Source organism: Rhinolophus sinicus, chromosome 7 (assembly GCF_057876585.1).
Source record: "Rhinolophus sinicus isolate RSI-liver-muscle chromosome 7, RSI-T2T, whole genome shotgun sequence".
NCBI classification, from domain to species: domain Eukaryota; kingdom Metazoa; phylum Chordata; class Mammalia; order Chiroptera; family Rhinolophidae; genus Rhinolophus; species Rhinolophus sinicus.
The window spans coordinates 25,417,516-25,561,694 of NC_142507.1; the positions used below are offsets into that span (position 1 = coordinate 25,417,516).

At 38.3% G+C, this 144,179-nt stretch overlaps 1 protein-coding gene across 5 annotated transcripts; it reads left to right on the forward strand.

The window, feature by feature from the left end:
- The first annotated feature begins 38,021 nt into the window (after positions 1-38,021).
- Positions 38,022-108,617, forward strand: PCMTD1 (protein-L-isoaspartate (D-aspartate) O-methyltransferase domain containing 1). Of its 5 annotated transcripts, XM_074318924.2 has the most exons (8): positions 38,024-38,161; positions 55,688-55,796; positions 58,512-58,657; positions 70,389-70,819; positions 84,834-84,936; positions 96,369-96,540; positions 98,870-98,993; positions 105,324-108,617. In XM_074318924.2, the coding sequence occupies exons 4-8, from the start codon at positions 70,513-70,515 to the stop codon at positions 105,689-105,691; spliced, it is 1,074 nt and encodes a 357-aa protein (XP_074175025.1). In that variant the 5' UTR covers positions 38,024-38,161; positions 55,688-55,796; positions 58,512-58,657; positions 70,389-70,512; the 3' UTR covers positions 105,692-108,617. The 5 variants fall into 5 exon arrangements, with proteins under 5 accessions (XP_019568124.1, XP_019568125.1, XP_019568123.1 ...); XM_019712565.3 differs by lacking the exon at positions 55,688-55,796 and having other exon boundaries at positions 38,022-38,161; XM_074318925.2 differs by lacking the exon at positions 58,512-58,657.
- The last annotated feature ends 35,562 nt before the right edge of the window (positions 108,618-144,179 follow it).

A 144,179-nucleotide genomic window follows, 5' to 3' on the forward strand; every position in this document is an offset into this window, starting at 1 on the left:
CTTCGAGGCAGCCACAACAGTGCAACTAATGCACTCATTATGTGCTAAGTAATGTTTTGAGTGCTTTACAAGTAATGTTGACATAGCAAACTTCTAGATAAGCCTATCAGACAGGTACTATTTTACCCCCATGATAAACTATGAATGAACATTTTTCTGATCAACTCTCCCGAGAGCACTGGGTCTCAAGTTCTCAAAACTTTAAAACCAAAAAACAAAACACAACAAACAAAACAATTTTCCATAAGTAGAAGATATTGAAATTGGTGCCAAAAGTATTTTATTACTTCTAAGTGCTATTTTGGGTGCAAAATACAAAGACTGTTCAAAAGCTCTTCTGTCAGGAGCTCTGATGTAAATTTAGAATATAGAAAGGAAAAGGAGTCTCTCTTCACTTAGGATAAGAAGGCCCTAAGACTCCAGGAGCTGCCTGAGACTTCAATATTCCAAATTGGTGGGGGAGTCGGGGGTGGCAAAGTCTGAAACACTTAGGTGGAGGCTGTCATCTTCTCCATACCACCTGAACAAGCCAGGACTCAAGGTTGCTCTTTGTCCTCTCTGTATCCCCAATGCCGAGCAAACATCAGGGAGGAGATAAGTTAATTTTCAATAAAAGGGGAAACATTTTTCAATGAGGCATCTGCAGACATGACACTTCCCCTTTATAATGGTAAAATATGAATATAATCATGTTGAATATTTTTTTAATTGGTTCTGCATGGATGAGAACAAGACTTCAAACTGGAAAATGGAGGATAGGATGTACCTCTTCTGAACGTTCCTCTAAGAAAGACAAAGCTTCAAGCTGTGTAGATAGAAGAGCTTATCTGAAAAGAAAACCTAGATTGTATGGGACTTTTTCTTTTAACACCTTACAATATCCAAATTTAGTAGGAAAGTGGACAATTGTGAAACATGGGAAGAAATAAATATCTACTAACAGTTTATCATATTACATATTTACCTCCTTTTTAAATGACTTGAATAATTATAAAAGATGAGTCAGGGCAGGTTCATGTATCAAGTAGTATATATTACATTTTAAATGATGTAACCTCACTCATGATGCCCAAACAATAAAACATAGGGCCCCTAAACTAATTTTGGTCGGTGTATTGGTCAGCTTTCACACAAAAAAAAGAACCAGTTATTTATATACACAGAGTGTGCCAAAGAAAAACGTATGCACATTTTAAGAAAGGAAAAAACTGTATGAAAATTATGCTGATGGTAACCACTTTGAGCACCTCTTGTAATTGCAGAAGTCAAACGTGACTCATATTCATCTTTTGTTATTGGTATATATTAAGTATTACAATTTTAAGATTTTTTCCTCTCTTAAAATGTGTATACATTTTTTTTTTGGCACACTGTGTGTGTGTGTGTGTGTGTGTGTGTGTGTGTGTATACGTACATACACACCAAGACAAACAGACAGAGACAGAGAGAAAAAGACAGAGCGACTGAGAGATTTATTTTAAGTAATTGGCTCATGTGATTGTGTGGGCTGACAGCTGGCTGTCAGGCTGGAGACCCAGGAAAGAATTGATATTGCAGTGCAAGTCCAAAGGCACTCTGGAGCAGAATTCACTTTCTCAGGGAACCTCTGCATTTTTTTTTTAAGGCCTTCAATTGATTGGATGAGTCCCACACACATTTTAAAGAATAATCTGCTACTCAAAATTTACTGACTTAAATGTCAATCAATCTCTTCTAAATAAAATACCTTTATCAAAACATCCAGACTAGTATTTGATAAAATATTTAGGTCCAATGACCTAGCCAAGTTGACATATAAAATTAACCATCATTGTAGGAAAACAGTAAACATTGTAATGATGGGTGCTTTGTTAATTTAGTAATATTTCTCCTTTTAATAAATTTTAGAGCTGGAAAGATTTTTGAAGATGAAGTATCTTAAAACCAGAGGGTAAAGAGGGCCAAAGATACGGTAATGAAAAGAGAACTGACTCTGGGTGGTGAACACACATTGCAACAAATAGATGATGTATTATAGAAATTGTACACTTGAAACCTATACAATTTTACTACCCATTGTCACCCCAATAAATAAATTAAATAAATAAATCAGAGATGTCTAAATGATGGCCCAAATCACAAGTGATAACTGTCAGAATCATAAGTCCTGTGCTTTGGTTCACTACTAAATCCCCAGCAACAAAACAATCCCTATCATTTAAGAATTTAATTATCTCTATTCTAACACATATAGCGCTACTATGTGTCAGGCACTATTCTTCACAAACATCATTAAATCCTCATAACAGTCTTGGAATGTGTTTGCTCTATTGTTCCCATTACAGATAAGAACAGAGACCTGGAGATACTGAGGCACTCACCCAAGCTCACAGGGCTGTACAAAGCAGAGGTGACATTAAGAAATTATTTCACCCTAGTCATTTAATTCTGGGTACAAAATGTGAAATAATAATGACTTCTGTGTTTATTCTTCCCTTCCCAATTTAACTAGGGTCCCAAAATCAGCTCTTAATCTGTATTTATATAGGCATTTTCACAGGCCAGAGTGGGCAACCAGGAATACTTACAGCACAAAATCTGCAGAGACTCATGATGAACAACAGGGCTTTGGTCTCAGAGGTGACTCATGAGGCACTAAGCTACTATTAACAGAGCCCCGATAAATGCAATGACTTCAAGTACAACCAAAAGTTTACTTCTCGTCACATAATTGTTGCAAAGTGAGCTATATTAGCAGGGCAGCTGCTTCATGTTCAGGAACATGCCCCATCCCCCTCGTGTGTTGTTGACATCTGCCAGGCTGAAGTCGGAACATTGGGGGAAAGGAAGGAGCGCCTGGTGTATTCAGAGACACTGTGGTAAGGCCTTGGCCCAGAAGGGCACAAATCATCACCACTTGTCTGTCATTGCTCAACATTTAGTCATGTGGCCAAAATTTCCTGTGCAGGTTGCTGGAAAATGTAACGTGGTCCTGGACCAGGAGGAAGGGAGTCTAGATTCTGCTGCACATCTCGCAGTCTTCACTAAGCCAGGGTGCTCCAGGCATTGCTCTGGCTTTTGGGGTACAGGTGTGAGAGATAACAAGTGCCTGCTCACATGGAGCTCACACTCTAGGAGGGCGAGACTCATAAATACATAAATGACACAATTTCACATAAGGATGCATGAAGAAAACAAAATGGAAGCATAGAATAGAGGTAGACTGGGTCTGGGACAAGAGGGAAACCCTCTCTGAGGAGGTGACATTTCAGATAAGAAATAGAAGACAGTAAATAAGAGATAATAAAATATAAACTACATAGCATGCATTATGGTATATATCTACAAGAATTGTGATTAAGATTCAGGACGGAGATACACATATTTTAAAAAAGAAGGCTTTCTGGATTACATAAAACCAAAATCAGGTATTTTACCCACCCTACTGTGGAAGCAAGACATTCTTAGAGCTCAGATGGAATTTATTAATAGATATTAAAATCTAGAGCAGTTAGAGGTGCAAATACCAAGAATTGCTTAAGTTACCACTTGAAGTTCAGCTACAAGGAAACAGCAGGCATTTAAAGCAGATAAGCATGAGATAAAACCTCTGCTGAAGAGGGTCAACAGAACCCATGCTATGAGAGAGGAAGAAAAATCTGCAACAGGAAAACTTGGCTGGCTAAAGTTTGCACCAGTTCTCAGTGAAGGAATATTGAAAAGTAATTTAAGGAAACCAATTTAAGAACACTAATATATGTTATGCGTAATTTGTTGCATAAAAAATTATGTGTACCTGAACTATAAATGACACAATTCTCATTCTGCAGTAATCATTCTCATTAAATCCTTTTTGTCATCTATATTTATGAAGTCACAGGTAGAAGAATCTTTCTAATTTAATTATAATTATAATTTTATTACAAATAATAAATATGATAGCGACCTTGAGAGCGCACAGAGATTGGAAGCTGAGAAGGGAAGAAAGACGTGAAAAGAACTTGGGAAAGTGAATGCCATCATCTTACAAAGTGGGGAATCAAGGAAAACCATCTATGCTTGACACAACAGGAAATGTAGGCTTACATAAACTTTTCTAAAAATGGAAGACATAGTAGAGGAAATAAATTCAAAGGAAGAAAAATAGGAAAACATCTTTCAGGCACCCGAGGCATCCACATTAGGACATTTCCAAGGGAAGATACATATTTGGAAATAAGGTAGGACCTCCAGTTATTAAACTGGTGGGATCTGTGGGCTAAAGACTATTTCTCTTAACACAATTATTTTTACTCATAGTCTTTGATTACCCTTGCTGGGGGGCGGGTGTTGCCTGAGACAGAAAATGATATTCCATAAAGAAAGAAGAATGTTAGTGTTTTTTGTTTGTTTTTACCCAGCTACAGAAACTATTTTTAATCAATAGGTTAGCAAGCATTTATCAAACACAGTTTGTGGTTCATTTAACATTTGTTGACTTTCTACTGTGTGTCTGATGTTGTGGTATGAAACGTGAATAAGAGTACACACGTGCCCTCAAAGATTCAATTCAGTTAGAAAAGCAAACAAACAATTATGGAAGCAATGGAGAGGTAGCATGACTCTCCTAGGAAGAGTCAGGAAGGTTGGTGCACTTTGAATGGAAAGTTCAAAGAGGGCAACAAATCAACTAGCAGCTTTGCAGCTACAAGCAGTTTGCTATCACTGGAGAACCTGTGATGATGGATAACAGTGGAGAGGGAGACAGTGGCTTCAGTCGTCCTTATTTAGGCTGCTCACTACAATCACCTTTTTTAAAAAATAAGAAAGTTTGAAAAATTAAAAAATAATAAAAAAAAAAAGGTCAATGAAAACGAGAGAGTAAGCAACGCCAAGAATCCATCCCTCCGCAGAAACATAAAAAATATCAAATGGAACCTATCAGAACCAACTTTGCCAGCGCTCTGGAAAATAGCCACAGGTAAATGCCAAGCAAAGGAAAGTCCAACTTAAAAATGATAGGAAACTTTGTAGTATTTTACTTGCCCTTGCCATACCCCTCCCCAGTCCAGCAGTGGCTTTGAAGATGGCAGTCCATATTCCCGGGATGAGACCCTAGTATCTGGCTTTGGAAAAAGCAGAGCAGACTTTATTTGCAAAGAATGTACATATCTATTCTAATCTGTCTGGGAGCTACATGAAGGACTGACACAGCACTAGTTTTTATTTCACTTCAGAACACACGTAGGTTGGAAACGCAGCAGGCATTCTTTGAAAACATTGAAAGGTAAACTAAAAACCTGTAGTAACCTGGGATTAAAGATTACAGTTGAGGTATATGATAGAGTGACAAAAACTTGGAGAAAAAGCTGGGGAAAGAGTTTTTTAGGAAATTAGGGAATTCAAGAGCTCAAGTGCACTAGGGAATTTAAAAATCCACGCACATGCTCAAGACAGGATGTATGCTCACAAAATAACTGAGGAGGACTTAACACGTTGCGTACGGCGGGGTTTAAATCCCTCATACCCCTCTGTTCCAGCAGATTTTTAAAAGAAACTACTTTAAAATGCACTCTTCTCTTTAAAGCGTAAATGCTTCTATGTCATTTATTATTTTTCTGTGGAATTTTTTAGGATTTACTCACCTATGATGTTAGTAATCCCTCCTGGTGTGATACTGCAGAAAGCAGCTTCCTTTGTTATTAACAAAACACAAATAATTCAATAAAATGTGCAAAGTAAAAAGAGTCAATAGTAAAAACGAGAATTCTCATTATCCGTCCTTAACACATGGCTCAGAAAAAAAAAAACACGAAGATTCTCGTGATCCGTATGCAACGTGTTAAGTTTTCACTTGTGGCTGATTTCTGGGCTCAGTGCAAGCAGGAGTAGAATGCTAAGACTGTTGTAAATGGCCTGGGTTAGTGTTGGAGGAGTGCACTAGCACAGAGCCAGTCTGCAAAAACTGGGAGATGGTTTTTTAGCTTGTTTGTTTCTTCTTTTTGTCCTCCTCCTCTTTTTTCTTCTTCCTTTTCCTCTACTGTTCGTCTTTTCCTTTCTTTGCCTTTTTTTTTATTCTTAGTTCCTGTTGTTTAAGGAAAGCACTCTCAGAACAGTAGCTGGATTCAAGATAAAGGAACAGAGGTTTCAGAGACCACACATGATAAAGAATACACACTTTACAAAATCGTTTAGAAGAGTCACTAAACAAAAAACATCCCCAAGCACACAACAAATACAAATGATGAGTGGGGGAAGAACCTGATTTCCATACTTACAACATTATAATGTACAAAATGTCCAGTTTTCTACAAGAAATCATGAAGCATACAAAGAAATAAGGAAGCATGACCCATTCATAGAAGAAATTGACAGAAGCTGTCCTTGAAGAAGTATAAATTAGGACTTATTAGACAACGACTTCAAATCAACTCTCTTAAATATGAGGTCTAACAATTAATTACATTCATGAACTCATCCTAAAAAATGTGCTGCATACCTCATTGCTGAATATCACTATGGTCACCTTCAAAGTACTCCCCTTGGGAAGCTATGCACCAACGCCAGTGCCTAGTCCATCCTTCAAAGAAATTTTGGAACTCTTTTTCTGGAATGGCCATCAGAGCTGTCTTCCTATTACCCTTGATGTCTGAATGTCATCAAAATGTCTTCCTCAATATTTCCTTTCTCTTTGGGTAAAGAAAGAAGTGATTGGAGGCCAGATCAAGTGAGTAGGGAGGGTGTTCCAATACAGTTATCTGTTTACTGGCTTAAAAACTCCCTCACAGACAGTACAGTGTGAGCTGGTGCATTGTCATGATGCAAGAGTCATGAATTGTTGGCAAAAAGTTCAGGTCATTTTCGTCTTTTTCACACAGCCTCTTCAGCACTTCCAAGGAGTAAACTTGGTTAACTGTTTGTCCAGTTGGTACAAATTCATAATGAATAATCCCTCTGATATCAAAAAAGTTTAGCAACATTGTTTCGACTCTTGATTTGGACTGCCGTTTTAGTCGTGGAGGATTGGCTGGCTTCCACTTTGCACTTTGACACTTTGTTTCAGGGTCATATTGGTGTATCCATGTTTCATCATCAGTAATAACACAGCCCAAAACATCATCCTGCCTCTCCAAAAGGTCTTGGCAACTTCAACTATCCTTTGCTTTTGTTCATCGGTGAGCACCTTCAGGATCATTTTTGCACACACCTTTCTCATGCCAAGATTTTCAGTTAAGATATTCCTAGCTGTTTCTCTATCGATGTTTATTTACTTGGTCTGCTATGCTTCTCACAGTCAGCTGATGATTTTGTAGCACAACTCGACGAATTTTTGCAATGTTTTCATCAATTTTGCTGGTCACTGGCCACCCTGACCTCGCTTCATCAGTGACGCATTCTCTCACCTTAGAAAAATGTTTAATCCGTTTGTACACTGCTGTTTTCATCATGGTATTATCTTCATTAACTTGGACTAACATGTCCCTGATTTCACTTCCACTCTTGCCAAGTTGAACAAGAAGTTTAATGTTTGTTCTTTGCTCTAATTCAAGCTCAGACATTCTCACGACAGCACACAAAAACACGCAACAATAATGAACGCCACTAGCAAGACACCGCCACATGTCAACACAAACACAGTTGTGAGACACTTATATACCAAGGTTATACAACCTTACTGAGCTGTTTGTACAGTGCTGCCAATGTCAGCGCACGGTAGCAAGTTCGCGAACTTAGTTTTCAGAACTCGTATGCTCAAAGAGCCAAAGAAACCAGTTAGAATGATGTTAAACAAATAGAAAAAGAATATCGATATAGGCATAGAAATTATGAAAGAATAGAAATTCTGAAGCTGCAAAGTACAGTGTCTGAAATGAAAATGAACTGTTATGACTTTTTATGGCCACTTTGAGCTGGTCATGCCTCTGAATGAACAGGCAAACAAGGAAGTTACTGTACTGGCTGAGGTGACAGATTTTTATTAAGAAGAGGAAACTGGGCTGCTCCTGCACAATGAAGGTAAGGAAGGGTATGTCTGGAACACAGAAGACCCTTTAGGGCATCTCTTATTACTACCATGCCCTATGATTAAATTAAATGAAAAACTACAACCGCCCAATATAGGCAGGAATACAAATGTCCCAGATCTTTCAGGAATGAAGGCTTGGTCACTCCGCCTAGGAAAGAACATGACAAGCTGAGTTGCTTATTGAGGGCAAGGGAAATACTGGATTGGTAATAGAAAAGGGTAGTTACAAATACCAGCTATGAGCATTTCAGAAACAAGTACTATAGTTGTTATGTTTTCTTCCTTGTTTTGTTATAAATGTGTATATATCAAAAAATACTTTCTTTTCTTCCCTCTTTTATCCCCTTATTATAGAAGATTTACTAACTTTAGATTATAGTATTTCAGTACTCGTAACTTGAAACCATAGTATTTAAGTTATGAGATATAAAGAGCAAACATCATCTTAGGACTTTGAATCATTCTCTGGGAAATGAGTTAGTGCGTTTTCATTTGTACGTAAAATAGTTGTATCATGTGAGGCATAAGTCTGACTTTGTTATTGTTTTTTATCTGGAGATTAAATATGGTTTAAGGAGATGTGTACATATAGGAGTCAAGGTGACAAGCGATGGACAGTCATTCTTAATTGTTTTAGTCTGTTTGAATTTCTATAACAGAATGCGATGGACTGAGTGGCTTATAAACAACAGAAATGTATTTCTCATAGTGTTGGAAGTGGGGAAGTCCAGGCACTGGCATATTCAGTATCTACTGAGGACCCATTCATGGTTCATACAGAACCAGCATGTCTCTTTGTTCTCATATGGCAGAGGGTTGAGGGAGTGTCCTGGGACCCCATTTATAAAGGCACTAATCCCATTCATGAGGACTTATGACCCAATTGCCTCCCAAAGGTCCCACCTCCAAATACTATCACACTGGGCATTAGGATTTAACATATGAATGGGGGGGCACAAACATTCATTCAATGGCCTCTAGCATTAATATTATATGTCAACTTGGCTAGGCTGTGGTACTTAGTGTTTGCTCTAATACTAGTTTAGCTGTTGCTGTGAAGGTCTGTTGTAGAGGTGATTAACTTTTATAATTAGTTGACTTTAAGTGAAGGATATTGATTTTTATAATATGGGTGGGACTTACCTAATCAGTTGAAAACCTTAAGAACAATAACTGAGTTTTCCAGAAGAAAAAGGAATAATGCCTTGGACTGTAATATAGAAGTCTTACCTGAGTTTTCAGCCTACCAGCCTGTCCTATGAATGACGGATTCAAGATTGCAAGGTCAACTTTTGCCTGAGTTTCCAGCCTGCCTACCTGGCTACCCTACAGATATTAAACTTGCCAACCTCCACATTTGCATAAGCCAGCTCCTTGAGATCGCTGTCTGTCTCTCTCTCTCTGTCTCTGTCTCTCTCCAGAAGGTTATGCTTCTCTGTCTGATATAATGAGCAAACTAAGGTTCAGATCCCTGTCTGATATAATAAGCAAAGTAAACAAAAAGTTAGCAAAAAGTAGAAAATTATAAAGATTAAAGTGGCAGTAAATGAAATGGAGAATAGAAAAACAATTGAATCAATAAAACTAAAAATTAATTATTTGAAAAGCTCTACATAATTGACAAACAGTAGGACAGACAATAAAAAGAGTAAAGATACAAATAACTAAAATCAGAACTGAAAATACAGCATTCTTATGACATTACAGAAATAGAAAGGATTATAAGAGAATACTATGATCAATTGCAACTAATAAATAGATCATCTAGATGCAATGGACAAGTTTTTAGAAATACACAAATTACCAAAACTGATTCAAGAAGAAAAAGAAAACATGAATAGACCTATAACAAGTAAAGAGATTGAATCACTAATCAACTGTCACAACACAGAAAAGCTCAAGTTTAAATGACTTACTGTTGAATTCTACCAAATGTTTAAAGAAAAATTAATGTCAATCTTCTCAAGCTCTTGCAAAATAAATGAGTAAATGAAAGAGCAGGGAACATTTTCTAACTCATTTTATGAGGCCAGTATTACACTGATACCAAAGTCAGGCAAAGACACCACAAGAAAATAAAACTACAGATTACCATTTATGAATATAGATGTAAAATTACTCAACAAAGCAACTAGCAAGCTGAATTCAGCTCATATTAAAAAGATTATACACAAGAACAAAGTGAGATTTATCTCTGGAACACAAGGGTGGATCAACATAAGAAAATCAATTATCAAATACATGGTGATGGAAAGAGAACTGACTCAGGGTGGTGAACACACAATGTGATATATAGATGATAGATTACAGAATTATACAGCTGAAATCTGTGTAACTTTTAATTGTCACCCCAATAAACTTTAATTTAAAAATAAAGAATAAGAAAAGAAAATCAATCACTGTCACATACAATATTAACAGAATAAAGGAAAAACCCATATGATCATCTTGATTAACATAGAAAAATTTGGACAAAATCCAACGTGCTTTCATGATAAAAAGCACTCAGAAAACTAGGAGTAAAACAGAACTTCCTCAACATGATAAAAGGCATTCACGAACACCCTTAGCGAACATCCTCATTTAGCATGTTAAAGACTAAAACCTTTGCCTTCAGATCAGGAGCAACACAGGATGCCCACGTCAACACTGCCATTTAACATTCCACTGGCAGTTCTAGCCGGAGCAATAAGCAAATAATATAAGGTATTGAAGTTGGAAAAGAAGTAAAACTGTATTCACAGATGACAAGATCTTACATATAAAAAAGTCCCAGAGAATCCACGAAAAATCTACTGTAGTTAATAAATGAGTTCAGCAAATTTGCATTGTACAGGATCACAACAATCAGCCGTGTTGCTATGTACCAGCACTGAATACTCCTAAAATGAAATTAAGGAAACAATTCCCCTTACAATAGCACCAAAAAGAAGAAAATTCCTAGGAATAAGTTTAACGAAGGAGGCGAAAAACTTGTATACTGAAAACTATAAAACATAGCTGAAAGAAATTTAAAAGTACCTAAATATGAGGTCTGACAATTAAGTTCACGAACTGGTTGCAGCAATGTTGCTAATCTTTTTTACTATCAGAGGGATTATTCATCATGAATTTATACCAACTGGACAAACAGTTAACCAAGTTTACTATTTGGAAGTGCTGAAAAGTATGCATGGAAAAGTTAGATGAAAACGACCTGAACTTTTCACCAACAATTCATGGCTCTTGCATGACGGCAATGCACCAGCTCACACAGGACTGTCTGTGAGTGTTTTTAGCCAGTAAACAAATAACTGTCTTGGAAAAATCTCCCTACTCAACTGATCGGGCCCCCAATGACTTCTTTCTTTACCTGAAGATAAAGGAAATGTTGAAAGGAAGACATTTTGATAACAGTCAGGACATCAAGCGTAATACAATGACAGCTCTGATGGCCATTCCAGAAAAAGTTCAAAAATTGCTTTGAAGGGTGGACTGGGCACTGGCTTTGATGAATAGCTTCCCAAAGGGAGTACTTAGTAGGTGACCACAGTGAGGATGAGTTCGCGAACTTAATTGTCTGAGCTTTATAAATTGAAAGACACCCCATATTCAAGGATTGAAAGATTTAATATTGTTAAGATGGCAATTTACAGATTCAATGAAATCCCTATCAAAATTCCAATGGATTATTTTTTCAAAAATTGGAAGCCTTTTCACAAATTTATATGGAATTATAAGTGGCCCCAAATAACCAACAATGTTGCTAAAGAAGGACAAAGTTGGAAGACTCACATTTCCCAATTTCAAAACTTACTACCAAACTGCAGTGATCAAAACAATGTGGTACTTGCATAGGATAGACAGTAGACCAATGATCTATAACTGAATCAATAAACCCATATATCTATGGACAACTGATATTCAACAAGGATGGCAAAACCATTCAATGGGGGGGAAATGGTGTTGGGATTACTGCATATTCACACGCAAAAGAATGAAGTTGTACCCCTACCTCACACAATATACAAAAATTAATTTAAATAACTAAAACCACAAAACCCTTAAAGAAAAACTAAGGGGTAAACCTCCATGACCTTTGTTTAGCAATAGATTCTTTCATATGACCAAAATCATAAGCAACAAAATAAAAAATAGATAAATTGGACTTCTTCAAAATTAAAAACTGTTATGCATCTAAGGACATTATCAAGAAAGTAAAAAGACAACCTATGGAATGGGAGAAACTATTTGCAAATTATACATCTGATAAGGGTTTAGCATCCAGAACACATAAAGAACTACAATTCAACAACAAAATAATAACAATCTAATTGAAAATGAGCAAAGGATTTGAATAAGCATTTCTTCAAAGAAATATACAGAATATACAAATGAAAGATGCCCCACCTTATCAGTTATTAGGGAAATACAAATCAAACTACAGTGAGGTGTCACTTCACATCTACTAGAATGGCCATAATCAAAAAATGGAAAACAAGTATTGGTGAGGGTGTAGATAAATTGGAACCCTCATTCATTGCTGGTGGGAATGTAAAATGGTTCAGTTGTTGTGTAACAGTTTAGTAATTCCTCAAAAAAAAGCTACATATACAATTACCATATAACTCAGAAGCTACACTCTTAAGTGTTTTTAAAGAATTGAAAATGGGTGATTAAACAAATCCATTCACGTGCATGTTCATAGCAGCATTTCTCATAATAGTCAAAAGCTGGCAACAGCCCAAATGTCTATCCATGGATTAATGGATAAACAAATTGTTGTATATACATGCAATGGAATATTATTCGCCATAAACAAGAATGAAGTACTGATACATGTTGCAACATGGATGAACCTTGAAAACATTATATTAAGTGAAATAATCTAGACACAAAAGGTGGCATATTGTACAATTTCATTTAGGGGAAATATTCAGAGTAGTTAAATATGTAAAGACAGAACAAAGATTAGTGGTTTCTGGGAACGAGGGTGGGAAGGGGAATGGGAGATAACTGCTTAATGAGAATGCGGTTTTCTTTTAAGGTGACAAAAACTTTTAGAACTAAATATAGGTGGCAGTTGCACTGCATTGTGAATATATCAAATGCTCCTGAACTGTGTCACCCCAATAAATTTAATTTTAAAAAATTAATTTTACATTATCTTAATTTCACCTCAACAAAAATTGCAAAATAATAATAATAAAGTCCAATGCATTAACCCACACTAGAACTTCCAGGTGTGAGGCCCAGGAACTTTTAATTTTTAAAAGCTGCCCAGGTAATTCTAAGGAATGAGAACAAAGATTCCAAAATAGAGAAGCAATGGGTTGGATTGTGAAGAATTTGCCTTTTATAAATACTTTGTTTGAATGTTTGTATTTTATACTTAGAGAAGAGGAAGCCATTGAAGAATTTTAAACAGAATAACAGACAAGGTATGCCTTTTAAGATTTTGGTAGCAGAGTGAAGATAAATTGGAGGGGGCTTAGACTGGAACCAGGGAGACTGGCTGGGAGACATAAGCCAATAAAGATTGAGAGGACTCAAGACATAAAATACATGCAGAGGATGAGCACAAGGATAGAGGTTTAACATGCAGCTTTATGGCTTAGACAATTGAGTAATTGGTGCTGTCATTAACTGAAAGAAAGTCTGGGGAGATGGAGATGAGAAGAAATGGTGAATCCCAGGTTTGCCTTAATTTAGGATATGTTGAGCTTGAGGTGATGTGCTCGTAAAATATGTGAGTATAGCCATCAATGGGCAGTCTAATGTACTCATCTGGAAGTCCGTTTATGATAGTATTGATTGGCTTTTCACAGTGTAACCTCTCCAACACATAGGATATTCGCAAAAAGACAAACTAACACCAAAAATAAATTAAGATTGGCAGAAAACCTCACAATAATTTTGAAGGAATTTCAAAAAAACTAGACATTTGAAGCTTAAACAGAATTACAATCATAAGCAATAAATGATTTTTCACCAAAGTAAAGTAAAAGTTATATTCCCCCCCCACCACCACTTACCATATTTTGCCGTGTATAATGCACACATTTTTGCTAAAATTTGTGAGGGAAAAATAAGGATGTGCATTATACATGGTAGTACTAATTCCATATCTATATAAATGTTTTTAATTCTTTTATTTATGCTTATGAGTTAAAAGTGTAACTCTAGGGGCCGGCCCGGTGGCTCAGGCTATTAGAGCTCCATGCTCCTAATGCTGAAGGCTGCCGGTTCAATCCCCACGTGGGCCATTGGGTTCTCAATCACAAGGCTGCCAGTTCGATTCTTCCACTCCTGCAAGGGATGGTGGGCTCCGCCCCCTGCACCTAAGATTGAACATGGAACCTTGAGCTGAGCTCCCGATGGCTCAGTTGGTTGAAGCACGGGCTCTCAACCACAAGGTGGCTGGTTAGACTCCTCAACTCCCACAATGGATGGTGGACTGCGCCCCCTGCAACTAACAACGGCAACTGGACCTGGAGCTGAGCTGCACCTTCCACAACTAAGATTGAAAGGACAACAACTTGACTTGGAAAAAGTCCTAGAAGTACACACTGTTCCCCAATAAAGTCCTGTTCCCCTTTTCCCCCCCAAAAAAGTGTAACTCTAGAAATCAATAACGATATCTGTATGCAAAATAATACCCTGAAATACGATAATCAGTTTTATTGAACTTACGACAAACTTGCAACAACGAAGAGTTCTTGGCCTTCTATGATGCGTAAATATTGTAAATATGTTACCGGTACATAAAATTTCTTGTACCTTATATCTGTTCTTGTGTTTTGTAATTATTTGTCACACAAAATTTCTTGTACAATAATATGTTAAAAAATAAATGCTGAAATTCCTTTATAATACAAAAAACAAGTATCTAAATGTAAACAAATAAAAATTTGAATTAAAAAGTTAAAACGGAAGATCTTTTTCTCTGAATGTTTGGGCCAAAAATGTGGGTGTGCATTATACACAGCAATATATAGTAACTTGTGACCTGGAGGGAAGGGAAAAGGAAGACTAACGCTGAGGTGCACATAATCCTAGCAAGTATAGCCCCAATCACAGGCGGCTGCCTCGGCAGCATAGCAGACTCAGAGGAATAAGGATTCTCAAGTACTTGACATAGCCAGATGTGCAGGTCCTTTGAAGAGGCAACCTAAAAAGACACATTATTGTCTCAAAAGATTAAAGAAATGTCATTTCCCTACTTCTGCTAAGTACAACTAAAAATCTCTGGACATCACATATAAAATAAACACAAGAAGACTCTGAAAGTTGGAGCAAAGAAGCCAGACTAGCTAGGGATCTTGGTGAGTTCCCTGGGTTTTCTTTTTGCCTCATTATCCAGGTGCTGGATAAGCTGGCAACCCAGAATCACAAATGGTTGCTGACAAAAAAAGTCCCAACATAGCCTGCTATCTGTAGTGAAAAAACAAGGAAAGGAACAGTCTAGCAATACAGAAAGCTTTCAGACAATAACTGCTCTACTACTAAGGAATTTAGGCAGTCTCTAGAATTTGGAAAAGGGATTCTCTCACAGAAACTCCAGAAAGAATGTCCTGCTGGAACCTTGATTTTAGCCCAATGAGCTCCATTTTTTTCAGGCTTCTGATCTCCAGAGCTATAACAAATTAGCATTGCTTTAAACCACTAAGATTGTGATAATTTTTTACAGCATTAATAAGAAACTAGTAGAGGTTTTGGTGCCAAAAGTGGGGTGTTGCTGTAAAAAATACCTAAAAATGTGGGGATGGCTTTGGAATTGGGTACAGTGTAAAGGCTAGAACATTTTGAGAATTAAAAAAAGAAACTAGATTGTCTTGAATAGACTGTCAGTTGAAATATGGATGTTAATGGCTCTGCTAGTGAGCACTCAGAAGGAAGCAAGGTGCCTGGTAGAGAAAAATGGGATCATCTTAGATAATACTTAAATCATCATAAACAAACTTAGTAGAAATGGACATCAAAGGCACTGCTGTGAGGATTCAGAAGGAAATGGGGAAGTTGTTACTGGAAATTGGAGGAAACAAGAGTCTTGATATGTAGTGGCAGTAAGCTTAGCTGAATTGTTTCTTATTGTTATGTGGAAAGTAGAATTTATAAGTGAGGGACTTGGATACCGTTAAAGACAAAAATTTTCATGTCACTTATTAATGATGGTAAGGCTGAGCTTATTTGAGGGGACTAGTATAATGGGGTCTTTTAGTAGGGAAGAGAGATTGAACTCAACTCTGTATATAAGGACAAGTGGAGATTTATAGCCAAGGAGCTGAGTGGGGGCTGGTCAGTGGATGAAAAATTACTAAGAGGAAACATCAGGGAGAGGGGATTCTGGCTACATCGACTTGACAAGATTTTTGCTGAGGGGAGAATAGCAAAGGTTGGGGATAAGGAATTTGATAAGTTATCAATGGTAGTTAGATACCAAGTGTGGGGAATGAGGCATTTGATCAGATGTTAAGGGTGGAGATTTTCACGAAACTGACCCAGCAGGATTCTTGCTAAAAGGAGACTAAATAGGCCAAGGATAGAGCCCAGGGGCAAGGCCTAGTCAAAAAGGGGGTTCAGAGAATTCTCACTAAAGGTTGGTCAAAGGAGAGAGTCTGTCAATATTTAGCTGAAGAGATTTTCAGTCAGAGTGTTGAAAGTGATGGTTTTTTCTTTTTACAGTAAATTGTGAGAGGAAAGAGATAAATTGAAGAAAGAACTGTTAAGCAAAAAAGGAACCAGGGTTTGCTGATTTGGGGAAACTCTCATCCTATCCAGATTGCAAAAGATGCTAAAATTAAGAGATTCACTGTCAGGAAAGCACTCTCTGAGAGAAAGCTAAGAGTGTGGCTCAATAACCTTTTGGTAATGCCTCCTACGGATCAAAAGGTTGGATCACACAGGGGGCTCTTTGAAGAGATTAAGCATTTGACTCATGGATATCCTCAGCCATCTAAGCATAAACCAGGAATAGGTATGGGATTGTTCAGTAGAGATTTATAGAGGAGCCTGTTGTCTAATGGAGTGAATCCCTAAGACATACATGAGAGTCTCACAAGGTTCTTGGCAGAAACACTGAACTGAACTGAAATGGACAAAAACAGCACAAAATGAAGAAAAGCTGCTGACCAAGGCTGTCAGACTTCCAAAATTCTGCAGGCAGGAACAGACTGATAAGACTATTCTACCGCAAATACCCGCTACCTTTCATGATAAAGGAAGAATGACTCCAGGTATGGAGCCGGGCACCCAGGGGGCAGAACTGCAAGTCCAGAGGACAAATTTGGGGATTCAGAAGGTGAATCAGTGAGCACAGATTATTATTCCCAAGTGCTGAAACCTAATAGAGTTTGTTTTGCTCAGTTGGATTTCTAAATTGCTTATGATTAATAAATCCCTTCTTCAGTCCATTTCTCCCATTTTGAATGGGAATGTCAGTAAGTGGTATCCTATTCCTGTCCCACCATTATATTTTGGGAGCAGATAACTTGTTATCTAACTTCACAGGTCCACAGACTTACAGGAATTTTGCCTCAGGATGGATTATACAAATTTAAAAGAAGTCACAGAGTATGGTCTTTGAGTACAATGAACTCAAACTAGAAATCAATAACAGAAAGATAACAGAAAAAAAAATCCGAACTTGGAAATTAAACAATACAGTTCTAAATCGTCCACAGATTAAGAAGGAAATCTCAAGGGTAACAAAGAATACAGTAAACTGAATGAAAATTAAAACATAATATATCAAAATGCGTGGCACACAGCTAAAGCAATGAAACAGGGCTCAGTTGGGACCCCTGTAGTAGAGACCTCGCAATGACCCTCGCCTCACCTTCCCTTGACCTGTAGCTTAATAATTGATCACCCTCCTGTGGCTTGAGCTTGGAATGTCCCCTGTCCCAGTTCCCAGTTTTAGAAAATTATCCTAAAATTATGATTAATACCCTTCCGCTCATTGATCACAATCTCTATGGTCTAGCATTCTTTCTAGGCTTCTCCTATCATTGTTCCTAGGTTGCCAATGAATGGAGAACCACGTTGCCAGAGGGAAGGCTCCATGCAGACCCCTGAACCCTCAAGTAGCTTCTGGAGGATCACCCAGATTTTCCCTTAAATGTTTGAGAATGTTAAGGCAGTTTTTGAAGGCGTTAACCTGATGCCTTCTCAGGTCACCGGAGTTCTGACAATAAACGCTTATTCTCAATAGCCCAACTCCTGTGGAGCAGCACAGGCACAATGAGCACTGGACTTGGTTGCCCTCTGGCTTCAGTTTCTTGTGACTCCATAGCAGGACAGCCTCTGGGTTCCTCTGGTAAGTCTTTCAGCTTGCAGAGGGTCTCGGGGGCTGCCTGGGACTGGGTGGATTCCTTGGCATAAGACCGACCTTTGGAAGCAGTTGCTGAGTGACTTTGTTCCCTGAGGTGGGGGGTTTGCACTAGGGCCCGCCTGTTTCGGTTGTCCTTCTGCTCAGTTGGGATAGAATAAACATTTGCTCTGTATTCCTGCCTCTAATTACTGGTTTGGTAAGTGGGGTAGCCCCCGAGTGTACAGCCTTGAGGGCCGTCTGGGAGTCACACTGATCCCCAGACTCCAATATCAGGCAAGGCATAATACTCCATCAATAAGGGCTTCTGGTTGCAAGCTTGCTGAGGTTCTGGAAGTGCACTTGTGGTTGGCAAAATTGCTCCCTGGAAGGTGGGGCCTATCTGCAGCACTGTAAAAGCCACCACACCTGGTTTCGGCCTTTGGGCATCTGTTGGTCTTATAACCACATCTAGTTTCTGGTTTTAGCCCACTGGCCGATGGTCTGATGCTCAATGGACCATGTATATGGAGGAAGACGATGTCACATCCAAATCTGTCACCTAGCTAGGTCCAGTTTCTGTATCTGGTATTCGGATCTGAATCTGGTTTCTCTGGTCTTGTCTGTCCAATCCAGGGAATACTTGGTCTCTGTGTTTAAGTCTCTGTTAAATGTGCCCACATTTTTCCAGCTCAATAATGGGATTTAAGGTTTCAATCCCAGCCGGGAGTCCATTGGGCAAAATATTAGGCCACTCGGGCGTCCCGGTGGCTCAGGTGGTTGGAGTGCCAGGTTCCTAATGCTGAGGTCACCGGTTTGATTCCCACATGGGCCGGTGAGCTGCGTCCTCTACAGCTAAGATTGTGAACAACAGCTCTCCCTGGAGCTGGGCTGCCGTGAGCAGCCGGAGGTCAGTGTGAGCTGCCATGGGCTGCTGAGGGCTGCTGTGTTCTGCCACGAGCAGCCGGTGGCCAGCGTGAGAGGCGGGCAGCCATCGTGAGCGGCCGCAGCTGGCGAGAGCTGCCATGAGCGGCAGACCAACAACCTGAGACCCACTGCCTCAGCCGGGGAAGCACAAGGTTCATAATACCAGCCTGAGCCAGGGAGTTGTGTCCTACACAACTAGACTGAGAAACAACGACTTGAACCAGAGTGGGGTGAGGGGAGGCGGGAGAAGGGGGTAAAAATATTAGGCCACTGGCAAAACTACAGCTACTAGCTGTTGACCAACAAAAATTAATGTTCTATTACAGTACTGCTTGGCCAATGTATATATTAGATTCTGGAGAGTGCTGGTTGCCTAATAGTTCATTGAATTATTATACTATTTTGCAAGTGGAATTGTGTTCTATTAGAGGTCTGGGAAATAGGATGAAATTTCTTATGCATAAGCCTTTATAATAGATTCTAAAATGAAGGGAACTAAATTGATGGTTCAGAGAAAAGGGGAATCCACTTGTCTCCTAACCTACTTATAATTGAACACCAACTCTATATTCAGAAACTTTGCAAAAGTAAAAGTCTTGAAAAATTTTTCCTACTCTCAGTAACTTTCAAGATCTTGCAGATAACCTGAAGTGTAAACAACAGCCACTATTGCCTGAGGCTGAGGTAATTGAAGAAAAAAAGGACATTTTTAAAAAACAAGTGGCTAGTCTTAGTCTCTCAAGCCAGATCCCCACCTTTTTTCAGCCTATTTGGAACTGTTCTCTCTGCAATTGTTGGTAGCTCTGTTTATATATACACGATCTCTGATATCTTTTTATGTTTTATATGTAATTTAATGTCTTTGCCTCCGGATGGTATTACTAGATTATAACTTTTGAATGACTTAAAGAGATTAAACACTTATATAAATTAGAAATAAACAATAAAAACTGACCCAAGTATTTTTCAGGATCACATGATCTACAAAAATATTTGATGTTAAGGCTGGTTTAACTTTTGCTTAAATAGACTTTTTTTTAAGGTTATTAACACTAAATAGGTATCTTTTGTTTTACCTGAGTTTGCAAAAATAAATTCATGTTATCTGTGTTACAAAATCTGTCAAGAAAATAGCTTGGGTAATAATTAACTTTAAAATCTCATAGAGTTAAGAACTAATAAGAAGTAATTAAAATGAGGTTTTAGATAAAACTTTTCAGTAATAATTATATGATATATGGATGCCTAGACATAGTTTCCCAGCATCTGTTGGTAACTTAAGATTTTAGATTTGCTAAATTATGTTAAATGATAAAAATTATTGAATATCTAGGTATTTCAAAATATGAAATGCTGAAATATTAATTATTAGATAGGTCTGAGTTCATCTATTTCTAGCTTCTTGTCACAGGAACATTAAAAGACAGATTAAGATCTGTAAACAAACATATCTTGTATTTTATTACAAAAGCCTATGCTTTTGAAGGTTGCAAAATATGTTCCTGGATTTACCAATGGAAAAGCTAATTGCTTCCTTTTAGTTGTCAGTGAAAATTAAGGTTTTAAAGGTTATGAATTCTTATTAATGTGAAAGGAAATGATGTATATTCTCAGGAAAGTTATAAGGTATAGAAATACATTTTACAGGAATTAAAAGGTTTGTTCTAAGGATGGTTATTTCTGAATGAGTGAGAAGGAACAAACTAAGGGAGACAGAGGAAGTTGCAGAAGGTTTGTGAAGAAAAATCTTGAGAGAATGTTATATATGGTTATATACATGGTTAAATACAATTAATTCAGTTTGAATACCAAAAGTAAGCTGGTACAAAATTAAAGTTTTCTCTCACTGCTAAATAAGCCAAAGGTTGTTAGATTATTGGTCTGCTATTAATATTATGAAAAAGTTTTCTGCCTAAAAATAAAAGATTATATGTGTTATCAGCATAATTTCTATGTTTTACATTATCTTTATCAGAAACTCAAGAAAACTAAATCTAAGAACTAAGTTTTGCTAATAATTATGTAAACTTCTGTATCTTGGGGACTGCTAGAGTTCATGTGCCTTTCTTGGTGTCAGACATAGGCCAGTGTAAGGAAGCTTGGTCTGATGTTTTCCCTAACCTAGCAAGATACTATAATAATTCTGACTTATGTTACATCTTGATAAGAAAGCTCAGATCCTAGAAAATGTCAGGGAATTTATTTAAATGTCTTTAACAAACGAGACAGGGAAAACGAGAAACAGTGAGACTGAAAACGAGGCCAGAGACAGGCCAGACTTTTGGCCAGTTATAGACAAACCAAGGCCAAAGCTGCCTCAGAGCCACCCCAACCACCCCAGAAGAGGAACACCAGGTAAAGGAGTCTGCTTTGTATATGGAAGCCCAGACCACTGCAGTAAGGAGTGTCCTAATCTTCCAAAGCAGCGGTGCCCCCTGTGCAAACTAAAAGAACACTGGAGGAAGGATTGTCCCATGTTCTGAAGGAAGCAGGGACCAACTCCTTCCCCACAAATGTCTATGATCGACTGATGGGCCTGAGGGTCTTAGCAGCTCCCAAGAAGAAAAGGGCCATTCTCATTACAGGGGAGGAACTGCAGGAGACCCTTGATGTGGCAGGTAAGCCTATTCATTTCCTAGTTGATATGGGAGCCATTTATTCTGTCTTGACTGCTCAGTCTGGACCTATTTCCTCTGAAACCTGCTCAGTTGTGACAAGAAATAGAGCCCCTAGATTTGGGCTCATACTCAGCCTGCTTCTTACCATTAGCCTTATACCTTAGAGGAAATGTAAAACAAGCAAATCAGACTTTAAAAAGGACTCTGGAAAACTTTTGTCAGGAGACCTCTAAGCTCTGGCTCTAGTTGTTGCCTGTTACTCCACTTTGTTGTCACGCTGTTCCCAAAAGAGCCCTTAAACTTAGCCCTTATGAAATGCTCCATGGGAGGCCTCTTCTTTCTTCTGATTTGCTGGTATACTCTGACCTCAATTCTGTTATTTCCTATATTATTAACTTGGGAGAAGTTCAACAGGCACTTAGGAAATATGGGGAACCGGTACTTCCCCCAGGCTGACCTCTCTACACATTGTAGCCCCGGAAAGCCAAGGGACCAAGTAATGTCAGATGCCTAGAGGGGAGGGGTCCCTAACAGACCAGTTAGCTCCTAAATGGAAGGGACCCTTTGCAGTTCTTCTGAGCACCCCAACTATTATTGGGCTTCAGAGAGTCATTGGCTAGGTCCACTTACCTCAAATCAAACCTGTGTCATTTAAGTTTCCACAGGACTCCCCGAGAAGGAAGACTGTCGCTCTGGTTTCTATGAGCCAATTGAAGACCTTAAGCTCCTCTTCAGACAAACAAATGAAGCTCCCAAGACTGATAAGTACTGATAACTACTGGAGCTGCTCATTATTGTCTTTCTCTTGGGCCTATTTTGGATCTAGTTTTCCTCTTTACTTTTACCCTACCTAGGATGCCCATTAAATGCTGTTTCTTTCATTACATAATTTTAGTCCTTTTGGCTCTCCTCTTCCCCAGGCTCCTCTAGGGACAATAGGAAACTAATATCTTTGTAAAATTGTTCTAATATAATACGGGCAATAGCCTCTCCAACTGCTAGATATGCCATAAATAGCCCCCTCCCCGCTGTGATAGATTAGCAACAAACTCCAGTGCCCACAGGCAGGAATGACACCCACTCTCAGCAAGAAGCAGCCAAGAACAGTCATCATCCCCGACCCTTGCAACCATACTAATTTTATAGAAATAAATTAATAAAAGAGGAACTGAAGCAGGGAGATAAAGGCATACAAATTGGAAGGGAAGAAATATACTGTCCCTATTTGCAGATGGCATGACAGTCTATATAGAAATACCCCCAAATTTACTCACACACATAAAACTCCTAAAACTAATCATTGAGTTCAGCAAGGTCTCAGGACACCGGGTCAACATACAAACATCAATTGTATTTTATACACTAGCAACAAATATGTGGACACCAAAATTAAAAATTCAATGTCATTTACAATCACTCAAAAAAAAGTAAAATAAATACTTAGCTGTACATCTAACAAAATATGTACTGGATTTGTATGCTGAAAACCACAAAACACTAATAAAAGAATCGGCATTATAAATTGAGAGATATTCTGGGTTCGTGAATAGGAAATTCAACACAGTATGCCATTTTCCCCCAAATTTTGAGATACAGGGTTATCATAAGTCCTACCAAAATCCGAATATATTTTCGTAGATACAAGATTATTCTGAAATTTATATGAAAAGGCTAAAGAATTAGAACAGCTAAAAGAATTTTGAAGAAGAAAAAAGTAGGCAGAATCACTCTGATTTCAAAACTTATTATACAGCTAGAACAATAAGGAGTATGTGGCATTGGCAGAAGGATAAAGTCATAAATCTGAATAGAGAACTCAGAAATAGTTCCATACACATACTGCCAACTGATTTTTGATGAAGGTGCAAAAGCAATTTAATGGAAAGAGGATAGTCTTTTCAATAAATATTGTTGAAGCAATTGAGTATTACAAGAAATAAATGAACCTCAACCTAAATTTCATACCTAATACAAAACATTAACTCAAAATATATCATAGATTTAAACATAAAATATAAAACTAAACTTTTAGAGGATAAACATAAGAGAAAACCTCTGGGACCTAGGGTTTGGTGAAGAGGTCTTAAGCATGATTACCAAACATCAACTTATAAAAGCCAAAATCGATATATTGGAATGCATCAAAATTAAAAACTTTTGTCTGTGCAAGACCTTGTTAAAAGATAAAAAGACAAGTGATAGACTGGGAGAAAATATTTGCAAACAATAAACTTGACAAAGGATTCATATCTAGAATGTCAAGAACTTTCAAAACAACATTAAAAATACAAAAAATTCAATCAGAAAATGATAAGAAGGCTTAAAGAGACATTTCACTAAAGAGGATATACCAATGGTAAGTAAGCACATAAAAAATGTTCAATGTCACTACAATTAGAACAGCTAAAATAGAACAGCTAAAATAAAAAGATAGTGACAATACTAAAGACTGGGGAGGATGTGGAAAACCTAGTTCTATTATTCACTGGTGAGAATGTCAAATGGTGCACACTGGAAAATAGCTTGGCATACTCATTAAAAAAAAAAAAAAAAGAAAAAAAAAAGCTAAACATACACTTATCATATGACCCAGCAATTGCACTTCTGGATATTTAGCCCAAAGAAATGAAAGCTTGTGTCTACAAAAAAACCTGTACACAATTGTTCATAGCAGTTTTATTTGTAAGCAGCCCCAAACTGAAAACAGCTAAAGTGTCCCTCAATAGATAAATGGTTCAATTAACTGTGTTATATTTATACCCTGGAAGAAGGGGCAAACTATTGATACATGCAAGCACTTGGGTGGAGATCAAAGATATCATTCTGACTGAAAAACGCTGATCTCAAAATGTCACATACTATATGATTTCATTTCTATAACTTCCTTTACATGACAAAATTATAGACATGGAAGACAGGTTGTCAGGGGTTAGGGATAGAGGGGGAGGGTTGGGTGTGATCATAAAGGGGGTAGCACATAGAAGGCATTTGTGATGACAAAATAGTTCTATGTCTTTAATTCAATAGTGGTTACAGAAATGTACACATGTAATAAAATTACATAGAGTTATACATACAGGAGTGATGTCAGCAAGATTATAGACTAGTTGGTTCCAGCCCTCTTCCCCCCACAAAAACAATGATTGAACAAGCACTCATGGAAGATAACAGCTCTGGGAAAGATCCAGAGCACAATTAAAAATCTGCAGCAACTCAGTGGAGCATAAAAACTAAGGATGGCCACATAGAATCGTGTAGAAAGCATTTTACCTGTGTCAGCCTCATCCCCAAGACTGGCACAGCATGGCGTTGAAAACGATTCCCTTAGCTGGAACTTCCCCTGTGGGGGAAAAGTAGAGCAGGAGGACCCCAGCAGCCCTTACCTTGTAGCCTTTGCCACTGAGGACTCCCTTAGTCTCTGCCAGTGCTGACGAAGCTGCTCAAAGACCACACGGCTATGATGCACCTTCCCCAGCCAGAGCCATCTCTGCACCTGCTGCCCCTGCCCAGCTAGAGCTACTCCTGAGGCCCTCTTGCCAGGGCTGGAGCCACTGCACACACACACACACACACACACACACACACACACACACACACCAGCCACAGTGCTATTGTGCTCCCCCACAACTGGTGCAACCACGTACCCTCCAGAAGAAGCATTCCCATGGCCTCCAACAACTGGTATCCTCTTACATCCCTGAACTGGTGCTGGGCCTGTCACTGCTATGTACCCCACCCAGCAGGCAACCACATACCCACGGCAGTTGAGATCTTTCCCCACAAAAGCCAGTCCAATAGTAAAGTCTTGAAAAGGTGACTGTTCTTTCAAATGTGCAGACACCAACACAAAGCTATAATGAACACACATACAAAAAAATCAAAGAAACATGACACCATCAAAGGAATATGATAAATTTTCAGTAACCGCCTCCAAAGAAATGGAGATCTACAAATTAACCTGACAACAATACAAAATAATTATTCTAAGGAATCTACAAGAGAGCATAGATAAATAATTAAATAAGTAAAACAATACATGAACAAAGCAAGAAATTCAACAAAGAGAGAGAAATCATAAAAAAGAAACAAACAGAAATTCTAGAGCTCAACAGCACAATGTATGACATGAAAACTGCAATAGGGAGCTTCAACAGTAGACTCGATCAAGCAGAAAAGTTATACATGCATATTACACCAATGTCAAGTTCCTGGTTTGGGTATTGTATTATAAATAGGTAAAATATTAAACTAGGTAAAGGTGCACTGGAATTGTCTGTACTACCTTTGCAATTTAGTTCGAATCTCTAATTATTACAACATAAAAAGTTAAAAAATGAAGCAAGTTGAAATGTATTCAGATAACAGAATTATTAAGAATCTTAAAGACAATAGAAATATATTTAAAAAGAAATATTTTTTCTTGCTAATACAGAAAACAAAGTAGTCTGCAAAAGAAAAATGACAACAAAAATTTGTAATAAAGCAAAATCAAAACATGGCATTATTTTGAGAAAATGGCAGATTATAAGAAAGAAGCACCAATTTAAACATTTTTTTCTTAAGTAGTACACTAATTGTTTCTGGAGTGAGCAATATTTTCATAGTCCTAGTCATAGCTGGACTTAGGTAGTGATTTTCTGGCATCATCAGTCAACAGCCATCAAACCTTGGCGAGGTTTCCAAGATCACATTGAGAGGAGAAAAACAATATGAACCAATATGAAGAAATGAAAATTTGGTAGACTGGCAAACTGGGCAAAACAGCAGGATCCAGTCTCTTTTACAGGTAGGTAACAAAACCAGGTAAGTTATACAGAGGTGAAAAATAGCTCCAAAACAATGAATAAGACTAGAATCTGATTACTCAAAAGGGTATGCTATACTTTTCTACTGAAACATAAAATCTCTCCAGTGTCAAAAGAAATGGTTGATTTTCACAACAGATAAGCTAACAGACCATTAATGCATGCGCATGAGTTAGCTTATGGTTTTTACTCCTGACAACTATTTAAGCTAGGGGATTTTCCAAAACACATATATTTATGAAGTGTGTATTTCTGTTTTATGACTTTTAGTTTTATTGTTAATGTTATCAAACTAAAAGGAGCTCAAATCATATTTTGGGGGTTGTTTTCTTTTCTGCTATTGATTCTCTTGTTTAGTCACAAAACTTTAGACCACCTTATCTTGACTCGAAGAACTGGGACTAAGGTCCACAGAGAGTCATTGTTACTAAGATTGTGACTAAGCATGAAGGTAGTGGCAAAGAAACTTATCTGCCCATGTGGGAGTATATTTTTTCAGCTTAATAATACCAACAATAAATAGGCCCCTTGGTACTTGGCTTCTTGTTTGAATATCTCATGGTGAGACTTTTCATGCTCACATTCTGTTCTTTTCAGAAATTGGGAAAATGATTCAGCCTTCTGCAGGCAGACAGCCATATGAATAGTTGTGGCCAACAAGTTATGGGCAGAAATGATGTTTGTCACTTCCACGCTAGATTATTTGCAGGTATAAGACACTCCAAGAGCTCTCTTTTCCTGTTGTACAATTGTAGAATGCACAGGCTAATATGGTGTGGTGGTGCTGGAATGCTGAGCTAAACCATGGAGGACAGCTACCTAGAATGTCACCTGATAAACTTTTGTTGTGCTAAGCCACTATAATTGTGTGTTATTTGTTGGAACAACATAATCTATTCTATGCAGATAGATACAGTTGAATGAGTTATGTATTGGGAAGCCATATAATTTATCATCCAAATCTGGACAGTTTTGAGAGCAAACAGGTACACTATTAATAATGACAACAAAACATTCATAAACTGGGACTGTCATGAGTAAACCAGGATGTATGGTCACCTTAAGTTTTTAGTAAGTAAAGATAGAGGTGTTGAGAACTTCTGACCATCAGACAGCTTTCCAATATTTGCTAGTGGTATATTGGAATGGAATTGAAACCACAACAGATTGTACAGTTTTAGATCATAAGTCAATATAGTCAAATTAATTTTGAGCTCATATTCTATGGAACCAATGAGAAATTTCATCTTGAATTGTACTTTCAGGTCTCTTCTCACCAGGATGATTTTAAAAATTCTGTGTTCTTACATAAGGTCAGATCATTGAGGAGACTCTGCTGGCCATGAGCCTCAGTTCACAGTGGTTACTGCTGAGATGCCCATTATATAAGGTGGTGTGGACCCTTCAATTCTGGATGTTCTACTGATTCCATTCTACCTTTGGGACATGAGAAAACGTGGCCAAGTGTAAAGCTCCAAGTCGAAAAATCGAGCCTCCCTAAATAAACCATGCATCCAATTCCCCTTGTTTTGCCCCCTGCTTGCGGCTCTGCTTGATAACAGGTTTTAATTTTATTTTGTTTCTCATTGGACCCAGGATCCTCTGTTTCCCCATTCTGGGGAGGCTTCGGGGTTATTGTTGTGCAAGCAAAGTCTGCTTTCTGCCCTGCCAATAACTTCACCTCTTCAATAAGGCCAGGAACACATGACTTGGCTACTGGCTAAAACAAATTAAGGGAAACGGAAAAGGCATAGAGTAAAAATATAAACTAGCATCTCAGAGATATATTTCATCTTTCAGCCTTTTAATTAGAAGTTGAAGAAAGCTAAGAAAACAAAAAGTCCTCCCGCCTACAACAATCTAGCGATAGCTTACCACTGAAGCCAAATATTCTCTCTAATTAGTAAAATGTTATTATTTCATTCCTTAGTAAGAATTCTACATTTTTTAAAGAGTTGTTTAAATAAAAACACTCCTGGAGGGAAATCAAGCTGATTTTATATACGAAGCATCTTGGTGTGAATTCCTTTATCATATCATATGCTCTTTCCAACATGGCTCTAGCTGAGTACTGAGTCCAACAGGTAACATTGTAGAGAAGCAGAGGAAACGCTAGGTCATAAGACAGTGCATATGGGGTGGGTACAGATGTGACTACCGTGTTTCCCCGAAAATAAGACCTAGCTGGACAATCAGCTATAATGCATCTTTTGGAGCAAAAATTAATTTAAGACCCGGTATAATATTATATTATATTATATTATATTATATTATATTATATTATATTATATTATATTATACCCGGTCTTACAGTAAAACAAGACCGGGTCTTATATTAATTTTTGCTCCAAAAGACACATTAGGGCTGATTGTCTGGCTAGGTCTTATTTTGGGGAAAACACAGTATAATGGGGTACCTACACAGCCTCAGGGTGGAGTATGAAGGCACTGTTAACTGAGGTTAGCCAAAAGAGAATAGCATGCTACACGGCTCATGTTACACACCGATTTACAGCTACTCCTGGCAGCAGGGGCAGGGAAGGCACTCTCATCCAACCACTTTGTGCTTTTTGGACTGCCTTAACCTTCAAACTGGACAACAATGAACATGTTTCCAGAGTATTTGGTACGAACCAGACTCTATAAATAATATCCTTAAAAATTTGACATAGAATTTAAATCTCATTGATTTGTTCAACATTTTTACTAAAAGGAATAGTGTTGATAATTTAGGCTAAGGCTTTATTTTAGGATTTTTCATTTAAAAGTCTATGTTCTACCCTAATAATGAATTTATTGTTACAACCCCTATTTTTAATGTTATTTTAACAAACTTTCATTTAGTAGGATTTTTTAAACATAGCGAAGATGACTTGGTTCTACTCAATTCCTCATAATTACTGTGTTCAAGATTATCAACCTATTTAGAGCAGGAAGAAATTGTAAATACTAGTTATCACTTCAGTGCTTGTACTCATTACTGTGGTTCAGTATCTGATAAAGACAGGCTTATTGACCACGAAATGTATCACCTTCATTTCAGAATTCAAATTTCATAGCTTAAACACACACACACACACACACACACACACACACACACACACAGTAACATCATTAATACTATGAATCATTGAGGCAAACTCTGAAATGGTTTGATCTCGTAGCAACAGTTATGTAGAGTATAATTTTTAGTTCTTAAATAAGGCACTAAAGTCAATTACACATTCATGTAAAATGTGTAAGAATGAACACGGCTCCTTTTTGCCTGCTGCATGCCATCTAGTGACCACCAAAATCTGGTCGCAGTTTACCTTTCTAGACTTAGCTCCCATTCATCCTTTTTTTGTGCTCTATGTATGTTCTAGATAAATGAGATTAATCTCTGCTCTTCGAAAACGCACCATGAATTATCTATTTCAACGTTACTTCTTATGCTATTCCCTATCCTAAAATGACCATTCTCATCATCTTTGTAATGCAAACATTCTAAATTTCAGATCCTGATTCAAATTTGATTCTGCCATGTAGCATTTCTATGAAGCAATTGCATCTTATTTGTGCCCTTTTTATTGTGTCATGGGTCACCTTCTTCCTTGTATTATTTGAACACAAGTTTATTAAGAGAGCAACTATGCCACATATTGCTATATATCTTCAACATTTATCATAGCTTTTCAGGAAACGTTCAGTGAATTTTTAATAGAGTCTTTAAAAATTATTAATTTAAAATTAGTTACATATACATGTCTAAACATATTATCTATAGTTTAAATGCATCTAGCTTACAAGCAGAATTTTTAATGAAGGAAAAGCATCTATATAGATTAAAAATACTAATTTTAATTTAAAAGTCACTATTTCCTGCAGACAACAAATTAGAAATGCTTATTTTCATAAAAGAAATTCCTTTTGTTGATAATTTTATGGGTTGTTTTTAATTGAAACAATTTCCAGTATCCTATCAATATTAAATCTAACATAATTGCCAAGTACAGTTAATACTCAATCCATCTGTAAGGTGATATTTAGTTCTGAAATTCTCTATATTAGTATTCCATAACTTCATCTTGTTTTACGAGGACAATTAAGTTCGCGAACTCATCCTAGAAAAAGTGCCATATTCCTCATTGCTGAATATCAATATGGTCACCTTCAAAGTACTCCCCTTGGGATGCTATGCACTGACACCAGCACCTGGTCCACCTTTCAAAGCAATTTTGGAACTCTTTTTCTGGAATGGCTATCAGAGCTGTCATCATATTATTCTTGATGTCCTGAATGCCATCAAAATGTCTTATTTTCAATATTTCCTTTATCTTTGGGTAAAGAGAGAAGTCATTGGGGGCCAGATCAGGTGAGTAGGGAGGGTGTTCCAATACAGTTATTTGTTTGCTAGCTAAAAAACTCCCTCACAGACAGTGCCCTGTGAGCTGGTGCATTGTCGTGATGCAAGAGCCATGAATTGTTGGCAAACAGTTCAGGTCGTTTTTGTCTAACTTTTTCGCACAGAAATTTCAGCACTTCCGAATAGTAAACTTGGTTAACTGTTTGTCCAATTGGTATAAATTCATAGTGAATAATCCTTCTGATATCAAAAAAGGTTAGCAACGTTGGTGCAACAAGTTCGTGAACTCAACTGTCAGGCCTCATACATATGCTGCAGTAAAATATAGGTAGGCTCCAAGAAGGCCTTCTCTGATTTATTACCTGCTGTATGTCCTCCCATGCCCGGCATCTCTTACAATCTAATAGTTGTTGAATGAATAGTGAATCAATCGACTACAGTGTTTGTCTTCAGAAAGTGGCAAGAGCGATGGGATAAATGTATTCGAAGTGAGGGGGAGTATCTTGAGGGGTTAATGGCAATGTGTCTTTTATTCTAATAATTTTTAAAATTTAAACATTTACCATGTTGTTTGATTACACCTTGTATGTCAATTGTCCAAGATAAAACAATTAAAGTTCTTGTGTCATCACTTCCAAATTGTTATTTCATCTATCTTTTTAAGATTTTATTGGGGAAGGGGAACAGGACTTTATTGGGGAATGGTGTGTATTTCTAGGACTTTATTGGGGAACAGTGTGTTTTTCCAAGACCCATTAGTTCCAAGTCAAGTTGTTGTCTTTTCAATCTTAGTTGTGGAAGGCGCAGCTTAGCTCCAAGTCCAGTTGCCGTTGTTCAATCTTAGTTGCAGAGGGCGCAGACCACTATCCCTTGTGGGAGTCGAACTGGCAACCTTGTAGTTGAAAGCACACACTCTGCTCCAACCAACTGAGCCATCGGTTGCCCCATTATTTCATCTATTTAAATGTATGTAGCAATAAATTATCTAATTCATCAACTTCTTAGACTCTTGACATAAAAACATGTAAACAAACATAAATACAGCATGTTTGACAACCTAATCTCTCAAATCATTTTATAAATAAAATTTTCTCTTTAACATGATTGTCCTTTCTTATTCTTATTTTCACTGAATCTCTATCAATTTACTTATTAATAGAATGGATATTATACATCACTTTAAATACTATTTGGCCAATTTAATATTATAATAGTATACAATTATAGTGTTAGGCAAATGCAAGAAGTACCCTTAAGACTTCTCAACTTAGGTGATAAGAGAGGCTATCTGTATAGCTTTCTCTGAGTATAATGACTTCTTAGTCAACAGAAAAGAGGTGATGTGTAATCAGCAGTCTATTATCTGATAAGCTACTTTAATTCTAAAAAAATGAGAAATGAGACCTAAAACAGTCAGTTGTTTAAATGTCTTTGATATCTTTATATATTGTCAGATAAAATAAGAGGGATCAATATATAAAAATAATATAACACATATGTACATATATTATTGTTTAAAATTACTAGAGATTAAATTTTTAATTAAAATTCATTTCTAATTGAATATACTCAGTACAATAGGTTTTGTTTTTGATATTAAATAGGGTAAGAACTTTGGAAGTATCCACTTAAAGAACAATGTAAATGATTCGGGGAAGGTATAATTTTAGTTTTAATTCCACACAATCCTCTATTACTTAGATTTCAACTGAACGAGAGAAGCTAAAAACTTTTCTACTTTTCACTATTTTTCTGTAAATACTTTTGGTGGAGGGAGGTTGTAGGACACAGCAAGGTATGTGCAGTTACATTCAGCTCATAAGAGTTGAATTCTTTGATATTCCACATTGGTGGGTTTTTTTCTTTAAGATTATAATAAACATTTTTACATAAACTTTGCCATAATATTTTTTTAACATATTAGGAAGCTTAAGAAAATATAAAATAGCTTTAAAATGCTGAGAAATTACTACAGTCTACTGATCAATTTGGTATGTTGGCTGGGTAGTTTCAGAGGGGAAGAAATAAAGAACAGTTACTAAAGGTTAAGGCCCACTGAAACAGCAGTGGTGCTCAATTCTAGAAAATGTTACCATGTGGAAATGATTTAAAGCTTGAGCAGTCTTTTTGCTCCCATTCACAATCATGAATAGCATATTTGAATGTGAACAACGACAACAACAAAACAACATCATTTTGTGGATCACAGGATTGAGAAAGTTTCATAAAGGAATAAATATTGCAGTAGGTCCATGAACAATCAGTACAATTTCCTTACATAGGAGATCATATTATAGACAATGGAGTATTTTTCCGAAAGGAAGCCTATTTGCCACCCAATTTCATATTAAATGTTTTATGTATTTTAGGGGGAAAAATATATGTACTGAAAAAGTGTATTTCATGGTTTGAATCAATGGTTCTCAAACTTTCGCATTCATCAGAGTCAACCCAAGGACTTGCTCATTTGTGGTGGGGTCACACGAATTTGCACTTCTAATAAAGTTGCTTTACAGTCTGATATGTCTGGTCCCAGACAACATTTTGAGAACCACTAGTTTAAACAGTCTTTCCCACTTTTCTCTAGAGGACAGATACTTTTAGGTTGCCATAGAGCTCTTGATCCTTAATTGTGACTATAATGTTTCTCAATATGTGAAGTGACAACAGAGGAACACAATACCAAAGAGATATCATGTAATAAAAGGAAAAATTTTAGTGGCTATAGAGGAAGATTGTAAGTTAGACTACTTTATACTTTCTCAATTTGTAAATTATACAGATATCATTTATTTGGAATGTAGTTTTAAGCTTTGTCCTTAATTTCAAATTCTAGTCCCACTCTAGAAACATTACTATCTTCCCAACAAACTAATTTGTTTCTTAAAATCAAAAAGGAAATGCTGATGTGTTGTTTTTGTTTTCCAAATAGAGAAAAATAAGTACAGTGAAAATAATTATCTTTTAGAGAGGAAGTATTTGTGTTTTTGTTTTTGGCAGGGGTAAGATGTGATAGACTTATCAGTGTACTAACAATAGTACAAGGAAATAAAATTGCAGACCAAAACAGTTCCATATTTAGTAGGATTTAGTTCTGGGTTTTTCCCCAGCCATTGAGGGTCAAATGAAAGATATAAGGAAATTCTTTCAGGCCTCACAGACCAGACTTGGCACTATAAACCATAACCAAAGCCTATTATGCAACACAAGTGTTTACAAATAACTAATTTAAGGTTAATCTGGGCAATACATGGAGATCTCCAATTCTGAGGTTGAAGGAAACATACAACTGTACCATGCTTATGGGAAATGTGAACTTTTAGGATAGTGATAGTAGCTTGTTTGCTGAATCTAATTTACTTTAATAAGCATTTGTTAGACATTTACACCCCTCACAAAGTGATAATCCTCCCAAGTCTACTACTCCTCTGACATCGTATACAGCTGTTACAATACCATTGACTATATCCCACGACCACACACACACACACAAACACACACACACACACACACACGATGTCAGACAGTTAAGTTCACAAACTCATCCTAGAAAAAGTGCTACATACCTCAGTGCTGAATATCATTACGGTCACCTTTGAAGTACTCCCCTTGGGCAGCTATGCACCCATGCCAGTGCCTAGTCCACCCTTCAAAGCAATTTTGGAACTTTTTCTGGAATGGCCCTCAGAGCTGTCATCATATTACCCTTGATGTTCTGAATGTCTTCAAAATGTCTTCCTTTTAATATTTCCTTTCTCTCCAGGTAAAGAAAGAAGTCATTTGGGGCCGGATCAGGTGAGTAGGGGTGTCCCAATACAGTCATTTGTTTACTGGCTAAAAACTCCCTCACAGACAGTGCCGTTTGAGCTGGTGCATTGTCATGATGCGAGAGCCATGAATTGTTGGTGAAAAGTTCAGGTTATTTTTGTCTTTTTCCTACAGACTTTTCAGCACTTCTAAATAGTAAACTTGGTTAACTGTTTGTCCAGTTGGTACAACTTCAAAATGAATAATCCCTCTGTTATCAAAAAAGGTTAGCAACATCATTGCAACAAGTGTGCGAACTTAATAGTCAGAACTTCATATATTTAATTATAGTTGACATTCAATATTATTCTACTTGAGCTTCAGGTGTACAAGGTGTAATTGATTCTTCTTATGATCGAAAGTAATTTTTTGCTCTGTGAATTTCAGGGCCTTACTGATTAGAAAAGGCAATTTAGCTGAAAGCTGATCACTTTTTTTTTTCCAAATCACGAATTAATAAACTAACAATCCTATGAGCCTTCAACTTCTGATTTTAGCAATAAATTATTTTGTGTTTATTGTTCAAACATACTAGTTTATTTTGTTCCATGTTTCTGTATTATATGTACTCTATTAAGAACAAATTCCCTTTACAAATATTTTGTAATAAAGAAATCTCACTTGGTGAAATAGCCATTTCCTTAAAAAACAAACAAACAACAACAAAAAAAAAACCCCAGCATTTTTTGAATGCCTTATGCATTGAAATAACAGAGTATTTCTCATATTACAAGGCCATCTGCCTACACAGTATTCTGTATTCACGAAGTATTCACCTTGGGTATTTTCTGCTTAATATCAAATTTGAAGCAACCTGCTATGAAGAATTAAGCTATTATAACAAGTGTTACTTGCTGTTGCCAGAACCTTGCTGCAACAATGGACCAAGAACTGCAGGAAAAAATTGCCTATGCAATGTAAATTAATCAGTCTAAATAAATCTCTAAATAGTTCTAGATGATGGAATAATTTAAAATGTAAATTATTCATTCAACGAATGCAAAGTACCAATATTGTAGCCAACACTGTACTAGGCACTGGAGAGTAGCAGTGAACAGAATGGGCATGTGCCCAGACTTTGTGTACTACAAATTAGTGGGAACACACACTCACCAGTAGTAAATTATACACGAAAGGTGCTAAATGGAAGCATAATCATGAATGGTAGGATGAGGTGGCGCCATGAAGTATGTGTATTACAGGAAGATACGTAGTTGATGGCTTTTTTGCTGTTCGACCACTCAAACAGTAGCTCTTGGTCCTTTTTATTAATACTTATTAAGTAGTGTATTAAAATTGATCTGTAGTCGGGCCGGCCCGGTGGCTCAGGCAGTTGGAGCTCCATGCTCCTAACGCAGAAGGCTGCCAGTTCAATTCCCATATGGGCCAGTGCCAGATGGCTCAGTTGGAGCACATGCTCTCAACCACAAGGTTGCCGGTTTGACTCCCCAAGGGATGATGGGGCAACGGGCAACTGGACATGGAGATGAGCTGCGCCCTGTACAACTAAGACTGAATGGACAACAACCTAACTTGGAAAAGTCCCGGAAGTACACACTGTTCTCCAATAAAGTCCTGTTTCCCCTTCCCCAATAAAGTCTTTAAAAAAAATTATCTATAGTCAACTTTAATGCAGTAGAAGAGGAAAAAAAGGCTTAGAACTCTGAAAAATTCCTACAGCATAATGGATACTTTAAAAATGAGAGAACAAGGGGGAAGGCTGTAGCAGTTGTTTAATGATTTTAGCTATTTTCCTCACTTAACCATTTCTACTTATTTTGCTTCCATATTTTCATGAGCTAAAATTTCTGCTTGGAATAGCAGAAAGCGAATCCTCCCAGATTGTTAAATAACTCCATCACAGTTAGGAGTGCCTGAGAGCAAGCAAAATGCCAAAAACTCAGTGACCAGAGGCTCTAATCCAGAAGACAGATGAGTTGAGATTCTGCAGTTAGGAATTAAACGTCCAATGGATATGCATTTATTAAATTTTAAGCCCAAATAAAAGTTGAATTGAATGGCACACCACCTCAGCAGCAATTTGGTGCCTGTTGGCAAGTTATTTTGTGATTTCTGCTTTGACCTTGCTTGCATGCACTTCTTTCACTAGTTATTAATTAAACACTTCTGCACACAAATAAACTATGGTGGGAAACAGTAACCTGGGCATTAAGGATGTTGTAATCTACAATCTCTGATAACACATCTGAAAATCAAAACCGAATAGAATTCAAGTAATGCAAGCCTACTAGTGGGCTGGAGAGGCACACACACACAAAGATTGATTAGTGAATAGGAAAGAACACTGCACAAAAATTACAGTACTTACAAGAACACACACTGCCTTTTATACATGCTAAAACTCACTCTTAAAATTATGAATAGCTTGTTTACTGGGTAGGTTCATGGGACAGCATTTTCCCAGCTCTATTGACCTTAAGTCTCCTCTCTTAACTTTCTATTCCTCTTCCTCAAAAACCTTTCCTTCTGGTAACGGGCTATGGGATGTTTAAGCAAGCCAAGAGAAACTTGCTTAGCACACCACCTTCACCGGTCTCAATTTGTTGAATGTCAAACACAAGTTAGCCGTGGGACTAACAAGCCCAAGTCCCGAGCCAGGCCGAGAACGCGGGCTTTACGGGAAAATACTCAGGAAGGCGTCGAATAAGCCGAGGCCACCACGGAAACGCGCGGCCCCCGGAGTCCAAAGCGTTAACTGGAGATGGAGAAACTCTCAAGACACAATCTTCAGAAAAATCCTTCGCTCTTCACAAAAACTGGGGAGCACGCTCCACAAAAGCCTCAGCAGAATTACCCTGCGGGGAATCACCCTCGAAAATGCTCTGACTTCGAGAGGCCCTGCTCTGGGGCACGAAGGAGTCGAACGGCCTCCCTGAGGAAAGCCCCATCACCACCTCCCACTCCTTCCTCACTGCATGCCTCGCGGCCACTCAGCCTTAGAGCATCCAAACGCCTCGGAGAGAAGGTGGGGGGAGGCTACAGTCCTGCTCTCGCGGGAACTCTCCCAACCACTGTTGTACCCAAGCCCCTGTCAAGACCTCGCGTTGTTTGGGCCTGGGGGCGGAGCGATTCCAGAGGGGGCGGAGCCGGATGGGGGCGTCCCCGGGCCTTGTTGACTTTGGTGTCCTAAACTGGAGGCTCTCCCGCCTGCGACTCTCCGCGCATGCCCAGGTTTCCGACTACTCCCGAGGCCGCGACAGTCCTGCTTTCTCAGCTGGTAGTCCAGGCGTTACCCCTCCCCCAGCGGCGGTGGCGGCGGCGGCGGCGGCGGCGGCGGCGGCATTGGCGGTCGTGTTGTTGTCGCGGTGGCTGCGGTCGCCTGACTGCGCGTCGCTACTGCGGGCCGGACCAACCGCTTTACCGCAGGTAACGCCGCTGCCCCCGGGCTCGGGGTCGTGCGGGTTAGCGTGTCCTGCTTGCATGGATCGGGTGGGCGGCGAAGGTTCGAGGGAGGTCGGGAGGTTGGCGGCCAGGGAATCTAGGTGGGTAGGGGGTTGAGGGAGTCGGATTGGTTTCGAAGTGGCTGGGAGGTCGGGGACCAGGCGCTGAGAGGGGCCTCACTGTCCTGTGGCTCTCACCGGCTCGGGGACTACAGATTCGGCGACGCTGGGTCCTCAGACACCCGCGGGCCCTTTTGGGCCTTTTCAGATTCACCCCGTGACTTACTGTTGTTGTTTTGATTTTGAAGGAGGAGAATCCAACCTACGTAAGCTCGGGGAAGCCTTGGGGGCTGGGGCTGGGAAGGAATTTAAGAAGCTAGAGTAGGCGCTAACATTTTCTTTCTGTTTTTCGTTTGAGCGTTTACTACCGTATAAGTGTGGTGCCCGTCCTTAGGGTATTTTAAACACCAGCCTAGAGAGGACCCATGAGTAGAAGAATCAGAGGGAGTAATTTTGCAAATCCAAGATTTTTTTTAACTTCTAGTATTGTTTTTATACGTTCTTTTTTTAAAATTTAGAAATCATAACTATATTTTTAAATTACAAGTTAGAAGAATTTGAGTAGGAGGAGAAAGTATGATTTTTTACTAGTAATTTTCTTTGTTATTTTTTTTAAATTACAAAGGTACTACGTGCTCTTTAAGAAAAAATTAAGCAGCCAAACAATGAAGACGTCTCTCCCCCTTACCCCGCCCCCACACACACCTTTTTTCTCCTCTTACTACTAGCCAGGGTAATCAGTTTTCAAGTGTGGTTGTTTAGCCGTTCAGGGTTTTTCTGTGCATATAAAAAGTATTTTTTTAAAGTAAAATTGGGATCATATGTAGTATATATAGTTTTTATTAGCCAACGATACTTAAAGATATTCCTTTATTTTATTGCATACTTCATTCTTTTTAAAAGCTACAAGTTATGCAAGTTATGTACTTTTTTATTGCTGAGCATTGTCTGCAATTTTTCTATAATCTTTTAGCTTTTAAATAGCTTTTAAAAGACCTACACACCAATATTTTGAAACATAATGGGGTAAAACTTTCAGAATGTCTAAGGACAGATGGGGATACTTAGATGTTAGACAAGTTGAGTAATATGTTTACATAGAACTTAATGGAAGTTTACATGAGGCTTGGATGACTTCATAAAGCAGGTTACTAAAATAGTTTACTTTTGTTTTTGTAAGTGCGTTTTTCAGAGTAAATTTAAATTCCGTATGGTCAGTTGAAAACAAATTAAATTCCTTAAACATGAACTGATTCATGTGTGAAGAAGAGGTAAGGTAGAAGGCCAGTGGCTAGAAGTTTGTATTTCAGATAGGTTAAAAAAAAAAAAAAAAAAAAGCCAGGGATTAAATATTTTGATAGTAACCCATAGGGAGTAAGCCATAAGTAGAAGGATAACTACACTGCTTACTAGCTGACAGAAAGCTAGGCTCTCTGTTACATTTTATATTTCTATGTGCAGAAGAGCTGGAAGCTTTGTTGATGTAATCACTGACTTGTATTTATTAAAAATGTACTGTGTATTCATATTGGTGCTTCCAGGGAAAACAACTGAGTAAGATAATCACCAAGAACAGTCTGGTTCTAAACATGTATAGCCTGAAATCAGGCTCCTTTGTGTAGCATTTTATTATTTGGGGAACTGTATTTAAAAGGAATTAAAACTATCCATGGCATTTCAGTTATCATTACTCGCTTTTATGTATTTTTCACAACATAGGGTGGCATTCTCTCCATTCTATAGATTAATAAACAGAGGCTCTGAGAGATTAAGCTTTTCAAGATCCCATTGCCCTTTTAGATATGGTGACTGCATTAGACTCAGGCATGCTTAATCCAAGAACCTACATTTTCTTCTCTGCCATGCTGCCTCCCATTAGTGAAGACTACCTTACAAAATTTCCTCCTCTTTTTTGGTTGGAAATGTTCCTTATAAAATAGAGACATGAGTATAATTATGTGCATTGAAAAATAATCTAAAGGGTTAAATAGTGTGAAACTCAAATGATGTCTTTTTTGATGAGGTTTCTTGTGGTGTATTATTAAAATATTAAATTCTTTCAGCTGATACCAAAGATGGAGGAATGTGTTGTTTTAGTCATTCTGCTTGATGCCCTGGTAAATTTGGATATGATAATAAATTATATCTCCTACAGGTGCTTTTGTTCCTTACAAACTTGATGGATAATCTCATTGCATTTAACATTTTTATTAACACAGTTGCATTCTTTGTAAACTATAAGCTAATATGATGAAAGAGTACAAAGAGGGACCTAAAAAGATTAAAATATGCCTATTTCATTTTTGGTATTTTATAAACTCTTAAAAATGCGTCATGACAGACAATTTAATAGAGTATGTGTCATAATATTATGGTACATTAATCTGTTTCAATTTTCCAGCAGATGTGACAACTGTGTAGTTTAAAGAAATATGGCAAATACTGAAGTTAATAAAGTTGTAATATGTACTTGAGGAAAAAAACATATAGGAAAATATTTGAGCTTTCATTTTTGGCAGTTGTTAAGGATAGTAATTAGATTCACATCTAAATGGCTTATCTGCCATCCATTATTTCTTGGATACCTTAACACTGGATCTGAGTGGTTTTATAGCTGTGGGACACAAAAATGTTCCCATACCAGAAAGATGTCTTTAGAATATGCTAAGGTTATTGAATTTCAGCTATTGGAGAATTGGAGGGATCCAATGCTGTGTGTGTGTGTGTGTGCGCGCGAGTGTGTGCGCTCAAAAATTAATGAAAGAGAGCTTCATTAAGACTGATGGGAAGAAATAGAAAGTTTATTTTCCATTTTAGCCTGAAAATCCTTTTGGGGACATATATTCGTGAGTAGCCAAAAATCAAACTATTTAGGTCCTATGAATGACAGCAAAAGAAGCATCAGGTATGACCTAGAGTTTAAAATCTAGTTGGGGTTTAAAACTAATTGTATAAAACAACTATGTGATATTTCATAAAGGACCTGGTCCTTGATAGTTCTGTTTTTAGGGAGAACTGGTTAAGATGAAAGAGAAGCTGAAATACAGGGGGAGAAAAACCTGAAAATTGGCTGTCAAGTTTTCAAAGAGAGAGTTTTTCTTTGAAGAGTGGGTTATCAGTGGAGTCAAAAGTGTGGGTGGATGTCAAGGAATATGAGAATTTAAATATTACAACTCTTTGAGCTTTGACATACTGAAAATAATAGCTAATTATAATTATTGTCCTGTGTTAGCTGTGTCCTGGGGGTTGAGTTGGAATAATGAACACTTTTCAGTAACTTGCAGGTCTCAAAAACCTATAATCACATTATCATAAATCAGTTCAAATTATAATCTGAAGTAAAAATGAGCATCAGAAGAGCAATGGAATATGAAGTGCTGGGAAGTCTTTGTCTTTTGTTATTTTTCCAAGCCAGTAGCTCAGACTCCTCCTCCTTGCAGCCTTTCTTCATTTCCTCACCTCACTTCTGAAATACAGATGTTACCTTAGATTGAGTGCTCATCTTTTTAGAGTTCTGTTTTCTCCTTTTTGGTCACACACAAACCCATGGTTTCCACTCTTCATTCTCTCCTGTTTGTTGAGGCCCCAGTGCTGCCTCACCAGCCTCATTTTCTTTTTCTGAGCTTCAGACTTGCCTTTTGTTGTTCTCCTAGATAAACTCTTTAAGTGCCTGTCCTCTTGTTATCTTGAATCAATGATTCAAAATTAAACTGTTTCCTTTGCAAATTTAATAATTCTTCCCTCATTTCCTTACTTATATTAATGACCTTAAATATTTTCTTAGGCTCACAATCAAGTAATTTTTAATTCTTCATTCTCCTCTTTTCTCAGAAACAATTTTTTGTCATTTTATTGTGTTGTGGTACCTGATTCTCCTGCCTCTTTTCTATTTTCCCATCAGCTAAGTACTTTTAATCCCTTTGCATCAACTGCCATTAACAGGAAACATTCATAATCTCTAGGTCTTGCCATTTATCATGCATACTGTTATCAAATAAATTGTCCTAAATGCAGCCCTAATCATGTTTTCTCTGCCTAACAAAAGCAAACAAAACAGAAAAAACCCAAACACTATTGAATGTTTTGTCAGCCACTCTTGAATGCTTTGTTCTCATTTGGCCTTCACAATAATTTTATGTTGTAGATACTGTTATCCCACTTTACAGATGAAGAAACTGAGAATTCATGAGCCTGAAGGCATTATTAGTAGGTAAAAGAACTGGAATTTGAATCCCAAGCATGTCTTAATTTCCAAATCTGTGTTCTTGACCACTGTACCTCCACTGAGTGGCTGCAGGTCTATTCTGGAATTAAGTCCTTGTTCCTCAGTGTTGTCTTCCAAAACGTCATTATTTGGCCCCAGTGCTCCTTTTAAAATTTATTTATTGTTTTATTCTAACTTAATTTTACATTTTTCTAAAACCAAGCCTTTTTGGTTTCTCATACATTTTCACTTGGAATTTTCTCCCTTTCCTATCTCTGCCTTTCGAAGACCTCCGTGAAAGGCTAGCTCGAATACCATATTTCTCTAGAGCTCCCTCTTCCCTAACTGTGTGATAGTTAGTGAGGTCTTTCATTCATATAGTTATTTAACCTCTTGATAACTTTCTACTCTGAATTTGTTTTTGAGTACTCTAAAGTAGTAGTTATAAAATGCTTGAAAGCAGAAAACCCTGTCTTATTGTTCCTTGTATCTCCCCAATGGATACTCAGGAAATGTGTGTGAACAAATATGAAAAGGGATCAACTGCCCCTTTAATGGCATTTAAGTAGTATTTTATTTTAGTTGCTAAATGCTAATTCATTAGAGTTTTTAATTGTGTGTATATGTAGCAAAACCACATGTTTTTGTTGTAGGCTATCAGATGAGTTCTTTATTTTCAGATTGATTACCAGGTAATTATGATAAGCTGTTTATTTTTAAAAACTTAGTTTTCCTTTTCTGTATGCACATGTCTGAGAATGGTTTGGCATTTGGATTCTCTTCCATGCTGTTGAATTTGACACATTTTCACGATAGTCTCATAAGCTCTCGGCCTCAACAGTTTTTTGTTTTAAGATTTTTTATTGGGGAAGGGGAACAGGACTTCATTGGGGAACAGTGTGTACTTCCAGGACTTTTTTCCAAGTCAAGTTGTCCTTTCTGTCTTAGTTGTGGAGGGTGCAGCTCAGCTCCAGGTCCAGTTGCGGTTGCTAGTTGCAGGGGGCGCAGCCCACCATCCGTTGCGGGAGTCGAACCCGGCAACCTTGTGGTTGAGAGCCCGGTGCTGCAACCAACTGAGCCAGCCGGGAGCTCAGCGGCAGCTCAGCTCAAGGTGCCATGTTCAGTCTTAGTTGCCAGGGGCGCTGCCCACCATCCCTTGCGGGAGTCGAGGAATCGAACTGGCAACCTTGTGGTTGAGAGCCTGCGCGCCAACCAAGTGAGCCATCTGGGAGGCAGCTCAGCTCAAGGTGCTCAATTAGTTGCAGGGGGCGGAGCCCACCATCCCTTGTGGGACTCAAGGAGTTGAACTGGCAACCTTGTGGTTGAGAGCCTACTGGCCCATGTGGGAAATGAACCGCCAGCCTTCAGAATTAGGAGCATGGAGCTCTAACCGCCTGAGCAACTGGGCCGGACCCACACAGTTTCTTCTATGCTTACAGATATGAAAGACAGAATAAAACTATGTCTATACTGCAGTGTTGTTTTATTCCTTTTGGTGATATCAGGAAGCTCCAACTATATATGATTAGCTGAAATGCCCTTACATGGCTTATGTGTAACTCTTCGCTTCCTAAAGATTCATGGGAAATTTCAGACTTATTTGAATCTACCAAGGTTAATGGTTACCACGCAGAGGTTACAATTATATATTTATCTTATATTTGCCTTTGCATCCCATGTTATGTTATAGTTTAGCCACTTAATAAGTAATTCTTGCTTTATTAAATAAAAATATAATCCTTGCTGTTAGGAATTGGAATATAGGATATCTTGGTGATGGTAGTGAGTAGAGACATTTGTTGTTTCTTTTTGGATTTCTAAAATGCATGATTATAAAGGAGTGAACTTTATAAAGTATTAAAGTAATCACAAGTACTTCTCAGAAGATAAAAGTTTTAAGCAAGTTTAAAATAATTCATTGGTTTTTAAAATAGGTAATATAGTCAGTCACATGGTTCAAGTGGTACTAAAAGTTTTATAAAACTCAGTGTTCCACTTTCCCCACTGGGAGGTAGCGACTCATCTTTGGAATGATAGGGAAAAAAAAACCACATAAACTATTAATTTATTTGTATATAAGTAAATATGAGTAAAAACCCTTTTCTTTACACTTACATAAAAGTGATGTAAACTGCAGTGTTTCGCTTCCATTTTTCACTCAATGTAGCTCTAATATTCCGTATCAGATAACTTCTTCATTCTTAAAACAATTTTTTGCAGCCTCAAAGTATCTGATACATATATGAGAATATATTATATATAACATATATATTATATAATTATTATGTTGTATATCATGTAATTAGATTATATATATTATAATTTATTTGTCCATATTCTCTACTGATAGGCATTTAGGTTTCCAATTTTTTACTATTATACCTATTGAGGCAACACTGAAGGAAGAGAAAAAGTAGATCTTTCCTTGTAGGGGACAATAAAGTTTAAAAGCTGAAATGAATGTTTCTTGGTAGAAAGGAAGTTAATTCCTTTTCCGGCCTGATGATTAATGGGTAAGGTAACACAGTGAAGGATGGAAACATGGAAGATGCTTGCTGGAATCTGTAGTTGGCAGTGGAGTTGGAAGAATAGGGATGGCTGTGGTGGTTGGTAGCATCTGCTCTGTCCAGTTGTCTGCTTTGTGCAAGGGTCAGCCCTGCACGTGTTGAGAAGTCCTGTGCTTAGAAATACTAGTAATCTGAGGCTGGTCTCTGGGACTATGGCCTATACTAGTGTATTTAACATAGGAAATCTGTTTATTCAGGGGATGAGCTAAGATCCGTCTAGAAGGAAATGTCATGGCTTACAATGCAATATATTTTCTGTGGTTATTAATTTTTTTGTAGTATTGTATGTTCAAAGATAAAATTTAAACTGAAATAAATGAAGCTAAGCAAATTCCTCCTTCAGCAAACCTCCCCCATCCACATCTGTTCCTCATGGGTTGCTTGAGTAACGGTTTTTTGACAATGTGGTGTGTATTCGTCTCGACCTATATATAGAAACAAAAATAACATATTCATGCATCTTAAGAATGTCAATCAGAATCCTATTGAATAATAAATAAACAAATGATAAGGGTGATAAAGTAAGAATTTTTTGGAATAAGTGAATAGGTGATGATAGGTAAATAGTGAATGCTCTTTGATTCCTTCAGACCAGGGTGCTATAAATGCAGAGTATTATTGTGTAATGTGTAACAGCTACTTAAGTTCTGTACATGGTCTATCTGGTTACTTCTAGCAAGTCATTTCAGGTTTCCCACGCTGTGTTTTTTTTTAAAATAGTAGTATTGGTTTACCGAATAGTGATGTGTTATCTTATCTTTGTGATTTGTCTGTCCTATATATGGGATTTGAGTGTTTCTGATAGGCATCAAAAAACAGTTTTTAGGTATGTGCTAGGTCATTTCTTTTTATGGTGGTACCATGTATAATGCTTAGTTTTACATGGTTTAGATTTTTTTTTTTTTTTTTTTTTTACACTGGTCCATTGCACTGACTCATTTCTGAACACCAATAATTCACTTTTGGTCACTTATACAGACTTTACTAGTCATCGTAGAAATAATAAGTAAAAGGTTACTTGTTTTTGCTTTAGTCTCCCATATAATAGCAGTAGGAATTCATTGTAAAGAGGCTAGAAAATATGGATAAAGAAGAAATCTGTTATCAGGAATGTTATCACCAAGGGGTGGTATATTCTCTAGTTAGTGCTGAGAGACTTCTGTGTTAATGAGAACATAACTAGACAATCCCAGCTTTATAAATCCTGTTGCTGTTATAAGGTAAATAGATTTGGTGATGGAAGCATGAAAAATGTGAGCGCTTGAGTTTTCTCTGACCTGGATAATTTGCTAGGTAACTAAGGCTGTGGTAGGGCTTCAGCTTAGCATGTCAGGTGATTTGTACACATGTACAGCCAAGCCTTGGTGGTTTAGCTATTGGTGATAAGAGCTGCAAGTGTGTTGGTGCAGGATTAGTCAGGGTATCTCTCCCTGTGCTTGGATTAATAGTTCATAGCTTTTGTTTTGATCATGTATCATTGTATTTTTGTAGTCTGTCTTTAAAATACTGACCTTAAGTTTCTTAGAAATGTCATAGCTCAAAAGAAGTACAAAACAGTTTTTGTTTTACCGTAGTTAGAAGGATGGTTTATTTTATCCCTGTGACCTCTGTTAAGTCCTGGTATTCAGTTCTCATGTTTTATCATAGTCTCTTGATGACTGAGTGGATTTTTAAATTCGTGGTGTGGGGTAGAGTCCCAGAGTGCAGTTTCCAGGCTCTCGCCCTCACATGGAAAGGTGCTGGCTCTGGTAGTAAATGGCCATCAACTATGATTGGATGGCCATCAGCTGTGGCTAGTTGGCCGTCAGCTGTAACCAGTGAGCCATTGGCCACTAATATAACTGCCATGGCTACACTAGCAGCAAGTGGGGGCTAGCAAGATGGTGGCTGAGCTAGCAAGAGTGGATTCCAGTTAGCATGGCGGATTGCAGCTAGCAAGTGGGGTTTGCAGGCAGAGACAAGTGGATGGCAGGTTGCGGATCATGTGCCTCCTGCTTCCTGTGTCTCCAACCCAGCCGCCAGCGAGACTATAGTGATATGACTCCCTGTCTATGGCTCCGTGGGTGTTCCTTTTTGGCTTTACCATATCCTGCATTCTTATGTGGGGAGCGGGAGCTGAGACCCCGCATGAGACCCTGCATGACCCGTGGTCACCTTGATATTCACATATAAGAGCACACTTTGGAACACATGAAGACAGTCACTATAATTTTAGTTTTATCACCTAGTAGTGGTCCGTAGTGACGTAACATGTATCGTGAATTCCATCTTGAAAGAATTACCTCAATTACTTCTAAACCATTTTAATGGACTTGACTTTTTTCCTACAAATAGAGTGATTTGGCTCCTTCTTTGTTTATGAACCAGAGAAATTAGAAATGGGAAAAGAAAGATTTAGGCTTTTCTACAGTGATTAATATAAATATCTGTATACTGTAACCATTCATGAAATTGATTTTATTGCAAAGGAAAGGGAGAGAAATCACCATGGGTTTATAGGTGAGCTACCTGATTGTTTATGGCATAAAAGCTTTCTTGTTAAACACTTGTTCATTTATCACTGTCTATGTTAATAATCACTGGTTTTATTGTATCTAGAGAAAAAAAGAATGCAGTTCACACTAATAGATAAATTATATATATGTGAACGCACACACACACTTACACATATATGGACATCTGCAGTGCACAGCTCCAGGAGACACTTTTCCCAATATAATTGGCATTCCCTGTACTACTTTAGGAAAACTCATATTGTGTTTGTGTGAATGGTGCTCCCTGGAATTGTGCGGTATGAGAGGCTAATATCTTTAGATGCTTTAACCTTTTCATGTTTTCATATAACTTTCCATTTATTTAACCTTAACAATCTTGTCAAAGAGGCAGGTGTGTATCATTATTCCCATTTTATAGATGTGTGAACTAAGACTCAAAACTACTTCCTTTTCCTGAATCTGTCTTCTTTTCTGTGAGATGATCTACAGTGTTTAAGGACACAGGCCTTGGTGTGAGCTAGATCTAGAGTGCAAACCTGGTTCTGCCTCCTAAGCAAGTTATTTAATTTCTTTCCTTGGTTTCCTTCCATCCTTGAAAATAATGCTGTTAGATGAAGTTTTGTTAAGATTAAGGCAATGTATTTAAAACAAGCCCAAGCTCTGTGTGCAGTAAGTACTTATCAGATGATAGTTGCAGTAATAATAAAGGTAGCAATATTTTGTGAGTTATACTACTTTTTGAAGATTATGAGTTCAACTAAAACTTGGCAGAGAGTGAGGGACCTAATACAGCAGTAGTATCCATTTAACTAAAGGCCAGATTTTAGGGCAGTCTCACCATCACTACTGTAGACATTATAGCAAGGAGTTTAAAAAAACAACAAACAAACAAACAAAGCCTAAGGATCGCGAGGAGAGTGATTGCTGTACTGTCAAGGACAGACTGTGGCACTACAGTAGGCCCAGCATAGTTGTGTGTAAAATAAAGCAGATTTGAATCATCTTGTCACAAAATAAGAAATGAGAAATTACTGCATTGAAAGGGAAAGACAAAATTCTAAATTGCGGAGTATTTCTACTGTACCTACTGGCCCCTGAGCTTTATCTGACACACCATTATCAGTGATGTTCCTCATAATGATCCAGAACCACCAAGAAATGGTCGAATTATGCTGGATATTCTCTAAGACTGTGGAATGTTAAACTATAGACAGCCTTTCATTAATTTGTTTTTAATCTTTGAAACTTAAAAGGTGTCTTTCAGTATCTTTAATGTAAGATTTAATTGTTTTTACTCTCAATAGTGCTAGATGAAAAAACATTTTACTAAATTTGAATATGTACATTATTTCATTTGATTCTTAAAACTGAGGTATAGTTGATAGTAAGGTTAATGGCCAACGGTGAGATTAATGGTCACTGTTAAGGTAAGGGCAAGTTCAGATCTTCATAAATATATTTTATTCTGGGCATTTTATCCTCACTGTTAGCCCTAAAGCTTATTTATGAAGTTCAGTGTCTGCGTACTTCCTTTCATATCTGTTAGTACCTTCTATCATGTAGAGCATTATTAAAACCAAGTCCTGCTCCTAAATGTCTTAGTATTCTTTTGGCTAGTGTGTCTCCCCATTCGTTTTTAGTGATATACAAAAAACATTTACCTGAAGGGCAGTCTGTTTTTAAAAGGGTTCTCCATCTTGAGGCCAACCTGGAATCGTACTACATTAAAGTTTGGACAGTTTTGAATCTGCTACAAATATCCTGGTGGGTATCAAAAGCTAAGAAAAGGTCTGGACTATATAATATACAGGGTTTTACTCATGCTGAACTGAATTTTTGTAAGCACTCAGAATGACTCCATATAGTAGCTTTCCACTACCCTAAAAGTGAAGTCAGAAATTAAAGCAGGACTGAGCCCTGATCAGTTTTAAGCTTGAAGTTTGTATTTAGGCACAATTTCTACTAACGGTATAAGATATTAGAAATACTGAAAAAAATTTTTTGTGGTAATGTATTCAAGGGTTAGGTCTGGGCATACAGTTTCTTTTACAAAATGACATGATTACATGGCTTAATAATAACTAAACCGAAAGGTTGTTTTTTGTTGCTGTATTTGCAGTTGGTACTTCAAATTAAGTTCCAGGGTCTTCATAAAGTTCTTGGACAGTTAGTCCATGGTATAGTTATTATTGTTTCAGGTAGAGAACTTTGGGCTGTCTTAAGAATGGGACCATGCATTATATAGAAGAAAAATGAATTCCAAGTTCTATCAAGGAATAAGAATGTCTCTCTTGCCACTGATTATCCTTGTGATCTCTTATTTCCTTTCCTGTATTTTGGGTGAGAAATAGGAGAGGTGGGATGCATTTGGGCCGCTTTCTTTGATTCTCTATACAGCAGCATTCTGTTGGAGAGTAGAGGGCAAATAAAGTTTGGGTACCCTGTACCCAAAGATGTTTATGTTTTAATCCCTGGAAACTATGAGCATCTTACCTTATATGGCAGGAAGGAATTAAGGTTGCTAATCAGCTGACTTTAAGGTAGAAAGATTATCCTGGGTTATGCTGATGGGCTCAGTGTAATCACAAGTTTCCTTACAAGTGGAAGGAGGAGGCTGAGTGAGGAGGACTCAGTTGGACATTGCTGGCTTTGAAGATGGTGGAAAGGGTCAAGGGCCAAAGAAAGAGGGACTGGAGACTCTGGAAAATGCAGGAGAACAACCCCCTCTAGAGCCTCCAGAAGGGAATGCAGCCCTATCTACACCCCTCCTTTGTCTTAGCCCAGTGAGACCTGTCAGACTTCTGACCTCCAGAACTGTAATAAACTTCTGTGATTTTAAGCCATTACATTTGTGGTAATTTGTTATGGCAATGATAGAAAATGTAAACAAGTAAGTGAATTGTGACCATTTGATTGGTTAGGGAAATGATTGCCTAGCAACCCCTTCAGCCAACAAAATGTTTAGATAACATTTACAAAATTGATGAAACTAGTGCTGCTGTGTTTAAATGGGGGTGGTCTTGAGCCTGCCAGATGGAATTTCCTATTATTTTAGCAGCGTCCCGAAGGTACCTCTGAATTTCTGGAGCTTCTTCCTTTCTTTAATGATAAAAATGGTCTACCAGGCTTGTGAATCAAAATGGTATAAAGGATGCTATTGAAGTTGGGAGAACCACAGATCGGAAGACCATCTTGAAGTTAGTTACAGTAATCTAGCTAAAATTGATAAGTAGTGGCAGAATGGGATTGTCACCAAGAGAAATGGGAGTAATTGAAAGGAGTAGCTAGTTTGAAAGGTGAGGGGCTATGTAGAAGGTTTGGTTTCAGATATATTAAATTTGAAGTGATGGTGGGAACCCCCTCTCTGAAATTAATCTAGAAGCTTATTAAATGCACTGGAAAGTTTGTGCTAAAGAGGAGGATAATTTTGAATCAGCAGAGCGGAGAAAGAAGTACACACCTGCCCTAAAATCCTTGAGGCAATATGTTGGAGGAAGGTAGTGACAAAATTAACAGCTATCTAAATTGCTTTTCTGACAAAAGTTGGGGTCCTTGGAGTCTTTTCAGTTTGGGGGAAAGAGTTTTGTACTTGAAGAAGTTGTATATAACCTTTATTCTCAGTAGGAAAGAAAGATAATCCCTGTTCATTCACTGTAAATATGCAAAAATGAATTTCCACCCTAGACTTATGTCATGTGGGGGACCCTGCTCGCTCCACCATTTGTCGTGCGGGGCAGCCTGCGGGGTCTCTGGTCCCGCTCCCCGCATAAGAACGCAGGATATGGCTAGGCCAAAAAGGAACACCTACCTATGGGAGTTGGGGAGTCATACCACTATAGTCTCACAGGTGACTGGGTTGGAGACACAGGAGACAGGAGCCACACGATGCGCGACCTGCTGTCCGCTTCTCTGCCTGCCAACCAACCGACTCACTGACTCGACTCTCTCGACTTCCGACTCTCCAACCACCGCAGCCGTGGCAGTTATATCAGTGGCTAACTGGTTACAGCTGACGGCCATCTACTACCCGAGTCAGCGCCTTTCATGTGAGGCCGAGAGCTTGGGAACTGCTCTCTGGGACTCTGTCCCCACAACTTACCACTTACAAGTTTGGAGAAGTTACAGTAAGGTAGTTGGATAAGACAAATAACTAAAAATTACTATCTTTGAAAGTATTTTTGTTCCTGCAAAACACACACACCTCCCATCCAACACACATTAAAATAAAACAAATGCCCTTTAGAAACAAGACTGTCTTTCAGGTAATTAGCACCCTTCTTCAGTGTTCAGTGTATTTCATTTTTAGTATAGTAGCAAAGTATGTCATTTGCTGTTGCTTTCTTCTAAAATTGTTTTCTGCTAAATGAGTGATATAACAAATTTATTGAATTCTTTAGTGCCTCTTTATTATATATTTAGTTTTTCTCTGTGTTCCTACAACTCTGGGACTGCTTTAATCCAATAAATGTTTTTTGATAGTCTTTTTTTTTTTTTTTTCAATTTGAGATTCCACTAACGAAAAATAACCTTTGCTATTCCTTTTCCCTGGCATTTGTTTGAAGAATTTGGCTTTGCTGTTTCGCTGCTCCTTTATTCCTTTGTGGATTTCTAATTTTAGCCTGCCTACCATGCCTACATCAGATTTAATGAGCTTTTCAGTGGTTTTATTTTGTCCTTTTCCAGGTGTGCTAATCATAGAGGGAAAAAGAAGGGCACCAGAAAGATCATGTGCTTCAGTTAACAAGCTCATGTTCAAGCTGACTCCCAGGAGATGAGGCCACTATAACATGCTCCTCTCCAAAAGTTTGACTCTCAGGGGTTTCCTGAGCAGCAACTTACGATGACCGAATTGACAGCTGCTGCTCTCTGTACTGTATCACTGTTAGTTATCCAACTTTCCTCGGTGATCAGGATGGACAATTCTCATAGCACAGAAAAGCTAATGACAACTGTTTAACATTTTGCTAAGAAACTAAGATAAAGACCACCCAAATACTTAGAAGTTTAAAAAAGGAGGTGTTTGTGGGATATAGCAATTAAAGTCAAATCCAAGGGACTGTGGATGTTTTGGCTGACAAAATATGAGGGTCTATTGTATTCTAGTTCCTTTTATTGTCTAACTGCGTGTCCTTCATTCCTTGATTGATGTGAGTGTAGTCTTTCTGGTTTTCAGGATTGTATCAGTCTAATCCAACCAGGAAAGACAAACCAGTGAATAAGGAGAGTTTAATGTATGTAAAAAATTACTAACTATAACAGGATTGGCTAGTAAGTAAAGAGAGCTCTCAAGAGTATAGAAATAAGGAGCAGCCACAACCCCTAGGGCTAGAAATGAGCACCCAAGGAAGAGATCCATCCAGGCCTGAGATCCAGACCTGGTTGAGAGGATGTGTGGCTCATCGGATGGCTGTGAGGTTGCTGTAGTGAGTGCCTCCTTGATGGAATTTGCCTGAAATCTGCTCTCTGGGGTACTAGGGAAAGATTCTCACAGAGCGATTTCACCTGGTCCAAGAGAGGGCACTGCAGGAACCTGGTGCTGGATAATGGTTATGTACTGTAGGAGCCTGCCAAGCAGGGTGGCTGACCAGGAAGCAAAGCGGTTTCCTCCTGCATTGTGTCTCTGTCGCCATCTACCCATACTCTGGCACAACATTACCCATCAGTGGGAATTAATTTCTTCATTGAATGAATGTAACACATAACATTGTGTAAATTTAAGGTGTACAGTGTTTTACTTTGATACATTGTAATAAGATTGTCTTTGTAGCGATATTTCTCACATTACATAATTATAGTAAAATATTGTCCATTATAGTAAAATAATATCCATTGTACTATGCATTAGATCTCTGGCTTATTTACTACTTGTAGCAAGTTTGTACCCTCAAACAAGATGAATCTTATTCTCCCCAATCCCCCGTATCCTGGTATCCACCATTTTACTCTCTGAAAGTAGAATATTTTTGTTTAGTACTCAATCTCTGGTCGAATCAGGGCAATGTACTGTGCTGTATGCTTTTCTTAAAACATATCTCCATTGCTTTTGCTCCCATTGTCATTTAGAAACTTTTCTAACAGCTGAAATGATAAGACTCCTTTTGACTTAGAGGCTACCGTGTTTCCCCGAAAATAAGACCTAGCTGGACAGTCAGCTCTAATAAATGAGACCGCGTCTTATATTAATTTTTGCTCCAAAAGACGCATTACAGCTGATGGTCCGGCTAGGTCTTATTTTCAGGGAAACCCGGTATTTCTTACTTTTGTGTTTTGTTCCCAGGCAGCTATTTCTTCCTTGCCTCCTGTGTTCTCTCACATTTAAATGTCAAAATAGAGTCATAGTCCCTGGCCCAAATATTTGAGCACTGCTTCTTTTCAATACACTGACTCAGATTAGTGGCTCTATCTACAATTTTAGGAGGAGGTACTTTACACTTCCCTGGTTTAGTCTAACAATATAAAAGTTTTTGTTGTTTTAAAAACAGCAAAGGCATTTTATCTCAGAAAAGGTGTCACTCTTGGAATTTTTATGATGTGTTTGAAAGAAACTTAACCAAAATGCTTGGAGCCATGAATTCTGTCAGTAAAACCTTGAACAAGTAGTCATGCCCTTTGAGTGACAGGTAAACTAGATAATTTTAGGGTTTTCTTTATAATTTTGATTATTTTTCTTGTCTTGCTTTTCACAAATATTAAGGTGCTGTATTTTGTTTGGGTTTATATGCACAGGGAACTATGGATTATGCCTTTGCTGTAATGGATGCAAAATTTTAAATTTAAATCTAGAATGAGATTTCAATTGTCAACAATACCGTTTTTGATTTGGCCTCATTTTACTGCTATTACTACAACTATTAAGAATTTAAGATGCCAAAAAATACTTGTAACCTATGCTCCATAGTCTGTAGATCAAGGGGGAATGATTTAGAAAATGTGATATTCATGCCTAGGTTTTTTTCAGGTTGACTTTCTGAACCCATTTTTTAACTCTGTTGAGCATTTTACCAGACTTTGTGTACCTCCTTATGTAGTATTTGCAAAACTACTTAGAATATTTGCTTTTCTAAAAATTTACTGTGGCTTAATATTGCATTAATAATTCTGAAAAAATTGAATTTCTTTCCTCTCCCTGTGTTTGTATGTCTATCTCTATTTGTGACCTTGTCTGTCTGTCTTTCTGTCTTTGTATCTATCTAATTTTTCTACTAATAGTAATGTCCCCATTTCCCATCCTGAGGACACTGAAATATCAACTCTTCTATACCTTTTTCCGGGGACTGCAATATCTCTACAGCATCTTCTCTGGTTCCCACCTTATAGTGACATTAATTTAAGCCATTGACAATTACTTGTAAGTTTTAATACTTCGTGATAATACTTCTGGTATCACAGGTTTATCTTTCTCTGGCTATTGCATTTCTTAGTGATTTGCTTTTATTTTTAACTCCTGAAGCATTTACCTTCCCCCCCCTTTTTTTAAAATGTAGTATTACCAACTAAATTGTAAGCTCCTTAAGGCTTTTGTCTCTTCTCCAATGAAATATACCCCAAAGCAGGCTATATTAATATGCAGTGGAGCATATAACTTGTCCAGTGCATAGATAATGTCTGCTGTTTTTTTCATATCTTAAATAATTGGGGAACTAAACTATTTACATGTTAGGGTCTTGAATTAGCTCCTCTTTGTTATAAGGCAACCTCAGAGGCAAAACAATTAGCCTATGGAGTGTGTGTAACTCTTAAGTATTGGTCTCACCCTTTCATTTTGATTAAATGAATGTCATGCCAAAGATATTTTGCTCATTCATTTAGTCTGTCACTTACTGATTGCTTCCTGGATATCAGGCCTTCTGCTAAGTGCTAGAAATAAACAGGAAAATGAATAGTATGTAAAGCCTTCCCTTGAAGAGGCCACAGTCAAGTGGGTGGGAAAAAGAATAATAACCTTGTGGAGAAGTGATATAGAGATAGATTTAAAAGGTGTTTTGAAAACATGGGAAAAGGCACTATTATGTATCCTTGCAAAATTTATAGTGTGGTAGCCCTAACCCTGACTGTAGCTGTTTTTGACAGTGGGGCCTCTAGAGAAGTAATTAAGGTAAAGTGAGGTCAAAAGGGTGGGGCTTTGATCCATTAGGTCTTTATAAGAGACACCAGAAAGTTTGTTATTTCTCTCCTTACACACCAAGAAAAAGCATGTGAGAACTCAGAAGGCAACCATCTACAAGACAGGAAGAGAGTCCTCACCAGAAACTGACCATGCTGGACCTTGATTTTGGATTTCCAGCCTCCAGAACCGTGAGAAAATTCTTTTCTGTTGTTTAAGCCGCCCAGTCTATGGTATTTTGATGTGGCATCCTGAGCTGACTGAGATAGGCATCTAAATGTCCTGGAGGTGGGCTTTGAGAAGATTTGTTGGAGGAAAGGGGGGACTCTTAGAATGATTGAGTGATAATTGTAAAACAGTTGGTTGCGTGCTAGGCTTCTGATACATGTAGTTATTTAGTAGGGTACTTAAATTCTAATGAAGTAGACAAAATAGGTCTGTCGTTCCAGCAGTTGAACTCATACTCTGTCTGTGGATGCCTGCACAAATGCAGCCATATTTGTAATGCTGTTGTCAAGTGGGGTGGGGTTAGCATAGCAACCTGGGAACTCAAGGCTTTTGTTTCTTGGCCTATTTTTCTGTGGAAGATGAAATACAACCATTTGTTCAATAAAGGATATCCTTCTTGAGAGGATTATGGCAGTAGTAATGAGTTTGCTATGGGAGATGGGAGTCACAGGTGAATAAAGACACAGAGGTATTGCTGGGTGTTACTGAAATTCCAGCTGAGATTGAGGAACATAAATATTTAGTGGTACCAATCCAAGTAGTGGATTTCTTTCCTCTCTAACAATGCACAGTATAAAACACTCCACAGAAAAGGGAGATGATTGGATTGGTCCAAGGTCAGGAGTTTGCAAAAGGAGTAAGGCAGAAAGTTAGAATGAGGAATTGAGGATAATGAAGAGTTGGAGAGTGAAGCCTGTTCATGGGACCTATTTGCTTTGGGAAGAAAGTGATACTGGTAGGTATTAACAAGTTATGGCCCATGGGTCAAACCTGGACCACTGCCTGTTTTTGCATAGCCTACAAAGAGTGGTGTTTTTATTTGTAAGTGGTTGGGAAGAAAGGGGTAATACATTATGATGTGAAAGTTATATATAATTTAAGTGTCCATAAATAATAAATTTTTGGAACATAGCCATACTCTTTAATTTACATGTCTGTGGCTGCTTTTGCTTTACAGGTACAGAGTTCAGTGGTTGTAACAGAAACTATGGCCTGCAAATCCTAAAATATTTACTGTCTGGCCTTTTCCAGAAGATGATTGCTAGAGGACTAGTAACAGTGAAGATTAAATGTAGTGGTAGAAAAAGAATGAGCATGTTAAATGTAAGAAGTGATTGTAGAATAAGGGGAGTAGGGAAGATCGCAATTGGTATGCCCGAGTCCCCTCTAAAAACGGAGGAGTTGATACTGCAGTGTCCTCAGTATGGGGACTGGGGAGATTATTATTGATAGATAGGAAAAATGTAATACGAAATACAAATGTTTTCCTATACCTTTTCCAACAAGAGTTATTTTTTAAAAATCATTATCTTCTAGGGTTTCATAAATAAGGAAAAGTACCAGCTAAGGCCTAGAGAGGTAAATTATGTTTCCTGAGATCACATAGCTAAGAAGTTGTAGGATTAGGGTTCCAACATAAAACCCACAGTGTATTATATGATCCTTTATTTAAGTATAATTTTTGTTTATGTTGAAAGAGAACTGTGTTAGAATATGACTCATAAGGGACGTACAACTTGATATGAAATTATAACTTGATATACTAATATTCGTTCTACAAATGATTCTTCTAAGAATAGCACATGAATGAAGTAAAATTAAGTTATATTCCTATTGATACAAATCCTGTTGACTTCTGACCAAAGTTTTACATTGCTGAGTGTTGTGACTCAGTCTAGATATATTTTTGTCTGGAGGTTGATAACAATTCATAAACTTTCCTGTGAAGAAAGTGAATAACTTACCTGGAATAAAAATAAAATAGTCGAATAGGAAAACAATGACTTTAGCTATCTGACTTTATTCTTATGTTTAATGAAATAGTTTAACTTTTGGTAGTTTCTTCCCTACAGTCTCCACCAAGGTGTCTTAAGTTAGGTTTCAGTAATATAATATTATTTCCTATCAACTAAAATATTGATATTAAGAAGAATTTAATTTTTTTAAAAAGAAGCATTATGTGCATTTACTTTGAAGAAATCTAAACAAAGGAGTAGATTAGATTTGTTTGCACTTATATTCATATGTCATACTATTGGAATAGATTTACTCTTGTGTAATGACTTGCAAAACTTGAATTTCTTTCCAACTTGTGTCGTCTTGGACAAGGCAACTGCTGGGGTTCAATTCTTTATCTGTGAAATGTAGTGAGCTCTTCGCTCTTCTGCAATTCTTACCTCATAAGAAAGCTCTTTAAATTGAGTTTAGCTTCTGGATTATGGTCTCTGAATCCTCCATGCCTCTCATGGTTCCCAAGTCATAAATAATCAGTTTTTATTTATTGAATGAGGAAATCATCAGATGAAGTCTTTTTGTGAAAGACAATTAAAATATCCAAATGTAAGATAATACTAATTGCTTTGAGTAACTTTGTTGACAGAACATTTAGTACTTTAAAGTATACTGTTAATAAACATAATTTTACTCACATAATTTGGCTTTTGTTTATACTTTGAAAACCAATCTAATTAGCATGAAATAATTCCTTATGTTATTAAAAGTCTTTAGTTCTATGAATTCATTTTAGCCAAATTCAAAGTAATTTTTAACTATTTGTCTGAAAATACACTATCCATTTAAGAGACTAATTTCCTTGAACAAAGACTCTGGGAACTGAAGCCATTTATTGACATTCTGTATTAATTGTGCTGTGTCCTACTCTTTTGCTGGGCCAATAGTGAAGAAGTGTTGAATGCAGCCTGGAGAGATGTACTGAGTTTCAGTTTAAAAAGCTTTCACCAGCCTTTTGGTTACTCAATTTGGACTGTTTTCTCTAAATGAGTTTCATTGACTCAAGGAACTACTGATAACATTTAAACTTAAGGTGAGCGTCCTGGCACTTACTTTACAGCCAATAAAATTACGTATTATGATCTTATGATAACAATTCATTTTTAGGAACTTAAACTTTCTATGGGTCATGAGTAAAAATGAGGATAAAAATTATCCCAATGAATAAAGTGAATAGTATCTGTTGTGTGAGTGTTCATTTCTCAGGGGTCTCTGACTGACATTTCTGGTTGTGTTTTCCTGTTTCTGGTAAGTGAATATGCCTTGTAGTGCATGACATAAGATCTATGAATAAGTCCAAATATCTCTGTGTTATATGGGAAAGAACAAATAATTTACTCTTTCTCAGTCTTTTTTTCTTCATTTGAATGGTACAGGGAATACCACCTGTCCTGTGAAAACACCCTAGGGTAATTATGAAATTATGTGAGTTGGGATTGAAGCACTTTGAAAAATTAAGAATGATATATAACTAGATATTTTTAATGCAGCTTTTTACTAGTGTCTGTCCATAGATAAAATGATAAATGCACTTAGACTTTTTGAAAGTTTTTAAAGGTGCCCTCAAGATAATTGAATTTTGTGACCTTCTAGGTGAAACAAACAAAGCTAGGAAAGATAGCAACTTGTTCAAAATCATATAGTGCATCAAGGCCAATCTTTGTGTTTCATTGTATGATAATATATAGAAAGAATATCTTTGGTGTGAGCTCATGATTTAGTTTACTTTATGACATTACATACTAGTAGAAGAGGATAGACACATCATCTGAACTGATGAGTAATTCTCAAATTGTATAATTTTGCTTTGGAATATTTTAAATTTTTTATTTGAATATTTTGCTTTGTGAACTCACACATTTATTTTTATTTTTTTAAGTAAAATAAGCCCCGCTTAAAAAAAAAAAAAAAAATTAGCACAGGCAAAAGTTAGGTAGTAACTACCAAAGAGTTTCCCTGACTGCTGCCTGCGTCCAGCTAAGTGAGCGCAGAAGGGCAACTCTGGTCCTAATTTAGGCCTCTCAGTCTAGTTTATGGCCCTAGAGCATGACAGAAGACATTGCACTGTTCTTTTCTCATTAACCTCTGTTTCAGTCAACTTACTTGTGAATGTGTGTATTCTGCCTTTCGTCTTCTGTAGACACTGTTTCTTCTTGACACCTCTAACTTCAGTGTTTACATTTTCATTCTGTAGTTCTGTCTTAAGGAGGTCACTAGGTGATAACTTCACTGGATTTCAAAACTGGTACTTATTTGTTTTCCTTTTTTGGTCTTTTGTGTTTAAAAATGAAACTTTCAAATACGCCTTTTTTTTGGTCATAGAAGTGAAAGCAAGTGAACTATTTCACTTTGTGTATTTGGAAGCTTTTTATGCAGTGCACTATATCCTCTTCACAAATTTAGGGCGCACAGTGGTAAATGACATCAGATGCTTTATTTCCCACTATTCTATTCTGTCTTTGGAACCCAGAGTACTAAAAGGGGAGAAAAAGAAGAAATAAATAAGAGGTTGAGAGAGAGGAAAAGAGATCTAAATTGAACATTTTTTTCAACTCAGAGAATGAAACACTTACTTTTGAATTACGGGCCAGCAGCCTCTGTGGAAATTGTTGTTGCAGGATGGTTTCATGGCTTGACAAATTTGACATGAGTTGTGGCTCAGCTACTCACGAGCTGTGAGCTTGTCTTGCAGTCTCGGTGAACCTTAGTCATATCAGTAAAATGAGGTTAGTGCTTTTTCATAGAGGTATGGTGAAGAATTAGAGCCCAGTGCGTGGTATAACAGGTATGTAGGAAATTGCATGTATGTGTTATCATTACTTAAAAAAGGTTTATATTTAGCATTGGATGTAGAGTTAATTAGATGGTTTTGGCATCTTTGGGCCTGTGAGTAGTGAATCTTAGCCTATTTCCTTTTGTTTTATTATTCTGTATAGTTGAACAAAATGGGTTTGAAGTGTGTGGGTCCACTGATATGTGGATGTTTTTCAATAAATACGTACAGTACTATAAATACATTTTCTCTGATTTTCTTCATAACATTTTTTTTCTTTAGCTTACCTTAGTGTAAGAATACAGTACACAATACATATAACATACAAAATATGTCTTGATTGAGTCATTGGTAAGGATTATGGTCAACAGTAGGCTATTATTAGTAATTAAGTTTTTTGGAAGTCAAAGTTATACATAGATTTTCAACTGTGTGGGAGCTAGGAGGGTGGGGGGCAGTGCCCCTAAAACCCCATATTGTTCAAGTGTCAGCTGTGTTTATATTTCATCATATGTATTTGTTATCATTAAGAAAATAATTTCCCCTCTAGTTCCTTATGTACTCAAAGCAGCCTTGGTCCATGACTCCCATGACAAGATCTTTGAGGGCATCAGGAAGAAAGATCCTTTGTTCATGCCGTCAAATGGTGTGTTCTCCTTGGAATCACTAGTTTCTTCCCTGCAACGCTGGGTGAGCTTGTCCTCACCTTTGCAGAGAAAGGAGCAGCAAGGAGCAATTGGCTGCTTGCCACTGGTTGCTAGGAGGGTTGAAAAATGAGTCAGCATTCATTCTGTTCTCTTTCCACTCTGCGACATCTGTCTGCCATCTGTCTGCATCCCACCTCCTTTGACTTGTCTTTTACCTTCCATGAAACATCCCTAAGCTGCCTGTAAGTCACCATAATACTGAACTGGGCCTTCAGTAGTTCTTCCCCTAAACTAAATACATTAAAGCCACACATCTCGTTTTCAAAGAATAGCAAGCAACTTTTGAAACACTTGGCACGTCATTTCAGGTGAGCTTATGTGATTATGTCCTTTGGCCCCTCACTCCAAACACATACTAGAGAGAAAATTTCAGGGAGTGAAATTTTGTTCTGTGAGTAAATATGACAACTTCTTCTCAGGCAGACATAACTGCTTAAGCTGTTTGTTCTGACACTTTTTCTTATTCTGCCTTTACCTTTTTTTTTTCTCAGATTCCTTAATTTTGGTTTTATTGCTTAATGCAGGACTTGAACACCTTTAAATGGTTTTTCTTTTCTATGTTAGAGAAAATGGCAGAAGTGGGATAAAAAAAAGTTGTGGCTGATATAACAGAAATGCCAAAGCATGGGCAGCCAGTCCTAGATAACTAAAATTCAGCTGCATGGGTTCTACTGATGCTGAAATAGCAGGGAAATTAGAGCTCTGGGGAACATTAGGAATCAGAATTTCGCTTCTTTCTTCATTTCACAGGGTTGGAAATGACATTCTGGAGAGTTGCCCAGAGCCACACAACAAAGTTATCATTGGGACCAAGGCTATACCTTGGTCTCTTGATGTATATTTGGCACTTTTCTGTGATTGATATGGAATTATCTCAGAATTCACAAATGGCAAACATTTCCGTGACTTGATGTTATGATGGCTTTTAAAATAACTGTTTGCTTTATTCTCATAAAAAGTAAAGTGTATTTCAGAGTTAGAGGATTATTGTTCAATTGTCAAAGTATTCAAACTTTTTGCAAACTTCTGGTATGTGCATTGACTATAATCCAAATCCAACAGTCAGGGGACTGGTTACATCCATGTGGTAGGATATCATGCCTCCAGATTTTGGAAAATTTTTGATGTATGAAGAAATGCTTAAGACACATAAAGTGAAAGTCTGAAATAATATAGACAGTGTAATGTCAATATTGTGATTTAAAAAAGCATGTAAATGCTTAGAAAGTATATAACAGTCGTTCTCTGTTAGGATTATGAATAATTTTTATTTATTTTACTTGGTTTTCAAATTTCCTACAAATGCACATACTACTTTTATAATTGAATCAGTGAATATTATGAAAATAAATTTATTAATTTTCCCCACAATTTAAGGACAACGGATATGGTAAAATGACATCTTTGAAGCTCTGTAGTGTATTTGTATTATCTTTTTTTTGTTCCTTGATTTTTCTACTATAGAAATATTGTTAAATGTATTTTTATTCCTTAGGAAATTGTATTCCATGTGTCTTTATTGTACATCATCTACGGTAGTATATATAACTTTTATTTTTACTTTTATTTGTCAATTTTGTTCAAATAATGCATGCACACATTTTAGAAAGTTAAGGGATACCACAAGCCTTGAAGACAATTCACCTGTTTCCAACCTGTGGCCCACACTCCAGAGGGAACTTAGTGCATTTAGCTATTTCATAAAGAAGTTACCTCCACATTGCTAAGATGCTTCTACTGCTCTTTTTCTATTCATTAATTTTCAACAGCATTTATTTTCTGTTGTTATAGATGAGGTGTTAATTCCCACATCTGTATTTACATCTTCCCATCTCATCCTCCCAGTGTGGTTAAATGACTATTCAAATGGAAAGCAGTTGCGTGCCCTGCCCCCTCAACTAAATAATGTAATTATAGTTCCTTTCTTCTACAGTTTTGGTTTTTCCTTAATTTTAAAATTAATCTTCACAGTATACCTCTCGGGCTCTAAAAGCCTTCCCTTGCTCCCAGTGTCTGCAGGAGTGAGTCAAAACTCAATGTGTGTGTGGCCTGTGAGCCTACCTGGCTCCTCTTCATTCTTCTGACCTCATCAGGCATGACTTTCTATCCTGTGCTGCAACTCAGGCACTGTTGTAGTGCTTTGAGTGAGCATGTTGCCTCTTCCTCCTTGTTGTTTCTACATCCCTGAACACCTTTCCTTCCTTCTACGTTCTGTACTTACCGAGGCTTCATTTTCTCTAGGAAAGTCTCTCAGTCCTTTCATCCCCACTCCCCTCCAACAAGTCTGGGCTAGGTACCCCTTGTATAATTCTGTCATGGCCTTACTCATCTGATTTTGTAATTGTTTCTGCTAGCTGTTCTACAGATGTTGCCTGGGGTCCCCGAGGCCTCCTAAGATCCTTTAAAGGGTCTATGGGGTCAAGTACTGGGTTTTTCTATAACATCTGAAAACCACTAATGTTTTGCAAAAAAGCAGGGCTTGTGGGGAAAGTAGCACTCAAAGCCTGTACTACTGTGTAAACCAGTTTACCAGCAAAAACAATAGCCGTCCTAATGAAATTTTTAGTACAACTAAATAAATTTCTACTCTGATTTGTACCTAGCATCACAGTCCTTTACAGCCTTAAATCCTAGGTTTCCTCTTTCTAATTTGAGGTTTAGGCTCTGGAATACAGTTTGCTTATAGATATAATTTTATTTGCATATGGTACCATTTTTATTAAAATTAAAAAATCTGTACATGTATATAGCTTTTATTAGTCTGTTTGAATTCAGGGAAAATGTCTTAGCAATTTTTTTCATCTGCATTCACAGCTTCTCCAGATCACTTAAACACACTGTACCAGCATCTCATTGCCTTATATGTAGAATTTTCAACTTTTTGCTTAAAGTCTTCATAAACTGCTGAAGTATCTCTGTAATATGTGGAAGCTTGTACCTTCTTTTACTCAAACCATGAACAGGTATTGTGAACCACCCCAAGTTCCTCATTACCTCCACATCATTACCCTGTATTCCAAATGTATGTGCTAATCATGTTAAACATGCGTTGTAGCAGATTGTACCGCCTATTCCAGGAAACCTTTCCTGACCACCTCCCACCTGGATATCCTTACGGTTTTCTTTTCAGATCTGTTTGCCTTTCCAGTCAGACCAGAGAGGAAGGAGTTTGGGAAATCTGGTTTCATATTTTTTAACTGGTCCTTGTTGACAAGGTACTGGTTTTTTTCTAGCTTCTGAGCATCTGGTCTCAGATCTGTTGCAGTAGGTCTGAAACACAGATTACACTGCACTTTCTAAAATGGAAATGGAATTGTCCCTCTCTTGTTAATATCTGTAATTGACTCACGGTTGCCTATAGTACGTTGTCGTGCCGGGAGGCCTGCGGGGTCTCTGCTCCCGCTCCCCATACAAGAACGCAGGATATGGTGAGGCCAAAAAGGAACACCCATGGAGCCATAGGTAGGGGAGTCATACCACTATATTCTCTCTGGCGGCACTATACTCTCACTGGAGGCTGGATCCACACTGTCCGCAAACTGCCATCCACGCTTGCCAGCCCAGCCGCCATCTTCTTGCTAGCCCCCATTCTTCCTTTTTTCGCTAGCGTAGCCACAGCAGTTATATTAGTGGCTAATGGCTCACTGGTTACAGCTGACGGCCAACTAGCCACAGCTGATGGCCATGCAATCACAGTTGATGGCCATTTACTACCTGAGCCAGCACCTGTCTATGTGAGGCTGAGAGCCTGGAAACTACTTTCTGGGCTCTGCCCCCACACTCCACCCCTACAGGCTCTCGCCTCACAATCTACGTGACAAGCGTCTTCCGCGAGGGGCCCTGTGCGAGGAGCCTGGAGGTGAATGCAATATCCTGGACACAGCCAGGCTCTCTGGGCACAGCCAGGGTTTCTCAGGGCACCACCAGTACTTCTGGGCACGGCCAGACTTCCTGGACTTCTTAGGGTACCACTAGTTTCCCCGGGCACAGCTAGGATTTCTCAGGGCACTGCCACTCTCTCTGGGAACAGCCCGACTTCCTGGACTCAGCCAAGGCTCTCAGGGCACTGCCACTCTCTCTGGGAACAGCCCGACTTCCTGGGCACAGCCAGGGCTCTCAGGGCACTGCCACTCTCTGTGGGCACAGCCACACTTTCTGGACACAGCCAGGGCTCTCAGGGCACTGCCACTCTCTGTGGGCACAGCCACACTTCCTGGACACAGCCAGGGCTCTCAGGGCACTGCCACTCTCTCTGGGAACAGCCCGACTTCCTGGGCACAGCCAGGGCTCTCAGGGCACTGCCACTCTCTGTGGGCACAGCCACACTTTCTGGACACAGCCAGGGCTCTCAGGGCACTGCCACTCTCTGTGGGCACAGCCACACTTCCTGGACACAGCCAGGGCTCTCAGGGCACTGCCACTCTCTCTGGGAACAGCCCGACTTCCTGGGCACAGCCAGGGCTCTCAGGGCACTGCCACTCTCTGTGGGCACAGCCACACTTCCTGGACACAGCCAGGGCTCTCAGGGCACTGCCACTCTCTCTGGGAACAGCCCGACTTCCTGGGCACAGCCAGGGCTCTCAGGGCACTGCCACTCTCTGTGGGCACAGCCACACTTTCTGGACACAGCCAGGGCTCTCAGGGCACTGCCACTCTCTGTGGGCACAGCCACACTTCCTGGACACAGCCAGGGCTCTCAGGGCACTGCCACTCTCTCTGGGAACAGCCCGACTTCCTGGGCACAGCCAGGGCTCTCAGGGCACTGCCACTCTCTGTGGGCACAGCCACACTTCCTGGACTCAGCCAGGGCTCTCAGGGCACTGCCACTCTCTCTGGGCACAACCAGACTTCCTGGGCACAGCCAGGGCTCTCAGAGCACTGCCACTCTCTCTGGGCCTCTCAGGGTACCCTGCTGGAACAACAGCGACTCACAATCAAGGTGCTTACATATTCTCAATGGTGGCCAGTCAAGACACAAAACCAAATATCCCCCAGTTCCACTACATGGTGGTCTGTTCCCAAACAGTCAAGCTGTCCATTAAATTAGGGATGGAAGGCAATTCTCCATAGTCCATAGTCATTCACCAGGGCTGTCCTGGGGGTAAGGGATGACCTTGTTTTAATACTCCATCTCCACCTCCAGTTTCTTCCCTGCCCAGATCCCAAACCCAAAGATTCTGCTTGAACTAGTTTTGGGTGCGACATGAGTCTCACTAGTTTTAAGAATCTGTCCAGGTGATTCTAATAAGTAACCAAGTTGAGAACCCGTGTGTAGGGGATCCTTGCTATTCAAACGTGTTCCTAAGACCAGAAGCATCTGCTTCACTTGGGAGTTTGTTAAATGTGCTGAATTTCCGTTCCCATCTCAGACCCACTCCATCAGAATCTGCTTTTTAAACAAATTTCCCAGGTGATTATAAGCGTGTTCAAGTTTGAGAGACACTGATCCAGAGCATGGGCTAGATTCAAATCCTGGCTCTACCATTTATTAGCTATGTGAACTTGAATAAGTACTCAACCTCCCTGTACCTCAAATCCCTCATTGGTCTACGCGACAAGCGTCTTCCGCGAGGGGCCCTGTGCGAGGAGCCTGGAGGTGAATGCGATATCCTGGACATAGCTGGCTCTCTGGGCACAGCCAGGGTTTCTCAGGGCACCACCAGTGCTTCTGGCACAGCCAGACTTCCTGGACTTCTTAGGGTACCACTAGTTTCCCCGGACACAGCCAGGGCTCTCTCAGGGCACCACCAGTACTTCTGGGCACGGCCAGACTTCCTGGACTTGTTAGGGTACCACCTGTCTTCCCTGACACAGCCAGGGTTTCTCAGGGCACTGCCACTCTCTCTGGAACAGCCCGACTTCCTGGACTCAGCCAGGGCTCTCAGGGTACCCTGCTAGAACAACAGCGACTCACAATCAAGGTGCTTACATATTCTCAATGGCGGCCAGTCAAGACACAAAAGCAAATATCCCCAGTTCCACTACATGGTGGTATGTTCCCAAACAAACAGTCAAGCGGTCCATTAAATTAGGGATGGAAGGCAATTCCCCATAGTCCATAGTAATTCTCCAGGGCTGTCCTGGGGGTGAGGGACGACCTTGACCTCACCCTCATCTCCCATGGAGGACTCAGCAAGCCTTTCCTCCTGGGACAAGTCCCGCATCCGGGCTGCCTGAGCAGGAACTTCCCCGGCCCACAGGGCTGCAACGACCTTCGCTTTCTCTGGCCTGTGCTGGTTGGGGAACTGTCCACTTCTTTCCACCTCTCCACAGGGCTCCATCTCTGCAGCAGCTGCATGGCTTTTCCTGTGCTGGTGGGAGAACCGTCCAAGGTCCTCCCACCCCTCCATGGGGGTCCAGCTCTCCGGCAGCTGCTCCTCCTGGTCTTCCTGAGACTGGGTGTTCACACGCACAAACTGCTCCACCGTCCTTTGGAGAGCTTTGGCTGGCACCATACCCTAGTTACGAAGCTGAGCTTTTATACGTGTAAACTGCTCCACTACATTCTGGAGAGTTTCAGCCGACACCATACCCTGCTCTCTGCGCCATTTGTCGTGCCGGGAGGCCTGCGGGGTCTCTGCTCCTGCTCCCCATACAAGAACGCAGGATATGGTGAGGCCAAAAAGGAACACCCATGGAGCCATAGGTAGGGGAGTCATACCACTATATTCTCTCTGGCGGCACTATACTCTCACTGGAGGCTGGATCCACACTGTCCGCAAACTGCCATCCACGCTTGCCAGCCCAGCCGCCATCTTCTTGCTAGCCCCCATTCTTCCTTTTTTCGCTAGCGTAGCCACAGCAGTTATATTAGTGGCTAATGGCTCACTGGTTACAGCTGACGGCCAACTAGCCACAGCTGATGGCCATGCAATCACAGTTGATGGCCATTTACTACCTGAGCCAGCACCTGTCTATGTGAGGCTGAGAGCCTGGAAACTACTTTCTGGGGCTCTGCCCCTACATACATGTTCTTAAATTAGAGTGAATCATGGATCTGTAGGAACTCAGGAACCTTCTGAAATTGTATGCAAGACTTCTGATTTGTTCATTGTTTTAATAGAGAGAGGGGCCATAAAAATGATCAGACTCTCAAATACCCACACACACAAATCACTGACTATTGGATAAAGGTCTTAGAGTGCTGCAAAGTATCCAACTGCATGTCATTTCTCAAAAGTATCATCTGCTCTCTTGCTTTAGTATCAGTTGCTTCCTCAGCCTTTAATTCCCTTACTCCTTTAACAGTATCACACAAATCATGCCTTTAAAAGACTTTCCTTGATCCCTGGATTCAGTTCCCACTTTGGGTCCCTCTGGGCTCCGGTAGCAATGGTCGGTCAAATGCGTTACAGCACTCCATCCCTTTACAGATGGTTTCTCACTTGAAAGGGGCATGCAAATGCCTTCCTTGTAGACTTATTGTAGTTTTTAATGAGATAATCTACAGAAAATGCTTAGTACAGTGTCTGTCAGCAAGTGGTTGTAGTAGTTCTTGTTTGCTTGATTCTTCCGCTTTCATTTCTCACCAAGCGTCTGTGCAGTAAAGTCAGTGTTGTTTGTTTTGCTGTGATGATTTTGGATAGGTTTGAATTCAGTTGGACCTTAGAAGGCTAAGGTCATTCTTCAGCCCTAGAACCAAATAGGGAGATAATTTTTCAGACGTCTAAATTATGGCATTTCCAGTAGAGCCGTTTGTTAAATGTCTATGCATAGTCAGAATTACTCATAAAATCCTCAGGCATGTGCCACACTAGAAACTGACAGGAACTATTTACCAATCTATTGTAGCCATTTTTTCTTTCATATTGGGAAGGCATTCATTCTTTGAGTACTAGATAAAAAAGTTCACCTGTACTTACAGGCCATGTCATTTAAAAAAACTTTAAATGCCAGTATTGCACTCCACCCGTTGAGATTCTTGAGCCAAAACTAAGACCCATTGAAGGAATAGCAGATTGGTATCTCCTATGCATTACAGGTTACGAAATAATACTTGTGGAGGAAAATGGTGCTGTAAACCCTTGTACTTTTAAAATTATTTCTTTTTGTGGTTGTGGGGGCTATTGGAGCCAGCCAAGTTTATGTGAGTTTGAGTAAGTTAAATAGTAGAGTGATGTGAATTTACAGTATTTCTTCTACTCTTAGAAAGTTTGAAGAGATCTTAGGAAAAGAGCAAAGGTGATGCAGAGACAGGCACTGGGACAGACTGATGAGAAGCTGCCCAGTAGTTTTGTAGCAGCTTGGTACCAGGGAGCTGAGAATCCTGACAAAGCTTGAGACCTGATGGCTTGCTTGCGGGTGCAGCCTTACTTAGCAGAGTTGGTTGTCATAATCTTTGTTTTTGGCTTTCCCTCTTTCCTGATAAATTCAGAAATTGGTGTATGCATTTACTTATTAACTATAGTTGAATGGAGCTTAAATTGTGTATTCAGTATTATATATTGACATTTTTGTTTATCAAGGTACATTTACGTTTCCATTCAAAGATGCTGAATTTGACTTGTTAAAGAAGTTTGTGTGTGTGTGTGTGTGTGTAATATGTGTTGTAAGTGCTTAAACTATTAAAGTTGTTAATAAAATTTGTGATCTTAGCACAAGGTTTCCCAAACAAAACAATTTTTATACACATACACTTAAGAAATGTGTGTCTGTTTTCATTTTTACAGTTTGTAATCAGTGTTTGGATAATATGTTATTCTTTGTGTTCACATTTTGAATTTATGTGATACATTTAGGAATTGTTAGCAAATTTTTAAGTTGAGGATTTTTAAATCAATGAAGCATTCCATGCATATTAGACTAGATTTACCATACTCTATGAAGGCCAAATGGCGTGGTGATTAAGAGCATGGTTCCTGGAGTCTGAAAGACCTGGGACTATATCCCAGCAGTGTTACTTTCTAGAGCAGCACACAGCTCCTGGCCAGATGTAGCTACTAAGCACTTGAAATATGACAAGTATAACTAATTGAATATTAAATTGCATTTTAATTAATTTATGCCTAGGTAGACAACATGTGACTAGTGGCTACCATATTGGGCCTTACAGTATGAGGTGACTTAACTTTTCTGTTCCAGATTTCCCATCTGTACCAATGCGATCATACTTAAGCTGCCTTTGTGGTTGTTATAAGAATAATTAAAATAATATATTTAACGCTATATGTCCTTTAGAAATAAATGGTAGTTAGTTATAATGACTATTACATATTTGATAAACTGGAATTACTTTCTTTTTGGGTATTAATTTAAATCTGTTTATTTTTATTCTTCCCTTTCAGGATTAATTTATTTTTGGAAATCAAGTGCAATATTAAAACGAAAACAAACCATACTACATTATTGGAAGCCATTTCTTCTAATTTTATTGCATTTTAAAATTTATGATTTGATTTGAATACTATCATGGGAGGAGCTGTGAGTGCTGGGGAAGATAATGATGACTTAATTGATAACTTAAAAGAAGCTCAGTATATCCGCACTGAAAGAGTGGAACAAGCCTTCAGAGCGATTGATCGCGGAGATTACTATTTGGAAGGCTACCGAGACAATGCTTACAAAGACTTAGCCTGGAAGCATGGGAACATACACTTGTCAGCACCTTGCATTTATTCTGAAGTTATGGAAGCATTGAAACTTCAACCAGGATTGTCTTTTCTTAACCTGGGAAGTGGAACCGGATATTTAAGTACAATGGTGGGCTTAATTTTAGGTAATTTTATTTTTGTAAAATTCTTTTTTAAAAAGTAAGCTGAGTTTGTATTACTGTTTATGATTTACAGCAGTTGTAATTTTGTGTACAGTATATGTTTGAATGTATATACTCAAAGTAGTTGCCTTCCTTACTTAAATGGAAACACAAGGTAGTAGTCATCTTTTCTTATTCTCAGCTCTGAGCGTGATAGTTGCCTTCTGCATTCAATCCTAGACTTAAAAGGCTCTTGGAACTATTTTCCAGCCCCCAGTCATTGTGTGTACTTAAAATTGAACAGCTGGTAGGCAGGAGACTCAGGAGTATAATATGTTTCAGGTAAAGTATTCTAACTGCTGGCATAGAATTTGATAGTTATCAGTGTCCCGTTTTAAAGGGAATGCTGCCAGGTTTTTGTTAAAGATACAGGAGTATGTGGGATGCAGAGGATGTGGCACTGGTGGGGCAAAGCAAAGGGTTGAAAGAAAAAAAAACAGAAGAGAGAAGTATATGTCATTAAACTTTCAGCATACTTATTGTTTGTCCTGCCAGGCATTATTTCTGGTGTGAGTATATAGCAGTGATCAAGAGGGACAAAGCCTTTGAGAAGCTTACTGGGTGATTACTACAAGGGCTAGGCATTATTTAAAGCACTTTAATATAGAGTAACTCATTTAACGTTGCTAAGGATCCTATGAAGTACAAAGTGTTATGATTCCCATATGTATAGGTGAGTTAAACCAAGGCATAGAGAGATTAAACCTAAAGTCACATAACGAGGAAGTAACAGCTGGAGAACATGGAATATGAATGGAAAAAGCATGGCTGAAGGAAAATCTGTAAGACATGATGTTGGATGGAGGATGAACAACCATGAATTTCACCAAGCCACTTAGTATTGACTGATTTACTGAGTGCTGCCGTGTGGCAAGCGTTAAGGGAGAGCATTAAGACCCATAACATAGATTCTTGCCCTTAAGTTCACAGACTGGTGGGGGCAGAGAGACAAAAACCAGCAGTTCTCATCCAATGTGATACTATAGTTAAGATATATGCCCAAGTTGTAGAGATGAAACTGGCTTAAAATTTACTCCTAAGTGATGGGGAATCACTGAAAGATTTTAAATAGAGAAGTGACTATAGTAGGATAATTATGTCCCATTGTGCTGGAACAGTCCTAGTTTATCCCTATAGTCCTAGCATCAGTATTAATACGTCCTTTTCTCTCCCAAAGTGTCCCAGTTTGGACAGTAAATATGTGGTCACATATGACATTTAAGGCATTTTTAGTCTTGAAATTTTCTCTCCTACACACTGGCGTCTTACTTTCTCCCCTAATTGTGGAACCTGCAATCTATTTTGTTAAAAAAAAAGAAAACACTTTTCTCTCACAAGTGAGTCAGTTCCTGATATGTAATAACTACTCAAAACTGGTAACAAATTATTATTTTTTACCAAGAAAGATATTTAGCAGGTTATATTTAGATTTGGTTCTCCTGCTGTCAGGAGACAGGAATTTCTCAACAGATTGGGAACCCTAGGCATCTATCACTTCTATCACTAGTGCTTCTTTGAAAAAGGAATCTGTAGGTTTTCAGACAGTTTCCAAATCAAAGGAACTTAGTTGGGGGGGCAAGGGCTAGGGAGAGCTAATTTCAAAAGTGAGAGTTACCCTCCTTGAACCAGTGCATTTCTTCACCAGCTCTGGCAACTTTAGGCTGGAGTCCAGGCTTCGTACCATCTCTGGCCAGCCTCAGAGCACCTGTTATCCTGTCTTGCACTTCTCCAACCCTGTCAACCGGCTCTTGCTGAGGGAGGTCAGTCTAACCAAAGCTCTGGCCAGGGAGAAGGTCATAATTAGCAATCTTGCTAGCAGTGAGATTGCTCCCTTAAACTACATTTCTTAGTGTCAGTTTTCAAGAGATTAGATTACTTTGCCCATGTGCATCTGTAGGGTGACCTCAACCGTCACTGTATCTTGAATGTCCTTTAATCCTTTAATCCACACCGGAGAGCAGTGTAGGGAAGCAGACTCTTGTGCAAATGATCCGCAGTGCACTAGATGCTTTCTTCCTGTTACAGGCTGCAGGAGTCCTGGGTCTGTGTTCCATGTGTGACTGTGAGCACCAGGCATTGTTCCTGGGTGTGCTGTGTGTGATCCTGCACAGTCAACACCAAGACATAGTTCCTCCTCTTTCGATGGGAATAGTTGTTTTGTGGGAAAGATAAAATAAAAGCATTTTAAAGAAGGAAAAGGAGGGGAGCATTTGAGATCTTGCGCCCCAGCACATGTCATCAGGTTGGCTCAAATAAACGTAAGAATTCCCTACAGGTTGGGGTAGGGGGAAGAAGGGAAGGGAGAAACAACAGTCTGTACAACTAGGATTGCATGATGACGGCTAATAAATCTTGGATCTACCCAGCTGCTGAGGGAGCTTAATCTTTTTTCCCCTGCCCCTCTTTTTTTTTGTTTTTTGTTTTGAGAACGTTTAAATCAAGGAAGAGAGGATACATCCATAAAAATCACTTAGAACTAGATCCAAAGAAGGTTTACGTGCTCCCTATAATTATCTGAGTATAGTGAATCAGATTTGATTCTGTTGCTTCACCGTAACTTACTAACAGAAGTTCACGCTTTATTAAGTAACTACAAATATAACACCATGGCTCCTAGCCATGTTTCTCTGCCAGTCATAAGATGGGTGTGACAGGTGCTCACCATCGGCAGTGGTTCTCATCTGAGGACATGCTCAGTATAATCTGGAGGAATCCAGGCTGAGGCAGGGAAAGCAGGGCATCTGTGCTTTGATGATACAGATAAGGAAAATATTCTTTGAGGAATTTCCATGCCACTCCAGAAACACACCTGTAGAGGTTGGGTTACCATCTTGAGGGAGCTTTTGTTGTTCACTGAGAGGAAGTTAGATTTATCTTAACTTCAGGAAATTTCTTTTGATTAAAGTACATTTAAAGCAGTTACTCATAAATGGAATTTATTTTTGCCCAGGACCTAGAAAATGGATCACCTTGTTTAGACAGCTTAGTTTCAAATTGAAGATAAATTCTTCTTGTTGTACTCGTTTCTCCCCGAGAGTCTCCCTGAGAGAACTAAGGATTTTCATAAAGAATCTTGTATTTAATTGATTTCCCCTCTCAGTACTGTCTTCTCATACCTAGGGGAATCCCATTGAAAAATAGGGTACCAGAAAAGAAGCCTCCAACTCCTGTACTCGCAGAGTTGAGTTACATTATCAGAACCATGAAGGCAAGTTACTCTTGATAATCTTTCTGCCCCAGGTAGGAATGGTTCTCCATTCTGGTCCTTGCTTAGGGATTCACTTCCATTTTCTTGCATAACTCATCATACAAAAATTGTAGGTTTCTTATACAACCTATAATATCAAGGTTTATCCAACTTACTGACTTTCTTAGTGTCTTGCCTAATTCCTCAGTTAATAGATTGCCAGAGTCATTCCAACAGTAAGTGTACCACTGGCTCGGCACTACAATATTATTTCCTAAGGTGAAACAATAAGCTTGTGTGCTTAACGGGAAATTGCCATCATATATAAATACCAACAACTGCTGTATTGTCCTAAAGGGCTAATTAGTTAAGCTATATGATGCCATCATGTTTGGTCGCTATGCTTTTTTCTTCCTCTCTTTATCGCAGGACATTAAATGGTCCTCATTTAGCTATCCTTGTATTGCCTTTGACTTCAGATACTCCTGTTTTCTTTCATTTTAGCCCCCCTCAATTCAGTGAGTTTAGTAAATTGCAGAGTTGTGCAAGCATTATTATAATCCAATTTGAGAACACTCCCATCATTCCAAAAAGATCCCCCAAGCTCAGTTGCATCCACTCCCTGTTTCTTCCCCAGCCCAATACTCATCTCCTTTCTGTTACTACAGATTGGCCTTTTCTGTACATTTCTTACAAATACAAGCATACAATATATGGTCTTTTGTGTATGGTTTCTTTCACTTAGTGTTACGTTTTCAAGGTTCATGCATGCTGTAGTGCGTAATTGTGGCACTTCATTCCTCTTTATGGCTGAAGAATAGTCCATTATAAGGGCATAGCACGTTTTGTTTATTCACCACTTTCTGGCTGCTATGAATGATTCTGCCATGAATATTCATATATAAATTTCTGTGTGGACATCCATATTAATTTCTTTTGGGTGGATTTCTAGGAGTGGAATTATTGGGCTATATGTTAAGTTTATGTTTAATTTTTAAAGAATTTGCCAAACTTTTTAAAAATGGTTGCACTATTTTATGTTCCCACCGACAATGTATGAGGGTCCAGTTTTTCCACATCCTCACTGATGCTTGTTATTTTCTTTTTAATAGCCATCTCAGTGGGTATAAAGTGATAGCTCTTTCTGGTTTTAACTTGCATTTCCCTCCTGACTAGTTATGTGGAACATCTGTGCCTGTGCTTTTTGGTTATTCCTATGTCTTCTTTGGTGAAATGCCTATCCAGAGCTTTCCCCTATTTTTTAGTTAAGTTGTTAGTATTCTTATTATTGAGTTGTAAGTGTTCTTTATATATTATTCAAATCTTTCCCCCATTTTTAAATTAAATTGTTAGTATTGTTATTGAACTGTAAATGTTCTTTATATATTTTGGATACAATCCCTTTATCAGAAATATGATTTTCAAATATTTTTTTCATGCTCTTTTAAAAAACTCTCTTGGGTCACTTCAGGCCAGAGAATCAGGGAGATTTCCCGTTCTGCACCCCCACCCCCATTCTTTTTGGTAAGACAAAGCACGTTCTGCAAGTTTCCAGGGTTCTCTTTAAGATAGATTGTATTTTCTACATTAAACCGATCCTCAGTTTTCCCTCTGTCCTCTATCCTCCTTTTCTGGCGGGTGGGGTAAAAGGAGGAAATTTTATTTTTTATTTTTAGGAATTACAAATGCTGTTCTTGATATGTGCTTTATTTTGGGCTCTGAACAAATCTGTTTTGAAAAGAACCCTTTTATTTAGGCTACTCAACATTTTCTGAAATTGATAAAGTTTCTCACTGTTTAAACTATTGTTTCTTAGTCCTGGTTAGGCTTTTGTGTCTGTTTTCTTCTGCCTATATATCCTGTATTGAGTCGCCACCACTATTCTGTATCATAGGGTTTTTTCTGCTCTTTATTTCTGGTTGTGGAGTAGAAAGCCTTACTCTCAACCATCTCCTTTATTGCTGCTATCTGAAAGTCAATACCCAGATGCTTTGTGTTTGTGGGTATTGCTGCTAATAAGTACAGAGCAACAAATAGTAAATAAAAAAGTATTAGGAAATAGTGTAAGTTCTACAAAATTCACAGAGTCTTCATAGTATTTTTTTCTGGTTATTATTTCCACATATTATTCTTAGAAGTTATAAGGCAATTCCCTCAGTGACATAAAAAATCTTAGGTGGTTCTCTGTGCATCTTGCGTTTTTATCTTAGGGATTAACTTTCCCCAACTTGGATCATCCATGTACCAAATATAGTCGACCCATATTATTTGCAGATTTGCCTGCTTGCTAAAATTTATTTGTAACCCTCAAACAACACTCTGGGGATTTCGAGGTCATTCGTGCACATGTGCAGAGGAGTGAACAGTTTGAATCTGTCTGTGAGCATGTGTCTCCCTAGCAGGGGTGGAACAAGGTGAAGCTCTGCCCTCTTGTTTCATCTGTTTTACAGAGATAGTCACAGGATGGAGACAGTGGGCAGTGAAGTGCAAGAAACTCTGGCTCTTAGGTCCATTTCTGACCCCACTAATGGGACAACCTCACGCAAATCACTCAACACTTCTGAAATTCGTTTTCTCTTTGGTAAAATAAACAAAATAGACTCTACCAGGATGAGGTTTTAGGATTTAAGATTATACTCTATTTCAGATATGTACATATGTACATATTCCCCTAGTAACAATGGTTCAGCATTTGCTAATTAAGTTTTTGCTGGACTTTATAGAACATAAACTACCACAAATAATGAGTATCAATTGTAATTTCAGAAAATTACTAAATCTTCCTGAAATTGTCTCTGTGTAAAATAATTTGTTAACCTCTATCTCCCAGTGTAGGAGCTGGTACCTACAGAATTGTCTTTCTTTTCTCATATAGTCTTACCTAGGCTGGCTTGGATGTTGGACTGAGAACCTCAGATTAAAGCTAGAGGTTGACTTGCATTGGAAGAGCTACTTGGCCTGCTGGAGTTGTTGGGCCCTTCTGGAACCTACCTTCCCATTGTCTCTGGGTGGCTCCTGCAGGGTTAGCCCATCTACCCTTCTACACCTGTGGCTTTCAAATATCTTTCCCTGGATTTCAGATCTCTTTACATTGCCTTTATAAGCACTTTCCCTGTCCTTTTATGGAAGCATCTTTGGCTTATGCAAGTGAAGGGTAAATCTTCCTTCTGTCTTCAAGTACTGTGTTTCCCTGAAAGTAAGACCTAGCCAGACCATCAGCTGTAATGCGTCCTTTGGAACAAAATTAATATAAGATCCGGCCTTATTTTAATATAATATAAGACCAGGTCTTATATTAAAATAAGACCTGGTCAATACAATATAATACGGGGTCTTATATTATTTTTTGCTCTAAAAGACGCGTTAGAGCTGATGGTCCAGCTAGGTCTTATTTTCGGTGAAACACGGTAACATCCACATGCAGAGGATTCACAGGTTTCTAGCACCAAAGTCTGTCTGCCAAGCTCTGCACACTCTTGAATCTTCTAGGCTACGCTAACAATATTTAGATGTATGGTGCACAAGATTCCAAAAGTTGAACCTGTCTCCAACTCAAGTTATCCTCTCTTACCCTATCCCACAGAAGACAAAGCAGTTCAAATTTTCTTCTTCCTCTGTTTCTTATTTTGATGAAAGGTACTTTTTTTCATCCAAAAATTACTCAAGGAAGAAACCTGAACATCAATCTGTCTTCTCTCTCTTTAATTATATTTTGTGATAGGTAATATATTCATTCATAGGGTTAAAAAATCCAAAAGAATCAAGCTTTGAAAGATTTTTCTTCTCTCCCTCTTCCGTTTTATCTAGTTGCTTCCCTACTTCAAGAATAACTTTGTTGATCCCTGAGAATACCTCCATTTTTGCATAATGCAGTTAACCCATGAACAACGTGGGGGTTAGGGGCACTGACCTCCTGTGCAGTTGAAAATCGACATGTAACTTTTGACTCCCCAAAAACTTACATACAGCCCCTTGGTATCTGCAGAGAATTGGTTCCAGAACCCTGCAGATAACAAAGGCTGCAGATACTCAAGTCCCTTATATGAAATGGCATAGAACAATGCATAGTTTGCCATCCGCATCTGAGGATTTTCACCTGTGGATCAAAAATACTGTTTTCAATCTGAGGTTGGTTGAATCCACGGATGTGAAACCCAGAGATAGGAAGGCTGACTACCATGTTTCCTTGAAAATAAGGCCTAACCGGAAAATAAGCGCTAGCATCATTTTTCAGGATGACATCTCCTGAACATAAGCCCTAATGTGTCTTCTGAGCAAAAATTAATGTAAGACCCGGTCTTATTTTCAGGGGAACACGATACATATATATTTATTTGTAAAAATTCACATATAAATGGATCTGTGCAGTTCAACCCCATGTTGTTCAAGGGTCAACGGTACTCACCTGTTTATAGAGATGATAGTTGACTTGAAGTCAGGAGACCTTTCGTAGGTACATAAAGGAAAATACGTGTTGCATTTTAGAAGATTTCTATCAAACAGCTAAAATTAATGAGATTTATTTTGAATTGAATGTATTTACCTGTAAGACTGAACTTCTGTGGAATGCCTCATTCTGTGATAATACAGATAAAGTAGATTTGACATATACTTAATGATTTTTTGCTAGTATATTTTTAAATCAAGACATAAAACATATACATTTTTATGCTTTGTATGTACGGTTTGCTTCAGTCTTAGTTGTGAATCTTTTAAACTTGGGACCATAGCTATATTTATGTACTTTATTATTCTTTCAAAAAGTAGTTATTCTATTTGCCGCTGCCAGCTGTGGAGGACACAGCAGTGCACGAGACACATCCCACACCCATGAAATTGTGCATGTCATTTCTGAACTGGCAACAGAAGCATTGTTACATTGGCCATTCTTCATTTAGTTCAGTAAATATTTATGTGTCTTGATCACAGTGCTGGTCCCAGAGTATCTTCAGGTACTTCACAAATAAATATGAAGTGGAATGAAAAAGCTGGTGAAAATGGCTTCCAGGGGAAATGATTGCGTTAAAATGAATCTGGATCAAGATCTGAAGTTGTTTAAATTAGCTTTTAAAAGTATTCTCTATTATGTTATAGTTGAGCACATATTTTTTCTCAGTTTATTGAATTTGCTTTGGTAGGGACTTAATCTTTTTTTTAGTGTGCCAGTGTAGATGTGTGAGATACAGTCATAAGTTGCTCTGGGCATGCTAGACTTGAATATTTTCAGCCTGCTGAATGGAAATTCGTAAATGAACTGATTGTGACGTCTGTTCTTCATATTTTGATATTTTAGATGCATAGGGGTTTGGGTCCATTCTCTGTAACTGTTTAAACCAACACTTTGAGATTTCATGTAAACATATTTCTAAGATTCAAGTGTAATAAAAACAGGACTTTTATTATCCATGAGCCAAGAAGAAATTGAGGGACTGGAACCTAAACTTTCTAGTAAATTTCAAGACTTGCTTCATGAGGCCTTTTTTTTAAAGATTTTATTGGGGAAGGGGAACAGGACCTCATTGGGGAACAGTGTGTACTTCCAGGACTTTTTTTCAAGTCAAGTTGTTGTCCTTTCAGTCTTAGTTGTGGAGGGCACAGCTCAGCTCCAGGTCCGGTCGCTGCTGCTAGTTGCAGGGGGCGCAGCCCACTATCCCTTGCGGGAGTCGAACTGGCAACCTTGTGGTTGAGAGGATCATGAGGCCTTTTCCAAACCTAGAGAACAGAGAACAATTCTCTAGTCTTAGATTCAGCCAGCCAGCTTCAGGATGGTTAAGCTAACGTGGCAAGATTCAGTAAACATTTGACAGTGTTTGTCTTTCTTTAATATGCATTTTTAGTGTGATATAATAGGATGAAGAAACCATAAGAAATTAATTATATTTTAATAAGTGGCACTGCATTAGATCAATTTTCCTTATTTAGCTAATGATTACGTATTATTTTGCTGATTCCTTTTTCTCCTCTTTCCTTTATCTACCTTTGCACTATTTTATGTCTCTACTTTATACCTGACGGTGTTCATGAGAAAAAGAATGAAACCTATCCTGGTCTACTTTTCACCTACTGTGTTTCCCCGAAAATAAGATCTAGCCGGACAATCAGTTCTAATGCATCTTTTTGAGCAAAATTTAATATAAGACCAGTCTTATAAGACTGGGTATAATATAATATAATAATGATATCATATAATATCGGGCCTTATATTAATTTTTGCTCCAAAAGACACATTAGAGCTGATTGTCCGGCTAGGTCTTATTTTCAGGGAAACACGGTATTGCTTGTTTCTGCATTCTTACAAGTTATTTATAAATCTTGCCAAAGATGCCTACTTTTACACAACTAAAATTAGTAATATAGTAACACTGTAAATTTTTGAAAGGTGTTTTTACATATATATTTTAGTTCTCACTATGAGAAACTTTATACTTGTTTCATAGAAACCAAATAATTGTTTGATTACTTCCTCTTGTGGTAAATACTTAGTTTCATCCAAAATGATTTGTCGATACTAACTCTTGAGAACAGTTTTAGATAGTCCAGAGATATTTTAAAAATCATTTAGAATGGGCTTTGCAATAATTAGGAGGTTATGGCAGATGTGTTCAACCTGAGCTGCATGTTAGGGTTACCTGCAGAGCCTGGGCCACACCCTGAGAGATTCCGTCTACCTGTTTGGTGTGGGACCCAAGCAGTTCCACTTTAAATCAAATTTAAACTACTTCTATATTTAATGTTAAAATTCCCAGGTTATTCTAATATGCAGTCAGGGTTGAGACCCCTTTGTATAGATTATGTTTTTGCTTCTACAACTAACCAGTCTTATAGACAAGGAAAAGACACCTAAGTTTTAATGATTGGTACCCATCTTGTACTTTAAGTTTTATACAACTTACATGATTTTTCCCAGGAACTCAATTTATACAATACGAAAGACTTCAAATGGTAAGTGACTGGTCGCAGATTATGCAGCTATTGAGGAACCAAGGTTGGACAGTAAGATATCCACCCTTAAATCTATCTTTCTCATCACCCCACCATGTTTAGATATGAGTCAGTTGAAATGATGAATCTTGAATTAGTTCATCTTTAGAGCTCTTCTAGTTATGTAGCATGAAGTACCTTTTTTTTTTTTTTTTAAATTAAATTTATTGGGGTGACAATTGTTAGTAAAATTACATAGATTTCAGGTGTACAATTCTGTATTACATCATCTATAAATCCCATTGTGTGTTCATCACCCAGAGTCAGTTCTTCCATCACCATATATTCGATCCCCCTTACCCTCACCTCCCCCCCCCCACCCCCCTTACCCTCTGGCAACCACTAAACTATTGTCCGTGTCTATGAAGTACCTTTTGCTTGTGGCTCTGTGTCCCACAAATTAACTTTCCACAGAATTTTGAAGGTACTGAGAACTTCATTCAAATGTTTTGTGAAGCTCTGGGATTTCTTTGACCTGTCTCAGGGAGACTTCTACCCTGCACACCACACTCAAATAGCCTTTTAAGGTACTTCAGAGTAGGGATAAGCAGGAGTGTTGGGTGTTAATAGGGTCAACATAGATGTAAATAAGAAACATAGATATTGCATAAACACTTTATACCTATGCTTAATAATTATTGACCTTTATATATGTTATGATTATTGACTAGTACATGATAAATGAACTAGATTAGATCCAACTACTACAAAAGAAAAACGGTCTCTAGATTTTATTATATTGAAATTTCATTATGTTTGTTATTCTTAATAAATGGCCTATTGCCAGCCTTAAAAATCATTTCTAATATTAAAATACGTAGGGTTTTCTAATAACTGTATTTGTCTTAATAAACTTTGATTTTTATATATGTTTTTCTTTTCTCTTTAGTATTTAGCCATTAAAGATGACGATCAACTGTTAGTACTTTTATTTTTTAATATGTATTACAAAAATTAAGCATTTATTACTTCATAGAAAAATCTCTTCCTATTGGCAGATACAGAATAATATTGGAATCTATTGAATACAAAGTCAAATTTGTTTCATCTGTTAGCTGTTAGAAAGTGTTAACACTTTTTGTTTGGATACTGTTTCATTCTTTTTTTCTCTATTGACAGCTTGTACCTTTCTATTAGAATTATTTTATATTGTTTATTTTTAAATCCCTTACTCTTATTTTTTTCATCTCTTTGACTAGCTCATTATTTTTTCATTGAAAAAGTTATACATGCATACAGTTAAGATGCACTTTAGACAAGGGGTATAATGATGAAAATGTCTCCTTCCTACCCTAGACCTCTTAGTCCCATTCTCAGAAGCAGCTATGTGTATTTTTTTAGGTTTCTGTGTTTGATTTTTCTGTTCTATTGAAGACAGATGTCAGATATGAGTTGTAATGAACAGCATCACACCATTTTTATCATACATTTGATGTATTCTAGTTGTATACTGCATTCTAATAAATGACATATTGGTGACATTGCTATTTAAGTTCTGCCTTTTATTCATACATTCTTTTTAATTATTATTTTCATTAATACTGATATGTTAATTATCAGTTTATTAGTGATGATTATAGATATGTCTCCATGTTATTTTAAAATTAAGTAGTTACAATGTGTATGTTTATGGTATTGTCAAATCCTTTGTATGTTAATGAAATTATCTTGTGTCAAGGTGATGTAAAAAAGAAGTTATATGAAAAACGTTCTTAAGATATTTTCTTAATGAACTTTAAAACTTATTTCTAAAAGTTTCCACTTTACTTTTAGGCAATAAGAATACAAAACAGGAAAGAGAGACCATGGCGTCTTTAAGTGATGAACAGCCTGTGTAGTCTCTTTGACCTAGAACTATGAAGCTGAAGCTCCCTTTGCTTTAAGGCAATTTGAAATACTGAGTAGAAGCCTTGATTTCCAGACTCTTTACTTGTTGCCTTTATTACAGTGCTTATGCATTCGGTCTTACTGGCAACTTCAAATTCCAGGAATATTGACCTTTGTTATTATCTTTTACCAGTGTAGCCCCAGTTTTGTTTTTTTATAAAAAATGATTGATTAGTATAACTAGATTCTTAATGGATAATGAAAATATAAGTCTCTCATGGTTTTCATTCAATGGGTCACCTTAAAAGAGTAAAAAGAAAACTAGATTAATTTCATACAACAATATTTTTCTTACTATGTTAAGTAGTTGTAGTTTAATTTGAGCTTTTAAATAAGGAAAAGTATTCAATGTTTCCTACCATTCTGTGTTCCTTGTGGAAGTTCAAGTTTTGAAAATACTCGGATTCAATACTAAATTTAAAAATGACTGCTTACCTAGATTTAGTTTCTTTGCCACTTTCATTTATTTTTTGAAAAAGGAAATTTTAGTTTTAGTTAATCTGTGGTAATAATAAGGAATTACAAAAGGTCTTAAATGGTATTGGATGGATGTTCCAGTTTTCAGACAAGACCAACAAACAGTTCAACAGTAAGGAAACAAAAAATGAGAAGCAAACATTTCAGATTGCATCAATCAGAATAATTTATTTTAAAAACTATAAGAACATTGCAAAGAAAATTAATTCTATCTGTTATGATTTTTGTGGATCAAGGGCCTTTTTATTTAATCTTTTTATCTGAATACATTTTTAAAAGTAGAATCAGGTTTTTAATATAATAAAATACAATGTGATAGAGCTATAGTCGTTTAAAGCATTATCTTTGATTTGATTTTGGCTTGAAGACAGTAAATGAAGATTTTGGTTTAATTTGTATAGGGTAGGTAGTTCCTAGATCACAAACCATTTTTTTTATGTGCCCCCTGAACATTCAAACATGATAATCAACTGATTGTTTTTGTTTTTGAAAATTCCAATATATATTGTGTTTTTAATGATATTCAGGAGGGGGCACATCCTATTAAGTAGTTCCTAAGATAGATACAAGACACAGAAAATAAATCCATGTAAGATACAGAAAATAAGTAACATGCACACACACATACGCATGCACACTTTTCTCTGGGAGACTAATCTCAAAGTAAAACAAAAATATAACCAATGTGGAGTAGAAAACCTGGTTGACTCAATTTCAGAAACTAGAAAGGAACTTAGCATAACTAGATGTGATTGTGTGTTACTTTCATGTGGGACGTGGGGCAGGCCGCATGCACCTTAGGAAAGTAAATCCACTTAGTCATATTCTTAGAGAACTGGTGCCAGGGTGGGGAAAGGAACCATACCAAAATCAGCTGAGGTTCTCACCTGTTTCTCATTCTTAGGAAGTCACCCATCCTTGGCTATGTGCATAAAGAAATACCAAGTGAAAAGTGTGAAGTATGTTGGAACAGGAGAGTAAAATCAGCTCTGCAAAAATGACTGATGGCCACACTCTGCTAAATAATGGGAGCGTTAAAAGGCATAGGATGTAGTCTTGGCCTTTGAGGAAGTTAGCATTTACTAGGTAGTAGTGGGGTGTTGTGAGATATTTGCATAATATCTGTGTCAGCCCATGGTTTCAGGATTTTAGAATTACCAATATTTTAACCAATGATAAATAAAAATGTAATGGTAAAGCGTTTAAACCTTATATAGTATGATTTTCTTTGGCAGTATTGTCCTGACAGATAAGCTTTTTTTTTTTAATTAAAGCAGTATAAATAATGAGATTTCCATTCAGCTTTTTAAATCTGTGGCTAGAAGATATTCACATATTTCAAACCCTCTTTAAATGCTCCTGTGATAAATGAGCAGAAACTAAAAAAGGCTCTGTAATGACAAATTATTAATATTTTTTATAAAAATGCTGCTGCTACGATTGCAGGTCCTTTTGGAATAAATCATGGAATTGAGCTTCATTCAGATGTGGTGGAATATGCCAAGGAAAAACTGGAGAGCTTCATCAAAAATAGTGATAGCTTTGATAAGTAAGTATAGTTTTGGTTTTAAAGCACTTGGTATGTAAGATATGTATGACATGTCTGTTCCTCAATACTGTTAGTTTATTCATCCTGAAATAATTGAATGCAGCAAAAATCATTGTGTAAAATGAGAGAAAAAATTCGAATAATTATGCTATACTTCTTATTCTATGTAAGTCTATAGTCAATTATAAATAAATGCAATAACTTTTTAAAAATTTTATGCTGACATCACTATTAGTAGGGTAATGTTCCATACGTTAAACATCATGCAACTACCTTTTATGAAGATGCAAAGATGCTTGGTTAGAATACTTTCCTGGAACTGGTTTTATACCTTGGGGATAATTAACAACATAAGGGTGATACTTGTTAGCATATAAAGGACTTTCATAAAAACATTCAGTTACTTAGTATCTAGAGGAAATTATGATAGAAATACATTGATATATCTTGTGATAGGGTTGTTTGAGAAATTTGTTTATAACACCATTGTTTTGAACTCCTGCTTTCCCTTCCACGAAATATTGCATAGTCTTTGGTCCTTGAGCTGGCAGGGAAGGTGGGTAATATTTGGTGGGTAATATTTCTAAAATTTATCAATGATAATACAATGGAGGAAAGGCTTCTTATGCTAAAGTCTGTGAACCCTGAAATTATGTAAAATTTGGAGGGCATTTATATCTCTCAACTAGTCATTTTCGAAGAAAGCCTTAAAAAGAATAGGAATCACAAGTTTATATAACTTACACATTTTATATAAGTTTTAGTGCAGCTATTCAGAGTTCCAACTCGGGTTGTTGGGAGTGTGCCTTTCTCACTTGTCTCTAGTTCCCTGGGCATGACCATGAAGGTGAGGAACTTGGAGGAGTCTGGATCAGAGCTCAGGGCTTTTCTCTAGAGAGTTTAGGTTTGAGGACAGTGCCAAAAAGGCCCTGTGAATGCTGCAGAAGTGTATTTTCCTTTCTCCTTTCTTCACCCCTCCTCCCTCTTCCCCTTGCCCTTTTCTTTCCTTCCCCTTTGCCATTGCCAGTTTGTATCTGTCTATCCTCTGGCAAGTGGCACTTGAGCAGTTGAAGAACAGAGAACTGATATTATGTTGTAGTAAAATACTCATTGTTGAAAGGGAGGTTTTGTGTCCACCTAGGTGTGATTATAACTGGGATTGTAAAGACCTCAGTCAGGCAAGCTTGGGGGAGTTTGGAAATGCTCAGTTTTTATTTTGTTCTATAAGTAATTCAATGGATTGGAGCAAGCCACTTGAATTTTATGTATCAATTTGCTGAACACCATCATTTATCTTATTTATGCTTGTCTTTATAAATAACATTTAATTCACATTTTGAATCATTTTTCAAGTGCTTACCGTGTTGGTTCATATTCTATTTCCAAGAATAATATATTGACAGAAATAAAAGTTTTAGCCCAGGTAATTTTACAAGAAATTGGGGTTCAATTTTAGCATCCTTTTATATTTCTGTGTGTCTTACGATTAGTAGCATGTTAAGGGCTTAAGATGTGGACATATTTTTTATACTGTTTATTAGAACTATAGAATTTTGTTAAATTTGAATTTCTGTTTTAAGTATTTTGATGTTGAAACTATATACATGTAAGGACGTTTTGAATACATTTGAATTTAGAAAATATGAAAGTAATATTAGTGAAAGTAAATGTTTAAGGTCTATTGTAAGGTCTTTTATATGTATGTTAGTAATATATTTCATGTATTAATACATGGTGGCACAGATAATTCCGTTTTGGGTCATTAATCAAGCAGAACAAACTCAAGGAAGAATCTGGAGTCATTGAAGCCCCTCTATACAAGTATCTATGGAGTGAGCGCAAGTGTATTGCTGACAAGTGGACATGGTCATGGGAAACAGTAAAATATGTCACTATTTAAAGCATTTTTCTATGTTGATACAATTTAAATATTAAATAATCCATAACATATAAGGTTGAGGAATAAAGTTTTATATATTCCAGTATATAAATACAGTTTTCTAAAATTGTTATCATGTATTTATAAAATGATCAAATTTCCTTGCCTTGTATTTCTTGAGTTGTTATTGTTGCCTTGTTTAGATTTGTTATTCATAAAACAATGAATTGTAAAATATGGTGATGTGACTGATCTAAGTGTTTCTTTTTAATTTGTAATGGTCTTATTTTTTAGTTAAAATAGTCAGATTTTGTAATATAGTTGTTTCTGAAGTGTTGACTAATTTTTAAAACGGATTCTTATATTAAACTAGTCTGGAAAAATTAAACAGTTCTGGGAATTTTAACTATTTTGGTTTTCAAGTAGTCTGAAATATTTGTTACGTATTTCAGATTATAAAAGTAGCTTGCATACAAAGAGTAGGTACTGGATAAATGTTTCACTTTGCATAAAGTAGTGAGTGATTGCAAGTTAAGTGATCAAAGTTGATGAGTTATTCAGTGGGCTTTTTTGTCTTTTTATATGATGTGATTTTAGTGACAGAAATTATAAAGATACAGTAGTTTTTTCTTCCTATCTTATTAGTGTTGGATGATTTCCTTGCAATTTTTGTTGATGTTTGTGGATAATATTTCTACTTCAGTTTTGTTTTGTTTATTTTTAAGATTTTATTGGGGAAGGGGAACAGTACTTTATTGGGGAACAGTATGTATACTTCCAGGACTTTTCCAAGTCAAGTTGTTGACCTTTCAATCTTAGTTGTGGAGGGCACAGCTCAGCTCCAGGTCCAGTTGCCATTGTTAGTTGCAGGGGGTGCAGCCCACCATGCCTTACGGGAGTCGAACAGACAACCTTGTGGTTGAGAGCCCACACTCCAACCAACTGAGCCATCTGGCTATCTGGGAGCTGAGTGGCAGCTCATTGACTTCATTCTAGTTGCAGAGGGTGCAGCTCGCTGGCCCATGTGAGAATGGAACCGGCAGCCCAGTTGCCCAGCGCTCATGCTCTAACCAACTGAGCCACCTGTCTGCCCCTACTTATTTTCAGTTTTTAAATTTAAAAAACTTGCCATGTAAAGTGATTTTTAAAATCCGATTTCCAAGCAGTTTCATTATATTGTGTACAGGTCATCAAAATACATATTTTAATTAAAATACAAAGTAACTCAGGAAAATTAATTGCTACTTATGTTCCTTAGTACCAGATTATCCTTGATTATGTGTAACACAGAATAGATGGCTAAAACTTAATACTCTTCCAATCTTATTTATCCTTTTGGTTTAGATCTTTTTTATCAGTTCCTTTTTCAAAAGTATTGTCATGTCACTTAAATTTTAAACTGCATCTTTAGAGTTTTCTTGCATATGTCTATTGGCGAACATACTGCACTTCCAAATGTAGTAGGTGAGAAACACTTGATAAGCTACTCAACATTAGAATGTACAATGTCGGATGACCTCTTGAAAGATACGAATGTGTGTTTTTGTGTGTGCTCTATAAAGCGAGCGTGGTTCCTGTGTCCTGAAAGCAGCAGCCCTTTCTTCAGAAACAAGTGTCCTCATTATAATGCATGTGCTTTCAGACATCCTATGCCTTAGTCCCGCATCAGCAAGTGGAATAATTTGGAGAAGCTACTCTGAATTTACTGTTCTTGGAGATGCGAGGGAAGGGGGAGCCCTCTTGTATGATTTAGATATTCCTAGAGTCACTGAAATTCCTTTATAAAACTGGCGTTTGAATTCAAGGGTTCTGTAAAACATTGGAAAATGTTTCTAGGAAAGGTGGTCCTTTATAGTAAATAGTTTAGTTTTCCTGGGCTAAATGGTCTTTGTTGCAACTGCTCAGCTCTGCTGTTAGAGAACAAAAGTAGCGATAGACATTATGTAAAGAAATGGGCATAAGGATTATGTGAGTGTTATGTGCTGTGAGTAGGCTCTGACTGCTGGCAACCCTATGAATGAGTGACATCCACAATGTCCTGTCCTCAACAATCTGCTCAGCTCTTGTAGACTCACTCCTATGGCTTCTTTCATGGAGTCAGTCCATCTCATATTTGGTCTTCTTCTTTTCCTGCTGCCTTCTATTATTCCCAATATTATTGTCTTTTCAAAAAAAACCCTGCCTTCTCATTATATGCCTGAAGTAGGACAACTTGTTTTGTCATTTTAGCCTCTAGCAATATTTCAGACTTAATTTGCTCTAGGACCCACTTGTTCATCTTTCTGGCAGTCCAGGGTGTCTGTGTAGACACTTTATTTATAAAAACAAGGGCAGGCAGATTTGGCCTGTTTCCCAGTTTGCTGACCCCTATTCTACTCTTCACACATACTTTCTAGAACATCTTGATTTTAGCCCTCTCTGCTGTAGACAAGTCTGTGGGCCTAGGTTTTAAAGGCCCTTAGGTCTGGCTTTCACAAGGGAAGGAGAAGGTTGGCAAAGGTCAAATTGTATGAATCAGGATTTATGCATGTACAGTAAGCAAAATAATCTTTCCATCTGTAGCTACTTGGAAGAAGAAGTCAGTTAAAGAAGCCTGAATTATAAACCTTCAACCTATAAATACCTAGCAAATGAGTTAGTAATGGTATAGCACTTACTTATAGCTATAGTTATGTATTTATAGAATATGTATACGTGTGCATGTAGTTGACCTGGCTTCCTAGACCGCATGCTTTGGGGTGTGCCGTTTCCTTCTGAGACAACAGATCCCAGCTCCCCTCCCCTCTGAAGCATACTGTAGCTCATTTTGGAAGTATTCTGGTATCAGTAGCCAAATGAATAGTCTGACTTATTGAAGATTTTCATTCTATTTGAATGGAGTTCTTTCTATGTAGTTTGTCATATAAATGAGTCATAATATGAGTACTAAAAACAGTAATGAGATGATGAAAATAACAGCATCTAATGCATATTGTCTAATCATTAAATACCTTGTACCGTTCTAAGTGCTTTACCACAGTCCTGGAGGCAATATTGGTGTCCATGCTTCCCAGATGAGAAAACAGAATTAGGTAGGCTGTCTATTTATTTCGTTCTGATTTAGCTATGATGATGTAAACACAGAATTCTAATATTTCTTCCCATCAGTAAGCTGCTACCAGTGAATTATAGCCTAGCAATTTAGCCCCAGATATAAAGTTGAAGCAGTACTTTTATTTTCATCATTTATTTCCTTCAAGTTAGAATTAAGTAGTGCTGTTAACATGGTTAAATGCACTATAGTATTTTTATTATAGAGCACACCTACCCTTGTTCACTAATGACACAACGTGAATTGGGGGCAGAAATGAGTGGGAGAAGCAGTGCATTCCTCAGATTTTGTTGAGGTGTTAAGTTTAAAATTAAATTCATAGATAGCATAGTGTTGTAGAAGCTTTAATTGATTTATGGCAATATGTAGTGTCCTAATTTTGTTTTTAATTATGTTTTCATTTTTCACGTGATTTGATTTGCTTCTATATTCTGTCAACTTCATCACTAGAGGAGTCCTGCTTCATCTTTAAGATAATTACAGCATACTTGAAGTAGATTTTATCTATAAATATGTATTCAACATTATTTCAAAATAGTTCTCAGATATTTGAAGTTTTTATATGCTAGTAATGTTCAGCTGGAGTTTTATAACAATTATTACAAGTTGTAAATAGTTTTTAATCATGACAAACATTCAAACTGTGGGACAGAAGAATACTTAAAAATAGTCCTCCGGGATGTCAGTTATATATTTTAACATCAGTTAGAAATGGCATGAGTAAAAGTTTGATGGCCTCAAACACATTAGTAGAAGAAATTATTGTTGAAATATATGAAAGCTCACTTTTATATGAGGTACTGTCACATTTCCTGTAAAAAAGTTTAGCGATTGTTTTTGATCCTACAGATTTCCTAAAGTATCATTCAATGAAAAAATATCATTCTATTTACTTTTAACAATTTGCTTTAAATAATGCTTGAATTATTCTGAGATGAGTTTGATGCAGTTGAAAGGGAAACACTTGAAAAGGTAAAGTCTTTGGTTTTTAAATTTTAAAAAATTCATTAGCTTAATTATTGATTGTAAGAGGTTTTGAATGGTATGACTGCATTTGGAGATCAAAAGATTAACATTTCCCTGGGTTTTCTTCCCAATGGAAAGTTCCAAAGTTTTGTCTTGTTTTAATGAAATAGTCAGAGCTCTTAAAATTCAAAATGGTATATTTTGACAACGTGTTTTATGAAAAAGAAGTTTCTGTGATTCATTTGGCAGGTTTTGGATGAGATATGAGAACAAGGTAGGATTTTTTTTTTCCTATGTCCTTGAAATCCTTTATTCCATTGGAATAATTGTCTAAAATTTCAATGACAGCATCCTGTGGCACATGATAAACTAGGTGTACAAATTGTCAGCCCCCACTTCAACAGTGTATTGAAGGGGAATGTTGTTTTTTCTACTCTCAGTCAGCTCCTAGACCTAGACTATCCGTCTAAGAGGGAAGCTGCAGGGCAAGGCTAGGTCACCCTGATCTCCTAGCAGCTTATCAAAAGAATTATATGGGCAAGTTGGCAAGGTTCCTGCTGTGAACGAAATCATCTGTCCGTCTCAAGATGAAGATATTCCAACATGCACCTATAAAGAAAACCACTGCTAAGGTAAGTGATTAGAATCCTGGTGTTATTTTGGGCAAGTGTTCATGTTGTAAACCAAAATATATGTGTGTTCTGTATTATCCCACAAGTGATTTTCAGTGTACATCTTAGTAGGAATATGTCAAATATCTTTCCCTCTCTGCATAAGAGAATCTAAAAATCAGTCATTAGATTTTAAGATTTAAATCAATATATGATTATAAGTCACAAGTGAGTGAATTTGTAATTATTATATACATTTCAGAAGTATTTTTTTATACAGGTAACATTGTTGGGACGTGTAATTTAGAAGGGTGAGTCATCTCTGGGAAATTTTCTTCAAAGCATTCAAATGACTTTTCATTTTTAATAACAGACTTAAAATTTAAATGAACGCCCCTAAATTAAATATAAGAGAAAGAACACGTGAACCATACTTTGAGTAAAATTATAACCACATAGGAAGTATTTTGGTAGACCTCTTGCCAGTTTTTTTTTTTTCTCTTCTTTAGGTTTCATTTAGTGTGTGGTTGATGTGAAAAGGTGGAATTTGGATTTTCTCTTTCACTATTTTTAACTTAGATTTTATGTGTAAATCTATAAATAGTGTAGCACTATTTTGTAATGAACTGAAAACTTCTGGTTAGTTTATTGCTACAGTCTTTCAGATTATACAGAAATTGTACTTGTGTTTTAAAGTATGTCCTTTGCCTATGGAGGTTCTTGGAAACTTAGGTAAGATGCAGCTTTTAGAAGATAGTGTTTATTTTCTTCTGTACTTTGGAAGAATTAATAGGAGTTCTGCCTCTCAAATCAATCATTTATTCTTAACATATGTGGTATGAACAGGATATGAGCATAACCATATACATTTGCCTGAAAAATTTTAATCCGACTTTTTGAAAAAATATTAGTTCAATTGGTATGAATTTATTTACATGAAATGTTACTATAAAAATAAACCATAATTTTAGTATCAGAATACAAAACATCTAAGTAGTATCCTCAATTATGTACCTAGTCAGAAATATAAAGTTCATCTATTAGTCCTGTAATAGGAAAGATGATCCATAGCCCACTTATACATGAAAACAATAATGTAAGTATATGCAATTTAAGAGTTATTTTGTTTTCTTTACTAATGTGAAGGATACATGTGTCATTGGTGGAAAAGGTCAAGTCATAGTTGTAAGTATAATAAATAATCTCCGGATAGGACTCTCTGGTAGACACTTTTAATGACTAGTATTATTGGTAGTATTACAATTTTAATGCGTTTGGCCTGTGGATTCTCTACTGTGTTGTAGATATTTTAATGCCAACATTTAAAAATATTACACTTTTCTCCCCAGTTTTATTTATGTTCTTTAAGTGTTACTATTTTGTATCTATAAATATTCAGCCCTTTTGGAATATTGTCTCAAGTTCAATTGTACTTTCAAATTTGAGTATTCTGGTAAAAGAAATTAATATAAGTATTTTAAATGAAAGTATAAAGACCTTATATGCATATTTTAGAAGTATATATTCCATTTGCACTACAGAAATTATTTATAAACTTAGACATCTACTTTTTCTCTGTAATGATCTTCTGTAGTACTCCCTAAGTGGAAGCAAGCATACTTGTTCAGATCCTTGTTACAGGAGAAAATATTAAGTTGTTTCCCAGAATAAGGGTAACTTATTTAAGATTTTCAGAAAGGCTCCCAAAAAGTTCCTTTCACATATAGGACAGTTGATTTATTCATATAAGCCAAGGGTTTGTTTTGTTTTACTATTTGAGTTTTGCTTTTTTTTTTTGGAGGGAGGGAGCATGCATTCTGTAACATGAAGCTATAGTTATTTTTAGTAACCAATTTAGCAAAACAAGAACCATCAGGTTGATACAGAGAGTGCCCATAGGTACATATTTTATTCTGTAACGATTTCTGGACAAGTTTCTCTTCTAATCCTGAGATTTTTGTGATTAGCATATTTGTCAACTTTGGGTTCATATTCAAAGTTGGTAGGTGGAAAAGTTGACAAAGCATTTGTTTCTTACATGGTTCGCTTATTTAGTAAATGCTTTTTTGAGGACTGGAATAGGTGATGGAGATACGTACAATTAAAATTCAGAAGAAATATTCAGAGATACCAGGAAAACCAGGAGAATGTTTCAAAGGGATGTTTGTGTTAAGGAGAAAGTCTTTGAAGCACCTATTTACAACTGATAAGTAGATGGGTAGTTGTTTGAATTTATGTGTCTGTTGAAAAATATATATGTATATCACATATATACACACATATACACATAAATATAGAGATATTTTACTTTTTTACTGAATCCCTGAAATTGCAGGTGATTTTTATTGTTACAGTACATATTAATATGGATTAGCCACACTTTAAGGGCTCAATATTCACGTGTGGCTAGAAGCATGGGTGTTTCCCATTGTATTTCCAGTCTTTACACACAACTTGTGCTCAATAAATAGTATTTGACTTAATGAATTTTGCTAATTACTAGTATAAGGTAACTTGACCAGAATCACACATTTAATTTTAGAGTCGGGTACTAAATTCTTTCTAATTCATTTTGCTGGGATGAGGATGTATAAAATACCACTAATATGAGAAGTTTTAATTGTAAGTTCACTTGTAATGGTGTTTTCCTAGGTAATAGTTCTGTAAGCAATCACGTGTTTTTAAATAGTAGGAAGCTTTTAAAACTATAAGAATATTTCTGAGTTGATTTAACAGACTCGATGGTAACAGAGGTTTAATAACTGAAATTTGTATTTAAATTCCCTGTTCACATTCATCCTGAAAATTATGACTGACTTAAATTATTATAAAAGTAAATTATTTTAAATGAATTTTTATAAGAATGAGTTTTTAGATATTTTCATTGAAAATAGTAGTCTAACTTTCTTTTTAAAGAATGCTTACTATTACTTTGATAAAGTGATTGAACCATCTGATCCACAGTATCTAATTACTTAAAATCCAAGAAATTATGTTTTGGCCATATTTTAGATAATCATAGATTGTACCTTAGTCTTGAGTAGAAAAGAGAAATTAAACATGGTCTCTAATGTAGGTAAATTTACACTTTTGTTTGTACTATGCCAGTGGAAAGAATGAGATACTATTAAAGAGTTGGGTAAGATTTCATTGCAAAGCTAATATTTGAACTATATCTTCAAGGGAAGAAGAGAGGGAGGGGTATTTCAGTCAAAAGAACACATACACAGATACAGGGCTTCAAAAACACTTTGTAATAGTTTCTCTGAGCAATTAGAAGGAAATAATTCAGTCTGGCTATAATGTAGTATGTGTGGGCAGGGGCAGAGCCAGGAAATGAGTGTGAATGGACAATTTAATAGTAGAATCATAAAGATCCCACATGTCATTCTAAGGAGCTTGAACCTGTCCTGCCCCGTAGGGAGTAAAATGATGATTCAAGGGAGACCTGAAGAGTGTGAGCAGTGAGGAGACAGTTACATAAAAGAAATAATGGCATAGACTACCTTAGTGTGGGGGTATGAAGAAGAGATTATGGGATAAACACAGTGTTTATTCACCCCCATCCCAAACCACCTCAACCCTTCCCAACCCACTCCCCATAACCACCAACAAGACAGGAAATTGAACACAGGGCATAATTTTGGTAAACTTTTTTAAATATCAGGTATCATAATGTGTCTGTGTTTTAATGAATTTAAACTTATTTAATGAAAACTTATTGTGTAATAAGTCTGTTAATTACTAAAGGACACGATATGTTTTAAAAACAAAAATGATTGTTAGTCAGTGTCGTTTTTCACTGCATGCTGAAACTTTTAATGAAAATTATTTCCTCAAATGATAGCCTGATTTTGCTGTGTGGTCGTATTAACTTAAATCAACTTAAAAGTGAAAGGATATTCCAGCAATTTGGAATTTAAAAATGATTACATGTTTTATTAGTGCATTGAAGTTTTAATTATATGTTATATATTAGAGACTTTTCAGATTTGTCAGAATTTAAGGAATAAAGTAGAAGTCTAAATAGGAAAGTTTGTAAAAGCACAACTCTATATACCATGAACCAACACTGTAACCAGGAACAAGTGATCAGGGTAAAGTGCCTTTGCTTTGAAACGGTATCTTTTCTTTTGTTGCACAGGGAGATCACAGGGACCAAAGCAGCAGTAAGAAAAATCTCTGTTTATTCTGCTCTCTGTCCCAATCCTGTAGCTTTGCTAAAATTTATTAGGAAAATCTCCCTAATCGTAGTGATTCCAAGGGTATATGGTCACACTGGTGTCTTTCTGACAAAGCTTTGCCACTGTTAACTGCAGCAGAAATGTCAAGCAGAGATGAATACCACATGAGCGCTTCCCATTTCCACTGGTCCCTCAGCTTTTTTTTTGGAAAGAGCAGTGGAAAGTGAAGGCTTCTCTCTCTCTCTCTCTCTCTCTCTCTCTCTCTCTCTCTCTCTGTCTCTCTCTGTCTCTCTGTCTCTCTCTCTCTGTCTGTCTCTCTCTCTCTCTCTCTCTCTCTCTCTCTCTCTCTCTCTCTCCTCTTTTTTTTAATCCTTGTGATTCTCATCCATATGTAATTTGTGGGGCGCCACAAGATTGGTGTGATGGGCTTTTCATTTTATTCATTTTTTAAGCCTTAAATGAGGTTTCGGTGTGGCAAAAAATAGATTATGTTTTGAAAATATATGCTATAGCACTGATAATAAAATAATATATTTGATTGGTATAAACCTTCATAAATGTCATATTTAAATCAAATTTTGTGTTTTATCCTTAGAATTAATTTGGTAACTTCACTGTTTCAAAGAACTGGGTTATGTTAAATTTTTTAGATTTAGTTTTTTTGTTCAAATGGATTAAAATATATTTGTTTTTCCATGCAGATTTGAGTTCTGTGAACCTGCATTTGTGGTTGGTAATTGCCTCCAGATAGCATCTGACAGTCATCAGTATGACCGAATTTATTGTGGAGCTGGAGTCCAGAAAGACCATGAAAACTACATGAAAATATTACTAAAAGTGGGAGGCATTCTAGTCATGCCTATAGAAGATCAGGTAACTTCTACTGCCCTTTTGCTTAACAGCATAGGAAACACACACATTAGTTTAAGATGGGAAGTGTATAATCAGTAAAGGTATATTGTAATGTTTAAAGAAGAAATGCTCTTCATAGATCTAATTACACAGAAAAAATTTGAAATGGACTCTTAATTATTTAACCAAAGCAGGTATAGGAAAGATCCCTGTACTAGAATTAGAAGAAACTTGGTCTTTCATCCGAGCTTAGCTACTACCGGTGTGCTACAGTTGTTCCCCCCTTATCCTTGGTTTCGTTCTCTGTGGTTTGTTACTTGTGGTCAACCATGGTCTGAAAATGTTAAATGGAAATTTCCAAAAATGATTCTTAAGTTTTAAGTTGGGCAATGTTCTGAGGCGTGTGATGAAGTCTTGAGCCTTTCTGCTCCGTCCTGCATGGGACATAAATCATCCCATTGTCCATCATCTCCACATTGCATATACTACCTGCCCTTTAGTCACTTCGTAATCTGCTCAGTTGTCAGATCGACTGTCACAGTAATGCAGTGCTTGTGTTCAACTTACTTTACTTAACAATGACCCCAGAATGCAAGAGTAGTGATGATGGCAATATGGATATGCCAAAGAGAAGCTGTAAAGTGCTTCCGTAAGTGAAAAGGTGAAAGTTCTCGACTTAATAAGGCATTGTATCTATCACCTCACATCATCACAAGAAGAAGGGTAAGTACAATACAATATGGTATTTTGAGAGAGAGAGAGAGAGACCACATTCACATAACTTATTACAGTGTGTTATAATTATTCTGTTTTATTATAAGCTATTGTTGTTAATCTCTTACTGTGACTAATTTATGAGTTAAATTTTATCATAGGTATGTATTTATAGGAAAAAAATAGTATATATAGGGTTCGATACTATCCACGGTTTCAAGCATCCATTGGGGGTCTTGGACCTATCCCTTGGGGATAAAGGGGGACTACTGCATTTGCCACACTGCTCCCTCCTGTTTTTACCTGTAGGTAGGTGTCCATTTGAATGTGATGCTCTCTACTAAGGGCTGCATTTCTAACATTCTTTAATTCTTTGAACATATGAAAATAGAAATCCTATTTGGAGTTTGGTTTGGATTGTTTAACTCCATTAAAGAAATGAGTACATTTTTAAATCTGCATTTGGTGTGACATAGACTCATTTGAAAACATTTTGCAGTCATTTGCGTCAGTAGTTTGGAATTATTAAGTATAATAAATATATGAAATACTAATTTATTCAGAAAATGGGTGGATCTTTCAAGAGAAAATTACTTTAAAAGTTTATAAAAATGCATTTGAAAGAGTACTTTTAATCATATTAACCCAAATCTGAGGTGTTTAAAACACCTTGTGGTTTGCGTGGTAGAAGATAGATTGTCTAAGACAACTGTGACCTAGCATGATGTTTTGGAGTTTATACTCATATATCTTGGGGATCCCTTACCATCACAACATATTATTTGCATCTCAGTGATTTCACCATTATCATGCACTGTGCTCTGTAGTAAATTGTCAGTTATTAAAAAGATGTAATATAAAAACATTCATTAAAAAACATTCTTAGAAAAATGTTATTACTTGAATGCTTCCAGAGTTGAGACTCACAGATGAACAATCTTTTTCTGTTTTCTTTTAAAGCTACATGTTTGGACATTTAAAATATGGCGTCCCATTGATGTTTTATTAAATATTATATACCATTATAATGTAAAGTATAATAATGATTTTTATAATATAAATTGAAGATACTAATTTAATCAAGCCATGTATTGAGCTAATATTTTTTTCCAAGGACTGGTGATGGGTGTTTGCTGAGTAGGTAAAACTTCTAATCCGTTTGTGACTAATTACATTTATTTGTGACATATCAAGTTGAAATTAGAATCTATATTTTATTACCGTTATGGAGGATCATGAAGTTGACTCGTTGGTGCAGTAATTAAAACATGATTTTATTAATATAATGCTTTAACCAAACAACTGAACCTATGTGAAACATATTTTGGGAGCCAGTGGCAGGTATGGATTGGAATAATACCCTTAGAAGCTATCAGACCCCAAACATACTATGCAGAGTCACTTGGACATATTTGAATATTCCATTTGCATTGAAACATCTATCTTGAACAGCAAATATTTGTGATTTCTTCTGTATTTTATAGTAAATATTTAAATGAAAGTAATCTGGTTACATTCAAATACAAGTGATTATATAGCAATCATTGGCAATTATTTTGTTAAAACAAAATTGAGACTGTAAAGCAATCACATTTCCAGAATTAAGCTACTCTACTTCTTTTTTCCCTCTAAATAGTTAACACAAATTATGCGAACTGGACAAAACACTTGGGAAAGTAAAAATATTCTTGCTGTTTCATTTGCTCCACTTGTGCAGCCAAGTAAGAATGATAATGGCAAACCAGATTCTGTGGGACTCCGTAAGTAACTGTTGATTCTTTCCTATTGAACTGTGACTTCAACTCCTGTGCTTGGGATTTAATGGACTATTTAAATATGAAGAAGTAAATAGATATGCAGTATTATATTCAATGGATTTACTCAACTTTTTTGTATGGAGCCCCTACCTTGCACCAGACATTGTTAGCTGCCATCATGGAAACATGAAAAGGGGCAAATGTATGCATTTATTCATTATAGTTGTGAGTTTATTAATTATAATTTATTAATTTGGTGGCATCACTTTTCATACAGAGGGACAGCAAACAAAAAAGCCTTTATTTAGGCTGAAGAGAGCTTGGTCATTCCAGAAATAAGTTTTAGGGTAGTTAAAGCTCATTGACTATGCTGTAGAGGCTAGATTATATAAGACTTTTCTTATACTCAAGGAGAGAGTCATTGTTGATATGGATAGAGTTAGTTGTTTGAAGGTAGAATAGTGGACTATATAGAAGATGTTGGTGGAGGAAAAAGAGGGATCTAAAGTTTGCCTTGAGCAGCTGGTACCATTTATTGATGTTTGGAAGACGGGGGGTGGAATAATTTGGAAATAGGTACTATAGGAAGATCAGATATTTTATTTTGGCCATGTTAGAGTTTTCTATTAGCATATAATTGTCAGTCTAGTGGGTGTATACCTATTGCATGAGGGAAGTATAAATTGAGAATCCTCAACATAAAGATGGCATTTTAAATAGGTGAAGTAAAGAGAATAGGTGTTGGATTGAACCTGTGGTCCACCAAATTCAGAGATAAAACAGACAATGAATGATGGGTTAGCAAAGGGTGGGCCAGAGAGATGGGAAGACACAGTGAGCACAGTGTGTTGAAAACCAAGAAAGAAAAGTATTTCAAAAAGGAGGGAGTAGTCAACTTACTGAAGCCTACTAAGACCTTGAGAAGGAAGAAGAAAGCATTAAGTAAAGGTCTTAATAAATGAACTTTACGATAGTGGACTTGTTGCTTTAACTTGCTTTTTAAATGAATTTATTTCATAGGAACCTGGTTTTATAGAGAGATTCGATTGAATTTCTTCATTTTACCCTCTTTTAAGCGATGTGATTTTTGTGGCCTTTTGGGATAGTTTAAAGACTTACATGAAGTAGTATTTATAAAGTGCTTGGCATGTAATAATTGCTTAGTAAAGAGTAGTGTTAGGATGTGGGGAGGATCAGTGAATTACACCCATTTGTCTCTGCTCAAGTTCTTACCAATGGAGAGATGGACTTGGGGGTCAGATAACTAGGAATTGAAATGTCAGCTTTATTATCAACCAAAGTAGATAGGAAAATATGGCTTAAGTCTGCACCCTTCATTAGACAGACTTACCACCAAGTAGGCAGCACTGGCCAAATGCCCCACTGTGTGAGCTTACCCTGTAAATACCTGGATGAGCAGAGCTCAATGTGTATACTTGTAAGTAGACATACCCTAATGAAAAGGAGAAGGGAAAGGATGGAGCCATATACCCAGAGGTAGCTGGATGGAGCCAGCTACTTCTTACTCACAGACTATACAAGCCACTCCTCCTGCCTTGGGGAGGAATGAGCATGGTGAAGCAAAGCTACCCGTGTAGCTCTGTAGTTAAGTGTCACTCTCCGGGAGTGTCAGTGGCATGGAGGTCTCTTCCCCAGGACCCCCGAGAGGACTTACTAGCAATCTTCTCCAACTGGAGCTGCCATCAAGGAGACCCATTGACCTTACTTTATGGACTTATGAGATTCATAAATTCTGACACAGTACTCTTATTTTGATCTCATTTAGAAAGAAATTAGACTCTCAGATCTAAAAATTTTTGAACCTTTATAATTCAGAAAATTTTATTCACGATTTTTTTCAAATATAACTATATTTGTGTATATTAAGTATATTTATGATTAATGTATGCTACTTAAAAAAAGGATTTGAGTCAACCTATACAAATCCACATTAAACTATTGTATGAGGGAAATTAAAAATAAAATAAGAATGATGAAAAATAAACAAAGGATTATCACAAAGTCTCTCTTAGAAATATGAAATTACTCTACTGGAATGCTAAATTTAAACTTCCTTCCAATCTATTCAAAAAGAGATACATTTTGGGTGCGCTCTGGGACTGAAAGGGACTTTTTTCTAGCACCAGAATCAAGTAATAGTCACATGTTTTCACATACATTACACAATTATTTCAATGAAGTCTACTTGTTGACTCTACACACATCCCCATATATACACATGTATTACATATATATGTGCAAATGTATATGTGTAATATATACTCCATAGTATATAGTTGACTATACTGTAATTATTGAATGCTTAAACTCCTTGCTAAAAGCAACAGTAGTAACAAAGTGAAACTATTTTTTCCCTCCTATTTTTCAAACATTAGAATTACAGTTTGTTTAGGACAGTTTTATTTAACTTATCATAACTGGTTGGAGAGTAATAAAGAGAAATAATGAAAAAATTCTCTGACACATTTTGGTTTTGACAGTCACCTAACCATAAGCATAATGTGCAGCATATATAACCGTACTGACTTGTAGAGTTACCTGTAGATTTCTGTGCAACAGCTATTTGTTTCACTCTGTAATATTGTTATAACCCTCAGCATACTTCTTTTTATCTGACCCTTTTCCTAATTTAGTGTCCTTTAGAAGAGTCTTGGTTATAAATGTGGTTTTATAGTAACATGTTTTATGAATGGCATGGATGATGATATGCTTTAAATGAGCAATTTTTGATCTTCCTCATTTTTAAGGATGTCAACACAATTAGATCTAGGTAGTTAATAAGGCTGTCGTTGGTTGGGTTGATGTAAATGTGAGTGTAAAGTAGAAATAAATTTGGTGGAAAAGGACAAAATGGAAGAAGAGCCTAAATTTTTAAAAAAAATGTTCTTCATACGTCTGAAATATTTATGGGTAAAATGATGTATCTAAACTTTTCATCAAAATAATCTGGGGTGGGGATGGGAAGAGGAAATGGGAGTGTTTACGAAGTAAGATGAGCCATAAGGGATAATTATTGAGGCTGACTGTCAGGTAGGTATCTTGGGTTCATTATACTGTTGGCTCTCTTTTTTGTATATAATTGAAAGGCTACAATAGAAAGAAAAAAAAAAGTCATCAGCTACCAACAGCAACATAAAAATGAGTCAGGAATCATGTATGAGTTTCTAAAAAATAAAAATACTTCATATAGTAATGTTCACAGAATGAAGAAAATTTTAATTATTTGTCAAAATTTAATAAGATAGGGAAAATAAGAACAAGTTTCCTTTTTTGTTTAAATAGCTTTCTGTTCATAGAACATTATTTCATTAATTATAGGAGGTTACAATATGAAAGAATGTTAGTACAAAAAAAAAAAAAACCCTAAAAAATATACATGTAAATCCTTTGCCAAATGTATTTTGTAGCTATGAAATTGCTCATGTGAGCTACTAAAATATAACAGTTCCTCAGACTTATCACTAACTTTTATTCAACTTAAAGTCATATTCCTTTCTTGTTTTGATATGGTACATTCTAAAAATGAGGGTATACGGCTTAAAGTTCAGGGCAGGAAGGGGTAAAGGGAAAAATGCTACACCAACTAAAGGCAAAACCACCAATATTTCTGTACTGCAGGTGTGTATGGATTTTTCCACACTGAGCAAATTTCCAATTGTTTGTGGACACCACGAGGTACCCTATGATCTAGCTCAGTTCTGACACTAACCTGTGTTTTCACAGACCCCACAGGTTAAGGGCTCTGTCCCACAAGGCTTCCCCCTCCAGCTTCAAATACCAATTGCAAGACCTGGTTGTCACCTGTGTTTCTGACAGCCTGGCTGTAAATTAGAGGTTCCCATGACCCCCTCCTAGAGTTCCATAATTTGTTAGAGTAGCTCACAAAACCCAGGAAAACAGTTGACTTACTGGACTACCAGTTTGTTATAAGAGGATCCAGCTCAGGACTAGCCAGAGGGAGTTGATGCCGATGCCCAAGGTGAGGGGCGCCATCCTCCCAGCAACTGCATGTGTTTTCTCGTCAGCCCAGAAGCTCTCTGAAGCCTTTTGGTCGGATTATTTATAAAGACTTAAAGATTTTTATTAAAATATAGCTAACATGCAATATTAGTTTCAGGCGTACACCATTATTATTCAACATTTACATACCCAAAGAAGTGACCACCATGATAAGTCAAGTAGTCGTCTGACACTGTTCATTCCTCCTGGCAAACAGCCCAGCATCCTTAGGGGTTTACCAAAAGTCACCTTATTAACATAAACTCGGGTGTGGTTGAAAGGAACGTCTTACAACAAAAGATACTCCTTTTGATCTTATAATCTTATCATTTAGGAAATTTCAAGTATTTTAGGAGCTTTGTCATGATGGGAAGCAAAATGTATATTTCTTCTTATAAATCACAAGGGACAAAAGAGACTTCATAAATTTTGGTTCTATGCCACATTGAGCTATATTGAAGTTGCTGTTTTTATAAGTTAAAAATGGCCAAAAATAGTTGGTTTTGGGTGTTTGACCTAAATAAAATACCTTTTCCAATCTTTAACAAATGAAAATGAAAGTGCTAATTGTTAGGTTCTTATAAAATCTATGTAGAGGCTACCTTTTGGGAAACAAATAGAGCTTATGTGTATGTTACAGATAATACTAATTGTAATTACGGAGTGAAAGCTTCAATTCAAAATAAGATTTTATAGTAGTTGAGATTAGTATTGTCTGGTTGATTAAATCCTTATTTCATAACTAGAAGCATAAGAAATAAGGTACGGTCAAAGAATAAAAAATATTGGGGATTTTTGAATAGGTAGGGCTGAGAATTACCTAAAAGTTTTTGTATCATTCAGGAGAACTTTGAAATGAAGCTCATGTGGATGCTGTTTTAGTACTTCTGAGTGTTAGAAGCTACTAAAGTCAAGTCTGAAACCTTTTCCACTCTGGGTCTAGTTGGTTCTTTATGAATTTTGGGTATTCTGACAGTTTAGGATTGAAAAGTTCATCATTCTAAGTGTCCCTGAAATAGCAGGCAGTGGTGTCAGAGGAAGAACATAATTAAGGCGTTAAAAGAAAATACCAATAATGTCAGAGAGGTTTAAGAGCAAAGACTATCTGAAAAGACTAATTATAGCTTCTATTTCTGAGCTCCTTTATAATTTCCAAAACTCTTGTAGATTTGTTTTCCATCCTCTCCTTTTGCAGAGCTCACTGGAACTTGGGCCTTTCTTCTTTGTGTGTACTCCCTCTTAGGGTGCTCTCCTACAGGGCCCTGTGGGGAGTACTAAGAGGAGATGCCACAACCCCTCCCCTCCTAGGACTCACAGTCTGATGTCAAAGACAGACCACATACAAATAACTGAACAAGGCAGAATTTCAGATGTTACAACATACAAGTTGGAAGAGAGGTACTAAAGTAAAGTAAAGAAATAAAAAGAGTACCAAAGTAAAGAAATAAAACATAAATGATTTTTCAATACTGTTTAACTGACGAGGGTTGTGTTTTGTTCAGAAGGATCCTTGATAATAGTTTTATTTCCACAGAGATGGAAACTAGGAGAAATGAATTTGAGGTGACGACTAGAGAATTTATTTCTCTATGTATAAAATATTGGAACAGGCTAGAAGAATTTGTGGTTCTAGGGCTTATGCATTTATACATTCGTGGGAGATGGGAATGCAGCAGAAAGGATAGGTTCCAACTCTGGTACACTTGATAGAAGTAAACCTCAATAACAAAGAAATCTGTGTTGTTTCTTTGGACTATTTTAAGTGTTTCTTTACAGCATGATTTCTGGTGATTAGCATTTAAACCAGTTCTACTTGTTGATTTACAGAAAGATAGAAACTGTGTGTGTGTGTGTGTGTGTGTGTGTGTGCGCACAAGCTTGTGTGTATAATAGCTTTAGAGCTTAGACTTAGGCAGTTGTTCAAATGTTGCCTTTATTTGAGGTTTTTTAATAGTCTTTTTCAATATCAAAAAGTATTAAAAAAAAAAAAGTAGGGTAAAAATCTCTACTGTTCTTTTCCCATCTTTAATTCTCAAGTACTGTTTGTAAGTTCTTATTTTTTCTTCCAAAGAATATGAATATACATGGGGATGCACAGATATCTATACATATAAACCTCTGCACTGTCCACTCTTGTTTGTACCTAAAACGGTACTTAAGGCATTTGGTAAACCCTCTGAAATCTTTGTTAGTTGAAATTTAAGTTTTTATACTTTTTATGTTTTCTAACATTCACTAAGAAATACATGTTTTGTTCCATGAAGAAATGAGCAATATATAATGTTTTACTTATGGTGTTTTTGTGTGTTTTAGCTCCCTGTGCTGTCAGGAATCTACAGGACTTGGCTCGTATTTACATTCGACGCACACTTAGAAATTTCATAAATGATGAGATGCAGGCCAAGGGGATTCCTCAAAGGGCTCCACCCAAAAGGAAAAGAAAGAGAGTTAAACAGAGAATTAACACTTACGTATTTGTGGGTAATCAGCTTATTCCTCAGCCTCTAGACAGTGAGGAGGATGAAAAAATGGAAGAAGATAACAAAGAAGAGGAAGAGAAAAATCACAGTGAAGCAATGAAGCCAGAGGAGCCACCTCAGAATTTACTGAGAGAAAAAATCATGAAGCTCCCCCTCCCTGAATCTTTAAAAGCTTACTTGACATATTTTAGAGAAAAATAACTTAAATCAAGAAGAAAGAAAGCCTACTGATAATTCCTTTAGTCTTGAAAATGTAGCATTTGTTAGAAGAGAGAAATGTTTCTTTCACCAGAGTGAATTATAGTGGAAAAAAAGTATAAATTGTTTCTGTCTTAGTAATAAAAATGAAGTATTCAGTGATTTAAAACAAACAAACAAAAAATCCCTTTTATAAAATATATTTTTCTTTAAATCTTGGAAAAATTGCTGTTTTAACTCAGTGACTTCAAGAGTGGAATTCAACATATAGTCAAACTTTGTGTACTGTAAATCCTTTTCTGATTCCTTACAGATTTGTAGTGGTGAGGGTTAGATTTAATTTTATATAAAGTTAAATAATTGTTAAGCATATATAATCTTATTTGAATTGCAGTTGTTTGCATTTCCTCTATGAAAACTTTCTTATTGTCATAAGGAAATCAAATGCTTTGTAAACCCACTTACCTTACTTTTTTGCAATCACTATTGCTGAGTTGCTATAGATGTATTCCGGGCATATATGAGTGCAATAACAATACAGATGTTGAATAATTTAGCTTTAAAAACAGGTTTCATGGAATTCAACAGCACTGCTACTTTTGTTTTTGAATCTGTTGCCAAAATACATGGAGAAAATATCTGCTTCTCTCATAGAGATTTTAAGAGCACATCAAGTGAATATGAAAGTAAAAAGTATATACTTAATACAACTCGTAATTTGTATGGACCCTTTACATTTTCGGTATTTAAAAATAATGAGGCTATATTACTCTCTGGAGTTTTAGAAGATAGTATACTTAGGACTGTTTTTTCTATAATCCAATGTATAAAGGAGTTGGTTTTTTAAAAATCCATTGTTGCTAGCACAATGAGAGAAGAAGCATGAGTGACGGCCACTTCTTGAGTCATGCCTAGTAGCATGGCCAGAGCAGATGTAGGTAGCGGGTGCACTTTAGCAAATGGAACTTCTAGTTCGTCTGAGTATTTATCTTTGACAAAGTAGGGCTGAGCTAGCCTACATTTGCTTTGAAATTCATCTTTGTATTAGAAGAAATATTCACAGAAATAGTATGTAGATGCCTTTTGCTTTGAAAATCTAGTTCAGAATCATAGTATAATCTTTGGGACCTATGCTGTGCTCATTTCCCATGGTTTTTTTTTTGTGTGTGTGTGTGTGTGTGAAATTACAATGATTTTCATTTTTTGTTTAACGTCACATACTTAAACTATCCATCATTTAAATGTTAGTTGTAGCTTATCAGTGATACCACAGGGTAGTAAATACCATTATTAATTTCTTTTTATCCTACTTGGGCCTGAAAACAGTCATTCCTTGTTAAGAAGGTATGCATTGTAACATATTTAGTAATTAGTGTTACAAGGATTATATATTTTTTAAAAGGAAAAAAATAGAGTATCACTTATTATTATCAGCATCACTATTAAAATAGTTGATCAAATATGCTTAAAGAAACCCAATCAAAGTATAGTGAAAAGATTATTATCTCTTTGCAAAGATTCAATTATTAGTAATATATAAATGGTTTCAAAAATCTCAGCCCTGGTAATTCCATACGTCTAAAAACAAGTGTTTGAAATATTCTAAGCATGAACTAACCCAAGTAAATGAGGATATTTTAGTCATGTGAAAAATAATTTCATGGAAGGTATTTGTTGTATACCAGGGATTGAGGCTAGGAGTTGGGGGTATCTCCAACAATTTTTCTCAGATGATTACTAAGCTGTTATTGTTAAGAGATGTTCCGTCTCATTTCTATCAAGGGAAATAAAACAGTTCCATACAATTGTCGTCTATTAGAAATTTTCGTTTTCTTCTGAATTAAATGTTAGTTTTAGAAGTTTAATCTTGAGTTCCTGGTGCCCAGGTATTTTTATCTAGCCCTCTCCCCCAGACACACACACACACACACACACACATTTTTGGAGCTGCGGTCCAGATATGTAAGCATATATTCTTAAATGATGATTTTACTATTAAGGAGAGAGTTTTTGTTAAGGATAAATTTGAAGATTGACTTTTTCATATCATCTTTCATTCTGTTGACCTTGGCAAAGTGTACAGCAGGTTTTCATGATCATTGCATATTTTTTGTCATTGAAATGTATCTTTGTTTTTAAATGCATTCATTTTACAATTGTAATTTTATTTTTGACTTTAAATAAAGTAGAAGATATGAAAAATGAAAATTCAAGTGACAGCCCTTTTATCTATTAATGGGAATATATTAGAATGATTAAAATTTTGTTGGGTTTGTGTTTATTTTTTATTAAGTAGTTTTGTTTTATTTGTTGTTGTTTTTTTTAAGGAGGGTGCAGCTCACAGTAGCCCAGCTGGGGATCAAACCAGCAACCATGGTATTAGCACCACAATCTAACCAACTGAGTTAACTGGCCACCCCATGTTTATTTTTTTAATGCTTTCATGTTTACTTGAGTATAAGTAATTTTGCTTTATAAGTGGAGAAGTAGCAAGTAAAGATGAAGTAAAATTAATTGAAACTGATGAGGAATACATTCATGGAATTTTACAATCGGATAAAACAATAGAAGTAATCTAATCCAATGTTATTTTGCAAGAGAAAGTAGGCCTAGGGAAGTAGCATGATTTTACTAAGTCAGACAGCGGGTTGAGACGGCTTGAAATAGCATCCAACATCTGATAAATCCCAAGAAATTTATCAGTGACACCGTAACTATTAAAAAAATAATTTAAATCTTTAGTACTTATTGATGTATTTAGTTCTAGTATTAATAAAGGGAAATACTAAAATGACATATATAGTGGTTAAAATAAAATGCAAAAAATGTTGGTTTCTAGCTGTCTGAGGGGGTAAAAGTGAAGCAAAACCTGTTAAATCATGGGAAGAGTTGGAAAATTATTTTAAATAAATGGACATAATTAAGCATCGTTCTCCAGTGGCCTGGCTTTTGTTTTTCTTTTTTAATTTTCAAAAATTTGATACAGCTATGGATGTATGCTCAATTTCAGTGACCAATTGCTATATTTGGACGTCTCATTTCCTTTTGTCTTGCCACCTCTGTCTGAAGAGTGGTTTTCTTTAAATTATTTTTATAAGATCAGTAGATAGACAGGATATTTATAAGATAATGTGTAAAGTACAAGGAATAATTCAGTGTACATGTAAATATAGTTGATAGGTTCTTGGAAACTGACTTTAAACGACATAACGAAACCAATTTTATCATAGGCTAATTGATATAAACAAGAGTTAAGTTTCTACCTTCTATTTTTGGTCACAAAAACATCACCAATCTTCTAAATAAAGACCCAAAACATTTCTAATATTAAACATTGAAATAAATGTGAGTTGTGAAACAAGTAAGATTATTCTTTTCCAACCCACTTATTCTAGTTCAGGGTTGTGGGTGGCCGGAGTCCATCCAGGCAGCTCAGAGAGCAAGGTGGGACAGGGTGCCCTTCCATCACAGGGGGCATCACACACATACCCACACTAACTGGGACAATTTAGCCAGACCAGTTTACCTCCTGCACATCTTTTGGATGTGGGAGGAAACCGCAGTACTCAGAGAAAAGCCACATGGGCATGGAGAGAACATGCAAACTCCATGCAGACAGTGGCCCTACCAAGATTCAGTTTTTTCCCCTCATCAATGTACAATGAAGTGATGTTGAAGAAAATGTTATTTGAGAATCTGCTGTACCTCTGTGTTACTACTAAGTTTGACTCCTCGCATTGCCATGATCTGTGTGCTTCTTCCCAGTCTCACCTTTATTTCTTTTTAAAATATTTTCATTAAAGTACAGCTAATATACAATATTAGTTTCAGGTGTACATCATAGTTACTCAACAGTACCTACCTGGCACTATGTGTAGTTATTATCATATTGTTGATTATATTCCCTATGCTTTACATCCCCATAACTATTTTATAACTACCAATTTGTATTTCTTAATCCCTTCACCTTTTTCACCCTGCCCCAGTACCCTTTCCATCACCCTGAGAGATCTAGTAACCATCTGACACCATATATAGTTATTACAGTATTATTGACTATTCCTTATACCCTACGTCACCATGATTACTGTGTAACAACCAATTTGTACTTCTTAATCCCTTCCCCTTTTTCATACACCCCAATCCCCCTCCCATCTGGCAACCATCAAAATGTTCTCTATGAGTTTCTGTTTCATTTGTTTATTTTGTTCTTTAGGTTTCACTTATAAGTGAAATCATGACATTTGTCTTTCGCTGTCTGAGTTACTACACTCAGCAAAATGCCCTCTAGATCCATCCATGTTGTCCCAAATGCCAAGATGTCATTCTTTTTTGCAGCTGAGTAATATTCCATTGTATATGTATATACCATCCCATCTTTATCCATTCGGGAACGTCCATGCTGCCTCCACATCTTGACCATTGTAAACAATGCTGCAATGAACATATGGATGTACACATCCCCTCAAAGTAGCATTTAGGTTTCTTCGGATAAATACCCAGAGTGGGATTACTGGGTTCTTTGTCACTTGTTCTAGTATTTGTTTTAAAGTATTTTGTCTAGTGCAAGTATTGCTACCTCAGCATTTTCTGTTTGTTCATTTCCATTTTCATGAAATACTTTTTCCATCCCTGTAAGTCTGTGTGTGTCTTTTGAGCTGAAGTGAGTCTCCTGTAGGTAGCATATGAAAAGGTCTTGTTTTCTTGTCCATTCATCCCCCTCCCATCTTTTGATTGGAGCTTTTAATCTGTTTACGTTGAAAGTAATTGTTGGCAGGTACAAAGCTATTGCCCTTTTATTATTTTTGATTATTATTATTTTTTGTCTTGAAGTCCCTCTAAAATTCCTTGTAATACTGGTGGGTGGTGATGAACTCCTTTAGCTTTTCTTGCCTAGGAAGCTCTTTGTCTCTCCTTTGATTATAAATGATGTCTTTGCTGGGTAGAGTAATCTTGGTTGTAAGTCCTTGCTTTTCATCACTGAATATTTCCTCCCAATACCTTCTGGCCTACAAATTTTCTGTTGAGAAATGGGCTGATAATCTTATGGGAGTTCCCTTATAGGTAACTAACAGCTTTTCTCTTGCTGCTTTTAAGTTTGTCTGTCTTTAACGTTTGGCATTTTAATTATGGTATGTCTTGGTTCATCTTGTTTGGGACTCTGTGCTTCATGGGCTGTATATTTCCTTCACCAGGTTATGGAAGTTTTCTGTCATTATTTCTTCAAGTAGGTTTTTAATTCCTTCTCCTTCTGGTACCCCTATAATGTGAATGTTGGTAAGCTAGATGTCCCAGAGGCCCCTTAAACTCTCCTAATTGTTTTGGATTCTTTCTTCTTTTTGCCATTCTGATTGGGTGTTTTCTGCTACCTTATCTTCTGAATCACTGATTCGATCCTCTGCTTCATCTAATCTGTCAATTCCCTCTGATGTGTTCTTCAGTTTTCTGTTATTCTTATTTTTGACTGGTTCTTAATTATGTTATCTATCTCCATTTTTATGTTTTCTGTCTCTGTTGAAGTTCTCCCTGAGATCATTGAGCATCCTTATAACCAGTATTTAGAACTCTGTGTCTGGAAGATTGCCTGTCTCCATTTTATTTAGTTCTTTTTCTGGAGGTTTGTTTTGTTCTTTTACTTGGGACATGTTTCTTTGTCTCCCCATTTTGGCTGCTTCCCTATGTTTGTTTGTACCGTGTTTCCCTGAAAATAAGACCTAACCGGAAAATAAACCCTAGCATGATTTTTCAGGATGACATCCCCTGAACGTATGCCCCAATGCGTCTTTTGGAGTAAAAAATAACACAAGATCTGGTCTTATTTTCAGGGAAACACAGTATATATTAGGCAGGGCTGCTATGTCTCCTGGTCTTAGTAGAGTGGCCTTATGTAGTAGGTGTGTTGTGGGGCTCGGTGGCGCAGTCTTCCTGGTCACCTGAACCACACATTCCAGGTGTGTCCCTTGTGTGGTTTGTGTGTGCCCTCCTGTTGTAGTTGAGCCTTGGTTGCTGTTTGCACATCAGTGGGAGGGATTCATCATTGGGCTCATTGATTATGAGGACTGGCCATGACTACAGTGAAGGAATTGTGGTGCAGGGGCTGACCCTGCAGAGCAGACTCTACCTCAGCAGGGCTCTGGTGCCTGCCCAATCAGCCGCTTGGGTGTGTCATTCTTGGAGGTGGCTCAATGATGCTCCAGCTCATTTCAAAGCTGGGGACTGGGCACTGGGCACGCCAGCCCCAGGGCCAGCTGGGAGGGCACCCCCTGCAGGTCAAGTTCAGCCACAACCCGGGGCCACCCAGCAGGAGCCACAGAGCAATCCAAAGATGGCCATCACCCGTGCTGTGCTTGGAAGTACCTCGAGAGGCCAAGTTGCGAACCAAGGCTTGACTGCCTCTAGTGCTGGGCTTATGGCTACTCATCCAGAGGTATGGGACACACTCAAGCCAAATGCTGCTTGTCTGGGTTTGGCGAATCTTTGTGAGACCTGGGAAAATTTACAGCATGAGCCAAGGTAGATGGTTGTACAAAAAAGTCATTGGAAGCAACTTGGATGTGCCCAAAAATTGGGTGGGATGGGGTGGGGTCTCAGAATCACCAGAGTGTGTCGAATGAATGATGTCAGCCAACTTGGTAGAGACTCACATATGGCAGTCACCTGGGGAGGGCTCAACAAAGAAACAGTGACTTCCACCAGCTCCTCTGTCCAGGAGAAAGCTGCCCCTCCAGCCCTCATCATGAAGCTAGACAACTCGGTTCCCCAAGTATTTCTCTGTCGCCTCTCCAGCTGCTGCCCCAGTGCTGGAACTCCACGTGTGGGCCCTTTAAGAGGAGCACCTTGGACTCCAGCCATCCTCCATCTCACTCAGTCACAAATCTCCACTGTTTTCCTTTATTTTCTTTCTCTCCCTGCCCTCCCTCCCTCCCTCCCTCCCTCCCTCCCTCCCTCCCTCCCTCCCTCCCTCCCTCCTTTCTTTCTTTCTTTATTTGTGTTTTTCCAGGACCCATCAGCTCCAAGTCAAGTAGTTGTTTCAATCTAGTTGTGGAGGGCGCGGCTCACAGCCCATGTGGGGACTGAACTGGCAGCCTTGCTGTTAAGAGCACCTCACTCTAACCAACTGAGCTATCTGGCCGCCCAACCACTATTTTTCACAACCATAAATTATGGGGACTTCTCTCCCTGGCAATGGAACCCTGGGCTGGGGAGTCTGGTGTGGCACTGGAACCACTTACTGCATTGTTGGGGGGGAACCTCCACAGTCAAGATATCCCTCTCCAATTTTTAATAGTCACACACGTGTGTTGAACAAGCCTATTCCGTGTCTCCACCCCTCATACCAGTCTTGAGGTGGCATCTTCCGCATGTCCTTAGTTGTAGGGCTTCGGTTCAGAAAGGTTTCAGGCAATTCTCAATGAAGGTGGTTTTGTACTTTAGTTGTAATTTTGATGTGGTTGTGAGAGAAGATAAGCACAGCATTTACCTATTCTGCCATCTTTACCGGTACTCCAATCTCATCTTAATCCCTCCTTATCATGATCTTGCTTTTTGTTATAGCAGTTTTGTCACATGTGTTTGTTATCTATATTATTTGGCTTCATGTATGCATAACTTTATATAAGTGGAATCGTATGCACTCTTTTGCAGCACACTTTTTCAGTCCACATTACCCTCTGAGATTGGTCCATGTTGTATATAATTAGGTTACTTACATTCACAACCACCAGTTTAATTATTCATTCTACTGTTCATGTACATTTGAACTTAAATAGTTCAGCTGTGAACATTATTCAACATGTCTTGTGGCTATATGTGTGCAAGAGTCTTAGTGTGTATGCCTAGGATATTACGGGGTCAGAACATGTTTATGTTCACCTTTACTAGATGGTGCAAATTTGTTTCCCCAAATAGTGTAACAATATATGTTCTTTCTAGCAATGTTTAAATATTTCAATTTTTTCATATTGTCACCTACATTTGATAGTGATTTTTTTTTTTTTTTTTTTGCCTAGTTAATGTAAAGTGATAATAGCTTTGTTACTTACTAAAGAGTTTTCTTTTTTTCTATTTTATCTTTTCAAGTGTTTCTTGGTTTTAGGTTTTCTTTATATAAAGTGCTCCTTCAAGCATTTTGTAAATTTTGCATTTGGTAGTTTCTTTTTAGAAATTAGCTTGTAAGATTTCTGGATTTCTGTAATCTGAATATTAATCCATTGTCCGTTACACATATTGCAAAAATCTTTTCTCACTTTGTGGTTTCTGTTCTCATTCTGTTTGTGGTGTCTTGATGAATTAACATTTTCAGTTTTAAATGTAACCAATTCACCTTCCCACATCTCAATCCCAAGATCATGAAAAAATTAGCCTATATTCTCTTACAAAAATCCTATGATTTTTGTCTTTCACATTTAAGTCTATAGTATACCTGCTATTGATCTTTGTGTAGGGTGAGAACTAATAGTCCAATTTCTTTATGTCACCTTATTTATCAATTGTTTTAGCATCATTTTTTAAAAAGTCCTTTTTTCCTCCTCTGATCTGCAGTGTTAACTTTGTTATAAATTAAGTTTTCATATGTTTGTGCTCTGTATGTCAGTTTATGGATCCCTGTGCTAACAGTACACTGTCTTATTTACTGTAAATTTACAATAATTGTTGATCTAGTAAGATAAGTTCTTTCTTTCAAATTATATTTCAGGAGTTTCTTGACTATTCTTGGACCATTAGACTTTGATATACATTTTAGAATTAACTTCTCAGATTACACACACACACACACACACACACACTCACACATACACTTTTTGGGATTTCCTTTGGAATTTATAAATCAATTGTGTGAGAATTAACACGTATACAATATGGAGTCCTCCAATCCATGAATGTGGTACTTCTTTTATGTAGGTCTTATTATCTTAGTAAGGTTATACAATTTTGTCTCTGACATCCTTGTTAGATTTATTTGTAGATATTTTATATGTTTCCATGCTGTTTTATTTATTAAAATTATATTTTGCTCTTTTTATTGATTTTTGTACACTACTTAAATCCAACGCTATTTTATGATTCTTATAAGTGTTCTATATACACAATCAAGTCACCTTTATTAAAACAGTTTAGTTTTTTTCCTTTGGCTTTTATTTTTTTTATTTTGCAGATGTGTTGGTTGGGGCCTCCAGTATAGTGCTGAATAGAAGTAATGAACAAGAACAGCCTTATTTGTTGTATTGCCTGTATATAGTAATTTTTAATAAATGCTGTGGTGTGCTTAAAAAGTATATAGATTCAGTGTGGTGTTCTATAAATGTTAGTTGAATCAAGTTTTAATTGTTCAAATCTAATATAGTCTAAACATCGTGTGTGTGTGTGTGCTTAGACCATCTATCACTATTTAGCAAAATCTCTCTGATGAGAGAATGTCAATTCCATGTAGTTCTTTCCATTTTTACTTTGTATATTTTGATGTAATGATACTACACTTTAGGTTTGCTACGTCTGTTTGTTGCTTTGAATCTTTAATATTATATAGGGACCTTCTTTATATTCTTTGCTTTTGGAAGCTTTATTTTGGTTGCTAGCCACCTAGTGTATCTTTTTCTATTTTTATTTCCAACCTTTTCTGTATCCTTATGTTTTAGGTGTATTTCTTATTAATGACATATAGCTGCTTCTTAAAAAAAATTTTGACAGTGTTTGAATTATACTTGAATTATTCCATTCATATACATTAATTTTAAATATTACTACACAATGGTATTTTGTGCTATACATCATTTTGTTTTTCTTTTTTCCTTTTTAAGATCAATACTGTTTCTCCTTTTTTTTTTTTTTTGTCCATTACTCTTTTTTCCCCCTGCTATTTCATTGGTTATTCTGAACATTTTAATACACTCACCCAACTTATCAAAGTCTAAAGTTATTCACACCCTTAACTTCCTCCACAGTGGTACAGGACACTGTAGGACACTTTCACTCTGAAGTCGTCACCTCAGAATTACACGCTAGAGAATCCTGTGTTTTATGTAAAATTTTTAAGCTCTGTAAGTACACTATTACTATTATTTATCTAATCAATGCTTAATTAGTCTTACTCTTACATTTACACTTTTTTTTTCTGCTCAGTATTCCTTCTTAAATTTTAGGTCATCTCAATATCCTTTTGCCAACAGTACATCCTTTTGAATTTCTTTTAATGAAACACTGTAGGTATCTAACTCTTAGTTTTGTCTGTCCAAAAAAAAAAAAAGAAAGAAAGAAACACTGTCCATTGGTTAATGGAGTTACTTCTTTACAAAGCCAGAGCAGTCAACTGATAGCACTGCTTTAAAAGTTATCTGTTTTTTTATCTCTGTCTGCTTTAAATATTTTGTCTTAACATTGTTAATATTCTTATCTTGGCATTGTTAATTCTCTGTAGTTTCATAATAGTATGCCTATGTATGAATATTTTTTCATTTATCTTACCTGGTATTTGTCTAGTAGCTGTGTGGGTTAGTCTCTTTCATCAGTTCTGGAAATCCTTAGCCTTTTTATTTTTCTTACAAATTCTGCCTCAACTTTTTGTCTCTCAGCATTGAATTCTAAATAATTTGTTCAAATATATCTTCCAATCACTAATTCTCTCTTCAATTGCTTTAAAATTACTGTTAAAACCTTACATTAGTTAATGTCTGTTAAATTTTCATTTCTAGTTTTGCTTTTGCAAATCTGCTTGGTTTTTATAATTTTCTGCTCTTGATTAATATGTTCAATTCTTTAAACATATTGAACCCAATTATTTTACGTATGTTTCATATCTAATTTCTACATCTGAACTCTGTAAGGTGGGCTTACACTCATAATGTTTCTGATGGCTAGCTTTCATAACTCTCTGTTTCTCTTGTATTTTGTGGGTTTTGACCAAGCTTGTATTGTTGAACTTTATCTGTGAGAATTAGAGGCCTGGGTTGTTTTTACCACAAGCACTTCTAGCTCATGACCTCTTTAAATCCTTGGTTTAAGGTTTTCAGGCCACTCAGTTAGAGTGGCCTCAAAGTCCATGTGAAAACTAACTTGGGGATATTTTATCTCCAGGGAGATTTTACTCCCCATAGCAAATTTGAAATAGGCAATTTTCCTTGCATTTTTCTGGGTCGATAGGGGCAGGGTGTAAGGTGGATTATTTCTAGTTCATCCGTAATGAATTTGATGAAAATACAGATTTTCTAAATTAAGACTCCCCATTTAGGAAAGAGTGTTTTCTTCTCCTTCCTATGCCCCTGCTACCCCAAACTCTGAAGTTAATTTCAGTTGGTTAAACAAATACTCTCAAGCTGAACCAGCCTTCAGTATTTACTTACCTTGCTGACTTCTCATTTTCACTTCATGTTTTGGACTCTTGTATAGTCCTAACTTCCTCAGTCAGCACATTGATGCATTAAAAACATTTATAATATCTTATCTAGCACATATAGTAGTTTTCTGCTGGAGAGTTGTCCTAAGGCATTGCTGGAAATAACCTATAAGTGTGATTACAAAATACAGTGAATGTTTAAATAAAAAATATTACAGTAAAAGACACATTGCTATTAACCCCCTCCAAATGCCCCCCCCCCCCACTTTGAACACACTTCTCCCATCGTTCTTGCCACTTTCTGAAGCAGTTCTGGAAGTCCTCTTTCGTGAGTGTCATTAGTTGCACTGTCCTGGCTGCCTCAATGTCCTGCATCAATTCAAAACGTTTATCTTTCATGGTCATTTTGACTTTGGGGAAGAGCTAGAAGTCGCGCGGTGCCAGATTCAGTGAATAAGGTGGATGAGAACACACTATAATGTTTTTATTTGATAGAAATTGCCATACCAAAAGTTATGTGTGATGTGGAGCCTTTCCATTGAGATCCAAAATACAGTGAATGCTGCTGTCAAGTGTCATCCAATGGAAAGGCGGGCATCTTCAATATGGGAAGCAGCACATGGAACCTTAGTAACAGTGTGTGACAAGTTTCATCTTGTTCGGTGCAGTCAGTTGGGTGTGAGCTGTGGTTGAGAGAAGGTGTTTTTTAAAGTGTGTTGTAAACCGTCCTCCATCATGACAATGCTCCGTGTCACAGATCACTTCTGGTATATGACAATTTCTGTCAAATAAAAACAATACAGTGTGTCTTCGCCAACCTTATTCACCGGATCTGGCATGGTGTGACTTCTGGCTTTTCCCCAAAGTCAAAACGATTCAGGACATCGAGGCAGCCAGGACAGCGCAACTAATGACATGAAAGAGGATTTTCAGAACTGCTGTAGAATGTGGCAAGAATGATAGGATAAGTGTGTTTGAAGCAAGGGGGAGTATTTTGAGGAGGATTAATAGCAATGTGTCTTTTATTATTATATTTTTTTAAATTTAAACATTTCGCTGCGTTGTTTGATCACACCTGGTACAGTAGCTACAGCAGCTGTGTCATGAATTTAGTTCTCTGTGCCTTGAAGTTCTTACCCTATATCACAGTAAGTAAACAAAATTTTTTTTTCTCATTTTTTTTTTCTCTCTCTTAGTCTTGTAAAGTATAAAATCTTTGGTCTTTCCTTCTGGAAAAATACTCTATAAATACAAACTGTTTATTATATTTTGAACTGAAAACATAATGCATAAATTTGCATGTTTCATCCAAGTCCTCCAAAATCACAAACATTGGCAAGAGCATAGTAATTGTAGAAGGGATTGAAAGGAAGAAATTGGCTTTTTTGGTTATTGCTGTAGTAGACAATAAAAGAAGCATGAACAATGCCAAGCATACTTAAAATTTAATGTATGTTAAAAAAATCATTCTTGGGCAGCGGTTGGCTGAGATGGTTGGAGTGCTGTGCTCATAACACCACGGTTGCCGGTTTGATTCCCACATGGGCCAGTGAGCTGCGACCTCCACAACTAGATTGAAAACAACGACTGGACTCGGAGCTGATGGGTCCTGGAAAAACACACTGTTCCCCAATAAAAAAATTTTTTTAAAAATCATTCTTGTTCCTGGAGATTCTTTCTTTCTTCTAATCTTCCTATTTTAATCAAAAGCCCCACATATTTAAGTTTGAACATTTTGCCAAAAGATGGCAGTATTAACCTGTAGTAGGATGTAATGGGACTGAAAATTTTCTGGGGAGAAAGTGAATGAATTTATTTTTTCTCAGTAAAATTTGACAAAACTAGGTCTCCACTCACTTAGATCATCTCCCAGTCACGTCATCTGGGATTGTTGTCTAAACTGGACCACCTACATTTTAATTTGTTTTTCTGCTACTTTTACATTTTTAAAAGTGCTAGTTTAGGGATGAAGTTTGTTTGAAAATTTCTATCCAAAGATAAAAACCAAAAACCTTTTGTGGGGACAGAGCCCCAGAAAGTAGTTTACAGGCTCTCGGCCTCACGTGAAGGGGTACTGGCTCGGGTGGTGAATGGCCGTCGGCTGTGGCTGATTGGCCGTCGGCTGTGGCTGGTTAGCCAATTGGCCACTGGTATAACTGCTGCGACTACGGAGGACTGCAGAGGATTGCCGAGGAGCCGAGCAGAGCCAAGCAGAGCCGAAGAGAGCGGAAGAGGAGGGCCGAGGAGAGCGGAAGAGGAGAGCTGAGAGGGAGGAACAGAGGAGAGAGTGGAGAAGAGTCGTCGGTCCGTCGGTTGGCGGAAAAGCGGCCGGCAGGTCGGCGTCCGGTGGGCCCAGCCTCCAGTGAGACCGTGGTGGTATGGCTCCCCTACCTATGGCTCCGTGGGTGTTCCTTGTTGGCCTCACCGTATCCTGCATTCTTGTGTGGGGAGCGGGAGCAGAGACCCCGCAGGCCGCCCCACCTGAAAGATGGCGCGGCGAGAAGGCCTCTGCGCACAACAAATGGCGCAGCGAGCAGGGTCTCCCGCACAACAAATGGTGCAGCGAGCAGGGTATGGCACCGGCCAAAACTCTCCAAAGGCTGGTGGAGCAGTTTGTGCGTGTGAAAATGCAGTCTCAGGAGGCCCATGAGGAGCGACACCGGGAACGAGAGGCACGGTCTGCCTGGGAGACGCAAGCCTCCAGCTGGCACATCACCCTCTTGGCCATAGAAGGCGTTGTCCTCCTTTTGTTGATCTGCTGCGGCCTTAGGATCCGAGGGTGGTGGACATCTTACACCGAGGCCTCCACCCACTCAGACACCTGGCATGGTGAGCAAGATTCCGACCAGGTAGGAATAGCGTCTGACTCTGGGAAGGAGAATGTATGGCCCCCACACAGTATATGGTGTTCGGTGGCCACTGTTCTCAGGAGTTAGACCCCCAAGGAGGGTTGGGAGGACATGGACGGCTCTCCGGCCAGCGTGGAGAGGGCCCTGCAGGCTCTGGCTGAGCAGTTGCCGGAGGAGGAGGAGGCTACAGCCGGCCGCGTGGGCTAGATGTCCCTCAAGGCCTTGAGTCTCAACACGGAAAATGGGCTTAATGAAGTGGCCAGGGTGCTGAACCAGGTCCCGGTTGGAAGCGCTGGAAGCCCAGGTCCGCCTGTTAGAACAGGGGCCCCAAGGTGGAGACTCTGAGGCAGAGGCGGAGGAAGCAAGTGGAGACAATGTAGCTCCCAACCCCCAAGCCCTGCCAATCTTTAAGCAAAGGGTAAAACGTGAGCAACCTTTGGGCCCTGGGGGCGTTGCTGCCGGCAACCCAGCTGTGACTGAGTTCACAACCTACACCCCATACACTCCCACTGAGTTGCAGGAGCTGGGGAGGCGGTACAGACAGCGCCCTGGAGAGCCAGTCTCAGCTTGACTAGTACGTTTATGGGATGAGGGAGCAGACAGCATTCTCTGCTCCCCAGGCGAGATGGAAAAGCTAGCCTTCGTGACAGTGCATCCGTCCCTGCGACAAAGGTTACAAAACTGCCATAGATTGGCCAACAACCAGGGCAACCATTCTCTAATGCAGTGGCTCACTGCTGCGGTACGCACCGTATGGGAACAGGCTGGCGAGCTACCAGACACTGTGAGTCAATGGCAGTCATATACAGAACTTACGCAAATAATCCGTGGAATGGGTATGAGACATGCTATTTTTAACCTCAACATGCAGGGCCCATTTGACGAGCTTTTTACTGCCAGCATGAGAGATCTGGTTTTGGATACTGCACCTGCGAGTGCTTTTGGATCCTTGGTTGCTATTCTTACACCGTATGTAGGGCGACGGATCCATGAAGTTACAACTGCCATGGCCACCCTAGGGGATGTTGAAAGCCGGAGGCAAAGGAAGTTAAGACAGGAGGTCCGCACAGTTGAGACCTGGAAGCCAACACCAAAGGTAAAGGGGCGAGGTCGCGGGCCTCAGAGAGTAACACGCGCACAGATGTGGCGTGATCTCGTGGCAGCAGGGGTCGATAGGAAGAAAATAGACCGACAACCCAATGCACTCCTGCTGGAACTTTGGAAACAGTTGCGTCCGGAACAACAATTCCGGAGAAGCATAAAGGAGGAGTCTGGGAAAGCGCGACCTGTGTCCCTCCAGGACTTCATGCAGCTGCCTGAGGCCCACTCCTTTCAGCTGGATTAGGGGTGGGGCCAAGGTACCCGGTCAGAGGGGACGAGCAGGGACCGGAGGCCCCACGTGGAACTGTCCATACATTGGTCCCCTTCGAATGTACAGAGGGTTTTGGCTTTAGTTGACACTGGCGCCGACTGCAGTCTCGTTTATGGGAACCCAGAACTGTTCCCTGGACCAGCAGTCTGCATTGATGGCTACGGGGGAAAAACTGTGACTGTGAAAGCCGTTTCCTTACCACTGGGTATAGGAAGGCTTCCTCCTCGTACCTACAAGGTTTATGTCTCCCCCGTTCCGGAATATATTCTAGGGGTGGACGTGCTACATGGCCTCAGCTTACAGACGTCGGTAGGAGAGTTCCGTCTCCGGATCCAGGTGGTGAAAGCGGTGACACGCGGGCATGCTCACCACCCTCCTCAAGTGTTGCCACAGCCCTGGCGCGTGGTTACAGTGCGACAGTACCGCCTGCCAGGAGGAGGTTGGTCGTACAATATTGGAATTGGAGAAGGCACATATTGTGAGGCCAACGCACAGTCCCTTTAACTCCCCAGTATGGCCTGTCAAGAAGCCAGATGGGACCTGGTGAATGTGGACTATAGGGAGTTAAATAAGGTGACGCCACCCTTGCACGCTGCAGTGCCTTCAATTCATGATTTAATGGATCGTCTGACTGTCCACCTGGGGACATATCACTATGTAGTGGACTTGGCCAATGCTTTTTTCTCCATTGACATTGCACCCGAGTGTCAAGAGCAGTTTGCTTTTACTTGGGATGGGCGGCAGTGGACTTTTCAAGTCCTTCCGCAAGGATACTTGCACAGCCCCACTATCTGCCACGGGCTTGTGGCCCAGGATTTGGCACAGTGGGATCACCCATCCTCTGTGGCCTTGTTCCATTATGTTGATGACAATCTGTTAACCTCAGATTCTCTTTCTGATTTAGAGCAAGCAGCTCCCTCTCTTCTCCGCCACCTGAAGTCACGCGGCTGGGCGGTGAATGAGGAAAAGGTCCAAGGCCCTGGCTTATCCGTCAAGTTTTTGGGTGTTGTGTGGTCGGGTAAGACAAAGGTTATACCTGAGGCAATCATTGACAAAATACAAGCCTTTCCCCGGCCGACCAAGGTCTCCCAACTGCAGACGTATTTGGGTCTGCTAGGATATTGGCGGGCGTTTGTACCCCACTTAGCACAAATGGCAAGGCCCTTGTACAATATGATAAAAAAGGGGGCCTCATGGGATTGGACTGAGGCTATAGAGCAAGCCTTCGTTGCCACGAAACGGGCAGTGCAGCAGGCACAGGCTCTGCAAGTAGTGGACCCCGGTCGCCCATTTGAACTTGATGTTCACGTAACCCAAGAGGGGTACGGATGGGGCCTCTGGCAATGGCAGGAGCGTCTCTGGTTGCCAGTGGGATTTTGGTCCCAATTATGGAAAGGAGTGGAGGTCTGCTGCTCTCTAATAGAGAAACAGCTGGCTGCTGTGTATGCAGCCCTAGTGGCCACAGAGCCATCACAGGAACGGCACGCGTGTTGGTTCGAACAACATATCCTGTCCAGGGGTGGGTCCGTACATGGACCCAGGGACTCAAAACAGGGGTGGCACAGACCACCACCCTCGCCAAGTGGGGTGCCTACTTGGAGCAACGTAGCACCCTTAGTTCAAGCCCTTTGAGCACAGAGCTACAACAGGTCCTGGGGCCTGTGGAGCTTGTAGCCCAGGCTGAGCCAAGTACTCTGCCTAGAGGGGAGGACTTGGAGCCCTCGCCCTACAAAGAAGGACAGTCCCCAGTACCTGAGGATGCCTGGTTTACCGATGGTTCTAGCCGAGGGGCTGCAGCTGTTTGGACGGCTATTGGTGTGCAGCCCAAAACAGACACCATTTGGTTTGATACTGGGACGGGCCAGAGTAGCCAGTGGGCTGAATTACGGGCTGTGTGGATGATAATCAGCCACGAGCCTGGGCCCCTAGTTATTTGCACTGACAGCTGGGCGGTGTTCCGGGGCCTAACATTGTGGCTGCCTACATGGAAACACCAAAACTGGTTGGTGGGACACCGTCCACTGTGGGGTCAAGCCATGTGGCAGGACCTCTGGGACCTAGGGCAGAGAAAGGAGGTGACCTTAATGCATGTAACAGGTCACTCCCCCTTAGTGTCCCCAGGTGATGATGAAGCAGACACCCTAGCACGGGTACGATGGTTAGAGCGGGCTCCTGCCACTGATGTGGCCCATTGGCTACATAGGAAATTACAGCACGCTGGAAGCCGAATCATGTGGCAGGTGAGCAGACGCTGGGGCCTGCCTTTGAAATGGCAGGAGATAGCAGATGCCTGCTATGACTGTGCCGTCTGTGCCCAGGACAGCCCCCAAAGGCGGAGGCTCCCCTGGGAGACACAGCAGATTACATGAGGGAGAGTGCCCCTCACTCGCTGGCAAGTGGATTACATTGGACCCCTGCCTAAGGCCCGCAATGCGATATATGCATTCACAGCAGTGGACACTGCTACGGGGTTGATGTTTGCTTGACCATGTCTGGCTGCGGATCAGCGGCATACAGTGGTCACTCTTACACGGCTGTGCGCCCTCTATGGGCGCCCCCAAGTCATTGAAAGTGACAGGGGTACCCATTTTACGGGGCAAGAAGTGCAGCGCTGGGCTGCCAGGATGGACGTACAATGGTTGTTTCACACCCCGTACAATCCACAAGCAGCTGGCATGATTGAACGCTATAATGGCCTTTTGAAGCAAGGCCTCCGGGTGTCAAAACACCCTCCCACAATGCGTGACTGGGCCTCACGTCTATGGGACGTCCTGAGAGTCCTAAATGAGAGACCACAGAAGGGAGGGCCTGCACCAGTAGAAGCTCTGCTATATCGAACGGCCACTCCCATTCAATTACAAGTTACCACTAGTGAGACTCTGTTAAAGCCAGGCTATGGCAAAAATGGGAACATTTTGCTGCCAGCACCCACATGCTTGAAAGCAGGGGAACGGCAACAATGGACTTGGCCCTGGCAGGTCAAAAGCCCCCACTGTCGGTGGTTGGGCCTGATAGCCCCATGGGGGGCCGGTTTGACTCATGATTTGCAAGTGACGCCAGGGGTGGTGGCTGAGTGGCCACCGCAAGTGACTGTAGTATACAGAGGTCCCGATACCGGGAAGATTTTGCGAGGAAACTATGTGCTCTCACTACGGCCTATTATGGGGTCCCCTGTTCTGTTACATGTTGAAACTGTGCAAGGGACCCCAAGTACTGCCATAAAGGTCTGGTACCACAAACTGGGAAAGGTGCCAGTGGCAGCGACCCTCCTTTCCCAGGACAAAAAGCTAGCATGTATCCTCCCTGATGGAAGGGATTTGCCATTGTTGGTTTCTAAGACTACCGTTTCTTTTCGTCCGTAGGTGTCAGTAGGCTAATACGGCACAGGGACCCTTGTGGAAGACGCTTGTCACGTAGATTGTGAGGCGAGACCCTGTAGGGGTGGAGTGTTGGGACAGAGCCCCAGAAAATAGTTTACAGGCTCTCGACCTCACGTGAAGGGGTACTGGTTCGGGCGGTGAATGGCCGTCGGCTGTGGCTGATTGGCCATTGGCTGTGGCTGGTTAGCCAATTGGCCACTGGTATAACTGCTGCGACTACGAAGGACTGCCGAGGATTGCCGAGGAGCCGAGCAGAGCCGAGCAGAGCCGAAGAGAGCGGAAGAGGAGAGCCGAGAGGGAGGAACAGAGGAGAGAGTGGAGAAGAGTCGTCGGTCGGTCGGTTGGCGGAAAAGCGGCTGGCAGGTCGGCGTCTGGTGGGCCCAGCCTCCAGTGAGACTGTGGTGGTATGGCTCCCCTACCTATGGCTCCGTGGGTGTTCCTTGTTGGCCTCACCATATCCTGCGTTCTTGTGTGGGGAGCGGTAGCAGAGACCCTGCAGGCCGCCCCGCCTGAAAGATGGCGCAGCGAGCAGGGTCTCCCGCACGACACCTTTCTTAGATACCTGCTTACAGAGTGACAAAAAATCGCGTTTAACTGCAGGCCATTAGTTACTGAAGAAAGCTGCTGTTTTCACCAGTGTCCCCTAAGAGGGGAGACTCATCTCAGTGGGATGTAGCCAGTTAAAACTGCTCATGAGAAATGAGAGACTCCAGCCAACAGTGCTACCACCGAGTCCAGAGGTGACTCAGCCTTGTTCTACATTACTGTGGGGACAGAGTCCCAGGGAGCAGTTTCCAGGCTCTCAGCCTTACGTGGAAACGTGCTGACTCGGTTATCAGATGGCCATCAGCTCTAATCAGACGGCTATCTGCTGTGGCTGGGTGGCCATCAGCTGTTACCGGTTAGCCATTAGCCACTAATATAACTACAGGGTTGGTTGGTTGGCAGAGAAATGGACGGCAGATCGCGGGATCGTGTGTCTCCTGCTTCCTGTGTCTCCAACCCAGTCGCCTGCGAGAATACAGTGGTATGGTTCCCCTATCCGTGGCTCCATTGGTGTTCCTTTTTGGCCTCACCGTATCCTGCATTCTTGTGCAGGAAGCGGGAGCAGAATCCCCACGTGACAATTACATACTTGCATGTATGTTTGTCTTATCAGTTTGTCTCCTGTACAAGCAGGTATGTGAGTTTGTGGTTTAAACATAGTGTTAAACATTAAATGTTAAAGAAAGAAATCAGAAGTAGCTGGTTTGAATCGTATATGAGTGAAATGCTTTGGGTTTTAGGAGTAGAATATATAGAAGGAAATGAAACCCTTTTTTGAGAGCATAGGTTGGAGTTGGGAAGAAACATGTGTGCCTTAATCATCTAATTAGAGCTCTGCCTTTAGGATTTGGTAATGTTACCAGATACCGTGTTTCCCCTAAAATAAGACCTAATCGGAAAATAAGCCATAGCATGATTTTTCAGGATGACATCACCTGAATATAAGCCCTAACGTATCTTTTAGAGCAAAAATTAATATAAGACCCAGTCTTATTTTCGGGGGAACACGGTAAAAAGAAAAGCTGCTCTTCATGAATTCAATAAGTAATTAATCAGTTGAGCTTCAAAAGGACAACTAGGGGCTAAGAGGCTGGGGCTTACGTAAAACGTGCAGTGGAAGCAACATGGGAAAGTTTCTATTTGCGTTATGCTGCCTGAAGAGTAACATTTGTTGCAGAAAGGGTTTTTGCGGTGACAGGCTTCTCCTGGTCCCTGGGAGTCCAGCGCCCCCTAGAGCCGCCTGGTGCCCTCAGCTCTGTAATGTGATCCTCCTGGATTGAGCAGTGGCTGCCTTCTCCCTGGGAGACCACTTAGCCAGGGCTGCGAAGCTGGGCTCTACCGAGCAGCGACCATCGCTGCCAGCGCTAGCACCGCCACTGAGGCTGCTCTTCCTTCTGCTGCTTCGCTTCCAGCAACGAATGGAACGATGGAGCCCAGACAGCTCTGCTGGACCACTTGCTTTTTCCTGGCGAGGTAGTGCCTGCCAGTGCAGCCCTTCTCTAGCAGGTGCCCTTGCTTGAAGAACACTGTCCCATCCGCTTGTGCCCTTGATGCTGGATCACATTCCTTAGGTGCCGCAGCAGACCACAGTTCTGTAAGGTCACAGGGTTCCCGATTTAACAGCGCACCATTGCCCTCTGCTGACGCTGAGAGCCATTCTTTTCAGTTAGGATTCCTGATACTCTCTCTGCTTGTATACTACCTGGAAGAGATGTTTTCACTTTTCAAACAACTTCCTGGTTCTGCTCAGTTCAACTGAAAAATGGGAGCAATGATAAGTTGAAATAAATATATTTGCTCTGGGTGCAGTTCTCTTTCCCAGCATCTTCCAGACCTCACTAGAGAATTTTCGTCTTTCTTCCTTCAATAATTTTCCTGAATAGGTTCTCAATTTATTTCCTTTCATCCTCTCCTCCCAAATCTTTCAAATTCTTAATTGTTAATGTGGTGTATCACATTAATTGATTTGCGGATGTTGAACCACCCTTGCAAACCAGGATGAATCCACTTGATCATGGTGTATGATCTTTTTAATGTATTGCTGAATTCTGTTCGCTAATATTTTTGTAAAATAAAAATCATACGATTATATCAATAGATGCAGAAAAAGCATTTGACAAAATCCAGCAGCCAATTTTGATAAAAACTCTTACGATAGTGAGAATAGAAGGACCATATCTCAACATAATAAAGGCTACATATGATAAACCCACAGCTAACATCATACTCAATGGGGAAAAACTGAAACCATTCCCCTTAAGATCAGGAAAAAGGCAAAGTTGACCACTTTTTCCACTTCTATTCAACATGGTCCTGTTTCTTTCTCTGTGTTAGGGAGATCTGCTATGTCTCCCAGTCTTGGCTAGGTAGCCTTATTTTTTATAATTAGTTTCAGGTGTACAAAACAATGTAATACTTAGACAATTATCATTTATATCCCTCACAAAGTTATAACTCCCTCTCCCCCAATCTACTAGCCCTCTGATATCGCATACAGCCATTACATTTCCACTGTCTCTATTCCTAATGTTGTACTCCAATTCTTGTTACTATATATATAAAATTGTAGTTGACATTCATTATTGTTCAGCTTCAGGTGTATAGTGCAGTGATCAGGCATCTACATCATCCCTGAGGTGGTCTCCCTAATGAGACAAGTGTTCATCGGATATCCTACAAAATTGTTACAACATTATTTACTACATTCCTCAAATTGACTTTCATATCCCTGTGGCAATCTTGTGGTTACTGACTGTGTTTTCTAATCCCCTCACCTTCTCTCTTATCCCCACGCCTCCTCCCATCCAGCAACCCTCAGTTTTTCCTCTATGTCTCTGAGACTGTTTCTGATTAGTTCATTCATTTATTCTTTTCTTTAGATTCCACATATAAGTGAGATCATATGGTATTTGTCATTCTCTGACTTATTTCACTTAGCATAGTGTTCTCTAGGTCCATCCATATTGTTGCAAATGGTAAGATTTCATTCTTCTTTATGGCTGCGTAATACTCCATTGTATAAATGTACCAGTTTCTTAATCCAGTCGTCTACTGATGGGCATTTCGGTAGTTTCCATGTCTTGGCTGTTGTGTATAGTGCTGCAATAAACATAGCGGTGCATAAATTTTTTTTGAATTAGAGTTTTGGATTTCTCTGAATAGATACCTAGGAGGGAATTGCTGGTCATAAGGTAGTTCCATTTTCAGATTTCTGAGATACCTCCATACTGTTTTCCATAGTGGCTGCACCAATCTGCAATCCCACCAACAGTGCACAAGGGTTACCTTTTATCCACATCCTCACCAGTTCTTGTTACTTTGTTGATTTATTGATGATAGCCGTTTTGACAGGGGTGAGGTGGTATCTTATTGTGGTTTTTATTTGCATTTCTCTAATGATTAGTGAGGTTGAACATTTTTTCATGTCTGTTTGTCATCTGTATGTCCTTTTTAGAAAAATATCTCTTCATGTCTTCTGCCCATTTTTTAATTGGGTTGTTTGTTTTTTTGGAGTTGAGTGAGTTTTTTAATAAATTTTGGATATTAACCCCTTATTGGATATATCATTGGCAAATATCTTCTCCCATTCAGTAGGATTCTTTTTTGTTTTATTAACGGTTTCCTTTGTGTGAAAAAACTTTTTCGTTTGATGTAATCCCACATGTTTATTTTTTCTCTTACTTCCCTTGCACTAGGGAATATATCAGTAAAAATATCACTGCAGGTAATGTCTGTAAACTTTCTTTCTATATTTTCTTCTAGGAGTTTTATGGTTTCAGATCTTACATTAAGTCTTTAATCCATTTTGAATTTATTCTTGTAATACGGTATAAGGAGGTGGTCCAGCTTCATTATTTTGCATGTGTCTGTCCAGGTTTCCCATTACCATTTGTTGAATCGACTGTCTTTACCCCACCGTAAATTCTTGTTTCCATTGTCATAGATTAAATGATCACATAGGCATGGATTTATTTCTGGGCTCTCTATTCTGTTCCATTGATCTATGTGTCTGTTTTATGCCAGTACCATGCTGTTTTTAGTACTGTAGCCTCGTAGTATAATTTAATGTCAGGTATCGTTATACCTCCCACTTTGTTCTTATTTCTCAAGATTGCCGAGGCTATTCAGGGTTTTTTTCTGGTTCAATATAAATTTTAGGATTATATGTTCTATTTCTGTGAAAAATGTCCTTGGTATTTTGATAGGAATTGCGTTGAATCTGTATATTGCCTTAGGCAGTATGGGCATTTTAATGATACTAATTCTTCCTATCCGTGAACATGGTATGTGTTTCTATCTATTTGTATCTTCTTTCATTTCTTTCTTCAGTGTCTTATAATTTTCTGTGTACAGATCTTTTACTTCTTTGGTTAAATTTATTCCCAGGTATTTTATAGTCTTTGAAGCAATTGTAAATGGGATTGTTTTCTTAATTTCTCTTTCTGATATTTTATTATTGGTATATGCAAATGCAACTGATTTCAAAATATTAGTTTTGTATCCAGCTACTTTACTAAATTCATTCATCAGTTCTAATAGTTTCTTGGTGGAGTCTTTAGGGTTCTCCATATATAGTATCATGTCATCTGCATATAATGACAATTTTACTTCCTCCTTACCAATTTGGATGCCTTTTATTTCTTTTTCTTGTCTGACTGCTGTGGCTAGAACTTCTAGCACTATGTTGAATACAAGTGGAGAAAGTGGACAACCTTGCCTAGTTCCTGATCTTAAGGGAAATGGTTTTAGCTTTCCCCCAATGAGTATGATGTTAGCTGTGGGTTTATCATATATGGCCTTTATCGTGTTGAGACATGGTCCTTCTATTCCCACTTTCTTGAGAGTTTTTATCAAAATTGGCTGCTGGATTTTGTCAAATGCTTTTTCTGCATTTATTGATATGATCATATAATTTTTATTTTTCATTCTCTTATGTGGTGTATCACATTAATTGATTTTCGGTTGTTGAACCACCTTTGCATACCAGGATGAATCCCACTTGATCATGGTGTATGATCTTTTTAATGTATTGCTGACCTCTGTTTGCTAACATTTTGTCGAATATTTTTGCATCTATGCTCATTAGGGATATCAGCCTGTGGTTTTCTTTTTTTGTAATGTCTTTGTCTGATTTTGGGATCAGGGTTATAGTGGCTTCGTAAAAAGTGTTTGGGAGGCTTCCCGCCTTCTGGATTTTTTGGAATAGTTTGAGGAGAATAGGTGATAATTCTTTTTTGAATGATTTGTAAAATTCACTTGTAAAACCATCTGGTCCAGGGCTTTTGTTTGTTGGGAGCTTGTTGATTACTGATTCAATTTCCCTAGTGGTAATCAGTCTATTCAGATTTTCTGTTTCTTCTTGAGTTAGCCTTGGAAGGTTGTATGCATCTAGAAAATTGTCTTTTTCTTCCAGATTGTTCTGATTTGTTGGTATATAGTTCCTCATCGTAATTTCTTAACATTTTTTGTATTTCTGTGGTGTTTGTTGTCACTTCTCCTCTTTCATTTCTGAGTTTATTAATTTGGGTCCTCTCTTTTTTTTTTTTTTTATGAGTCTGGCTAAAGGTTTGTCGATTTGTTTATCTTCTCTAAAAACCAACTTTTTGATTCATTGATCTTTTGTATTGTTTTTTGTTCTCTATTTCATTTATTTCTGCTCTGAGCTTTATTATCTCCTTCCTTGTACTCCCTTTGGGCTTATTTTGCTGTTCTTTTTCTAGATCTCTTAATGTGAACATAAACTGTTGATTAGTGATTTTTCTTGTTTCTTTAGGTAGGCCTGCAATGCTATGAATTTCCCTCTCAGGACTGCTCTTGCTGCATCCCATAAATTTTGGGTCATCGTGTTTTCATTTTCATTTGTCTTGAAATATCTTTGATTTCTTCCTTGATATCACTGTTTACCCATTCATTATTTAGTAACATGTTATTCAGCCTCCATGCATTTGTGTGTCTTCCAGGCTTTTTCCTGTAGTTGATTTCTAATTTCATAGCACTGTGGTCAGAGAAGACAATTGGTATGATTTCAATTTTCTTAAATTTATCAAGACTTATTTTGTGGCCTAACATGTGGTCTGTCTTGGAAAATGTTCCATGTGTGCTTGAGAAGAATGTGTATTCTGCAGCGTTGGGGTTAAATGCTCTGAAAATTTGATTAAATCCAACTGGTCCAATGTGTCATTTAAGTCCGTTGATTCCATATTGATTTTCTGCCTGGAAGACCTGTCCCTTGTTGTCAGAGGTGTGTTGAAGTCCCCTACTATGATAGTGTTACTGTTGATCTCTGTCTTTATGTCAGTCAATATCTGTTTTATATATTTAGGTGCTCCTATGTTGGGTGCATAGATGTTTACTACGGTTATGTCCTCTTGTCGGATCGATCCCTTTATTTTTATGTATTGCCCATCTTTGTCTTTTAATATATTCTTCATTTTAAAGTCTATTTTGTTAAATATAAGTATTGAAACTCCAGCTTTTTTCTCATTTCCATTTGCATGAAATATCTTACTCCAACCCTTCCCTTTCAGCCTGTGTGTGTCTTTTGATCTGAGGTGAGTCTCTTGTATACAGCATATGCAAGGGTCTTGCTTTCTTATCCACTCAGCCACCCTATATCTTTTGATTGGAGCATTTAATCCATTTACATTTAAAGTGATTATTGATAGGTACATAGTTATAGCCAGTTTTTTATTTGTAGTTATATTGTTTTCATCTTCTGTGTACAGAAGCCCTTTTAATATTTCATGCAATGCTGGTTTGGTGGTAATAAATTCCTTTAGCTTATTCTTTTCTGGGAAACTCTTTATCTCCTTCAATTTTAAATGATAGCCTTGCTTGATAAAGCAATCTAGGTTGTAGGCCTTTGTTTTCCATCACTTTGAGTATCTCCTGCTACTCCTTCCTGGCCTGAAGTGTTTGTGTAGAAAAGTCTTATAGGAGTCTTTGATAGTCTTATAGGAGTTCCCTTGTATGTAACCCACTGTCTTTCTCTTGCTGCTTTTAGGATTCTCTCTTTGTCTTTAACCTTTGCCATTAACTATAAAGTGTCTTGGTGTGGACCTGTTTGGGTTTATCCTGGTTGGAATTCTCTGTACTTCCTGGGCTTGTATGTCGGTTTCCATCATCAGGTTAAGGAAGTTTTTGGTCATTATTACTTCAAATATGTTCTCGATCCCTTGCTTCCTCTCTTCACCTTCTGGTATTCCTATGATGCGCATGTTGTTGCACCTGATGTTATCCCAGAGGTCTCTTAAACCATTTTCATTGTTTTTCTATTCTTTTTTCTTTATGTTGTTCCACTTGGGTGTTCTCTGCTAACTTGTCTTCTAAATTGCTGAGTCAATCCTCTGCCTCATCTAACCTACTTGTAAATCCTTCAAGTGTGTACTTTATTTCAGTTATTGTATTCTTTAGTTCTAACACGTTGTTCGTTATTTCTCTATCCTTCTTTATGTCATCACGAAGCTCCTTAAACATTCTTATCATCTGTGTTCTGAACTGTCTCTGATTGGTTGGTTACCTCTATTTCATTTTGTTCCAATTCTGGAGGTTTCTTCTGTTCTTTTACTTGGGACATGTTTCTTTGTTTCCCCATTCAAACTGACTCTCTGTGTTTGCTTCGATGTAATAGGTAGATCTCCTAGGGTTCTTGATTTTTGCTGGGTTATCTTACGTAGTATGTGTCCTTTATATTTGCCTTGTACCACTTCCCTATTCTCCTGTGTGTGTGCTCCAAAGGTGACCCTTGTGTTGTGTGTATTCTCCTGTTAAAGTTGAGCTTTAATTGCTTTGGGCTTGTCAGTAGGTGGGATTGACTCCTAGGCTGACTAGTTGTGAGACTTGACTCTGCCCACAGTGGGTGATCTGCTGCATGAGGGTTGACCACTCAAATGAGGCTTGGCCCCTATGAGCTCTTGTGCCTGTAGAGAATTCCCTCTGGGTGTGTCACTTGTGGGTCAAATCCGGTAATACTCTGGTTTGGTCTGGAGTTGGCCTCTGGGTGTGTTGAATCTTGTGCCTCTTGAGCTGGGCCCTGGTGTAGGGCAATTTCAGAACAAAGCAAATCACCAAGCACAACAACAACAACAACAAAGAGAAAACCAAATACACTCACATGTAATAATAACCAATAACCCACACTCAACACAGGCAAAAATATCAAAAATACGAAAACAAAACAAAACAAAAATAGCAGCACCAGTCTTGGCTTAAGCCCACCAAGTAATCTCCAGGTTGTCCTCTGCTGTACCAGAGTCCTCTGCTTCTTGTGTACGCAGAGTCAGTCACCTGGTGCCCAAAGTGACCTTGGGACTGCAATCCGCGATGAGTGGGGCTATGGGGTCTGGATGGTAGTTTTTACAAAGTCAGTGCAGTTTCCGCTCTTGCCTGCACATATGCACACTGAGAGTAGCACCACCAGCCCTGTACCCAGGTCTCCTGAGTCTTAGGGCTCTTCTTCCGTGTGTGTGTGTGTGTGTGTGTGTGTGTGTGTGTGTGTGGAGGGCACGACATTTCTGAGCTGCTGAAAGCCCAGAGCTGCCTCTGCCACCTGCTGCTGACCCCTGGGAGTGTCTCTGCAGTTGTAATTGCCCTGCCCTTGGCAGGCCAGAAAGGGTGGGGGCTGGGGATGGAAGAGTCTTCTCCCTCCCAGGCCAGCAGTGTCACACTCTTCCCAGGCTCTTCCCTGGGTCACAGCAGCTGCAAACTGGGTCCTCCCAGATCCTGAGCACTATAGCTCCTCTGTAATCTGACACTACTCCTCAGTTCAGGGACCAGCTTAAGTCTCTGGAAGGGTGGGCGTAGGATTGGGAGAGTGGGGGGAGGGGCCCAGGTATGGAGTTTATGTCCTTTGTCTAACCTAGGGCCCAGCTGGAGGTCTCAGCTGAGGTTACTGCCTCAAAGGCTGGATATACTGCCCTTTCGGCAGGAGAGATCAGCTGTGGGATGCAGGGAAAGAGCCCACCTCCTGGCTCTTGTGGTCTCTGTTCTGTCCTGGGCCGCATCTCCACTCTGCTCTCTTCCCTCTTCCCCTGCTCGTCTAGTTTGCGCACCTTCAAGTAATCCTTGTAAGAGTCTCCTAGCTGTTCTGTGTGATGAGCAGAGAGTCCTTTGATGATTATAGATGTTCAATTTGTGGTAAGTCCTGGAAGAGAACTCAAGGAGACCACCTCACTGCCGCCATTCCTATGACATCACCCGAGTTTTTGTTTCTTCATTTGTTTGTCTTGTTCCTTTGTTGTTTTCAGTTTTATATACTATATGTCAGTGAAATCATATGGTTCTTGACTTTTTCTGTCTGATTTATTTTGCCCAGCATGATAATCTCAAGATCCATCCATGTTGTTGCAAATGGCATTATTTCATCTTATGGCAGAATAATATTCCATTGTATATATATACCACATCTTCTTTATCCAATTATCTATTAAAAGACACTTTGGTTATTTCCATGTCTTGGCCACCATAAATAAAGCTACAATGAACATCCGAGTACATATATCTTTATGCATAAATATTTTCAGATTTTTGGGTATATACCCAGGAGAGGGATTGCTGGGTCATAGGGTAATTCTATTCTTAATTTTTTGAGGAACCTCCACACTGCCTTCCATAATGGCTACACCAATCTGCATTCCTACCAACAGTGTATTAGGGCTCCTTTTTCTCCACGGCCTCTCCAACACTTGTTATTATTTATCTTGTTGATGATAGCCATACTAACTGGCATGAGGTGATATCTCATTGTGATTTTTATTTGCATTTCTCTGATGATTAGTGATGTTGAGCAATTTTTCATATGTCTATTTGCCATCTGTATGTCTTCTTTGGAGAAATGTCTGTTCAGGTACTCTGCCCGTGTTTCAACTGGATTGTTTGTCATTTTGTTGTTGAGTTGTATGAGTTCCTTGTATTTTTTTCAATATTATCTCCTTATCGGAGGTGTTGTTTGCAAAAATCTCCCATTTGATTGTTTGCCTCTTTATTTTGTTGATGGTTTCTTTTGCTGTGCAGAAGCTTTTTAGTTTGATATAGTCCCATTCATTTGTTTTAGTTTTTACATCCCTTGTCTTTGAAGTCCAATTCATGGAATGCTCTTTGAACCCAAAGTCCATAAGTTTAGTACCTATGTTGTCTTCTATTCAGTTTATTGTTTCAGGTCTTATGTTTAGGTCTTTCATCCATTTTGAGTTAATTTTGATACATGGTGACAGATAGCAGTCTAGTTTCATTCTCATGCTCATGGCTTTCCAATTCTCCCAGCACCATTTATTGAAGAGGCTGTCTTTTCTCCATTGTATGTTTTTGGCTTCTTTGTCAAAAATTGTCTGTCCATAATTATGTAGATTTGTTTCTGGGTTCTCAATTCTATTTCATTGGTCTGTGTGTCTGATTTTCTGCCCATACCATTTGTTGTTTTGTAATAACATTTTCTGGAAGATAGCAACAAAGCCTTAGGACAGGGTAACTTGTCTAATCAAGTGCCATGGATTTAAATAAAATGCTACCAAAGGTCAAACCTTGACTAAGATTTTGCTTCTTAGGTGTTTCAAAGAAAAAATTAGCACTCATTTGACACTCTCATTTGGAGGTAAAAACAGATTTGAAAGGACATTGTAATTGTGAAGAGCCTTCCACAGCCTAATGCCAGTCTATGAACCTGATGGCACTACAGACAAAATGTGTGTTGCCTTGGGCGAGTTCTCAACTTTTTGGTGTTTCAGTTTCCTAATCTGTAAAAATGGGATTCTAATAGTGTTCACCCTCTAAGGTTATTCTGAAGATTAAATGAGTTGATGCATGTTAAATACTTAGGAAAGTATCTGGCTCTACCAAGCACTGTATAAGTTTTCACTACTATTAATTATTATGTTTACAATTAAGGACAAAAGCTACAAACTCAAATGACTATAGGAAACTGGCTGGCAGAGTAATTTGAGCAAAGTGGGGGTGGATAGAAGACAAACTGCTCTGTAAGTAGAATGATGGACAGTAACTGACCTCGATCTTGGAGTCTGAGAGGGACATGAGAGGGACAATGAGGAGGAAGAGGCACGTCAGCCTGATGGGCAGTCAGCTACTGAGCTGATTGCCATCTTGTGGACATTTGGGCTGATTGTTAATGACCTCACCATATTTTCAAAAAAATGTGGATATCAAAAATGAAATTCACGAACTTTTAAATATGAGCTGCTAATTAATTTTTCGAAATGAAAGTCCCAACCACACATATTGTATGTTACTTTTAGCCCAGTATCTTCAGTTTGTCACCTCTATTAGAGAGTTGGTATAAAAGTTGAGAAATATATGTAAAGTCTATAAAAATCGGTCCCCTACTTCTTATGGGCCCAAAATCCTTGACATAGGATTACATTTTCAGGTAAGCACTATCATGAAGATCCACAACTACTTGCAGTAAGATAAAAATTCTGGGAAAAAAAAAGCCAATCAACCTTTGAACGCTAAGGCCAATTTCTTTCTAACAGAATCAGGAGCTTTTGTTAAAACCACCCTTAAATACAGAGGGTGCCAAAAAAACGTATATACATTTTAAGAAAGGAAAACTGCATTAAAATTGTAATACTCAATATATACCAATAACAGAAGTTGAATACAAGCCAAGTTTAAATTTTCCAATTACAAGAGGTGCTCAAAGTGGTTACCATCGGCGTCCAGACACTTCTGATTACGGTGAACTACTGCTTGAGCAAGTTGACCAAAGTGCCCATTTGTATACACTTTTTTTGGCTCCCCTAGTATATAAGTATTGTAATCATAACAATGGAAACAATGTAAATAACATATTTAACACTATAAATGGCCAAAGTGCTTAGTAATTGTTAATTAATAGTATTGTTATAATTTACTTGACATTTTTCTTTATATATTTAAAAACATTTAACCTCAATACATACAGAAAATATTTTTCTCAACATAGATAATAAAACTTCACTCTATTTAAAGATTGGTTATGGTTAATCAGGGTTTTAAGTTTAGAAAAATGCAAAACTACTCTCCCAAATTTTAACTTGGTTCCATCGACAAAGATATCGTGCATTCCAAGCAAATATAATTTACCAAATAGTCTACTACCATTTAGAAACTCTTACTCCTCGTACCATGTATTTTAGTAAAGCAAATATTTCAGAATTAAAACTCACAAATGAAAAATGTCTAGTAATGAACACAACATCATTAGGGAGCCTGTCAAACAATCAGAGGCACTTTAGCTTTAGTTGATTCCCCTCTGTCCCAGGGTAATTAGGTTGTGCTTTTAGAATCTTAGCTGCCGGTTAAGAAACGTGATGTTCTTAGAATCCCCAGGAATGGGGAGCTGGAGATTAAGATGGACTCAGGGACTGTAATCAAACATACTCTGAAAACCATCCTGGTTGCGTTAGAAAAATGTATAAGCTCACGGCTCTTTTGACGATTGAGGATTCCCCCAAAAGTTTTAATTCACAAGTATGTGGCTTTGAATTATCCCTTAACAGTAGTGAACCAACCTGAACTCCCTAAATGTTTTCCCTATTTAGAGTGATTTAAGTACAGAATGAAAGGACCCAACTGAATTACATCTAAATCCAGTGTGAAATTTTAAATACTGATATTTAAAGACATTCCCCTTATGTATAAAGCGTGTCTTGCTCTCCAAATAGTACCAAACTAGAGCAAAAAGCTGGGTGTGGAAATGAGAAAATGATTTAAGCTCAGTCATGAAAAAAAATGTATCCAGCTGATGAAAATTTCATCTTGTCCAAGAAAAAAATAGGATTCCTCCAACTCTTTCTAATTTCCATTCCAGATAGATATTTTTTCTTTAACACTCAGAGGTTACTTTGACTTTTGAAACAGAATTTTTCATAACTTTTTTTTATAACTGACATAGCTTTTTGACTTTGAATTATCACTTAACAGTAGTGAACCAGCCTGAACTCCCTAAATGTTTTCCCCATTTAGAGTGATTTAAGTGAGGAATGAAGGGACCAAGCTGAATTACATCCAAATCCAGACCTACTCCAGTTGTTGACTTGTTGGGGAGAGAAATGGAACTGATAGGTGAAATGCATTTCCTATTTAATTGCCTACTTAATAAGTCAGGGTATACTATTTCAGCAATATCCCCAATCTTGGGGGCTTAACACATTACAGCCTCACTACCCTCACCCTGCAGGCCATCATGGTTCAATGAGAGGAGCTGGAAGAGGCTGTTCTGGAAGGCCAGGGGAGTGACCCTAGAGCCAAAGCAAGAAGAGTGGGTGAAAGGACAGTGAGGAAATGGCAGTCAAGGGGTTCAGAGAGGTAAAAGCCATGGTTGTTGGCACCATTTTCCAGGGTGTGACCAACCCCTGGTGTTTGGGAATTGTCATGTGGGGTGATAGGCGGGGTCTCTTCTGGGGTCTCTAGTCCCGCTCCCTGCATAAGAACACAGGATATGGTGAGGACTAAAAGAAACATCCACAGAGTCATAGATTAGGGAGTCATACCTGTACATTCTTGCTGGTAGCTGGGTTGGAGACACAGGAAGCAGGAGCCACACTATCTGCAACCTGCCGTCCACTTCTCTGCAATCTGCAACCAACCCCACTAGTTAGTTGCAATCCACCATGCTAACTGCAATCCGCTCTTGCTAGCTCAGCCACCATCTTCTTGCTAGCCCCCAATTTCTGCTAGAGTAGCCACGGCAGTTATATTACTGGCCAATGGCTCGCTGGTTACAGCTGACGGCCAACTAGCCACAGCTGATGGCCATACAATCACAGTTGATGGCCATTTACTACCTGAGCCAGCACCTTTCCATGTGAGGCCAAGAGGCTGGAAACCGCACTCCTGGCTCTGTCCCCACAGGAGTCATCCTTCAATCAAACTTACAGGAGAATTAGGTTAGGAGATAGACGACTGCCATTTGAGACATGTTAATTTGGGGATCCCCTGTGGCACAACTGTTGGAGATGTCCAGCAGGCAGTTACAAGAACCTGGAGCCTTGGACCTGTGACCCTGAGCACTCCTGTCAGGTGTGTACGAGGGAGGGCGCAGTGTGAGACGAGTGGGACCAGAACAGGATCGCGGACACACCACTGAGAGAAAGTGAGGCCACAAATGAGATAGAGAAGCGGTCTAAGGCCAAGACAGGGAGGGGAGCAGGATGTTTCCCAGAGTGAGGTGTTACCCAGGTGCCAGAGGCCAGTTTAGACACTGAAAGACAGCCTGGCAATCAGGACGGTGGATGGCTTAGCAAAGACAGCTTCAGCAGCGACAACAGAAGCTGGATTGCAAGAGTTGAGGAGTAATAGGCTTGCTTTTCTAGATTCCGAACTTTGCTCCCACCAAGCAGGTGACCCCCATCTCTGAGCCTGTGTATCCTCCTCTGCATGATAAGGATGAATAATCGCCTAAGTGTTGCGAGGATCCAGGTTGTTCTGGTCTCAGCAGTTCCTACAACAGCCTGTACTTAGGTGGGAAAGCAGATTAAGTTAGTGGAATAGAACAGTGTTTTCTACTCTGAACTCTGCATTTCAGTCCCTACTGTAGATTCTATAAATGAGATGAAAGGAAGAATTACACAATAACAGGTTTTGGGGAAGTAGTTACAATATAAGGCAGCAAAGCCATGATCCCCTTTCTAGTTTGAGAACTAGTGCATATATGAAAAGTAAGTACATATGTACAGCTTGTACAGCTTGTACAAGCTCTGGTACAAGAAATATCAATCTATTTTGCATTTATGGAGTAAAAAAGGATGATAAATGTCCTGGTTTGTCAACTGGATGGGTAATGCAGATAGTGGAAATAAGTGACAAAAAAGGAAGGGAAATTTTGAAGGATTTTTGAAAAATTTGTTTTGTTTTACTGGGCATTCTGGTGTAGCAGGGAAGGGCTCAGAAATATGGCAAGCTCAGGAGGAATACACAGGCAAAGGGTGCAGTTCTGAGTCATTGGGGTAAGACTGTGCCTTGAGTCAAAGGGAGGAAATGAGATTTCCCAGGAAGCACTTGTAGAATGAGAAAAGTCTACATAGGCTAGAACTCTGGAAAGTCCCTCAGTCAAACAAAAATGTAAACAAGAGTCTGGACTGTCACCTGTGGTTGTGCAGGCTGTGCACTGCACAACTCCACACTGTGCTGAGAATGGTGCCCCTACAGTAGTTGTGCAACTGATGACCCTGGGGAAAAAAGAAAGAAGAATCAGAGAAGAACACAGCAACCAGGGAAGTAGGAGGAGTACCAGGAAACAGTGTTCTTGGTATTTCAAGAGGGAGGAGGGTGGTTAAATCTGGCAGATGTCAAGGTAGCAGAGTGAAAATTTTGCCTTTAAGAAGTTAGAAGAGAAGAAGAAAGTCAGAGTGATTTTGCTGTTTTTGTTTATTTTTTAAAGAACAAGGGAGTCTTTTGTGTGTGTGATAGGCAAAGGGAATGAATGAATGTTGTATAGGAAGAATGAAGATATGAAAGCCGGGATAGGGACCTGTTTTCACTTGACCTTGCAGTTCCAAGAAGAGGCCTTAGGTCGCATATTAATGTAGCAAGTAACTGATAGCTTCATGTCTAGCTAGACCAGGAAGGATGCAGACCTCTTACACGACAGGCAGAAAATCCAGCAGGACAGTGAGCCAAGGCACCTGCAGGCCATACTTGCTGCAGCAGATGTCCCAACCCAGGCTCAGCATGATGTGTCTGGCTCCAAAGGGAGAGAGAAACATTATAATAATGTTACGAATAACAGAAATTTGGTTAAAAAGAAGACAGTGGATGTTAAGCAATGATATATTTTTTGTTAATTTATTTCATTGCTTCAATGGCCTCTTTCACCAATAATTTCTGTAAGGTGTTGTTTTATTCAGCGAACGGGTAAATTTACTCAAGCTGATTGTCTTGGTCAGCTCAGGCTGCTATAACTAAATACTGAGTGGCTTAAGCAACATTTATTTTTCACAGTTCTGGAGGCTGGGAGGTCCCACATCAAGGTGCTGGCTGATTTGTTGTCTGTTGCAGGTACTCTTCCTGGTCTAGTGAGGTGGCTGCCTCTTACTGCATCCTCACATGGAAGTGAGATTGTCTCTTTTTAGAGGGTCACTAATTTCCTTCATGAGTGCTCCACCTTCATAACCTAATTACCTCCCAAAGGCCCCACCTCCAAATACCATTACATAGGATATTAAGCCTTTAACATTGAATTTTGAGGGGCTTCAAACATCCAGTCCATTACAGTGATTCAGGTTTGACTTATCTAAATATTTATCAAAAATAATCAGATTACTGATATAACTTAAACTTCCTGGTGTGTTCCTTATTTAATCTGTATGTTTCTTTCTGCTCTGAGATACAATTAAGCTACTTCTTAGTATATATGGAAGGCATGTGTTACATGCCTTCTTTTTGCTATTGTGTAAGATTGGCCACGTATGAGCAAAATTAAAATCACAAGACCTTTTCTAAATACAAAATTTAAATATTCTGCCTTTCTTTCAGAGTAGCCACAACAATGACACAACACAGTTATATTGTCAAATTCCAGACTATGCAGTAAAAAACTAAGTTATAGATAAATACCCTTTTGTTTTACTATTCTTCTGATCAGTTTGGATAACTTTGTCAGTCTTCTCCAGTGATTCTTCATCTGAGTAGCAAAAAACCAAAGACTATGCAATTCTGATTGTTTCATGAACATGATTTCAGCTAAAGATACTTTTTAAAAATTCGAAAGTCTGCTAACTTCATTTTTTAAACAAACAGAACCAAAAAGCCCTCATTCAACCTAAATGCTACAGTGTGCTAATGATTAGATATAACATGATCACTATCCATAATATTTTGTGAAAATGATTTTCAAGAGCAAGGGAATAGATCTTAAGATTCAACTACCAATGTCACCTGGAGTGTGAATTCCATGAGTAATTAGAAGAGGCAGCTGCCTACACACATGGTTTGAAAATCACCTAGAGGTCTCCCAAAAATAGCTTCCCCAACAGCTTACCAGATCCTGGCATTCACCATGATCTAGCCATGGGTTAGATCACCTAAGACTCCAATGAAAGATATCCATTTTATCTTGCAGGAATTTTGTATGCTCATCATTTAAATGGGACCCCGAAATCAGTTCACTAACTTCGTACCTAACCAGAGTCTAACTGCTAATATGATTGGAATATTAGTGGATTGTGTTTCCATGAAGGTGCAATACAAAGTCCTGAGATACATGAAACCCAATGGGTTTTGGACAAGCTGTCCTCTGTGCTTGGAATGCATACCCACCTATGACCCTCACTGACCTACTCTTGCTTATTTTTCAGAAGTCTGCTTAGAGCTCACCTCTAGGAAGCTTTCCAGATCTCCTCTTCCTTCCTTGTTCCCAGTGTGCGTGAAATGTTTTTTTCTGTTTTATGTGAGCAGAGCAGTTGCCACACGGCATTAAGATCCATAACTTGCCTTCTTAATGGATGGAGACACTCCAGGGCAGAGAAGATAGCCATCTTTTCTCTTTGAACTCCTAGGGCAGAGCCTGCCAACATTAACATGTTGAATGCATGAATGAATCAACTGACAAAATGAAATTTGAGGGGTGCTAAAAATGTCACCCATTTGGCAGTTTTACATAGGGCAGGCCCTGCATTCTAAGAAAGCTGCAGGCAACTGTATGTTTGGCGTAGATGTGTCATGGACTGAAACCATTTCTGTGAGTTGTGCACCTTACCACCTGTGTCACCTGTGATGAGGACAGCCACTCTCACAGAAAGGATGGGTGGCATTTAGCTGCAAGCTTAGAGAAGAAAATAGATCCCAGAGGAAAAATCTCTAGGGAAAATGAAGTAAAGGAGAAAAGAGAATTACAGGCTAAAAATTCTGACAGGTAGACGTGAGCTATCTGAGTGCTAACCGAGAGTGTAATGTTGTGTGTGTGTTGGTGGGGTTTGGGGGGTTGGACAGACAGGTAGAAACTTATGAAAATCTTTATTTCTTTGGCTTCACTCTCCTTCTCTGTGAAATAGTACTTAACATATGCCAGGAAGTATTTAAATCTTACCTGCTATAATTAGTACTAATATTATAGCCATTGAAGCCCAGAGGTACAAATGGCAAGTTTGAAAGGTTCAGTCTCTCTTTTTATAAAATAAGGTAGGGTATAAATATAATTTACAAGGGTTAACAAAACATATTTGTTGAAGCTTAAAAAGTTACTTTTGTTCAGAAAGTATTAGAAACACTCTTAAGCATGACTTTACTAAGGTTGTAAGTATCTGAAAGATTCAATGTTCAGAAAATGTTATTTGTTTCTCAAACTAAAGTTTTTACAGGGTATGAGAAATAAATGAGAATCAAATCATAAGGCTAGAGAACAGGTTTAGTAGACTAACTTTTTGATAAAATTTGTAGATTAGGTTTTTCCAGTATAGGGGCGCATTTGTTTTGCTATTATGGTGATGCTGCTCAGGTCTTGTTCTGATTCCAAAGCCACCACTCTGTTTTAGCAAGTGGCGTTGTGTTAATGGAAAGGAGAAGATTCTTAAAAGTTCCTGCTGATTATAATACAGGAACAGTTCCTAGTTCTCCTGGCCATGAATGTCATAGTTTTGAACAAAATTTTATATCAATTAAAACCATAGGTTACAGATTGTTAACTTTCCCCTCTCCTCAGATTTTAGTGTGTATTTACAAGGATTCTGAGATTTATGCTGTGGGAAAATGCTCTCCTCATTTTTCCCTTGGGAGATATGTGTAGGAAGGAAGGAGATTGTTAAGGGCTTTTGTTTGTTTGTTTTGTTTTCTGTGTGTGTGTGTGTGTGTGTGTGTGTGTGTGTGTGTGTGTGTGCATACACAGCTATAGGAGTGTGGAGCTTTAGAATTCTTGAAAATAAAAGAGGACGTATGCAGTAAAAACATCAGTGGTTGTCAAAGTTTGAGGGGGAGGGATGAATAGATGGAGCACAGAGGATTTTTAGGGCAGTAAAACTATTCTATATGATACAACAATGATAGACACATGTCGTTATACATTTGTCCAAACCCACAGAATGTACAA

Excerpts from the sequence above, each read along its gene's own strand:
- PCMTD1 (XM_019712565.3), top strand. The coding sequence starts at position 70,513 with ATGGGAGGAGCTGTGAGTGCTGGGGAAGATAATGATGACTTAATTGAT. Across the intron at positions 96,541-98,869 it reads TCATGCCTATAGAAGATCAG|TTAACACAAATTATGCGAAC; the intron begins GTAACTTCTACT and ends CCCTCTAAATAG. Across the intron at positions 98,994-105,323 it reads ACCAGATTCTGTGGGACTCC|CTCCCTGTGCTGTCAGGAAT; the intron begins GTAAGTAACTGT and ends TGTGTGTTTTAG.